The 108322-nt window shown below is 30.8% G+C and overlaps 19 protein-coding genes and 1 non-coding gene across 30 annotated transcripts; 13 read left to right on the forward strand and 7 right to left on the reverse strand.

Moving 5' to 3' along the window:
• Positions 1-247: 247 nt before the first annotated feature.
• Positions 248-3046, reverse strand: LOC124927045 (F-box/kelch-repeat protein At1g26930-like). 2 transcript variants are annotated; one of them, XM_047467384.1, is made up of 2 exons: positions 2747-3046; positions 248-2102 (listed from the first exon to the last, which is right to left on the reverse strand). In XM_047467384.1, exon 2 carries the CDS (start codon positions 2092-2094, stop codon positions 544-546), a length of 1551 nt encoding a protein of 516 aa, XP_047323340.1. In that variant the 5' UTR covers positions 2095-2102; positions 2747-3046; the 3' UTR covers positions 248-543. The 2 variants fall into 2 exon arrangements, with proteins under 2 accessions (XP_047323340.1, XP_047323339.1); XM_047467383.1 differs by having other exon boundaries at positions 248-2209.
• Positions 3047-11213: 8167 nt separating this feature from the next.
• Positions 11214-13196, forward strand: LOC124926525 (peptidyl-prolyl cis-trans isomerase CYP23-like). 2 transcript variants are annotated; one of them, XR_007098345.1, is made up of 9 exons: positions 11215-11415; positions 11769-11882; positions 11949-12097; positions 12188-12260; positions 12334-12423; positions 12513-12552; positions 12630-12712; positions 12782-12856; positions 13014-13196. XR_007098345.1 is itself a non-coding variant. In XM_047466769.1 (8 exons), the coding sequence occupies exons 1-8, from the start codon at positions 11296-11298 to the stop codon at positions 12800-12802; spliced, it is 690 nt and encodes a 229-aa protein (XP_047322725.1). In that variant the 5' UTR covers positions 11214-11295; the 3' UTR covers positions 12803-12943. The 2 variants fall into 2 exon arrangements, 1 of the variants encoding a protein (XP_047322725.1); XM_047466769.1 differs by lacking the exon at positions 13014-13196 and having other exon boundaries at positions 11214-11415; positions 12782-12943.
• A 2688-nt stretch (positions 13197-15884) lies between these two features.
• Positions 15885-16304, forward strand: LOC124925291 (transcription factor PRE6-like). The gene is made up of 2 exons (XM_047465260.1): positions 15885-16034; positions 16128-16304. The coding sequence occupies exons 1-2, from the start codon at positions 15885-15887 to the stop codon at positions 16302-16304; spliced, it is 327 nt and encodes a 108-aa protein (XP_047321216.1).
• A 3102-nt stretch (positions 16305-19406) lies between these two features.
• Positions 19407-24130, forward strand: LOC124927647 (AUGMIN subunit 4). 2 transcript variants are annotated; one of them, XM_047468103.1, is made up of 13 exons: positions 19407-19762; positions 19850-19897; positions 20080-20205; positions 20432-20770; positions 21313-21415; positions 21708-21753; positions 22885-22978; positions 23077-23148; positions 23247-23305; positions 23377-23445; positions 23574-23625; positions 23710-23787; positions 23882-24130. In XM_047468103.1, the coding sequence occupies exons 1-13, from the start codon at positions 19634-19636 to the stop codon at positions 23942-23944; spliced, it is 1278 nt and encodes a 425-aa protein (XP_047324059.1). In that variant the 5' UTR covers positions 19407-19633; the 3' UTR covers positions 23945-24130. The 2 variants fall into 2 exon arrangements, with proteins under 2 accessions (XP_047324059.1, XP_047324060.1); XM_047468104.1 differs by having other exon boundaries at positions 20435-20770.
• A 5866-nt stretch (positions 24131-29996) lies between these two features.
• Positions 29997-31471, forward strand: LOC124926351 (homeobox-leucine zipper protein ATHB-13-like). Its single transcript, XM_047466557.1, has 3 exons — positions 29997-30248; positions 30345-30748; positions 30835-31471. The coding sequence occupies exons 1-3, from the start codon at positions 30125-30127 to the stop codon at positions 31213-31215; spliced, it is 909 nt and encodes a 302-aa protein (XP_047322513.1). The 5' UTR covers positions 29997-30124; the 3' UTR covers positions 31216-31471.
• Positions 31472-48024: 16553 nt separating this feature from the next.
• LOC124928001 (transcription factor MYB124-like) lies at positions 48025-52859 on the forward strand. The gene is made up of 12 exons (XM_047468516.1): positions 48025-48278; positions 48350-48396; positions 48480-48536; positions 48625-48697; positions 48819-48874; positions 48983-49159; positions 49231-49397; positions 49535-49680; positions 50099-50241; positions 50320-50546; positions 50643-50788; positions 52059-52859. Exons 1-12 carry the CDS (start codon positions 48201-48203, stop codon positions 52167-52169), a joined length of 1428 nt encoding a protein of 475 aa, XP_047324472.1. The 5' UTR covers positions 48025-48200; the 3' UTR covers positions 52170-52859.
• Positions 52860-54647: 1788 nt separating this feature from the next.
• On the forward strand, positions 54648-56991 carry LOC124928003 (probable serine/threonine-protein kinase PBL3). Of its 3 annotated transcripts, none has more exons than XM_047468518.1 (7): positions 54648-54771; positions 54958-55021; positions 55259-55542; positions 55624-55762; positions 56028-56164; positions 56228-56351; positions 56442-56991. In XM_047468518.1, exons 2-7 carry the CDS (start codon positions 54958-54960, stop codon positions 56885-56887), a joined length of 1194 nt encoding a protein of 397 aa, XP_047324474.1. In that variant the 5' UTR covers positions 54648-54771; the 3' UTR covers positions 56888-56991. The 3 variants fall into 3 exon arrangements, with proteins under 3 accessions (XP_047324474.1, XP_047324473.1, XP_047324475.1); XM_047468519.1 differs by having other exon boundaries at positions 54715-54733; XM_047468517.1 differs by having other exon boundaries at positions 54658-55021.
• A 427-nt stretch (positions 56992-57418) lies between these two features.
• Positions 57419-59478, reverse strand: LOC124926176 (ubiquitin-conjugating enzyme E2 2-like). Of its 2 annotated transcripts, none has more exons than XM_047466357.1 (6): positions 59237-59478; positions 58821-58962; positions 58715-58740; positions 58465-58554; positions 57999-58087; positions 57419-57832 (listed from the first exon to the last, which is right to left on the reverse strand). In XM_047466357.1, the coding sequence occupies exons 2-6, from the start codon at positions 58943-58945 to the stop codon at positions 57704-57706; spliced, it is 459 nt and encodes a 152-aa protein (XP_047322313.1). In that variant the 5' UTR covers positions 58946-58962; positions 59237-59478; the 3' UTR covers positions 57419-57703. The 2 variants fall into 2 exon arrangements, with proteins under 2 accessions (XP_047322313.1, XP_047322312.1); XM_047466356.1 differs by having other exon boundaries at positions 58821-58954; positions 59237-59477.
• Positions 59479-59596: 118 nt separating this feature from the next.
• TRNAD-GUC lies at positions 59597-59668 on the forward strand. Its single transcript has one exon. It is a non-coding gene; the product is annotated as a tRNA-Asp (tRNA).
• A 49-nt stretch (positions 59669-59717) lies between these two features.
• On the forward strand, positions 59718-61685 carry LOC124927226. The gene is made up of 7 exons (XM_047467598.1): positions 59718-59993; positions 60067-60238; positions 60350-60438; positions 60512-60644; positions 60732-60824; positions 60914-61016; positions 61210-61685. The coding sequence occupies exons 1-7, from the start codon at positions 59743-59745 to the stop codon at positions 61536-61538; spliced, it is 1170 nt and encodes a 389-aa protein (XP_047323554.1). The 5' UTR covers positions 59718-59742; the 3' UTR covers positions 61539-61685.
• A 71-nt stretch (positions 61686-61756) lies between these two features.
• Positions 61757-63145, reverse strand: LOC124925292 (ethylene-responsive transcription factor WRI1-like). Its single transcript, XM_047465261.1, has 7 exons — positions 62967-63145; positions 62813-62895; positions 62639-62736; positions 62495-62568; positions 62378-62428; positions 62172-62248; positions 61757-62085 (listed from the first exon to the last, which is right to left on the reverse strand). Exons 1-7 carry the CDS (start codon positions 63143-63145, stop codon positions 61757-61759), a joined length of 891 nt encoding a protein of 296 aa, XP_047321217.1.
• Positions 63146-63658: 513 nt separating this feature from the next.
• Positions 63659-65275, reverse strand: LOC124925293 (pectate lyase-like). Its single transcript, XM_047465262.1, has 4 exons — positions 65064-65275; positions 64298-64958; positions 63972-64217; positions 63659-63888 (listed from the first exon to the last, which is right to left on the reverse strand). Exons 1-4 carry the CDS (start codon positions 65273-65275, stop codon positions 63664-63666), a joined length of 1344 nt encoding a protein of 447 aa, XP_047321218.1. The 3' UTR covers positions 63659-63663.
• Positions 65276-69469: 4194 nt separating this feature from the next.
• On the forward strand, positions 69470-71263 carry LOC124925294 (aldehyde oxidase GLOX-like). Its single transcript, XM_047465263.1, has 2 exons — positions 69470-70735; positions 70856-71263. Exons 1-2 carry the CDS (start codon positions 69542-69544, stop codon positions 71261-71263), a joined length of 1602 nt encoding a protein of 533 aa, XP_047321219.1. The 5' UTR covers positions 69470-69541.
• Positions 71264-72834: 1571 nt separating this feature from the next.
• LOC124928090 (protein PTST homolog 2, chloroplastic-like) lies at positions 72835-76385 on the forward strand. Its single transcript, XM_047468621.1, has 8 exons — positions 72835-73519; positions 73671-73831; positions 74358-74540; positions 74623-74843; positions 75401-75546; positions 75650-75797; positions 75876-75944; positions 76020-76385. The coding sequence occupies exons 1-8, from the start codon at positions 72963-72965 to the stop codon at positions 76113-76115; spliced, it is 1581 nt and encodes a 526-aa protein (XP_047324577.1). The 5' UTR covers positions 72835-72962; the 3' UTR covers positions 76116-76385.
• An 821-nt stretch (positions 76386-77206) lies between these two features.
• Positions 77207-79050, reverse strand: LOC124925992 (ultraviolet-B receptor UVR8). The gene is made up of 7 exons (XM_047466146.1): positions 78801-79050; positions 78541-78693; positions 78136-78450; positions 77900-78043; positions 77758-77826; positions 77579-77677; positions 77207-77505 (listed from the first exon to the last, which is right to left on the reverse strand). The coding sequence occupies exons 1-7, from the start codon at positions 79000-79002 to the stop codon at positions 77315-77317; spliced, it is 1173 nt and encodes a 390-aa protein (XP_047322102.1). The 5' UTR covers positions 79003-79050; the 3' UTR covers positions 77207-77314.
• Positions 79051-80537: 1487 nt separating this feature from the next.
• LOC124923923 (probable AMP deaminase) lies at positions 80538-88795 on the forward strand. Its single transcript, XM_047463923.1, has 19 exons — positions 80538-81048; positions 81814-82007; positions 82144-82345; positions 82627-82802; positions 82949-83000; positions 83132-83259; positions 83342-83521; positions 83677-83744; positions 83831-83973; positions 84991-85052; positions 85599-85712; positions 86102-86242; positions 86917-87069; positions 87295-87348; positions 87435-87545; positions 87664-87837; positions 87945-88025; positions 88516-88614; positions 88722-88795. Exons 1-19 carry the CDS (start codon positions 80598-80600, stop codon positions 88788-88790), a joined length of 2652 nt encoding a protein of 883 aa, XP_047319879.1. The 5' UTR covers positions 80538-80597; the 3' UTR covers positions 88791-88795.
• A 2085-nt stretch (positions 88796-90880) lies between these two features.
• LOC124923924 lies at positions 90881-93050 on the forward strand. Its single transcript, XM_047463924.1, has 4 exons — positions 90881-91706; positions 91812-91969; positions 92160-92240; positions 92405-93050. Exons 1-4 carry the CDS (start codon positions 91028-91030, stop codon positions 92786-92788), a joined length of 1302 nt encoding a protein of 433 aa, XP_047319880.1. The 5' UTR covers positions 90881-91027; the 3' UTR covers positions 92789-93050.
• Positions 93051-98070: 5020 nt separating this feature from the next.
• On the forward strand, positions 98071-98648 carry LOC124925295. The gene is made up of 3 exons (XM_047465264.1): positions 98071-98130; positions 98223-98309; positions 98367-98648. The coding sequence occupies exons 1-3, from the start codon at positions 98071-98073 to the stop codon at positions 98646-98648; spliced, it is 429 nt and encodes a 142-aa protein (XP_047321220.1).
• A 207-nt stretch (positions 98649-98855) lies between these two features.
• On the reverse strand, positions 98856-101782 carry LOC124923927 (tetratricopeptide repeat protein 38-like). 2 transcript variants are annotated; one of them, XM_047463930.1, is made up of 14 exons: positions 101629-101782; positions 101399-101551; positions 101240-101338; positions 100893-100994; positions 100680-100823; positions 100504-100598; positions 100299-100428; positions 100107-100211; positions 99909-100015; positions 99773-99824; positions 99592-99681; positions 99370-99454; positions 99231-99295; positions 98856-99139 (listed from the first exon to the last, which is right to left on the reverse strand). In XM_047463930.1, the coding sequence occupies exons 1-14, from the start codon at positions 101716-101718 to the stop codon at positions 99047-99049; spliced, it is 1410 nt and encodes a 469-aa protein (XP_047319886.1). In that variant the 5' UTR covers positions 101719-101782; the 3' UTR covers positions 98856-99046. The 2 variants fall into 2 exon arrangements, 1 of the variants encoding a protein (XP_047319886.1); XR_007098275.1 differs by having other exon boundaries at positions 99063-99139; positions 99370-99447.
• Positions 101783-102121: 339 nt separating this feature from the next.
• On the reverse strand, positions 102122-106153 carry LOC124923926 (pentatricopeptide repeat-containing protein At1g05670, mitochondrial). Of its 4 annotated transcripts, none has more exons than XM_047463928.1 (5): positions 105977-106153; positions 105672-105897; positions 102855-105538; positions 102611-102719; positions 102122-102390 (listed from the first exon to the last, which is right to left on the reverse strand). In XM_047463928.1, exon 3 carries the CDS (start codon positions 105328-105330, stop codon positions 103078-103080), a length of 2253 nt encoding a protein of 750 aa, XP_047319884.1. In that variant the 5' UTR covers positions 105331-105538; positions 105672-105897; positions 105977-106153; the 3' UTR covers positions 102122-102390; positions 102611-102719; positions 102855-103077. The 4 variants fall into 4 exon arrangements, with proteins under 4 accessions (XP_047319884.1, XP_047319882.1, XP_047319883.1 ...); XM_047463926.1 differs by having other exon boundaries at positions 105672-105901; XM_047463927.1 differs by having other exon boundaries at positions 102855-105436; positions 105672-106153.
• Between the last annotated feature and the right edge of the window lie 2169 nt (positions 106154-108322).

Here is a 108322-nt window from a genome sequence, read left to right on the forward strand (position 1 = left end):
TAGTAGGGGCTAATAATAGTCATTATTCTCTTTAAAGTTTTAGAAATAAGAAAAAGGCCTTATAAGCAAATGGGCCTTCAATTTAACACTTAGATAATAGATTGTTGGGCTTCCAAGTAGGTTTGCATCTTCTCTTCCCTCTCACAATAAAATAAAGCCAACTTTTTTTTAAAAGGGCATAAAATTCCACAACCATTAAAATGAAACTACAACTACAAGTAATAATCAGATAAATATTCAAATGATACCAAGAAAACTAAAAGAGAGACCAAAATCAATATTTATCAAATAAATTAGTCAAAAAACTTAATTTCTAAAAACCCACTATCCAAAATCAATCAGTTATTAACTATATCCTTTTTAAATCCTCATGTAAGTTGAAATAGGGAGAAGGAGAATGAATTCAATGGTTAAAAAAATAAGGGAAAAAAAGTTTTGAAAGTATAATAAACCAAGAGGCTTCTTGTTGAGTAAAGTTAAGATTAGAAAGAAGAAAGAAAAGATAAGTAAAATGAATTATGAAGTTACCCAGTCCCTTTTTGATCAGCAACCCATAACTGCACAGTTATAGACAAAGGAAGGAGATTGTTTCCTGCTAAGCAAATTCCACCTTGGAGGACCACCTTCACTAGGCTTCCATGAGTTAACTTCAACGAATCCACCCCCAAGAGCTGATCTAGGTCCACCAATACAAATCAATCGGTTTCCACAAGCCCGAAATGCCAATCCCCAACCACTCACAGAAGAAGCTCTCTCGGGCAATTTTCCTAAACTAATCCATTCTCTACTGTTCTTCACATATTTTCTCACCACCATGGCTGCATGATCAGCTGCGTATAATTCATTGTCCACAACCGCAACCAAAGGAGGTGCCTCGGAAACTTGAGGCACATAGCTTATCCTTACAGGAGACATGTCTGGAATCTCAGTCCATGTTTCGGTTTCTAGATCAAACTCTTCACCACAACTCAGGGGGATCAAACTAGTCACTCCGATTCCACCAATCACATAGAACTTCCCATCCATGAACACACCAGAACACATTTTCCGTTTCTTGTTCATGTTTGGGAGAGGCTTCCAGATTCCAGTCTCCGCATTGTACATCTCCGCATTGTTGAGAATCGCACCCCCAGAATCACAGCCTCCAGCTAGAATTGCCATCTCACCCATGCTTGCTGAACCAAACAGACATCTTGGGAAATTCATGCTCATTCCAGTCGACCATGAGTTTGTTAACAGACTATACTTGTGTATAATATTTGACAAGTACTCCTTTCCGAATACAAGCAGTTGAGATCCGACAGCCAATGATTCTTTATCGCCATAAGAGAAGTACTCGTAAGCAGTCATTGGGGGCAAATGCATCCAACGACATAGATTTGGATCAAAAGCTTCCCACTCAGGAAGGTCACAACAGATATAGACCCAATGTTCAACCATACCAATCTGGCGCCTAAGCCTATACAGTTCACCATTCTTCACTAAACTATTGAAGGCCTTACTTACAGCTGCAATAGACCCGTAATCTGATCTCGAGGATCGTAATAGACAACTTATGGAATTATCCCTCCCTATACCATGTATAAGTGCATCCATATTTGGGTCATCAGATTGATCAGATGCACGCATAGACCTGTCATTCTCGGATAGCTTAAGCATCTTGTTACCACCCTGGTCATATTTCTCAACATCAATAACTGGTGCCAAAGACAGGTCATTCTCCATTAGGTTATGCAATAAATTCAATTCATCTTCCTCAAGATCCAGATCGAGGTCACTCTCAGTTTGATGCTGATTATCAGATAGAACATCTGATTCCATATCTTCATCTTCCTCATGATCAAAATCAGGGTCATTCACAGCTTGCTGCTGGTCATCAGATTGATGAACAGGAGGCATAGACAGGTCACCCTCCAATTGCAAAGGCAAGTTATTAGCACCATGTTCTTCTTCCACAACATCAATGGCTAAGGGCTGTTTTCCATTCAGTTCTTCAATCTTAATACGCTGGCACTTCAGGCAATCCCAGCAGTGTTTTCGTCCACAATTTTTTAAATAACCTCTCGTAACCTGACAAGGGCGATCTTCCAACATGTCTAAAGCTACACAGCCAAGGGGGAAATTAAGCCAATTAGAGATTACTAATTAATGTCTACAATGAAAGCAGTCTCCTTCTTCAAATAGCAGTTTCAGCAGCTGGAAAACCGATCTAGAATGAACAAACAGATAACGAATTAGATGATGAAAATGGAAGGCATTCTACATCTTTAGATAATTGAAAGACATCATCCATTACTCAAAATCAGCATGACATTCAAAGAGAATTATGACAAATCCTAGACGTTACAGAAAAAAAATATAAACTCGTTCCAATGTAATGCTACAGACGACGACTAGTCAAAGGAGATAAAAAAATAAATTCGCGGTAATTCGGCTGTTGAACAAATGATAAATTTCAAAGACGAGTAATACGGAGATTTTGATCATAAAAGCCAGCTACAGCTACAGCGATAACCGTAACAGATCTTTCAATCTCCGATCGTAAGAAGAATAAAAACAGGAAATCTAAAATTCACTAGTAAATCAATTATCAATCAATCAAAGAACGAAGAAACAAAGCAATTCGATTAGATCTGCCTATCTATCGATTGCAGAAATAAACGACGAAGGAAACAATAAGTTTTCTCGATTCCGATTCGTTATCGACGGCAAGCAAATGAAATCACAAATGATAGAATGGACTTACAGATTGGATTGAACTATGCGAGCATCAATCTTCCTCCGCTAAGCTGCTCCTGTCAGTAAATTTCTCTGTATCTGTATCTACTATACATTCGTTATATCTATCTATGTATCTATCTATACATACATATATATATATGTATATATATGAAGGTTTTTCAGTCCTTGGCCTTCATGCCAGTGAAGACTCCTTTTGGAATCCTCCGCAAATCACAACAGAGGCTTTCAAGGCAAAATCTTAAGGCACGAGAAGAAGGCTGTTTTCTCTCTCTCTCTTTCTCTCTCCTTTACGCGTAATTAATTAGTATTTTTCCTTCAAAATTATAGGGTCTAATTAAAGATTATATTAATTCCTTAGTGATGGTTGTTTAGATAATTTTTCTTGGCCAATAAATTATATAACCCATGATTTGATGTGGCTTAGTTCCATAACTTTGTTTAAGTAATTTTCTCGCCAAAGAAAGATGCAACTGTAATTTGAAATTGATTATTTAGGTGAAATTTTTCGTGAATGAATGACGTAACCGTTATTTTATAGGTGTATTGGTTTGGTAATTTTCCGTAAATGAATGATATACTATGAGTTGAATTAAGTTTTTTATTTTACGTGGATTGAAACCTTAAATTTGATGCGAATGAATGATATGACCATTCATGACCTTTTCTCGATTTCACATTATCAGGAATTCCCCGAATAAATTATGTAATACAAAATTTGATGTTTAAATTTCAAATATGACAGAGTATTCATATTCAAAAACACAATTATATTTCTTATATAATTAATAACACCAATAAACTTAACAAATTACTGATTTCAAATTGCAAATATGAGATAGTATTAAATATTTATCTATTCAAAAACACAATTAATTTTGGTACATATTTATTAAATAGAGAATTAATATAAATAAGTAAAAAGAATTGGAATAACAAATGATATCACTTCATTCATTAATAATAAAAAAATTAACTTCTATTTTTAAAATTATTTAATTATTATATATTAATACTTTTTTAACTTCTTACACAAAAATATTTAAATAATGTCATAGATAAATGTAAGTAATCTATAAAGTGGGAGAGAGAGGGAAAAAATTGAGAAAAATAAGTTAGTTGAATTTTAGGAATATAAGAAAATAGATCTCAAAAAAAAGCTCTAACCGCTGCCCACTCAGCAAAATCCATATGCAGATTTTGGGAATTAAACACAGGAGAGAGACTCTGGATTGTTTAATTTTAGTTATTTTATTTTGCAGAATATTGTTTTAAGTGTTACTTAAAAAAATGTACAAAATCAAATAAATATTTAAAAGTCAATTTGAGATATTTATTGAATTACTTTTACCATTACTTTAAGATTAATTTTGTTTGAATTTATACATAAAAAAAAGTGTGATTAAAATAATATTTTAGGTAAAATGATATTAAAAAATGTATAAAAATAAATATGTTTTAAAAAATTCATAAATCATACTCCAAAAAGATTAAATTTTGACAAATGATATTTTATTTTAACTATTTTATAAAATTTGTGATACCAAAAAAATTTGTGTTATAGCTTCAATCCAATATATTGGGTTAGATCTTTAATAAGGTTCAGTTTCATTTTTGTCGTGTGTTAGATCTTTAATAAGGTTGTGTCTAGGTTCAATTCAATTTCATTTTTGTCGTGTTAGATCTTTAATAAGGTTGTGTCTAGGTTCAATTCAATTTCATTTTTGTCGTGTTAGATCTTTAATAAGGTTGTGTCTAGGTTCAATTCAGTTTCATTTTTGTCGTGTTAGATCTTTAATAAGGTTGTGTCTAGGTTTAATTCAGTTTCATTTTTGTCGTGTTAGATCTTTAATAAGGTTGTGTCTAGGTTCAATTCAGTTTCATTTTTGTCGTGTTAGATCTTTAATAAGGTTGTGTCTAGGTTCAATTCAGTTTCATTTTTGTCGTGTTAGATTTTTAATAAGGTTGTGTCTAGGTTCAATTCAGTTTCATTTTTGTCGTGTTAGATCTTTAATAAGGTTGTGTCTAGGTTCAACTCAGTTTCATTTTTGTCGTATATTAGCTCACTGATGTTGCATTAATTATTGCATAAGATCTGCTTGAATTCCAATTCTATTATGCATTTAAAAAATAAATTCATTAAATCTCAAATTAAATTAGATCAACTTAATTTAGTATAACAATGAACTAACCTATTATAAATAATTATAACATTGGCATTATTGAATTCATTTTTCACCTAATGGACATCGTCCCATTTGAATTATTTCCATGACATTAGAAATAGATATTTTAAGTGTTGTATAATTTATAAAAGATTATGCATGTTTTCAAATTTTATAAGGTCATGTAATTAAAAAATATGGTTGTTTTGAAATGATATAAATTACTTATGAATTTTGTTTTCTCTGATGGTTACAATTGTTTTGACTTAATTTTTTTCTAATTTCAAATTGAGTAAAACTTACCTAATAAGTATTATGTTACCAAATTAATGAATTGATTATGATATTAATAAAAAAAATACAGTACTTAAATAAGTAAAACAGTAATGGTTTTGCTCAAAAAATACAAAGAAAGTTAATTTTCTTTAAATTGTGTTAATTACAGAACTCCATAACTAGTGTAGTAGTGTTATATTTAAAAATAACAATGATACATTTTAATTTATTTTTAAAGTATAATTTAGATATTATAAGATTTTATTTAATAATATATATTTTAAAAAACAAATCGGCTTAGGAAAGCGAGTCATGTGCACGTGTAGACTCGTTACTATCAAATACTAAAATATGTAATATTTGACCAAGCCTGACTCGTCAATCTATAAATAATATATTTATTTATGATTTAATTAATTATAAAAAATTATTATTATTATTATTGTTTTATATTTATTTGTATAATAAATGCATATAATTTACACTAAATAAATATAATTCACTTAAAAATATATATATATTATAATTAAGTTTTATATATTAATTAAAACCCCATCAATTATTAAATATATATAAAAAAATAAATAATAATGATAGTTTAAACGAATTTGTTTGAATGAAATTAATTCTTTTAAAAAATAAATAAGAAATTTCAAAACTATTGTGTTTTTCTTTCATTTAAAAGGAGATAAAAACAATTATATATGAGAAGCAAAAGCAAAAATAAAATGTAAGAGATTCCAACCAAACAAGATAAATACAGTTAAGAAGGATATACAGTGAATCCTAATTATATAATACTTGGCCAGCTTAATTATAACTCACAATAGACTTATATTGAGTCCATTATTTTGACTTAATTAGTTAAATGATTCAGAAAATAATTATTTTACTTTTTTCCTCTTAATAAATGAGTATAACAACTTAGATTAGCAAGGTTTAGTTGCAAGTAGAGTCATATTAATTCATTTCGGAGAATAAATAACTGTTTATAAAAAAATAAAAAATAAAAGGTGTTATGGTGTGAAAGTAAAAGAGTGCTTTTTAACACCTTTAATTTCATAGCCTTAAACTTTAGTGAAATTAACATTTTCTTTTGGCATTTATCTATAATAATATTATTCTTGGAGTTAGTTATCTGATTTTTTTTTAGTATTTATAAAATTAATTATATCACACCGCTATTATTTTAACTATTCGTTCTATCAAACTAAAATATTTTTCTTTATTTTTATTAATTTAAATTTTAAATACAAAATAACATTTTAATAATTAAACAAACCAGTTAAAAATAATTTATTCTCTTATCAAACAAAGTTTTAGAAAAAAATTCAAAAAATCCCTAAAAACCAATATAAAAAAAGTAAGGCAAGGTTCGGTTTGTGTTTTAAAAAACTCAAACATAATCAAACATCATTTCACTCCGCTCTCTTCGTTACATCACTTAAATCCTTAACCAAAATACTAAAATATATTATATTTTAAATTATTATTTTTTATTTTATTTATATATATTAATACCCTTTAAATCCTTTTACCAAAAATTATTATTATCTCCTCAAAATCATTAATCATTTAAAAAAAAAATTAAACATTTCAAACAGGGCCTTCAGGTAACTTCTAGGTAGCATCATTAGTTTGTTTAGATTCGCGTTTAATTGTCATTATATTAACACGCCTCTTCTTGTCCAATAAAAAAACAATTAAATAGTTAATTACCAAATAATTACATGCTGTTTAAGAATGGAATTCGGATATGAGAAAGAAAAGACAAGGGGTAGAGACACGGCTTGCTCATGATGGATGGACGATCCTTAAAATTGACTAAGAATTTGTTGTAAGTATTTATTTAATAATTTAAAAAATATTGGTGGCTAATGATTTTGAGAAGTGAATATCTTTTTTGATGTTTTTTAAAATAATTATGAATATATAATGATAAAATAAAGGGTATTTAATATTTTAATAACTAGTTGAGTGGTTTTATTGAAAAAAATGAATTAAATGATGTTTGATTAAAATAAACAAGAGGTTTATGTTACATTTTCTTTTATATATATATATATATATATATATATATATATAACACATTTAGCAATAATTATTGGTGGAAGGAGAATCAACCAATTGGCCTAGTTAGTGAAAGATGAATGGAAATTAAGGATAAGGAGCATAATAATATATATATATAACTTCGTCGTCATGTTTGGAAGAAAATGTTACATTCTCTTAATTATAAATTCGAATTTATTTTGTAATTTTATTGATTACATCATTAGATTAGATCAATCATGTGATCCACCAAACTCAAATAACCCCCTACCCATTTAATTTTGACGACTTTTATATATTAAAGTGGAATAATTAAAGTTATGTATTTGTTTCCAAGGATCAAAATATACCGGTCGTACGAAACTATAAGAAACTTTTAAATGCTGACACGATTCCCCGTGTATATAATTAATTAATTAATGATAATGACATAAAATTAATTTAGTATATTTATTTTGATAATATTAGTTAGGCACCCCTAGCTAGGGGGGAAAGGGCTAGCCGACTTCACTTGATCAAGCTCCAAGTGCTCAAATTGCCAACAAACACTTTTGGAATAAATTAATTTATATTGATCCTTATATTAATAGCGAACTATGTCAAATATTTTTAATTTAATAATGATTTTCAACTCCAAGCCATACAAGTGGCCATATGTAAAATTCTTATCATAATCATGTTAATTAGTCAAATTAGTGCAATTTTTTATTAATTATTTTGAATGAGTTGTCTAACCAGGTTTAAGAAATAAAATGTTATCATGGGATTGATTGTATGTGGAAATATTTTTAGAATTGGACATGAGCTTAGACACGTAAACAAATTTTGATTTGTTTTTTTTATAAATATATTACCTAATTATTAATTTAAATGACATAATTAATATTTTAAAAGGTATTTATTAATTTATTAATCTTAAAACAAGGCCATACTTTATTTTTGATATATATAAATATGTTTTTGCGCAATTGAAGCAACTAACACATTTAAGCCCAAACTCTTTTCAAATGTATTATGTGAGCATGTCCCCAATTTGATATATAGTTTGACAGAAAATATTAAATAAATAATATTTGGTTAGTTTGTAAAATCTTAGTAAAATTAGTTTAAATAGATATATGTAAGGTAAGATAATTATACTCTTTATAATTCTGAAATAAAAATTAAGATGTAACAAAATAGAACTATTGTTGTATTTATTTAAAGTTTTTTATATTAGTATATAATTTATTATTTATTTTTTTACTAAAAGTTATACAATCATCCATTTATTCTTACACAACGAGGAATGTGTCGTGAGAATCCAATTAAGCAGTATTATATATATATATATATATATATATAATAGCAGGAAACAAATAAATTATTTGAATCTTTTAAAATAAAAAGTAAATAAACACAAACGTTTTAATGTGAATTGGAAAATATGAAATTATTATCTGTTCACATTTGTTTTTCTTAAAATAATTACAAATATAAATGAATATGTGAACTAATAAATAAATAAGTATTAAAAAATATATATTTTATTATAATTATATATTAATACCTTTCTAAAAAATATGTATCTCTTCAAACTCACTGCCAATCATTAATTTTTAAATAATTCAAATTATTTAAATAACCTCTTAATAATCCTATAATTTAATTCAATTAAAATTTAAAATTTTCCTCAATATTAATAAAAAAATTCAAAATAGATAACTATATAATTTATACGTGTAAACAAGCTAGTTATTAAAGTATTTACATTTAAATAAAATTTTATTTTTTTAATTAACGTATGAGATGAATTAATTACATGCCTCTTAGCTGCTTAAATAAATATACAATTTGGTACAATTTTTTTAAGGAAATAATAAAATATATTTAAAAACAGATAAAGTACCAATTACAGCAACCCGCGTGTTGACCATTTTTCAGAAAGCCATGTGGCCAAATGAAGAAGAGTTATTGGATGATGGGAAAGTTGTAACTATATTAAATTATTATTAATTGGAGTTAACTAGATAAAATAAAAAAATAAAAAAATAAAAAATAATTTGATATTAACAAGACAATAATAATAATATCTGAGGTCCTCTTTATTGATGCGCACACTTTTGAAGAATAAATAAATGAGAAAAATAATTTGATATTATTTGATTAAGGAGTGTGTACATATGACTTGTCGAGTTTTGGTTTGATGATGTTAATCAACACTTACATTTCTTTGTATATTTATTTGTTCACTAATTAAGGTCGACATTGTAATTTGTCTTACCTTTTTCATTATATATAATTTTCTAAAGCATGTGATATGTATGGATACTTCTTTATCATCAATTAATTAATTATTTTTACATGCCATGGCCTATATAATGTATATGAAATGTCTATTTGTTGATGACATATTATTGTATATATCATTATGAAAGGTCTATTTTTTGAGTTTATAAATTAGTGTGCATCTCAAAGAACCAAAAATCTGTTCTCCATGTGAGATGTTAATTTCTTTTCTTACATTAAATAATTTACTCTCATATTATATAGTTAGTGACAGAATTATATATATAGCATTGAAAATGCTTTATAAAAAAAAACTACTCAAATTGAAATTAATTAAAGAGAATAATATATAACTGTATGGTCCGAATGAAAACACATATGAAGAATTAATGCAGGTTTTGGGGGTAGGGTCAGTATGGATGGATATTGGATTATCCTTGAGGTGAAGCTAGTAATTAGCTTTATTATTATTATTATATATTAATTAAACTATGATTAATTAAGTGCCAATAATCTGAAGCTTACGCTAAATTGAATTGCAACATATATTACATATTCTTATGCTTTTTTTTGCCTTTAATTACATCACACACTATGGTATCTATTCTCCACATGAACCCACTTTACCTTGGGCTTTAATAATATGCTTAAATATATGCAGTCTTTTCGAGAATCTGTCTCGTACAATATAGAAGAAATAAACATTGATCAATCTAAGATGATTGTCATGTGGGTCGGGTCGAATTCCAACAAGAAAATTTTCATTTTTTTTTGTTTTTTGTTAAAAATGACTTGTAATCTGAATAAATTTTAAGCAACCAAGGCCTTGTTCGGATTGGGGAGGGGGAAAATGAATAATGATTGGTGATGATTTTGAAGAGATAAGAATATTTTTGGTAAAATACTTAAAGAGTATTGATATATAATAATAAAATAATAAATAGTAATTTAAAATAAAAGGTATTTTAGTATTTTGGGTAATGAATTGAGTGATGTAATTGATGAGAGGTGGAGTGAAAAGATATTTGAGTGAATTAAATTATTTAAATAACTCCAACCAAATAAGGCCAAAGAAAAAACATATGTTCCTTTCTTGAATTCCTACAAATCATCTAGTATAAGTCTATGGTTGCAACAAAAAGTAGAATATTTGCATCTAAAAAAGCACTAAAAATGGAGAAAGAACATTTAATCACTGTCACTAAGTCTACTCTAACAGTCATACTGATTAAGACATGGCACATCATCATCAACTATCATACACAATTCTTGTTTGAAACCAGACTAACGCGTACCGGTGCTCGCTACACATGCTCCGCTCGCTTAACCAAAACTGAAAAAACAGATCCGCTGACTAAGGTGCTTCGCTTGTGCGTTTGCAACATAACATCCACTGCTTCTGACTATGTCGATGAAAAAGACTCAAATGAGGTCCTAACAAATCTTAAAATTGAAATTATTTATAAAATTTATTATTATAAATTTATAATCATAAAAGTTTACTTAAACTAAGATAGTTACTAAAATTTTAAAAGTAAATTTGAAATTTTGATAACCTTGTTCTCCTAGTACTTTAAATCTGACCAGCCCAACAAATGGGCTTTTATTTAGCTAAAGAAAAAGTGTCACTCTTCAAGCTAGCCCAATCCAATTAGTACAAACAATGACGATCAACAACAGAGAAACAAATCCTTGATCGCATGATGAAAGATTGAAGTAAAGAGTTTTTTTTTGTTTTCTATACATAAGTATGTGAAAGAGACGCCAGATTATTTTGTTTTAGTCAACGGAGAAGATGGAGTCTGGCAGAAGGGAATTCTCAATCTTGATCGCATACGCTTTTGTCCTCTGTTCAATCCTCTTGGGTGCCTTCGCTCAGGAACCTGAACTTGGATCGGCCCGTGTAGTTTTCCAGGTCAATTTCTCTCTTTCTCATTCATTAAATGCCCTGAATTTCTGTGAATACGAACTGGGTATGACCCTTCGTATTGTGTACAATCGGGTGGGTTTCTTGTTTATTGATTTGTGATTGTTCATGGGTGTTTTGGATATCTGGACTGTAACAGTGAGTTTGTGGGGTTTACTTGATTTGACACCTCTAATGTTGTAGAATTTGTGTTAAAATTAGCTGGTGGTTACTAGTTATGGAAGTTGATATCCAATTTATTTGGAAGTTTTATAGTAATTTCAACAGTTGAAAAGTTTGAATTTCATTGTATGGATTGCATTGGCTTGTGTGATTGCCTTTATGAGAATGATTTGGTGCAGACAGACTATGGAGATATTGAATTTGGTTTCTACCCATCTGTTGCCCCCAAGACCGTCGACCACATCTTCAAGCTCGTTCGCCTTGGAGGTTATAACACCAACCATTTCTTCCGGGTATGATCAATCTTGGAGCTATGTTAATGCAAGATTCATTGGCTGACTGGTTCAAACTTTCAATAGGTTGATAATGGTTTTGTGGCCCAAGTTGCTGATGTTGCTGGTGGGAGATCAGCTCCCATGAATGATAAGCAAAGGGAGGAAGCTGAGAAAACTGTGATTGGAGAATTCAGTCGCGTCAAACATGTGCGAGGCATTCTTTCTATGGGAAGGTAATTAAACTCTCGATCGTTGTTTGAATGAATTTTGCTGAAGAATTTTGATTTTACCTGTCTTCTTCCACATAATACATGTTTACATAGGTATTCTGATCCAGATAGTGCAGCTTCATCATTCTCAATACTTTTAGGAGATGCCCCCCATCTTGATGGAGAGGTTTGTACTTGTAATTCTCGTGAATATAAATGATGCGTATTTTTGGATTGCTGACATGATGATCATTCTTCAGTATGCAATATTTGGAAAAGTTACCAAAGGCGATGAAACATTGAGAAAGCTCGAGGAGGTCCCTACTCGTCGTGAAGGAATATTTGTCATGGTATGCATGTAGTAATGTAGTAGTAAAACCATAAATTAATTAACTTGACAGTTACTATTTTAGACTGATTATTTTTGTTTATTTTCCAGCCTAAGGAGCGGATCACCATTCACTCCACTTACTATTATGGTGAGAATCAATATATGTAAAATAGATGTTATCTAGGCTAACAATTTATCAAATTATTTTTGTTTTTATGATGTCAGATATGAAGGAGGAAACTTGTGAAGCCGAAAACTCTGCTTTGAGAAGGCGGCTTGCTGCTTCTGCGGTTGAAATTGAAACTCAGGTAAGTTTGTAAAAGTAGACCATGACATTCTCTTATCATCGTTGTCTCATTTTTTTTGTCATTTTGTAGAGAATGAAATGCTTCTCGTAGCACAAACAATCAACCGATAAAGAACAAGTGCTTCCTTTTATAATTGTTGATCAGGTTTCTCTTCTATTCTTGATTGTTAAAGGCTTTTACTTTCATAAGCAACATCCTTAATTATGCAATATGATTGAGCAAAGAAAGTCTATTAGTTATGAATTATGATAATCTATACATTCTTAAGAACTCATTGACTGTTATTACTATTCTGCTGCAGATTTATATTTGCATGGAAAAAACCCGAGACGACTGGAAGGGAGCCTGTTCTCCCTTCTAATTTGGATTGTTTTATTTATGATTCTTATTTGATGACTAATGAGTGCAGTTGTAATGAAAGGAAAAATAACTGACATATTCTAGGATTGAACTTCAAGTTAAGAGCTTTGTTTCTGGTGTAAAAGAAGATGACATTAGAATTGATAACATTGTTAACCCAATGGGATAAAGATTTCGAAACCTAAGGAAAGCATGCCCTACACGAGAAAAGAGAACTTAATCAATAATGCGAAATAGAACAGCAAGTAAATGTAATAGAAGTTAAACTCGGTTAGAAGGATCTCAGAAACTAAGGATCTCAGAAACTCTAGAAAGTGATCAACTTAGCTCATAGGATCGAACTTTTAGGTGTAAACACTCTACATAACTTCTTGAAAACATTTAAAAAAAACTATGGTGATTGTTACTAGTGGGGTCTCAAAAAAAAAAAAAAAAACATTTGATGATCCATGATTTCTCTACAAAACACTCACCATTGTGTTTGGGATTCCAACCAACACCCACATGAGGGATTGTTTGATATATTATTATTTTAAAGAAATCAAATACTATTGAATGAAAAAAGAGAGGATTTGAGTCAAAAGATTAAAATATTTATATTAATTAATGATCTAAAATATCATAAAGATTAAAATAATAAAAGACATTATGAATTGATGATATAATGTTGATTTATTTGGATGAGTCCAAATAATTCAAAGTCTATATGACAACTCTGTCATGTACAATAATAATATGTCTATGATTGAAAATATGTAATGACATATAGTCATGCTTGGTTATTTACATATTTGATTTTGGATGTATCATCAATCCACTAAATGTTGTAACATTCAATCCCTACTTCATTTAATTCCAAGAGATGTCTATATCTCCAAATATGCTCACCAGAGGGGATTGGCTTGGCTGTTCTTCTCAGTATTGTATCTCTGTTTAGCAGAATAAATTATGATTATTGTATTTAATGTTTTCTTTAAATTATGATTATTATATTTAATGTTTTCTTAATTTTTTTGACATTTCAGATCATTTCATTCACAAAATTTACTGTAATATTATTTTAATTTACTATAAAAAGCTACGGGATGAGTGAGTTAAAGAAGTTTTGGAATCGTCTTAATATATTTTTTTAGGAACGACAAGTTTTCCAACTTCTTCAAATGTTTGCAATGAACAAGTTTGTGGTCCCAAGTTTGTAGAAAATTCCACAACATGTTTAGTCAATTTCTTTTTATTATCGTTGTGAACTTTGTAACATTTAATATGATCCCACTGAATTTTGATTTATTTTGGTGGGACTCTTATTAAGTTTACATTAGAAGAATTAAAATTGAATGTAATTTGATTTTCACTAGAATGCATCAAACATTAGACAAGAAAATTTATTTTTGAAAAGAAGTATTATTGGATGAAATAGAATATTGTAGACTGGAGTGCAATGTGGGTTATTTAAATGACAGGAGACAATGAAACAACATGGGTTTGCTTGCTACGACTGACACAAATAGGCCCTCAAACTCAAGTGTTGTTGGCTCATCAACCTGCATAATAATAATATTTGCATTCATTATATTTTTGAAAACATTCATTATATATATATACATATTACATTCATTAAAAAAAGTGAGATTACCTGGATTTTTTTATTAGTCAGGTTGAAATTGTTTAAAATGAATTATTATTCTGTGAGATTACTCAAGTCTTGGGTATTTGAAGAGCAATCTCTTTTTCTGTTGAACAATGATGGAGTCTGGTCGAGTTGGAGTCTGATGCCAAGTGGCCCAAGCATATGATCAATGTTATATGTTCCACTAAGAATCTCTACTTCATAAAATAGACCTGCGGTACATGATATCAAATTTCAACTACAACGTCATTTGAAAATCAAGACAACCTTTATTCATTTATGGAGAAGTTATTTGGTGATTGATTGGATGTCAAAACATTTAACCCTTTGTTTTCAATTTCTTTCTCATCATTTTTTACTTGATCCTCTTTGAATTTTATTGTGTAAGGACTCTTTTTAAGTTAATTATAGTTCTCTTTGTTATCGAAAAAAATATTTGATGCAATTTTGTTTTTGTTTTTTTCGTGTCCTTATCTTTAAATTATTCTTTATTTTTATTATAAATTGATATTTTCATATATATATATATATATATATATATATATATATATATATATATATATATATATATATTAACATAAAATATTAGTATGATCGTGGAAGACAACCTATCACACTTTATAAGGATTCTAAATTTCTCAAAAATATAATATTATTAGTTATTTAATTAATTAATAAATATATATTATAAATTAATTAATATATTTTTGTCTCAATTATATTAATATATATATTATGAAATTTGTTACATGTTATATTATAATTATATAATTAATTTACGTATATATTTTAATTTTGTTAAAATTATGATCAATATTATTTTCTTAAATTTTTTTTAGCATGACTCTCAAGCCTTAACATTTGGGTCTTTTAATGTAGTTTTTTTTTTTTTTTTTTTCATTTTAGCTAATTTAATGGTTTATATATATATATAATTTAAGTATAAATAATTATTATAGACCGGTGAAGAATTGAATCCAAATTAATATATCCCACCATGCATTTATATATATGTCTTCATATATAAACGGGTAACTTTTCTTGAAAGAATTAATCATTTAAATTACTCCTTAGACAAAAAAATATTACAATCATCCCACTTCTTCCCCCACTTATATATATATACTCAGGCATCTTTCAAATTCTTTATTAAGTCACACAGCTCTTTTATTATAACTAATAATAATGTCTGCAGGCAGAAGAAGAAGATCATCAAGACATGAGTCCGGATCATCATCTTCAGCTAATAATAATATCTCCGATGAACAAATATTCGATCTCCTCTCAAAGTTACAACGCCTTATCCCCGAAATTCGTCAAACACGTTCCAACAAGGTACGTATCGTGAAAGTAAATATATTTTGTTGAGATGATTTTTATAATAAATTTGAAGTAATTAATTGATTAATTGTAATGAAATGCATGCAGGTGGTTTCTGGTTCAGTATTGTTAGAAGAAACATGCAAGTATATTAGAAATCTGCAAAGGGAAGTGGAAGACCTAAGTTATCGTCTCTCTCAGCTTTTAGCTTCTTCTTCTTCTTCTTCTACTCATGATCACATTAACAATGCTCAGGCCGCCATTATCAGGAGCTTGCTCATCTAATAATATTTATACAAATACTTAATATTTCTTAATTTCTCTGTATAAATATTAATGCATTTCTATAATCTTCTTGTAAATTAAATATTATTCCCTGTATATTTTTTCAAATTATCAAATTACTTATTTCATTTGTCACTATGAAATAGGATGGGTTTGGATTTATACAGGCTAGCATGTATTCGGATTGCAATTCATTTAATTTGGTGGTCCAATTTCAATTTAATTAATCATTTCTTCAACAATTCTAAATTCAAATTTATGTGAAATTCATATCATGAATTAATTAATGTACCTAATTTATAATCTACAAGTCTTATCTTCTTGCTTGCACCCGAATTATATATAATTCACCAACCCGCCTAACATATATATATATATATATATATATATATATATATATATATATATATATATATATTATTTATTTATCAAATTAACATGATTTTGAGATATTGAAAATATTAATTTTGATCAATTTAAGATAATTTTTGTCTTATACTTTGAAAATTAATTCGACCAATTTAACTTATTTTATAAACTTTTAACAGAAATTTTGCTTGTATAACATAAATTTAAATCGTTTAACACTTTATTGACAAATTTAACATAATTTTGTTTTGTTCAACATATATTTGATCAACCCATATAACAATTATACATCATAACTAATGTTTCGTTTATCATGTATTCATGTTTAACTTATAACTTGGAATGTGAAAGAAATATCGGGATTGATTATATTCCTATATATGAGACCTCACTAAACTAGAAGTAGCAAATGCTCAAGCTCTAGTAAATCTTTATCTCTACAAGATAGACCTTTAGTCTAAAGTCTAAACAAATATGTAATGAGGGGAACAAATATGATACTTTTATTTTTTTTAAAGTTAATTCTTTATTATTGATCCATGTGTGAGGAAGAAGAAATAGGAAGTATTAGAGTTCCAACGCGGGACACTTTGAACCCGAGGTCAATAAGAACATTACTACCCCGAGGACAATACGACAAAATAAATTTGTAACGACGTAAACTATATATATATATATGCTTGAAAAGAAGTGGGAAGATGTTTCGTCTTTTCTTTCTCGGTGTTGATATTTTCTTCTTTTAGTCTCTTGAGTTCGATTTCTGTAGGATAATTGATTAAATATATGTTATACATTGTTCTTTATTATTTTAAAAATGGTTTCCACTAGAACTGCTATCTTCACAAATTAATGAAACGGATTTAACTTTTAAAAAAATATTGAGTTCAAACTTTTTATTTTTCAAACGACAAATCACAATCTTATTCAAATCAATAACATTTAAAACATGAGTAATCGTGTGAAATTGAATTATATTATCTAAGTAAGTACGTGATCAAACGAGATTTTCATAGAAACGAAAATAATTAACTTGGTAATGACATGTCTATCACGATCCATATATATTTGACCATGACTTGACCCTTATATAATTGGTTTGACAACTACTCATGTGTAATATTTTATCTGTTTACAACAATTACTCTTATGAATTGTTTATTTTAGTTTATTGCTTTTCTAATTGTGTTGTATGAAAATAAATGTTTCCCTTTTAAGTTAAGATACAAATTGAGACATTTCATTGAATCAATTAATTTTAAAGAAATCTAAGAAAATGGGACAAGTATAACAAATGGAACAAAAAGGGAAAGTTATAATCAAAGTATTTGAATTTTTCTCTTGTATGTGTTTAGATAAGATGGGGTAGAAAATTTATATCATTCAAATTTAAATAATAAAAACAGAAACCGTTCAACTTAACCATTGTTTAAGAATTTCGGTAAAACCAATTACAACAATGGTTATGTTATGTTTTTGTAAGAAATTAATTGACTCCTAATCATTATTATTATTTATTTTTCTTCTAATAATGGTAAATAGGGAATTGGCCTCCACTAAATACCACACTTCATAACCATTGCTTGATTCAAATTTTCATTATCTTTAATTTCTTACATTATATAAATATAACAGTATTTATAGTCTTTATAAAGAATATTATAATATTTTTTTTGGGTTAAAATAATCGTTTTGACTTATGGGCTGGGATGGATCTATATAAGTGTTCTGAGTGAGTGGAAGGACGTCAAAAAAAAATTTATATTTATTTATTTTTCGCGATAAAAATGTGATATTACTTTCTAATTTCTCAAACTTTTTCAATTTAATTCACTAATTTTTTTTTTTAAATCCACTCCAACTCAGATTCCTGGATTTGTCCTGCTTAAATCTGGAAAGAAAGATATATAATAATTTTCGAAGAGAAAAATTAAGATCGTCTAAAATGGATTAATGTTACACGAGTTCGTTTCAATCCGAAAAAGATGAACTTGTACCAAACTAACCCTTTTCGATTTTATTAAATTTGTTTTTGTTTATTTTATTAGCTTTTATAACTATTTGAATGTATCTCACACTCAAAAAAATAAATAAAAAAAATAATAATAATTTTAACCGTTTTGTTTACATAATTTACTTTAGAAAAATGATAGAGAGCGCGACTTGAGACAGCGACTGGGAGAGCGATGCCTACGTGTATTGACAGGTAGAATATTCTCTCTCCTTTTATTAATTATTTTCTCTCTCTTATTATTAATTATTTTCTCTCTCCTATTATTAATTATTTTCTCTCTCTTCTTATTAAATAATTTTTATCCTAGCGATCGTGGGCTGACCGGGTGAAATTAAAAAAAAATATAATAATAATAATTAAGACAATAGAAAAAAATAATAAAAAAAAAAAAGAGCCCTAAGTGGTTAGAGTTTAGAATTTAGAGTTTAGGGTTTAGAGTTTTGTTTTTGAGAACGGAGTTTAGAGTTTAGGGTTTAGGGTTTAAGGTTTAGGATTTATGGTTTAATAAGAGAGAGAAATTATTTAATAAGAGGAGAGAAAAATTAATTAATAAGAGGAGAGAGAATATTCTACAAAAACGTGTTTTAATTATTATTATATTTTTATTTATTTATTAATTCCACTTGTCAACCCACGTAGGCATCGCTCTCCCAGTCCCAGTCGCTGTCTCACAGTCGCGCTCTCTATCCTTCCTCTTAAAAAAAAAAAGAAAAAAAAGTAAAGCCAAAATTTGAAACAGAGAAAGTGGGAGCGCCGGCGATGGTAGCGTAAAGAAGAGAGAGTTTGGACGGCGATTTGATCCCTCCCCTTTGGTTCGCCGGCGGTCAAATTGGATGGATATTTGAGATTTTTCCATTTGCAAAATTTCCATCAACAGTTAACATTGGCCTTCCATTTCTTCTTCTTCTTCTTCCGTAAAGAGTTTAGATTTCCCAAGTAGAGAAACAAAATGGTGAAGGGAATTGGGGGACAAAACCTACCGCCCGACGTGACGCAGCTAATCGATCAACTCGAGCGACATTGCTTGGCACCCGACGGATCTTTCATCTCCAGATCTGCCTATTATGATCTCCAACTCGTATTTTACTAACCTATACCACTTGCTCATGTTCAATTTTTAAGTATAATATAGTAGTAGTGATTCTTAAGTCAATTGCTTTTGCAGACAAGGGAGGAAATGTCAAGGGAGAGACTACGGTTCCTGGAATCCATGGTATTCTCCCAATTCTTTCGTAAACTATTGGATTGTCACGGTTCCCTTATGTTCTTGCTCTTTTGTATCATCCCTTGAATAAGGTGTTTTCTTTTTGGATTAGTCGAAATTAAACCTTTTTCTTGTTCTACAACTGTTTCATGTTGCAAGTTTTACAGTTACTGTTTCTTTGGATTGTTCAGGCAATTTATTGTGAGGCAGTTGGGATGGTTGAAGAGTACCAGCAAGCTGTTTCAGCGGCTAACATGGGAGGTATACGAGACGGGCATGGTCTTTACCCTCAGCTTGGGTTGAAGAACTCCATGCAGGTTTGTTCTGAATCTCCATTTTATACTTTCATCATCATCGTATGGAGATGAATTCCATGGAAGCATTTTGGAACGTATTGTGTTTCAGATATTTTGGACTGCCAGCCTCATTGGTGAAAAGATTCAAGAGTAATGGCTCATATATATATATATATGTGTGCCAGGACTCTTGATCAATACTGGGATTACATATTATGAAGCATTAATCTCATTTCTTCCCATTCAGCAGGGCTATGAAGCTCTTGAGCATCGTCTCATTGTTGCTGAAGCAGCTCAAAGACTGAGGCTTCCACTTCTCTCCAAGGATGGAGAGATACATGAGGAAGAGATCGAAAAATGGAGTATTATGTCAAGAAGCTCTCTTGATAGCACAAGTACTAGTGTCACAATGAACTCAAGTTCAAATTCTGCAAATTATACAAATGCATCCGGTATAAACTCTTCCATTGCTAACAATGCCGTTTCCAGCGCTTGTGCTGACGTAGCTGAGCCTGGAATTGGTGGTGTTTCAAACCGATTTCTGGGCATAACTCCAGCTTACTTGTGGGAAACTCAGCACCAGCAGGTACCTCTATGGTATCACTTAGATGTTGACTTGTTAAGTTAGATATTGTAAAGTCATTTCTTACCGCTTTCACTATGTTGTGCTTTTAGAAAGGAGTACTTAATGATATCTGTCAATCCTTTTCTCATCTTAGTTAGCCTAATTGGAAACTAAGTATTTTGTCACAATCCCTATCATAGTCACGATCTCATTACAGAGTATATTCATTTATATAAGTTTTTTTTTTGGATCGTGATGAGATTAGGGATCATGATCCAGTTTGTAGTATAATTTGTTGCTTCATTTGGTATACAAATTGATTATTGATCATGACCCAATTCGAGTGCAACTTTTTTGCTTCATTTGGTATATAGATTTCTTTTCTTGATCATGATAAGTTGAATTATTTTTGCATCATCGCATTATTTTCTTGATTATTGAGATTGTTGGTAAACACAACCAATATAAAATTTTCAAATCTTGATTAACATGAAAAAAGGTTGGTAACAAAAATCCCTTTATTTGCAAGCATAAATGTGTAGCAATATATTTCTAAAATGCAGGACATGGCAGAATATCAGATCCCACTTTGCCGTGAAATTGAGGGACGATTAAAAGTCAAATGTGATAAATTAGCTGATGCTTTCGTGATAGATGATATTGGAGGTAAGTCACATACTGAGCACCTTATCTTGGATGAAAGCAAACTGGATTCTTCTTTAACAGTTCTCATTTAACCAATCATTAGATATGTATTTCCCTTTCTAGAAGAACGGGATCCCAACCTTGATGTGTATCATACTAAACATGCCTTGAATGTTGAAAGGGAACATTTATAATAATGTTGCCCTGACTTGGTAGTTTTCAAATAAGTTTCTTTAGTAGATGAGAATATATTCATATTGTGGAAAGATGACTGTATAGAAGTACATAATTTAACTCTACTTGGATGATGCAGCTTCTTCAACTGGTGGTCAAGGTTCAAGTGCCCGGCTTCCAGAAAGGTTCGTCTCATTTAATTTTGTTTAGATGTCAAATCCATCATGCTGCATGGTTTATCTTTCAGATTTTGTGAAACCTACTACTAGTACAGTTAATTTTTTTTATCTCATTCCATGTTCTTCTGCTAATCACTCTGAGTTAACATGTTTTCTTCTCTAGATTAGAAGTCTTTAGTAAACATTTTATTTTGTTCTGAAATCAGACACATGTCACGCATATCACCCAACAACCATTAATTCTTTGTTTCCTCTGTCCTGAACACAAACACTTTTCCTTTTTAGTGAAAATAAAATAAATTATGGTAGGTAATTGGGCACTTCTAGGTTTCTTCTCTGTTATTGTATCACTCTTGTTTCAGGTACTATGGACCTCTTCCATCATTTGATCGAACCATTTGAAATGTCCTAATTTAACCATGGTCCATTCAAAATAACATCAATGACATTGGCTCATGTAGGTAGGAGGTAACATTATATGCAACTTTTGTGAGACTTCTGGAACAGATCTGAGTTCCGATGAAGCTTCTAATTGTACTTCTAATAGAAGAAAGAAAAATAAATGTACTGAAGTTTTAATGAGAAGTATTATACTAACAGACACTGTAGACAACACAGCTTAGTGGAGGCTAGTAAGACATGCATTGCCAATAGAGCTCTCTAGATATGTCAAGAGCACGCTACATTTGAGTTCAGTTTTACTACCACATTTTGATCCCATAGTAAACATATGCAAGTTCCATAAGCGTTAATTCTTTAGATTTCCTTGTCCAGATCATATTCAATGCATCATCATTTAGATCGGCCATTTTTCGTTTCTTGCCAACAAATTAGTATCAGTGAAGCAATTTTTCTAAGTTTGTTTCTCTTTTCAGGGTCAAACAAAAGTTATTTTCCATAAGATTACTAGAAGATAATCTCCATATTGTACATATCATAACATAGATTATAATTTCTTCTAATATGTTTGTTGTTCCAAGTGTATGCACTGCACTGGATTAAATTGTTGGATCTCCTGAAATGTGTTATATTAGTATTACTAAAGCTGCTAATTTCAGCAAAATACTCATCCAGTCAGACACAGCATTCTCATGTACTTGCATTCTTTCCATCTGCATTCCTAACTCTGGTCAACAGGGTCAAGCTTATCATTGAAGAAATTGAGACAGAAGAATCTGCACTACGAGAAGATCTATATTCTGCTGATAGAAAATTTGCGGAATATTACAATGTGCGCATACATACACCAACTACTATCTTGACTTGGAAAATGATTTTCTTTTTTCAAGCTAGTTTGCAGTACTAACGAAGTCCATTTATAAATGAAAGGTTTTGGAGCAGATACTTAGTGTGCTTATTAAGCTTGTCAAGGATTTGAAATTACAACATCAGCACAAATATGTGAGATTTTGCCACTATTAGATTTTCTTCAGATACATATAAGCATTAAAATATGAACTTCATTTCCCTTATTGAAATTAATTTGACTCATCTTCTAGGATGAGTTGCAAAAAACCTGGCTTTGCAAACGATGTGAAACAATGAATGCAAAATTGAGGTTTGTCCTCATTCACCACAGTAATTATACCCCCATGCCCCTGTTTTCTTAACCACGGTTTGTTATGTCAGAGTGTTGGAGCACATTCTTTTACTCGAGACCTATACTCAGGAATCAATTCCAGCTCTTCATAAGATAAGGTGAAAATTCGAGGAACAATTATTGTTTCTCTTTTGTATCTGGATCAGTTTTCCATATATAAAAAAGCAACTAAATAAATTTAGTTGTTTTCAAATGATTCTGTATCTAAACTTCACTCTTGGTGCAGGAAATACATGGTTGAGGCAACAGAAGAAGCTTCTCTTGCATACAATAAAGCAGTATGTTGTTATGTTATTGTTTGGTCATATATATTATATATATACATGTCCTTTTATGATATTTTCGGTATGTCCTTTTATCAGGTAACGCGTCTTCGAGAATATCAAGGTGTTGATCCTCACTTTGATACAATTGCAAGGCAGTACCATGACATAGTAAAGGTAGTATGCTTCTTCTTTTTTACTTTTTTTTTTTTTTTATGTTGAAAAAGGGTAATAATTTTATTTATCCTTCTCTTAAATGTCCTTAAATCAGGAATTGGAGAACATGAAATGGACAATTCACCAAGTTGAAATGGACCTGAAACGCGATACATAGTAAGGGTTAGGGTTAGGGTTAGTAAGACAACCCTAAGAAAGGCTAGGCTGGGCTGAGCTGGCAAGGCGGTTACTGGTAGATCCAACAAGAGTTGTGATGTTTGATTTTCTGTTTTGAATTTCCCCTCATCAAAGATTCTTTTGAGAATGTTTTTAATGCAAAAGGAAAAGGGAACACCTTTTTGAAGCTAGCTGTATCCACATGCATAGCATACAACATATACATGGTGAGAAGAGCATTGTCTTTTCATTAATTTCACAGGAATCACACAAATCAATGGCCAATAACACAATTTCAAAAGAGTGGAAGAACTGAAAGTTGGGGGCCCAACCCAACAAAAGTGTCTCATCACAAATAGTATAAATCCTCTCAACACAGTTTTTTTTTCTAATTCCAACAAAAGCTAAAGTAAAAATGTAAATCAACAAAATCAAAACCCCATAAAAAAACGAGTTATGCGCGTTGTAATGCGAGAAGAACCCGTAAAGATCATACCTAGTATGAACCAAGGCCAAGAACATGGATCAACCAATTACCTCTTCCAAAGAAAATTATGCATGGCTCCTTTGCAATTTCCAAGCAATAATAAAGTTAGAACCTTGTCTGGAGTGGAAAAAAGGATGATTAATTCAAATTGATTAACAAACAAGGCCTAATTTGTAGTACAAATATAGGGGGACCTACCACCATTTCTTTTCTTTTCAAGATGATGGATCACATGACTGTATTGTGAGTCTCGTTTGATTTTTTTAGGTTATTAAATTAAATTACTATAGATTATAATGATTTTTTTATAAATAAAAAAAGGACAAATTTATCTTTTATTTAATTTTTGGTGAATTATTTTGGTATTTTAAATGATGATTTGATGTACAATTAAGATTAAATAACTTTGGTTTAATTAAAGCTTAAACACAAACAAGGCCGTGATGTGTGACTTGTGATTAGCATCTAGAGAAAAAAGAAAAGATAAATAAATAAATAAATGATGATAGTATTGAAGAAACCAATGATTATTATTATTATTATTATTTTGGTAATAAAAACCAATGATTTCCCTATCAAGAGAAGGTACCTTTTTACAACCATTTTCCCATGCATGTTGTTGTTCCTCCTTCGTTTATCTCATGCATTAATTCTTCAACCATTTTATATTGCTTTTATTTTAAAATTTAAATATTTTCCTTCACATTTTATTAGATCATTTTTTAAATATCATCTTTATTTAACTACTAATTAAGAAAGAAGAAACTAAATATATATGATCATCAAAGCGTGAAGTTAACACCATAAAAAATTATCTTTCTTTCAGCGATGTACAGAATACAGATTAATTAACTAGCTACGTTGGATGCCCAAGAACAGTTAGTTTAGAGTTTTAATTGCCGATTTTAAAAAGAAAATAACAGAATAGGAACCCGTCACATGTCAAAATAAAAGGCGATATTAATTATATATATGTAGTATATTGTGAATTAATCTTCCATTGTTGTATATTATAAGTTAGTGTATACATATATATTTTCAGTTAGGAAATGGGGACAGACAATTCATCGGGCGTCTTGGAGGTTATTCCAATTGTATATTTCCATGGCCCGGCCCCATAAACAATTAATACGTACATTAATAATCCTGTTTGGTATGTAAAATACTATATTATTATTTGTTTTTTGTTCTCATATATATAAATTAAACCCTTCTTAAATTTTTGCATTCTTATTCTTCTTATTATTATTATTAATAAATGAAATATAATTTTAAAGAAATTTCAATGGCCTTGTTTGGCTAGGGGTATTTAGTTATTTATAAATAATTATATATATATATTATTGAAAAGTGAGAATATATATATATTTTTTTAAAAGGAAATAGACGGTACTTATTTTATAATTTAAATAATACAATTAAAGAAAGAATATATGAGATTGAATTAAATGGGACATCACACGTAGAAGAGAAGGATTGAGTGAAATGGACATGTTTGAATGTATATGTGCATGAGAAATCCAAAAGTAAAATTAATAATATATAAATATATATATATAATTAAATAATTAATGAGATGAAAGAGAAGTAAAGAAAAAATGAAAGGGTCCTGTGTATGAAATACTACGTACGTTTAACGCCACGACTAGAAGTGTGAAATGACGGATATATAAATATATTTATTTCTTAAATCTAGTAACAAAAATTATTCATAATAAATAAAAAATTACTTGTTTACTTAAAATAAAATTACTAGTTTACTTAAAATATTTGAAATTAAAGTAGATGTCACTGTTATAATAGTTTTTTTTAATTCGATTAAATATTTATTTTAAAAAATATTTAGAACATATATATCATAAGGAAAGAGGAAAGAAGATAAAGATGAATAGAAGAGATGGACAATTACAAGAGAGGGTAAGGGCATGCAAGGAGACAAAAGGGTGGGGTACCCTAAATAGGGATCTATTTTGGGCTACTACTTAATTACCTTCTCGAGACATGTGTTTTTTTATTTTTTTGTTACTCTCTCTCTCTTTCTCAAAGTCAGGCCTCCTTTAATTAGGCCATTACCATTGGGATTGAAAGTTTATTCTCTTAAATAAATAAATAAATAAATATAATCTCATTAAGAACTTGTTAGATGTATGTATATTGTTTAGTTTTTAATTGGTTCAATTATTATAATATTTTAATTGTTTATAAAATTAAATGATTATAATAATTTAGTTTATAAAATTAAGCCATTGAAATTCAATATCAGGCTTAGCTTCTTCTTTACTTTAGACGGTTCATTTTAGGTTTAATTATAAAAAAAATAAGATATGATCTTTTTATTATATAAAAAAAATCTAACGTCAAACAAGTTCTAAGATATGAAATGAAAAATAAGAGTAGACAGACCAACAAATTAAATGAGAACTGAATCAATTAAGTCTGGAATTCACATTCATATTAATTACAAAATATAAGAACCTAATTACTCAAATGACCTCAACAAATTCACTAACAAAGATTTGTATTAGATGATAGTTTATCTTGTACTAATTTTAAAACATAATTAAATAGTTTGAATGTTTAAAGATGAACATAATTTTGAATTTTGATTTATGATTTAGAGAGAGATTAATAAAATGTTTAGTGAGAGAAAGTTGAAAGGAATGGGGATGGGGAGAGGGGTCCGTCTGAGTGCACGATACCTGTTGGTGGGTTAGGTGGCAACACCTGCCCTCCATTCTGGGTCCCAACCCTAGATTCCTGCCCCCTCACACAACCAAAAAAAAATATACATATGGCCAGCTCACTTCTCAAGTACCCTCTAGTAGTCTCATCATCTTATTATTCACAAATATAACATTCCCATCCATTTTCAACTTAGGCTATGTTTGGTATAGGGTATAATCCTGTAGATAAAGTATACTTATATCACTAGTAAATTAAAATGATTGTTTGGTTGAATAATATTTATATATACAGTAATATTTAGGTATAACTTATCCCTTATATGGGGTATAAGGTAATACCTACCTACACCAGTTACAAAGTCAATTATAAAATTTAATATTATTCTTTTACCCTAATTTTATAAAATTATTAAAATTTTAATTTTTTATTATATTTTAAAATATTATAATAATATAAATTATATCTAAGTATTAATTTAAATTTAACCTTGTTTAATTTTTAAATTTAAATAATAATAATTACACAATTACTTATTTTTATTTGATTTTTTAATTTATATTTTTTTTTATGTATATAAACAAAAATTATATTATTTTAAGTATAATTTTTTTAATGTGATAATTTATATACATTATTAAATATAATGATTAAAAATAATAATAATGTTAGTTAAAAATTAATAATATATAAAATTAATTTATAAAATAAAATTGTATTTCATTATTAATAAATAATATTTATAATTAATTATATAAATTAATGATATTATTATTAATTAATATAACTTATATCTATATTATTTCTGAAATTAATTTATAATTCTAATTTCAAATATTATTTTATTAAAATTACTATTTTTAATATTTTATTTAAATAATTAATATTATTTTAATATATAAATATTTATAATAATACATAAATTTCAAAATTAAATATTAATTAATATATAAATAAGTTTTACTTATATAATTATATAAGTTAAATTAAAAAGAATTGTATATAAAATAATGTAAACCATATAACAGTATTATTTATTTTAAAAATACATTTTTACAATAATTATATAATATTATTTTTTATAAAATTCAATTTAATTAATAATAGAAATTACTTATAATAAACATTAAAATAATAATTTAAAAAAATTTAAAAAAATATAAGATTAAAATAATCATTTACACTTTTTTACTACTCTCTTATACCACCAACCAAACACAAAATAACAAAACATATATAATTTATACCTATTTTTTTCTCTCAACCAAACATTAATAATCTATATAACTTATACCTCATAATACCTCCTTATAATTTATACCCCTTACAATTTATACCTATATAACTAATATATCGTACCAAACGCTACCTTATTATATAAATTCAAAGGTCTCCATTTCAATTTTTACCTAGTTTAATTTGAAAATACATGAATTGGTCAAGGAATCAATAGTACAAGTTGAAATGAAGCCATAATTGAGAGATTATGTAAATTTCTTATTATTAAGAAAACAAATATTGATGTTTAAATCAAATTATTTATATTTAAACTAATATGGCGAGTTTATTGATAAATTAGTTATATTACATGTTATAAGTGTTTCGACTCACATTACACAAGACCAACTCGAACACACAATAAACAAAAAAATGTAATAATTTAACACACAAGAAGATTAGGACAATATTCAAAATAAATTTGACTTTTTCTTATAATATATAATAATTCGTCATAATTTTGAAAATAAATATAGTGATATTTCTTCGATCATGGATCAATTAGGACGTTAGGATAAAGAATAGTTAACTAACCACAAATTGAGATTCTTCTCATCCCTAATTGTATTAGATTCACCTTAGTTTATTGAATTCGTGACTTCTATATATAATATTATCTTCAATATTATTGTAAATGACAAGAAAAGTTGAAAAAATTGAAAAACAAATATTTTTTTTCTTAATTCAATAAATAGTAATAATAATCAGTGACAAAAACATTAATCTCCACAATTTCTCAAATTTTCTAACATGGTCCATAATTAGATCTTATATTAGTAAGTAATTTATTGACCAATTTACTTGATTTGTAATCAGAGAAATCAAAAAGTTATATTGCCTATTTGAATTATGTAAACATTAATAATGCAATATTGAAACAAATAACATTTCTATTTGAGGTTAAAAAACATAACATTGCATGTCCTTAATCATTAATGAAATCATCACTAATTAATACAATCTTTCTTTTTTATTGTAGAAAATTAGCAAATTCTTCAAAATCACAACCCTCCACTTCAACTTACAGTGTTATTATTTTTGTTCCTTACATATAAATTATTGGGAAAAAAATAATAATTTAATTTAGTTTAGTTTGAGAGAGTAATCTGAGTTTGAAATAGGGTAAACATGTGGTAAATCATTTCACGTACGGTAAAATAGGAAACCTCTCTTCGCCATGGAAATTAGTAAACAAATCCATTGTACTGTTTTATATTTATATATATAAAAATATAAATAAAAAGCTGGCAATGATACAGTAATTGATGATGCATCAATTTTCTATTTTAGGACCAGTTAGATTTCGATTAATCTCAAATTTTTAATAAATTAAATTATGGATCAAAATATTAAAATACTTTATTTTTTTATATTTTTAAGTAAATATTTATATATAGTTTTAATGTTTATTTAACCAAATAAATAACCCATTTGTCAAAATTTCAAATTTCAAAGTTAAACCCTAACAAAAAAAAATAACTTGAAAGAATTGATAACCGAACAAGGCCTTAAGTAAATTTAATTTAATAATTTTTATTTCTTTGTCGTGAAAGAAAAAAAAGAAGGATATATCACATCCCTTCCTCTTCTGCTCCCTCATTCTGATTTCTTTTCTCTCTCTCCATTATCAAAATAATATGATCTTGAGATCTGCAGAGGAAAGAAGAAGCTATTCATTGATTCATTAATGGTGGGGAATTCGTCACAGTAGACAGCCAGCCAGCCAGCCAGGTCATGACTTACAGTAATAGTACAGAAATGGCTTTCTTCCCAGCCAACTTCATGCATCAAATCTCTCATGATCAAGATCATCAAATCTCACCAATTCTCCCGCCATGTTCTTCACAAGACTTACATGGTATTCTACTTAATTCATTCATTACTCTGTAAAATAAAAATACAATCTTTGAAACTGAATAATAATTTTCTCTGTTTAATTTTTATTGGGTTTAAGGAGTTGCTTCACTGCTAGGAAAGAGATCTATGTCGTTTGGGGGTGGAATGAACGAGAATTGCGATCATCACGGGCAGGAGATGACGAACGGAGTTGATCAAGATGACTTATCCGATGACGGATCTCTTGCCGGAGAGAAAAAGAGAAGGCTGAATATGGAACAGGTGAAGACACTTGAGAAGAACTTTGAATTGGGTAATAAGCTTGAACCGGAGAGGAAAATGCAGCTTGCTAGAGCTTTAGGTCTTCAACCAAGACAGATCGCAATTTGGTTTCAAAACAGGAGGGCTAGATGGAAGACAAAGCAATTGGAGAAAGATTATGAAATTCTTAAGAAACAATTCGATGCTCTTAAGGCTGACAATGATTCTCTCCAATCCCAAAATCAGAAACTTCATTCTGAGGTTAGATTATATATATATATATATCAAAGTCCTAAACTTTACATAATTATCTGAATTGGGTTTTTGATGATGAATTGAAAATGCAGTTATTGTTACTCAAAGGACGAGAGCCGACTGAATCGATAAACCTAAACAAAGAGACAGAAGGGTCGTGTAGTAACAGGAGTGAGAACAGCTCCGACATTAAACTCGACATCAACTCATCGGCGGCGGCGGTGGCGGCGAGAAACAGTTGCCGGGCGGTGTTTCCGGCGCCGATGATCAGAGCAAATAGTACGGTGGCTCATCAACTGTTTGAAAGCTCATCAGTAAGGCCGGACCTACATTTTCAAAAGCTGGCAACTAATAACAACAACAACAACAGCAACGATCAAACTGTTAAAGAAGAAAGCTTTAGTAACATGTTCTGTGGGATTGATGATCAGCCGGTTTTCTGGCCTTGGTTGGAGCAGCAGCATTTCAATTGAATAAATTTTAATTATTTATAATAATTATGAAAAAAAAATGGTAAAAACAAAAAAAAAAACAGTAATTTCTATGAAAACCAATCAATCAGAATCATCAGATTAAGCTTTGGAGGGCTTGAGGATGTGGAAGAGGAGGAGGACTCTTTGAAAGTTTTTTATTTTTATTTTTAATGTTGTTTTTGGTAACTTATATAAGAGTTAGAACATATATGATATGGATAAATTTGTTAAATTTTTAATGACTTGGGGAAACTTTAATTTTCTTGTAGAAAGCTGCATTTAATTAGTAAAATTTTCAAAATTTTGATATTAATTAATTAAAATGAAATGAAATGAAATGAAATAAAATAAAATCCACTTGAAGTTAGTAAAGATGCTATGCTAGGTACTGTGTGTGTGTGAGTGTACTAGTGCACCGATTCATAGGGAAGAGGACAAATGAAAGAAAACAAGGAGAGCTCAAAATGGTCATTCATTCTGGTGAGAATTGAAAGGGACGTTTCGCAAACTTTTATTTTATTTTTTATTATTATTATTATTTCTCAGTATTGTTTACTCAAGATCAAACGAACCCAGTAAAAAATCTAAGAAAGAACCCCTAAGATGAAATGAGTCCTTCAATCGCTTTTCTGCTTATTAGTAAAGGAAAAAAATGATCCTAGATTCCTAATACATCCCTTAGGCTCTTTGATCTATATATATAATATATGGATGTGGTTCTTATTCAAATTAAAAAAAAAAAAAAAATGGATTCCAATCAAAGTTTTATTTCAATGAAATGGTCCATGTGATGCATCTGTCACATACTTCCTAACATCTGGTAAGAGAGAGAAAAATCAAGATATTTTTTTTACTACAAAAACATTTTATATAATAAAAAAATTGAGGTTTTAATTGTTTAAATTATTTTTTTAGATTTAAATCTAATTTACAGCTTGTTGGGTTATAATTTATTTAAAAATTTAAATGGATGGTAATTTTGAGAGAAGTTTTTTTTTTTTAACTTGAAAGGGTATTAATTTATAATTATAAAATATATTTTAGTATTTTGTTGCTGAATTAAGTGATTTAATTGATCATATATAATGAAATAATGTTTGATTTAAAAAAAAAAACTCATAATCTCAAAGATGACAAATTAATTAGTGAAATATTAACATAATTATATTTTGTCAACTCAAAACATAATAGACACTCAATTCTTAAAAATAAACAGAATAATATGATTCATATTTGACCATCTCAATCAAGTAACTAAAAGCCTATAGATTAAGCATTTTTACCTTAGATTTCTCATATTTATATACTTAATTATAGAACACCAGTCTAGCTTAATTGGTAAAATTTTGGATGATCAAGAGGTCAAAATTTACGAGTTCAATAATCATTTATGATCCTTAATATTACGAGGTCTTACTAACTATCTATTTTTTTTAAAAGTGCATCAATTATCATATTATAATTATACACACTTGTACACTTTAATCCCAACATTAATCATGAAAATTATTGTTACATTTGTAATGATTAACACATGAAAATAATGAGATAAAACGGTCTATAGAAAATGCAAGTACTAGATTCTTTTAACTTATTACACCATGATTAGCTAGGTTACCCTATAGACCAACCAATTAAGCCTTCTCTATAGCTATGTGACATACAAATCTTTGGACAAATTTAATTAAACACTATATGCAATTCTAAAAGATCATTAAGCCAATTAATTAATGCATGGAGAGACCTTAACTAACAACATACCTTGTCGGATCATGTGCTAAGATTCTCGTTAATTAATCTTATTTTCACTAAACCCATAACATGCTATATCTTGGAAGCTAAGAGGATCCTTCATATATATATAAAAATATATTAATTTTATTTTGTAATTAAACAAATGAGTAGTTGCAGAATTAAGAATCATAGCTTCTTAAGTGGCCACATGATTCATTAATCTCTCCTCCCCAACTTCTAAACATTACTTTCTACAAACTCTAATATTATTATAAACATTTATTTATTAAAATGGCATGCATGTGGAGAGCACTGTCCAGCACGTAATTGAGTTTTATAATTAATTGGTATATATATATATATTGAACTAATTTAACATAATATATTATGTCTGAAAGTAAATATTAATGATAATGGGTAACGGTGGACCACAATTAGCAATTTGGTGTACAACGTAGGACAGACATTTCATGATATACCCTTTTTACAAGTTTCGAGGTTGATTCTGCTTTTTCAAGAGTAATTATAATTAGCAGCTTCTTATTAATCCCCATGCATATAATTAAGGACTCAATTAGGCTTTGTTTGATTTGGGTAATTATAAATAATCAAACTAATTAAGCAGCTTTGATGATAAATCTTTCCATAACATACAAACACATACCTAATCATTTCTCTTTTTCCTCTTATTTTTGCTGCTTTTTGTAAACTACTTTTCAATTTTTTATTGTTTGTGGGCTTCACCTTTTTTATTGTTTTTAAATTGACTAATAGGAAGTGATAAATAAAACTATTTATGTGAGAAAATGTTTTAGAGGAATGATTTAATTTATTTTTATTTATTCAATTATTAAATAAAAGTATTAAAATACTTTTATTTCATTTTTATAAATTTAAATTCTAAATATAAAAAATCATTATAGTAATTGAACCAAATAAATATAAATAAACTATTTTTTTTTTCAAAAATATTCAATAAAATCTCAAATAAACAAACATCAAAGAAGCTATAAGTGATGCATTATCTTAAAGCCATTTTAATATATATCTATATAAATTGAAATCAATTTTGTTAACCCATCTTTTTGTAGAATAGTTAGTTAAAACTCTAAATACAATTAGTGATATATATATTTTTATTTGTTTTTTTTATAAATTAATTTATTGACGTTTAAAACCATTAACACAAAACCTCGTTTTGTATAACTTTAACAATAATGAGTATCAAATTGTGAAATTTGAAAGAAAGATATTCAAAATCACAATTAGCCCCAATTTGCAAATATATATGTGAGTTCAAATTATTATATAATTTTTAATAAATTATCTAGAAAAAGAAACAAACTCAAAAGATGAGAAACCATTAATCTAGATTTATTACAGTATCTTTTTATTTCTTTTTGTTTTTATAAATTGTCTCTTTGGTGATATTATTTGGGGTTGGACATCATATGAATGTAAAATAACATTACATTGGGCTTTAGATTTTGTTATGATTATGGAAGCTTCTGAATTTAATTTAAAAGCCCAATAATAATAAAATATGGATAGTTATCTCCTGATTCTATAAATAAGATTTTCAGCCCACTGATGCTTAATGGGTTTACATGACCAACTAATAACTTGTGGGCAAGACTGTGACATATGACTCAAATGACATGGACAAATCTCAATAAATTTAATGATATGTTTTTATGTAATGGGGAGTGGCATTAAATCAATTTTATTTTTTTTTGTTTAGGAAAGAAAAAGAGTGTTATATGTTATGGGAGATGGGTCCATGAGAATGGGAAAGAAACTGATCATCATGTAGTTAAGGCTGACACTGACATTAGTTTTAAAAAAAGTTGCATAAAAACTAGCAACCATTATCTTTTTATCTAGCATGCAAATTGCAATGCATATTCTGTTCTTTTCTAATCAAACGTTAGTACTGCTAATCTCATGAAAGCAGATGATGATGATGATCATCATCATCATCACAACAGGGTCGGGCCGTAGTTGTTCCCCTGTTTAATTGTTTTGGTTACACATAGGATAGGATGGCTTATTAATTAAACGAACGAACCATTTGAATAGAGTAAAGATGCCATATATGCCATTCATGGGTCCTTAGCCATGATTCAAAGATGACCCAATATGGCACATTTTTTAAGCAGGAAATAACCATCCATGACCATGATCATGATCATCATGAATTGATCAGTACTACTACTCCATTTTTAGCAGGCACAAGGAATGATGGGCCAGATCAGATATGTGTAGCCTGATTAACTTTATTTATAATCAAAGGTTTCAACTTTCAAATCGATCTCAGCTGGCTTGGCTTGGCCTGGCCTGGCCTGGCCTGGCCTGGCCTGGCCTGGCCTGGCCTGGTCTGGCTTGGGTCGATATTATTATTATTATTTGATGTTCTGTCTGTGTCAGTATTAGCTGCTGAGAGGCCCTTCTCTTCTATGGCAGTGACACATCTTTATTGAGAAATGCCAAAGAAAAGAAAAGAGAGTGATGTACGTACTACACCCTTATTTGGATTCAAATTAATGATAATAATAATAAAATGTCCTTTTCTTTACTGCCACCACTGTGCAGCAGATTATTTATAACTAATTAATTTCATGATAGGGTCCGTCCTTCCCTTAACGAAAATATATATATATAATTATAATTAATTAGCTAGCTGCGTTCAGACATTAGAAATTGATATATTGAATTCGTATATTATTATAATTAGTTGTTTGAACGTTGTTGTTTGATTCGACTACTAAAACAGTGTATCAACATCAATAACCCAACCAAGTAAGGTCCATATATACAATAATTATAAACCAAACAAATAAAAAAAAAAAAAAAACCATCAACTGTTGTTGTTTTGTTGGGGACCCATTTTCACTTTGCTCCAAATATTAAGGAATATTATGTTTTAGGGTTTTTTTAGATAACATGTGAATGAAATATGTCTAATTACCACCTAAAATGGGTACAACAAGAACAAGAACAAGAACAGAGCTCAATATATAATCATACATACATATATTTGAAAGAAAAAAAGAAAAAGAAAAAAAGAAGAGACATAGGATTCCCAAAACCCATTAAATATATATTTTTTATTTTTCTATCTTTTTCATGAGAGCAAGCGTGCTTTGCAGGAAAAGTTCATCTCAAATTAAAAGCCAACATCTCCCCCCACACAAACTTCACTATTATTTATTAATTAATAAACAAGGAGTACTCTTAATTAAATTCACAATAACACATGAAAATGCAAACAAACAAGGCCTTAATTAGTTGTGTGTCCCACAAAAGAGCGTAACGTAGGTAGGAATCCCAGGCAGAGGATCCCTACATATTCACATCAATTAAGCTACCTACAAAACAAATGGATCAAGATTAATTAATTATTTATTTAATTAATTAATAATTAAAGCAGCCTCTCCTACCTATATATGCTATGGTTTCAATTCTAGATAGCTACACGTGGGGCCTTTTTCATTCTCTTTATTTAGTCTTTTACTATAATGTTTTTGAAAAAATATCCACTTTATTTTGTGAAACTTATAATTAAATTCATCATCAACTTAAAATATATGGGACAAAACCCAAAAACCCATATTTTTAAACTAAAGTTAACACCGCCCCTTAATTTGACTTACAATAAAAAAAACAAAAGAACAATATGGAAGAAGAATTAGGGAAAGTATATAAATACAAAGTGGCCTTGCTTGTCTTCCTTAATTCATTCTTGATGTTGGGATGCTTGACTCAGAATTATGAAGGATGTGGTACTAGGAAACAAAGATTAGATCGATAAAGGGTTCGAATATTTTCGCAAAAATCTCATTACCCTTATAGAAAATAACCGTGCCCAATATAGTATTTAAGCCCTCATTGTTTTTTGTAGTCTTTGATTTTGTTCAGTTTGATTTTTGTCTTTTTATTTGTTCAGTTTTAGTCTAATTGTTTGTCATGCTTAGTCGTATTGCTAAAACCATTTACTTACCTAAGATTAAAAGAAGAAGAAAAAAGTGGGCCTTTCTACTATTTTGGTTTAACACCTTTGTAATAAACTTTATTTGCAAGGATGAAAATACATTCCTCTTTTATTTATTAGCTGAAAAAAATGGGAAGGGGGAGCGCAAATCAGAACAACTGTTGGGCCCAATCCAATATTGGTGTCACAAAAGTAAATATCTTAACTAATTAAAGATGCATAATAATTATGATTAGAGCTCGAAAAACTAGGAGAAATTACTCATATTTGTACTTAGAAACAAAATTTAACATGTTATTCACTATTTCTGCAAAAAGTTGTTTACCTTCTCTTCTCTTCTTTGATCTAAGTTCCATTTGGTTGCCCTACCTAATTATGAGAGGACTAAGATAAATGACCATTATACCCACCCCAAAGGAAACCCCGGAGTCTCTTTATAGATATCGCATGTTCTCTTCTTTCGCCCTAAACAAGGTACGTAATAGAGAGATTTATGCACAATTTGTTAAGACGATACGTCTAGAAGAGCATTATTCAGAATGACGGCTCAGAGGTACATGATATTATGACTTTTAATATGAAAGATTCTCACACGAGAGGAGCCATAATTTGCTTACTTTGCGCAATATCAGAAAGAAAACAAAAGTATACATATAGTCTAAAGTTGTTGCTAGAATGAATGATGGTGTATAGTTACTTTGAGCAGCATTTGAAATTCCTTTAATTTTTTTCCTATGTGCATTAGCTTTCACTGTTGTATTGCTGGTGACCCTCTCTTTTGAGAAATATGCGGATATAAAGATCATATTCATATAGACTTTGGACCCCCCCTTTGTGTGGAAAGAAAGTAGAAATTTCATTTTCAAAAAAAATTATATATTTGTTATGATCAATCAAGGGAAAAAGATGATTTAGAGATATAAATACTTATCTATCTAAAAAGTTATAATAATATACATCTATTTGTTAGTATGCTTGTTCAAAATCTATTTCACTTTTTATGGTAATTTAATCTCACCTTTAATACAAAATATATTTTTTATTGTTTATTTAAAGTGTCGTTTTAAGTACAAATTTTGAAAAATAAAATAATCACACCCATTAATTGTCGTAAATATTAGGTGACAATTAATGTATTGACAATTTCACGTTCAATTTTTTCTTTGAGATGATTACGACTCCTCTTGTACTAAAATTTATTTAATTAAATTGTAGTCCCTACTTTTATTTTATTTTTAAATAAAAATATTAAAAATTACCCTATTAATCATACAAAGAATAGTTTCTAAACTAAAATAAGACAACAAATTACGTTAATAAACAAAACAAAAAGGAAAGTGAAAATCACATCATATTGACTTAAACAAATGATCGATCGATCCTTATCTCTTGAAAAGTGAGAATGTGTTTGTGACAATATTCACATTAAAATTGTATTAAAATAGATAAAATTGAGTAACGAGAATGATTATAGATTATAGTTGGTAATTAAAATAGCCTAAAGCCCCCAACAATAACATTAACATTAGAAAAGAAAAGAAATGAAATGAAAGTGGTGAAGTTATGATAAGTTTGATTGAATAAATAATAATAAGGAAAATGGGACGGACCCACGAGAGCGGGGGTGATGAATGAATAAATAAAATAAAAAAGAAAAAGAAAAAGAAAATAATCTCTTTGGGAACTTGGGCCTGCTTACATACCCATTTCTCCACTAATTGTAAAATCTTTCCACTTCATAATCATTTTGTCTTTTCTCTTTTCAATTTAACATTAAACGCGTGCTTCTAACTATAATAACTTCACCTTATTTAATTAAGCTTACACCCCGGGATCATCACTTAAGTCAAATAAAATATATTTTAATTTAGAAGATTAGTACGATTTATGTTAAACATGTATTAGGACACCCAAAATAAAATAAAAATAAAAATATATATAGCAATAACAAGGTTTTGATCCCTAATTAATATTATATGATTTAACCTATCGTAAAACCAAATAGAATACATAATATAACTACTAAACTACAAAATATAAGAATTTTTTTTTCACTTAGGACACTCCAATTCTCGGACCGTTAGTGTGTCAAATAAAAACAAAAACTTTAATTAAATACGGCGACCCTTTTAAATATCTTTAATAATGTGTGAAGTGATAACATAATTGTTTAATGAAAGTATTTATAATATATTTTAATTGTGAGGTTGAAGACTTGACCCGTATTTATAATAGAGAGAGAATGAATATATTATATATGTTCACTAGTACTCTGCTTGTACACTTTCAGCACTTGATACTTTAAGTTTAAATTTGTTTTTTAATACATAGTCTAGATAATGACTATTTTAAAACACTTATTTATTAAATTATAATTAAATTTAATTAGACCAACTTTTTTATACCTGAACATGAACCTAAATCTAGATATAATATATATATATATATATTACATTATAAATAAATGAGTTAAAATAAATTTCTAACCACTTTTACTACACATGTAGATAAAAAAATTAGTATGAATAATACTCAGCTTTTTTTTTTTTTTATCAGTTGTTTATTAGTCATGTCTTACTATTGATGGTGATCATTTATTGAATATGTATTAATGAGACGAATTTGTCGAATTTTAAAATTATTTTTTTATTTGTTTAATAAAGAATAATTAAAATTGATATTTATAAGATTATTTCTATGTATCATTTTATATTTGTTTGAGTTTGATCATACATAGATAGTAATGCCAGATTCAGTATGGATTTTTAAAAAAACACAAAAAAATTAAAAATTATTTCACTATTTTTTATTCTTCATATCCCTTTAGGTTTTATAAAACCTCAGTCCGAACGACATTTTTTGACCTTCTATTTTGGTTATTTATTATTATATAACTTTTATTATTTAAATAAATAAAAATTAGTTCCTTATAAAAAAATAATAAATAAATAAATACAGCTCATGCAATAACATGTTAAGTTGGGGAGGAACCCCTCTCTTTTGTTTGATTGCGTCGTGTCTCCATCGAGGTTGATTGAATTAACTGACAACATTATAAAGATATAGAATTTAAATAATTGACCAACTATTTAATATTTGAATTAAATTAAAATATAGTAGGAATAAAGAATATTTTTACTCATAAACTAACCATTACTAGTCCCTTCTTGATTGTTCTTTGTTTATTTTTTATAATTTTTATAATTTGTTAAAATTGATTGTCAATATATAGAGTTGTGTGTAAAAATAAATGAGGACAATGGGATAGTTTGAGAAAGAAAATATTTATCATTCTTGTCTTGTTCAATTTCGAGAATGTTTTTACTAATATCTCATTTCCATCCAGTTTTAGAAAATCTCTACTGCTACCATTTATACTATATTATCTATTTTTTTTTTCTATGATAAAATTATATATATAATATTTTTATAAATATATATATATAGTAATTTTAAATGTCTAATAAAATATGAAGATTAAATCAATATATTGACAATGTTATATATTTATTTGTGTATTAGTGTTCGGGGTGAAATCGGGACGAAATCGTAGCGACTGACGAGGATTACAAATGCTTTCTCCGCCCCATCTCTGGTCAACTATCCGGTCAAACTAGAGAAAACCCGTCCCAAACCGAGTAATTCGGATCCGAAACTTCAAGAAGACTATAATAGTCATTTTAATGAAGATTACAATTAAATGAAGATAATGACATTGTACTCTCAAAATATATGAGGACCAATAAGATAAATTGACAAACAATGGTATTATCAATTAGAAACAAAGTTGTCAAATTTATCAACCGGTTAAATTGACATTATTCATTTGCTTGTAAATTGTCAAATATACAAAATTGTGTTTCTTTTAATCTATATTTATCAATAACTAATAATATAAAATTAAGTACATTTTAAAATGAAAAAAATATAATACTATCAAAATTTACATATTTAAAATACAAATTTTATCTCATGTTATAAATGTATCAAACCATGCAATGCAGTTCAATTAAAAATGAAAGTGAACACAAAATTACCAACAAACTTTTAAATAAATAAATATTCATACCATATTATTATACATATTTAAAAATAAAATATATTTCATTAATCTATTAAATTACAAAAAATCACAATATAATGGTAAAAATTCACCCAAAAACTGTTTAGTTTAAAGGATGACATAAACTGTCAAAAATTATTAATATAAAATATCACGAATATTTGTGATGAACAAAACATTTCTATCTCAGAAAACCGGTGAACCCGGAGAATCGATAATGCATTCCCTGTTTTGTCGACTCATACTCATGTATATTAATTTTTGTAAACTAAGAAAATAGTAAAAGAAATGTTGTGAAGACCTTAATACTAATATTTTTTATAGTCTAAGTGTAGTTTTTAGAAGATATTAAGAACAAAGTGAGATTGATGCATGTTGTTTCAAATATAGGATATTAAAGAAGATCAAATTCAAAATTTTGTAAAGCAAGAGCCGGGCCAAATGAGGGTGAATGATATTTTCGTCTTTTTTCTTGACATGGAAAGATCAGTCAGTCCATGAAAAAAGAATTGATTCCAAACAAAAAAAATATATAAGAATTTGGAGTCTTATGCAAGTGCTTTGCCTGCCTGTATAATGCATCATTTCTTATTTAACTTATTTTGGGGAAGGAATCCTATCTATTCTATTAATGTCGTTCATGCAAAATAATAGAAAGGTCGGTGCTATCATATTTCAAAGAACTAAAAGAAAATGAGAGAAAGAAATACACTTTTTGTATTGTGATTTGACTTATAAATTAATTTTATAAATATAAAAATTTACAAATCAAACAATTTCATATTGAACATCAAGATGCCCCTCAAAACATATTAGTTACATCTTTTTACAAATGAGACAGACTGATTCAAACCAAGTTAGTATTGAAAACAAAATATGTTATATTAGAGAATAAATGAAATGGAAAGAGATTTGATAAATAAGACAAGGGAAACATTCTTTCCACGGTATTAGAATTCTTTTAATATGGATTTTTTGAGGTTTTCAATTTTTTAATCTGATTTATAAATTCTCTCCACATCACTATAATTTAACTAACTAAAACTCAAATAACCTACTTTTTCATTAAACAATCTTTCTTAAACAAAACAAATCTCAAATAACCAAAACATCAAACAATCTCCAAGAACATAATTATAGTTAAACCAAAAAAAAAAAATAGTTATCAAATATATGGGTCATGACTCATGTTCATCTTTGAAAAGCCAAAGTGCCTCCATCCACTTTGAACCTTTTTATTATTGTGCAATACTATTTTTATTAGACTTGTCATATTTTCAATATATAAAATAGACCCTATCTATGGCTAGCCACCTTTGTCCTGGCCTCTAGTACTACTTCATCATCAACATTTAGCCTATCATATTCATATACCATAGTGCCACTAGTGCTTTGTTTAATATGCACTAACATAATAAACTAACAAAAAAAATGAACTCTCAAATAATTTTTTATTAAAAAACAAATTTAAATTTAAAAGGGCACTCAAAAATAGTATAAATTCATTGTTTCTCTAGTCAATGTTTTCTTACATCACTGACATCTCAAAGAAAAACCCAAGATGGTACTGACATCTCAAGTAAATAAATATCGATTTGAAGAAATTCTGTATCTAACTCAAACAACTAAAATAAGTGTAATAAATAAATTGTTTTTTAACAACTCATTAGGAGAGTACAAAGTTTATTATTATCATTTTATGAATTAATTAAAATAAATGATATAATGTTGACTAGTCCACCTAAACACTCTCAAATCAGTACATTTTTCTTTGTTATATATGGAAATACCTTTCATAATATTTTAATAAACATAATCTAAAAATAATAAATTATCCTCTGACATGTAATGAGAGTTTTGGACTGCCTGTTCCCATGGGAGAGTTTTTGGGGGGCAGAGTGACAGTTTTATATGTGCTGTTTTGAATTTAAAATTAACTTTGACAATGATTATTTTTCTTTATAAGAAAATTAAATTAAATTTAATGGAGATAAATAAAGCACTTTTTTTTATATATTTATATTTTTATAGTGATTTTTTTCTCATAAATTAAGTAATAGAGTCCATTGCCCTTGCTGTTCTTAATTATGAACTTTTAACTTCAATCACTTCTTTGTAAATTTATTTATTAGGTCGACTTTTTTCAATTAGGTGGGGTTTAAACCCACTCCTATATTACTATTTTGAGTCAGACGCCTTAAAACACTTGGTCATGACTTTGTTACTTTGTATCAAAAACAAATTAAAACAAAAAACTTATTTAAATAAAACATCGTTATCCTACGATAGAAAAGATACATATATATGTTTTGATGGATGTTACGTTTCATTTTACCCAAGGAAAAAAAAAGGTGACAATATTTTGAAATGAATAAAAGAAGGCAATGACTGACTTTATGACAAGGCATCTAGAAATTCTTGATTAGTATGGATATTATTAATTAGCTTTATTGTAAATTTTGACTTAATGGGAGTATTTATTTAAAATTTCACATTAATCCGGCCGGCCGGCCAGCCAGGCGGAGAGGTGTGCCCACGTGAATTTCCTTGAATTATTAAAATGGGGATATTTATTATAAATTTTTGTTAGGTTTGGGTCAATTTATTGGTGGTTCTTCATTTACTTACACTTTTCTGAGTATGAAGAAGACTGGAGGCTTCTAGTTGTTTTAACGGCCATATTTTGTCATATTTTGAATTTCTTATAAGAAATAATATGAGAATTAATTGGACTTGTTAGGCCACACACTCACATGCTTTTGCTTATTTCAATTCTACATTCACAATTAATTGGCCTAGTTTGATTTCAAATAATTCATCCATCGATAATAACAACTGAACAAGACCGTCAATATCAAAATATTTGTGTGGTTAGTAGGCGATTAAGCTGGAAAATCAAACAAAACCCAAAAGGGGTGAATATATATAAATCTTTATCAAATTAATTATAAACATACGTACACATAAAACTAAATAAATCAGCATGACTTATATTCATTCTTTTGGAAATAATTGATATTAATTTTTAAGCAAATTATTTTAAAGAATAATTCTGAGATATGATATTTTTCAACAAAAAAAAAATCACAAATCGTTACTACAATATTTTTCTTATAATTTTATTGTATCTGGAATTTTGTTCTAACAAATTACATTTAATATCTTAAATATCGATTTTTTACACTGAGTTATGTTACTCTGGTAACATAATCTTAAAATAAATAAATAAATTATAATTTATTTAATACATTAAAAAATATATATTTTAAATCTGCAGTACAAACAATTATTTACTTTTATTTGTTCGTTAGAATATTTTGACGAGCTTACTAACTTAATCACCATAATCTCTTATTTTATTCAAAGTGATATCAATTGAATATTTGAATAAATATAATAATTTTATATTATAAATAATAAAATAATCTAATCCATGATGAGAAATAAGGATGATAAAAACTTTAGTATATTTGTTTCTCAATTAATTATATATTGGATCATATTTATACAATAATATGAAAATTAGTATATATATATAAATATATTTGTAATTAATAAATTATTACATACTAATTAATAACTTAAAAGTGATTAAATATTTTTGTTTCAATTTAATATGTTAATAAAGTCAAGAACATGTTTCAACAAATTAAGGATGAAAATAAATAAATAGGGCTACCCATTGATGTTAGGATCAGAATAGTTATATTTAATCGAGAAAGGATTAATTACTACTTTTAGTTCATTTTCATCTCTAATCAATCAAAATATAATAAATAAAAATGACTTCAATAAATATTATGACTAAAAAATACACTTTTTAATATACAGATACTATATTACATATTTACATTTCAGTACATATATTAGTTTTATATAAGATTAAGATGCGTATACTTTATATTGTAACACTCACCTAACTAATTAGAAAACATATATCTCAAATATGGATCATTTAAGGTATCTCCTCCTTTTCAAAGTGACAATATTTTATAGAAAAAAACATGTGGCAACAAATTATCATATAAAACTTTCTTCTTTCTTTTATTATTATTATTATTATTATTATTATTATTATTATTATTATTATGTAGATTGACTAATAAATTTATTTTTTTTATTAATTTCAATTAAATATTAATAATTTATATCAAATACAATTTTTATATAAATACAAATAAAATTACCTTTATTTTTTTTTTAAGAAACTAATATGCAACTCCACATTTCTGACACTAATAGTAACTTTAATATTTTATGAATAACTTTTATACTTAAAACTATCTTAATAATAGATAACCATTAAAATAATTTTCCAGACATCAAACTGTCACACCCTCTTGTTTGTTTTAAATTGATATTACTTCTAAAAATATTGATTATATGTTGATGTGAACTGATTTAGCCTATACTGTCAAAATAAATCAAATTTGAAATGATAAGATTGCGACTAAATATTTTTACATAGGTGCATCATATTCACCAAGTTGGCATATTTTAAAAATGGGATAATCTTAATTATTACTATTCAAACTTCATGTATTATTATAAATGTTTCATTATTCATAGTTGTTATTATAATCGTTCCAATAAGTCAACGAGTCAACCTTATATGATTGCTTGCAATTGTGTTTACACTATTGTCAAATGAATAATCATTTTTTAAAATATCAATATATATTAAAAATAAAAAAAATTATTTAGTTAATTAAATAAAATTTATATTAAATACTTTATAATACTATTAATTTATTTTATTTAGACTTTCCTATAAATCATTATAGCATACATACTCATTTATCAAATAAATAACTTTAGCATTGTTCGATTTAAGTTTCTCAAATATTATTTAGAAACTCCTTAATTATCGTATCACTTAATAATAATTAATTTTATTTTATTTATATATATCAATATATATTTTACAACCCGACTCGGCCCAAGCCGTCGGATTGTCGGACTGAGAACCGGGAGTTTCACCAAATCAAGCCAAACTTCAGATCAAAAATACACTGTCCCATATTAAACCGGTCGATCAAACCGGGATCCAGAGCTAACCGGAACCAGAGTTTCTCTAACTTGTCGTGACCCTCTAAGTTATTATTATTGTTGACTCGGTCTACTCTAGGAGGTGCAATTTTAGAAAATTAATTTTATAAATATAAAATTTATATTATATATAATGTAAAGGTATTGAAAATTTGTGAAGTAGAGACCGGGTCTAAGTCAAGCAGTTCCGATTTTGGTCATGCGGTTCAACTGTCGACCCTTAACCTAGGGACCTGGTACCTTCACCGAGTCGACCACCCGGGGTTTTAAAACACGATATCAATACTCAATATCATAGTTATGGGGTATCCAATTAGTTCTCTTTAATTCAGTATATATCAATCATTACTCAATTTTTTTTATAAAAAAATCATAATATCTTTATAATTAACATTAATCATTATTTTTTTCTTTCTCTAAATTATTCAAATAACTTTATTCGAATAAGTCATTTGTATAAATAATACAATTATCATGACAATGACAATAACATTTAAAAAATAATAATAAAGAATAAAAATATACCAACTCACATGTTAGATCCAATGACAAAAATAAATGTGATGATTTTAAGAAATGCTTAGTATTCTATATAAAAAAAATGTGATTTTTCAAAAACACTCTCAATTAAAGTGAATATCATAGTATTTTTTTAAAAAAAATTAAATCAAAACACAATTTTGACAATGGAGCTCATGTGATCTATATCTATTGTCAACCCCAACCTACCATTTTATTGAAATATCAAAACACACTAAAAGCACAAAAATGAAAATGACTGAGTTTGAGAAAAAAAAATGAAAGCTATTGAACTAGACATGTCAATTTTAAAAAAAAATATTCTTCTTTTATTTAAAAATAATTATGGCAAATAAAATCAAATAAACTGACAAAATATCTGATTAGAGATAAATAATTTTGGAACATTCTTAATTTCTTACCGTTTCTCTTTGCCTCCATCATATATAGTTAAATAAGTTATAATTTTAATTAAAAAGATTAGTTTCTTAAACTGAGAATATGACACAATTTTATACCAAATAAAATAGATTTATTTCTCAAAACAAAATGTTAATTTATTTGTGGGGCCCACCACATTCACATATTTACTAAATATATAGTTCCCATGATAATGTATTACATTATTATTTCCAGAAATTAGTACATATATATATTTTGATAATGAAGGTGAAACAATCTAAATAATCTTTTTTAAGTAAATATAATAATAATTAATTAGTTAAAAGAATTAAAATGGGTAATAAATAAAAAAAAAAGTATAAATAAGAAGGGGGACATGACAGAGTATTTGCATGCGCAAGGGCTGGGATGTGGTGGAAGATAGTAGTGGCCTTATTATTCTGAGTCGCCATCATCGATTTCTTCATCTGTTTTCACAAAGAAATTGATTAATAATTAATTAATTAATATTAATGGCATCGTCTTCGTGGGTTTCAGCGTTGTTTTCAAACTCACCATCTTGCCCGCGCTCAAAAGCACTCGTCCGTTACCGTATCTACTGTTAAAAAAACCATTTCTTGAGAGAGAAAAGGTCTCCCCTTTACAGAAGAGCTGCTGCTGCTTCAGTGTGTGCTGCTTTTCGCCGGGAACGAGAAAGACCGACCGACCAAGAAAGAGAGAGAAACTACAAATCAAAGCGATCATTATTCCTTATTCTTTTCTTTTTACTCAAGTTCCAATCCAATCTAATCTGTATACGGTATGCCCAATTCTCAGATCTACGCGTACATATATACCCAACTATTCTTTCTCGATTCTCGAGAACTTTGATTCTGACCATAGTGCGCTACTTACTATATCTATGTCTATTACCCCCTCGATTGCCTAATTGACCTAATACAACAGTTTTGCTTTGCTTTGTTTTGTTTTGTTTTGATTCAATCCGTGATTTGTCTGTCTCAGTTCTGATTTTGGATTCGAGAATCCAAGGCAAATCCTTTAGTGGTGGGTGGGTGGGTGAGTGGGTGGGTAAAAGACGAATGCTACTCTGTTTCTTTCAAGGCGAGAGTTTTCTGTTCCGTTTCAACCAACAGTATTTGTAAAGAGAAACAAGGGAGAGCCTTTTTTGTTTGATCTTTTCTTTTTATAAGGACTCGTGCTCTAGCATGCGAACCATTGGAGAACATCATGAAGACCAAGCTTGATGTGAACTCTGAAGAAGCTCAAAATAAGAAGGAGAGGCATATAGTCTCCTGGTCACAAGAGGTTTTTTTCAGATTCTTTCTTCGTCTATAGATGTTCCTATGATACTGGATATGTGACCGTTTGCGTTGCAGGAAGATGACATCCTACGTGACCAAATTCGAACCCATGGAACTGAAAAGTAAGGTCTTCTCTTCATCCATTTACAAATTTGGTTTTCAATTTGACCGAGAGTGAATCAAACTTGCTGTTTGTGATGTGCAGTTGGACAATCATTGCTTCCAAATTCAAGGATAAAACCACCAGACAATGCAGAAGAAGGTTGACTAAATATCTTTCTCTTTAGTTCTAATATCCCTTTTCCGATCACTCTGATGAATAAGTTACTACTGTATATTTTATTTTGCAGATGGTACACTTATTTGAATTCTGATTTCAAAAAAGGTGGATGGTCTCCAGAGGAAGACATGCTTTTGTGTGAGGTAACTTTTACCTTAAACTGCTTCAACAGTAGACAAATTCTTCAAGCATTTGATTGTCCATTGCCTTTCAGTGAAACTGTAGATTTTAGAAAGATTATAGAACTTTATGCTGGTGTTGCAGGCTCAGAAGATATTTGGCAATAGATGGACGGAGATTGCAAAGGTGGTTTCAGGCAGGTATATAGAAGAAGGAAGACCTTATATTTGTTCTGTTTCCTTTGGGGGATGATTAATGGGTTTAGGGTATACTTAAGCCATCAGTTTTCATCTTGTTCATTCATACAGAACCGATAATGCTGTGAAGAATCGATTTTCTACATTGTGCAAGAAGAGGGCAAAACACGAGGCCTTAGCAAAAGAGAATGATAATTCACGCATCAATTCAAACAAGAAAAGAGTTGCATCAAATAGGTCAAGTACCACCAGTGTACTAGAAAATGCATCATCTTCGAAGAAAATTAGGTAAATTTCTCAGCGCAAAAAAAATATTTATATAAAGAAAATGACTTCAAAATTGTCCATCCATGTTCTAGGAGAGACGTGTCAGATTCAACAGAAAGCCATAGCCAGGGGGAAATGTCACAGAATGATGTCGAATTGAAAATAAATCCAAAGCAAAGGCCTCCATTTTCTGTGCTTGTTCAAAATATTCACAGTCTGGTAGAGTTTCCAGTGCCTGCAGAACTTCATACAAACATAGGTAAGTTCATGCCCACTTATTGGTAATTTTTCTGTCTTGAAAATTGAAGAAAAAACAAGGACCAGAGCTTCAATTTCTGCAGTTAGTTATATACATGATATTTTATTGAATTTATTTTCATGTCCTGCTAACAACAGCTGGGAATGACAAGGTTCAAGAAACATTTCTCAAAAGGGACGATCCAAGAATAATAGCTTTGATACAACAAGCAGAATTGCTTAGTTCCCTTGCAGCCAAAGTTAATGAGGTGAACACAGAACAGAGCCTTGAAAATGCATGGAAGGTGAGGAGGAAACAGTGGTCCCCTTGTTTTTTTCTTATCATCCTTCTTTAAAAAATTTAATGGTCCCTTGACTGCAACAGCCTGTCACTTTCTCATAAGCAGTTTAAAGGGTTACTGTAATACCCAAATGATTTGTAACAGATGAAGAATGATACTATAACCTTTTTGAATTGTTGTGCAGGTGAAATGAGGAAACACTTGTTGTTTCTGTATCTAGATCCGTTTCCATACAAAAACTTTTGGAAACTTAATTTAGTCGGAGACAGATTAATTTTTTTTTTATTTATGTATCTGCATCGGGAAACAAATTCAATACTTATTCTCATGGATACAAAGTCCAATAACACAATATAATCACAATTAATATACCATATTTGTGTTGTCGACATTGATCTAATACAAACAGAAATATGTCCAGGTTGTTCAGGAGTTTCTAAACCAGGGAAAAGGAGATGACCATGTCAACATTAAACTCTCAGATGTGCAATTTCAACTTGACAGTTTTAAAGAGACAATAGAAGACTTAAGGAGCAGTAATGAGGACTGTCTGCTATCTTGGAGGTACTTTGCACATAAATTAGCTATTATTGAAGATATATCTCAATGCTAAGAAACAATTGAATAATCTTGTATGAACAGGCAAACTGATTTACATGAGGAGTCATCAGGCAGCTCTGAATACAGCTCTGGATCAACGATTCCATCCCAACCTCTAGGTGATCTGACGGAGACAGGAGTTAGCTGCACCAAGCCTAGTGCAGCCAATGAGGATAACATGCCCAGTTCTGAGGTATTTATTGGAGAAGAGAAACAATGTCTTGGTGGAAGTGAAACTGAAGTGCAGTGTTTTGGAAACGTTAATGGAGGTGATAAATGTGATGACAATCAAGTTGGAATATTCTGTACTCTTCTTATGTTTAAGGAATTTTCTTCTGATGTTTTTTCTTTTCTTTTCATGTCAGATATATTACCAACTGGCAATGAAGTGAAAGGTCACGATGGAGTGATTTCTTCCTTTACAAACACAGAATTCAGGTCTCCTCTTCACGTAACACCGATTTTCAAAGCACTATCAGCTGGGATTCCCAGTCCGAAGTTTTCAGAAAGTGTAAGTTGTCTTTTGTTTGTCAATTACTTGGCCTGTTTTGAAGGCAGACCAAGCAAAACAAACAGGATTACCCTGTCACCTTTTCTGCATGTTCATCAAACACATAGCTATTACTAAAATTGTCACTAAGGGCAGGTAGTGTTATAACCTTGTTCTGCACATCTCTTTAGGTAGCACCTAGCATACTAAATACATTAAGTTAACAATAACACAAGCACCCAAATAACTAGACAAAGTTCTACATCTTTTAAATAATGATAGCTCTGACATCAAATAAACCAGTCAAAATATCACAATGAACCAATTTTATGACTTGTTCTATTAGAATAAGCAGTCTTCTCGGAGTAGAAATACTACTCTGTATGTAGATCTTCATTTGGAAACACCAGTACTGTCCGGTTTCTCATTCAGGTGTAGATCCAAATGGGATCATATTTGGAAACGGGATCTATCAAACGCATATTAAAAAAAATCATTGACGTTTCTCTGCCAGATCTGGATCCGATTCACAAAAAAAAAAGTGTTCCCAAATGGGTACATGACATAAACTACAATAGATGTGAGCTAAATGTTGCAGGAGGTAGCTTTTATAAGATTCAGTGTAGAAGTCAAAATAAGGACTTTGGACACCCATTCACCTTACAAACACCTTAAGAATAATTGGTTGTAGCTTCAAGGAGAGGCGTTTTGAAAGAACAAATTGTACATGGAGTAGAATGGGCGCGATTATTAAAACAGAATAGGAAATATGACCCTATGATAATTCATTGTTTTTGGATTTCAAGCAGAAGATTTTCTAAATATTGCTTTTCAGTTATTTCTATTTTTACTGCAAGAAAAAGTGTTTTAATATAAGAATTTCTCATGTCTCAATTATTTGTGTAGTCTTAATATATATCAGCTATTGATTTGTTTGGTGCCTTAAACTGGAAAATGAAAAAAAGTATAGCTTCTTGTCAATGTATATCGTACATCTTTTGTAAATACAGAAGTATAAAGCCTGGACTTAATTGAATCACTTAGATGAACAAGTATACCTTATAGCATTCATGTATTCATGCGGGAGAAAATGCAAAATTTCTTCACCAGCAAACAGTTCTTTATTAAATTGCTGCAAAAAATATTTCAAATTTCTGATTTGACATTTAAGACTTCTCTTTCCTCAAATTGTTGATGCATGTCAAAGTTGTTTAATTTGTCAATTGTGCGTTTGTTTCATAATTGATGTTAAATTGTTTATAACTCTTACCTTTGTTATGACTTCCAACAGGAAAGACAATTCTTGCTGAGAACACTTGGACTGGAGTCCCCGTCTGCAAATCCAAGCACCATACCACCTCAAATCCCAACCTGCAAAAGGGCTCTACTCCAAAGTCTATGATCTAATATCTTATGTATGGAATTCTACAGGGTTTGCTTCAAATATGCCTGTCGGTCTAGAGTTTTCGGCATTTGCAGCTTCACTAAACTTCTTGGATCATCTCAGTCCTTCTGTTTTTTGGAAAGGTCTGCGCAACAGTCTAGAATGTTATGGCACATTCTAGTTATACCTGACAGATATTAACTTTATTTTCAGGTTTTTTCTTTCTTTCTTTTCGGGTGTCAATCTTAGAGCCGCAAGTAGTAGTGCTCACCATTTGAGTGTGCTTTATAGTGTGTCCTTTGATTTTTTCATTCTTATATTGGGATTAGGATTGTGGGTTTTCCTTCTCCCATCAGAATTGTTCTAGATTGGTTTTAATTTATTTTTGTACAGACTATATGATGTATACTTCCATAATCATGGAAATGTAACTACATGACCCTTCCGAAGGACGGAAGGGTTATGAAGATAGATGGAGCAGAAGAGGGGGGGTTAGGATGACAACTTGATGAATTGGAATCCTAAAATTCTGCTTGTTTTATGTGTGCAGAAGGTATAGAATAATTTTCTGTTGTGTTTTTTACTTTTCTTTTCATTCCTTGAAAAGAAAACATGTTATGATCATGTAATGGAACTGCTGATGTTGCTGTAATACGACTGGATTGTAGAATTTTATATGGGTTTTCTTTTAAGTTGTGTTTTCAACAAGATGCAATGCTAATAAGTTACTTACATAGATGAAATTAAGTGGCTGGCTCCTTTCTCTTTCCTGCTCCTCTGCTGTCATTCGATCTTCTTTAAGATTTCTTATGGGTCTGTGACTCTGTGATGTGGGGAAGGGAGAAGGGAATTTTGTATTTAAGGTGGTCAGATCATCATAGTGATGATGACCTTGTGAAAAAGAAAAGCTATGGAGGGAACCATCTACAAATTAAAGTTTCTTGCCTCTCTGTATCCTACACAATCATGAGGTCAGTACTGTCCTTTTTGACCTTCTATTGACCACCTCAAATGATATTTTTTAACTTTCAGGGGTGTATTAGTAATTGCCTTCTTTTTTGGTCCCAAATAATATTCATGTTTCAAATTTAAATTATCTATTATAAAATGGTTTATTACTTTATTTGTATGAATTAGACCCTCAAATAGGTCTTTTACTTTTCACTCTTTCCTTGAACTCTTTTGAAAGGTAGAAATGGGGGTATAGGCAAGGAAACACTCTTTTTCTTTATTACATTTATCTACATCATGGAGTTCTTTAATTATATCATTTCAGTTCTTACAATTTCTCATCCAAAATGCAGAAGAAGATGGAATTACTTGCGAGGGATTTTTCAATGATCCCAAAACATTGAAGGAGGATAAAAGTCCAAGTCTTTTTTCTTTTTTTGTATGAGTCAATAGGGATCTTACAATTTATTTCATTGATGAATGTGAAAAGAGGACTCCTTATCAATTTGATAATTCTACTCATCTTGGGGGTAATTACCTACAAATATCTCATAGAAATATAGCATGACAAAAATGTTGGAATACCCTTAATATAAATGTCATCAATTGTTTCATTGTCTTGTATTAATAAAAGATTATAAAAATCTAAGTATAGTTTCATGAATTTCTATTAATATAAAGTCATTACTTTTCAAAAATAAAATAGAAATATCATTAGACTTTACATAGTATATATATATATATATATATATATATATATATATATATATATATATATATATATATATATATATATATATATATATATATATATATATATATATATTGACTTCTTTTATATTTGAAGTCAATTTTTTTTTAATTATATTTTTGAATTAAGAGATACACCCCCACCCCACAGGCACAACCATTTCTTGTCTTCTTTTATATTTGAGGATTTATTTATTTTTATTTTTTATTTTTTTTTTGAATTAAGGAGAAACACTCCACAACCAAACCAATGATACCCGCTTTCAGATAAAATTGAACCCGTGATATTTTGGTATTTTAAACCGACTATTACCACTGAACGACGACCTTGATAAATTTTATGGATGAGTTTTAATATGTTTTATTGATTTAGTATTTTAATATATATATATATATATATATAATTATAATGATAATGATGTTTAAGTCTGGAATACCGGGTCGAGAGCTATGGTTAATTTGGATATGTGTGAGAGTAAATGAATACTTGAATGAAATTGTGGGTTGATCCGCTTATAAATTTAAAACGGTTATCGTAAATTTTTTTCATAATTTTTTTATATAATTACTGATGGAAATGCTGGGCTAAGTATTAGTTTAGTTAAAATAGCCAAACAATTAGGTAAGTTAGGGTGGGTGAAGAATTAAATACAGTTTAATTAAGAATAATTAAGAATACCTTAAATAGAAATTAAGGGCATAAATAAGATAAGATAGTTTCATAAACCAGATGTTTTGAAGTAAGCATAGTATTTAAAGAAAAAGGATAATAGACGTGATTGAATGATTAGACCCCACCAATTACCAAACCCAAACGAAGAAGAAGCAGAAAGAAGTAGAGGAGAAGACCCCCCCAGCCAGCCAGTTGACGTATTGGAAGGGTGGGTAGCCGTGCTTACGTCACTGCTTTGCTTAAATTGTAGGGTTCTTCTTCATCTGTTTATACAAAGGAGGCGTGCTTTCACATTTCTAATTCATTTATTCATTTATTATTCATTGACCCAACAAAACAATTCTGTTTTCTCTGAATCCCTTTAATCTTAAATCTTAAGAACACCCATCACTTCTACTTCTTGTTTTGTTGGTACAACATATTATATACCAGATGGGGAATTGCTTAGATTCGACTGTTAATGTTGATTCAGCTCAAATCCCTTCCAGCAATTCAGGTAACAAACAAATGTGTTTCTTGTAGAGTTAGTTAATCCATCCAGTTCGATTTCATATCTTTAGTTATCTGGAAATCTTTTATTTAGTTTCCTGATTTGTCTAACCTCTAACAGCATCAAACAAGAAAGGAATTTTATTTATTTGTTTGTTTGTCTTTAGGATCCAAATAATAATATTGTTTCTGAGGTTTAATCAATTGGTGGTTTGTTTGTTTGTTTTTATGAACAATATTACAGTCCCATCTTGTTGTAGAGAAAACAATGATATGATTATCCCATCTCCAAGATCAGAGAGTGAAATCCTTTCATCAACTCATGCCAAGGCATTCTCATATAACGAGCTCAGGAACGCCACCAGAAACTTTCGTCCTGACAGTCTTCTTGGAGAAGGTGGATTCGGTTATGTATTCAAAGGTTGGATTGATGAACAATTACTCACTGCTTCCAGGCCAGGTTCTGGCATCGTTGTTGCTGTCAAGAAACTTAAACCTGAAGGCTTCCAAGGTCACAAGGAGTGGTTGGTATGATTTTTTTCTTTTTTCTTTTCAGGTTGTAATTATTTTGCTCTGTTTTTGACTTCTTCCAAGTATTATTATATACAGACGGAAGTTAACTATCTTGGCCAACTTCTTCATCCCAATCTGGTTAAGCTTATTGGATATTGTTCAGAAGGTGACAAGGATAAGCTCTTGGTTTATGAGTTTTTGCCAAAAGGGAGCTTGGAGAATCATCTTTTCAGAAGTGAGTTAGTTTTCAACATATGCCAATAAAATTTTGAATTTTGTATATGGATCCACATCTGGTTGAGAAATCAGGTCTTTTCAAATGAAAGTAATCAGATTAAGAGAATAAATCAGGTGTCATCTGGACGTGTATCCAGATTTGAAAACAAAACAGACATACACATATTAAAAAGCTTATGGCAGTTTCTCATATGGATCGTGATTCAGATCCTGAAGCACATTTATATTCTTTTTGCTGAAAACAGATTGTATTTTTTCTGTAGGAGGACCACAACCACTTTCATGGGCCATAAGGTTCAAAGTGGCCATAGGAGCTGCAAGAGGCCTTTGTTTTCTACACGATAATGAGGAGCAAGTCATATATCGTGATTTCAAGGCTTCCAATATCCTACTAGATACGGTAATAAGCCTATTTTTTCACTCTTCACTTGGAAAATTATTACTTAGAGAATGTGTTGTGTAGGATTTCAATGCAAAACTGTCGGATTTTGGGTTGGCCAAGGCAGGACCAACTGGAGATAGGACACACGTATCGACTAAAGTGATGGGTACCCACGGTTATGCAGCACCGGAATATGTTGCCACGGGTATAGTTTAGAACTTTTTCTGTTTTTTTTTCTTATATATACAATCAACTTTCATACATTATTTTTGTGATTTTGTCAATCAACAAACAGGTCGGTTGACGACAAAAAGTGATGTGTATAGTTTTGGAGTAGTGTTACTCGAATTGCTATCTGGTCGTCGAGCTGTTGACAAGTCAAGAATGGGTGTAGAACAGAATCTAGTGGAGTGGGCTATTCCTTATTTAGGGGACAAACGAAAACTATTCAGGATTATGGACACAAAATTAGAAGGACAATATCCTCAAAAGGGAGCTTTTATGGCTGCTAACCTTGCTCTGCAGTGTCTAAAATCAGAGCCTAAAGCACGCCCAAAAATGTCACTGGTTTTAGCCACCTTAGAAGAGATCCAGTCCTTGAAAAGCACATCCAAAACTCGAACTGCTAATGACTCGAAAAGTAACTTAACACCAAAAAAGCAGCATCGCTCGCCCATGAATACGACACCTTCTGCTGCGTCTCCATTACCAGCCTACCGGCAGCAGCCTCGAGTACGATGAACAAATCTTTTTTTTTTTGTTAGAATTCTCTTATATGTTGTTGTGCCAATTTGAGTTTTGCTGTAAACTCGTTGTCCTGTGTATATATATATATACAACACCTTTATTACATATTATTCTTCATTTATATTAAGCATTTAATTTATTTCTAGTATTTTATCTCAGATTGTTATTCTTCATTTATGTTGAGCATTTAATTTATTTCTAGTATTTTATCTCAGTAACAATCACAGTCACAAAATAGCAGAAAAGTAAATTGACTTTTTTTTTTATTTGTTATTTGATAAGCTGTGATTGAGACAAAATCTTTGCGTTCACAACGAAATGATTCAATAGTTTAGTTACAAGTTAGAGGGTTAAACTAAGTCTGGATAGTTATAAATAAATTGTGATTTGTGAACTAAAAATTGTGATTTGAAGTAAATGTAATGCTTTACAATATAAAAATTTACAAATAAATTGTAACAGAATTTCAAGATAGTTAAATTGTTATTATTTGAAGTAAAAACCTGTAATAGAATATTTCATTCCAACATAAAAGGCACAAACACTAAAACTGATATAAGCAGAATTCAGTACAATAATGAGTAGCAGAATTGAAGCAATCAACCTTAATAAGCAGAGGGGGATCATCAACAATATATGCACAAGGTTTGTCTGAAACTGAATACCCCAAAATGAACCCAAGAAAATATGTGATGTTGTTGGTAGTTCATCATTCAAGAGTTCACAAAGTGTTGAAAACATTTTTCAAGTTCTAATAAAATCCCAGTATCTCTATTATAGGGACCAACCACCCTACCACCTCGGGAAGAATTAGTCTGCAGTCCAACTCTGCTCAACAACCTCCCTTACTTTCCTATTGTACTCGCGTTTGTTTTCGCTGAACATCCTTGCAGCTTCTGAGTTGGCAGGTGAGTTTGGGTTCGGGTCACAAAGCAACGACTGCAGAAAAAATAGAACCCTTATAAGTTTCAATGTAATCCTGATCAGATGCTATCCATGACTCGTGTTGTTGTTAGCAATGTAACTAATTAGGTATAACTTTTTGTTTATTTTAGTGTGAGCTTGGTATAGTTAGTTACAACTTCCAAACCAGACAAACCCATACCTGGATGGAGGTAAGTATAGCAGCTACATCATAGATTGGGCTCCATTGATTTTGGAGAATATCCAAGCAAATACTTCCATCTGCATATACTGGCAAATGGGCAAGGGAAAAGAGGAACAAGCTTTTAAGATTACCACAAACAGGTATGTTGTGATGCATATCATAATTCAAATAATGGAGATGAGAATCTAGCAATAATTTGTGTATATTGTTCAGACTAAAGTTGAAAAAAGTGAAAAATCTGACCAAAATTGTGTTTCCAAATGAAACCATAGTATAATATTTAAGATTTTTGATTGATTGAACTATATAAAAGAAAAATAATGGAAACGTGACTGGATATGGATCCTGGTCTAGATAGGAAATATTTGATATGGATGTGAATCCAGATTTCAGAAGAGATCCCATTCAGAACTAGAACTTAACACAACATAAATAGCTAAAGATATATAGTTTTGTGACTTACTATTTGGATGAAACATGCGAGAAACAAAGCGAACTGTTGGTGGCTTATTTGGATAGTCCTCGTTAAATTGAAGACTCAACTTAAACGTACCTGATGAAGAAAGAAAAAGAATAATTCATTCATGCCAAAGAAAGCAGACAACCAAAATCAAACAAATAATGCATTAGAAGGTAACCCTCCTGGCAGAAAATAGCAAGAATTGATGCCATGTTCAAGCCTGTTTCGAAATAAAACTATGATCTTTACTTACCTCCATCCCATGAGGTATCATCAGGTCTGGAAATTAAACCATAAACAGGTAAACAAAGTTAGAAAGATCCTAAAGCTGATAATGAAAATGGGATTTAAAAACTAACCCAAATATAACAGCATTCCATAGCATTATATTACTGTCTTGAGGAGCACCACTTATTCCAGCAGGTGGATCTTGCTGCAACCTCTTGAAGTCCCTCATCAACCTCTTCCTTGCAGAAGTTGACATCTTCACCGCCTGCAATACTAATTCATCAAAAAATGAATAAGCTAACTAACTAATTAACCTATGAAAGCATGTCAAATACAAACCACATCGATTATCGATGTTATACTGTTTTATTTGGGTTAGTTTCATAGTGAAAACAAAGCAAACAGATGAACAAACCCTAGCAGCTTTACATAAAGAAAAAACATCATTTACAAGCACCCAAAACCCAGATCTAGTATATATATTAAACTGTGATTAGAGAGGAAGCAACAAATAGATTAAAGATGCGGAAAAAGGAGTTCTTCTCACCTATAAGAAAAGTCGAATAATTTTGCAGTTTCAAGATCTGATTAGAAGCCACCGCTAGAGAGAGAGAGAGATCTTGTAGAATCAATGTATCTCTATCTATCTATCGATCTATATATATATATATATATATATATATATTGTCTATATCGTCTGTATCGATTTAAGAAAGTGAAAATGTAAATGGTGGAGAAGGTCCCATCCAACGCTAGAATTTACAGAACAACCTCTCTTTCTCTCTCGTCGATTTACGCTCCTCCTCTTACGTATTTCATTTTCACCCCCATTTGAAAGCTTATTAAATATTATTATCTTCAAAGAAGTAATTTTAATTATCATCATTTAGATTGTTAAAACAAATCAGTCGTTGTAGTATAGTGGTAAGTATTCCCGCCTGTCACGCGGGTGACCCGGGTTCGATCCCCGGCAACGGCGTTTCTTTTTGCTTTTCCCCATTGCTCATTTTTCAAATGATCTTGTTCCATTGAATTGTTATCCATTTTCGGAGAATGTCGTCAATCTTCTCATCTTGTCGAGTTTTCGCACCTCCATGGTGGATGATTCAGAAGAAGACTAAGAATGTCGAATACTCTGATTTACTCAATTCCAAGAAGAAATTCCATTTCCCCTTCACATTATCTTCTTCTTCTTCACCATTAAGCGATGATTCTACTTCTCCGCTAATCAAACGCCAGGTTAAGATAGGATATGATCCTTCCGAAGATCTTTTCGGACTCGATGTTGATCTAAACCCTCTCAGGTATAATAATAATAATAATGACTTGTTTGCTTCATTATGGTTGGTTGAACTTGTTTGCTATTTGATTTTGAAGGAGACCCGTCTCTGGTGCATTAGAAGGCAGGAAACTAAGATCTTGGTTCGGTCCAAATGGTCAGTATATCAAAGAGTTACCTTGCCCAAGCTGCAGGGGAAGAGGTTATACTCCATGTGCTGATTGTGGAATAGAGAGATCTAGACAAGATTGTTCACAATGCTATGGAAAGGTAAGTCATTTCCTTTCATACTTTCTGCTGTTTTTCTAGGTTAATTATTTCATTGGTTTGTTCTGAAGTAGGAAACTGACTAGGGTGATTCATTTGTAATAATAATAATAGGGCATAATGTCCTGCAGTCAGTGCTTGGGAGATTGTGTTATTTGGGAAGAAGCAATTGATGAACAGCCATGGGAGGAAGCCCGCTCCATGTAACTTGCTAGATTCAAACTGCTTATGTTTATATATATAGTTTTTCTTCATTTTATTTTGATTTTTTTTCAGTTCTCCCTTCAAAGTAAAAGAGGATGATGAGGTAGACAATTTGGACATAAAAGTGGATGTGAAGAGGAGGACTAAGCGCGTTTACCAGTCACCTTCCCCTGAAGTTGGTCTTAAGATCAGCAGATCACTAAAAGTTAGTTCTTTCCTCAAATTCAAAATATCTTAATTCTTTTCTTTATATCACAAATTTAATCTTTTTCTTTTAGTTGGATGGTTGCAGAGCCTCAATGCCAAAACTGGATTATTTAGCAAGAGGATGAAGATTATACATCGTGATCCTCTGCTTCATGCCCAGAGAGTGGCTGCCATTAAGGTATATGATTGGTTTGTATCGTTATGCTTGCCATGATGCATCTTATAAGTATCGTTTCTTATTAATATAATGATTATTTCTGCTCTCAGAAAACAAAAGGCATGCCAACTGCAAGAAAACAAGCATCTGAGTCCATGAAAGCTTTCTTCAAAAATCCAGAAAATCGTCGTATGAGAAGTATTTCCATGAAAGGTCTATTATATAATACATTTCTAATTTCAACTTCATATCCTAGCATGTTTAAGTCCCTATGTTTTGCAGGATATTATATAAGCTAACAATTGTAGTACTGTCTTAGATTATTAGATCAAAGCAAGCTGAAACCATAATAGCCTTTCTTAATCCATAAATCCTGACATCAATTGATTTATCCATTCTATTGCAGGGGTGAAATTTTACTGCAAAAATTGTGGACTTGAAGGGCATAGAAGACACTATTGTCCGGCACTTAAAGAGGACAGGTCTGTTGACAGACGGTATGAATGTCGCCTTTGTGGGGAGAAAGGGCATAACATGAGAACATGTAGGAAACACAATTCAACTGAATCGGTAGAAAATGTTTCAAGGCATTATCAGTGCAAAGTATGTGGTAAACATGGCCATAACAGAAGAACTTGCCCACAAGCAAGTGACATGAAACCAGATATCACTAATGACAAGAATGATGGATCTGTTTCATCTGATTCATCTTGTTCTCATTTGAATAGCCATTAGGCCAGAGATCTGTGTACAACTGAAGATTTATTGCTCAATTGATTCATAGCAAGAATGATTTCTTGTTTTAGTTTGGGAGTACTAGTTACAAGTTACCACAGACTTATCAAACGTTTTTTTCGTTTTAATGGATTTGTTGTTTGTTAATCATCGTACTCTCTTATTGTAGCCTCTTTCCATAGAAGATGTTATAATATCTGTACATAGTCTGCCTGCTTTTATTTTGAGTTCTTATCAACCAGGTCTCTAAACATGGAGGACCTAAGGAGGAGTCCCAGGGCAGTTGTAGATGATGATTTGTGAGGGTTGCTTATTAAGGGCATCTTTGTTTGTACAAGAGCTTCTTGCTTTTGACGGTTAATGGAGTTTCCATTATCAATAAGCTGTTGCTCAGGCATTGGCATTGGCACAGGTACAAGAGAGTTGTTGTCTTCAGGCCTAACTCGCCATGTTATGTATGTGCTTAAGTCGAAATTTGTTACTGCATTGATTCCCCTGTATTCGATTGCTGCTATATCGTACGCATGTGCAGCCTCTTCTTGAGTATCTGTTCAGTTAGAACAATGGTTAAATTAAATCAAGAACTGGTAAAAGAAAAATGAGACAGGATGGATGATGATAACGACGACTCACTGTAAGTGCCCAAGTAGAGATATTTGTTCTCAAACACCCTTCCTATCCTTGCTTCCCATCTTCCATTGTTATGGTGCCTGCAAAAAGTTGTTAAATTTATCTATCCGTCTCTGACCAAATCCAAATACAGAAACAAATCGGGTTATTATTTCCGAATCGAGTTGGGTTGTGAAGATGAGAAAGAAGGGACAAAACAGTAATATCACCTTGCAACTCCTCTGTACTTGGAGACCCCTCTAGAAAAACCGCTGCTTCGCCTGCAAAACCCCTAAAATTGGTTAGATCGAGTTTGAACAAAAACAGATACTTGTAAAGACATGCACCTTCTTAAGGAAGCCAAATATTCCTCTTTTGTTTGGCTCTTCATTGTCTCGATCTCTCTTTCGTAATCAGACACCTAAAGAGGGATTTAAACATTAGTATGTACTGAGCTTGCAAAATCAATTGATTTCTTGTCGTCGACATACAGGGAAATTGATGACAGTCGTTGGTCCCCAGTACTTGATGGCAGCAAGATCATATGTTCTTGCTGCAGCTTCTTCTTCATCAAAAGCTCCTAGATAAACTGTTCCACACCCAACATTTTGCATAAGCCAAGAAAGTTGAGAAACTACTGAGTTACACAATCGTCCTATATGTACCTTGTTTACCCTTCTTTCTTTGAGTCACATTCCATGAACCCTTATCCCACAAATGAGCTTCGTATCTTCCGGTCCATCTATGCCTGTAATCATCGAGCCAAAATGCATAAAAAGAATGCCCTGTTGATCATCATAAAGACCTTGGAATTCTCACCGGCTAACTCCTCGAAATCTTGAACTCCTTTTAACAGTAGTAGCCGTGGCTCCTCCGGGAGGTGGTTCTCTTCGACGTCTCTTTACAAGTTTGGGGACACAATCATCATCAGCCTCTAATGAACTGAATAGCCTCCGCACTTGGTTGGCTTCTGATTTCACACATGTTGTCGTCTCCATTTTTCTATTCTTTGCTATATCTCTTGCAAGAACAATAACTATTTATACCAACATAACTATTGACTTCTCAGGATTTTGTATCATTTGAAGAACAAAACAAGAAATGAGGGGAAAATTCGGTGTTGTGAGAATTGGAAGGAGCACAATGGACAAAACAAAAGTAATAAGACAAATAGTACTTTTGGATTCATAATCTGACAGTAATTTGTTTCCAACGATGAGGATAATCCTAGGAACCTGACACATAATATCCGTGTTTGTTCTTGTCTTGGATTAGCCGTCCAATTCTTTTATGGTACAAGAGTTATGGGAAAAAAGAATTGAATATTTAATTGTTGATACTAATTAAATTATTATTATTACAATTGCTATGACATGTATATAAGAGAGCCCGATCCAAGGGCTGGAAAATAACAAAACCACACTCATGGTGGTGGGTGGAAGGATGAAAAAGCTAAGTTAACTTAATTAAGTAAACATAGAAGAAAGAAAATATTATTTTTGTGTAAATGAATTCATTAACAAGGCTGGTGTGGTCTGCAACTTAGCGGTCCAGCAAAGCGAGTCAATCTGGTCACAGTGGAACCGGGTTTTGCATTGATCACATCATACCTTCCGAAACGACCACGAGTGTTTGGCGATCCTGACTGAACGAAGAAGGCCCCGTTTAGAAATTGGTCCCCTTGCGATCTCCATTGCCATTTGCTCCACTCGCTTGGCATTGCGTAGTCCCTCTTTGTAACCTTTATCATCAAAAAAACACAAAAGATTATTGAATTATTAAAGAGATTGTTATTGATCTAGATAGATAGATATAGTTACTTGCCTCCTTTGCTTTTATGTCTGGAGGGGCGATGAAACGGTTTCCCTGACTAATTATGGTGGGAGAGTTGCTGCCGCCTATTGCGTACATCAACCAATGAGTGTAGTCGTTGTTCACCACGTGTACGAATCCCCATCGCGCTCTTGGCATTCTTTGGATCAAATCGTGCCCAAAGTGGTTGAATGCAACGGTTACTTGCATCTTTCTGTCTATACTCCCGGTCGAACCACTTGCACCGAGCAACATCACCTGCCATGGCATTTCGTGTTGTTTTCAATTTTTATTAACAGGTTTTTCATTAAAAAGTAAAGGTTTTTTTTTTTACTTACATCGTTGTGCTTGGTGAAGTGACAATTGGAGATAGTGACCGCGGTGGAACCCATGATGGCATCAATAAGTCCGTCGGCACAATTAGACATGGAGACGTGATCAATCCAAACGTTTGTAGCCCCAAATAAGGAAATCCCGTCTCCGTCGCTCCTGGTCCTAATTCCCATATGGTTAACCGAGTCTCGAATCATGCCGCCATTGCGGGAGACGGTGTCGTGTACTCGGATATTGTGGATAATAATGTTACTGACGTACTGGATGGTAATGCCCGCTCCGCTGGCAATGTGGACCATCACTCCCCTTCCGTCTATAGTCTTTCGACTTGTCATGATTAGCTCTTGCGACAACTTGATCGTCATAGATGTCGAAAATATTATCCACAAGGGCACTTCTTGGATCACAGCGTGTCTGAGTGTTCCGGGTTTAGGATTCTGAACGTCGTTGTCCGATGAGTCCCTAACCACATAGATTCTACCGCCATAACCGCCGCGTGTATTGTGCCCGAACCCTAGTGGACATTTGGCTAGCTGTTGCCTATTGGCCATCCAATTTGGATTGCAACGCCAACACCGGTCTATAGGGTTCGTCGCCAAGCAACCGCCATTATATTTCTTGTTCCTAAGAATCCTTCTCGTGTCATTTGTATATTCAACCAGAGACCTGCATCATACCATTATTATTATTATTATTAAATTCTCATTTTCTAAAACTAATAATACAACAAATTAAAACAACATTTCCCATGATTACATATTAACTACTTACTGGGTAACTTTTCGGTTCAAATGTTCGGTGACTTCCTCGGGGTTTGGATTGTAATTATCATGAGTTGCATTACGAGCTATTTCGGCTCTTTCTTGCCAATAAGGATCGTCATGGAATTTTATTGCTTGAATGGAAACCGGTATCAAAACAATTAGTAGTAAAGATACGTAGATGAATGTGTTAACATAGCGCCGAGTAATCATTCCTGCCATTATCCATGCATGGACCATCTAATTAAACTCCAACTATATATATAACTCTAACTAATAATTAGAGGAATGAGATTAGCTATGCTTTTTTCTCTTTTATCTTCTGGCCATATTCTAACCAAATATATGAATTAGACAATCTATTTCGTGATTGATTGTAATAAAAACAACTAAGATCAATTGCCACCATACATTACCATTTGGCGGGAAGAATGGGGACTTCAACCGTTTATAACTAATTAACTACATTCTTTTTTCTTCAATAAATTCTAGAGGATTTACCTCCCAATCAAATTGGAGGGAGAATTTCAAGGTTTTCATTTCTATAATTGGCATAATTAATACCAAACAATAATTCTATTCAAAATTATATGGTGACTATTTATATATGACCAATGAAATATTCTCACAACAAAAATGTCAACTAAAAAGGAAGAAAGGTACAAAAGTTAATGACCCTTATCTAGAATGGACATAGGTTAGATAATGTCACACTAATTAGGTTAGAAATGGTAACAATCTACTCTGTTCAAATATCGTACCCCAATTATATTTTGTCTCCCACCTTGGGGTTAATGCGGTTTGAAAAGTTTTTCTCCACTATTTTCAACAATTTACTAGTTAACCTTTGTAAACTTACAAAGACGTTTGTTTTCTTGGACTCGATTCAACAATTCGGACTTAATTGCTCTTGAAAGACTCAAAGTCAACCAGAGCTCGTACAATTTCTGGACATCAAACACTTCTATTGATTATTGATTCAACTAAATATATTCATAAACACAATTAAATATATAATATCATTATTATATTTATTTATTTGTAATATTTTATAAGCGTTTAAAATTTTTTCTTTAAAATAATATGTTATATAAAAATATTTATATATATAATTTATCATAATATTTTTTTTAAAGAATAGGTTAAGTGGCGTCCCAGAGATTCCTCCAAATTGAAAAGAAGGGAGATAATAATGATTCAACAATTTAATCAATTAATTCATTTACCCTAAAAGTTGGTTTGATGTTAGGGTTTTTAAGATTTTTACTATCTCTTCAACTATTTAATTAATCAATTCAATCATGTAAAATAAATAGATTTGATATTAAAATTAAAATTAAATGGAACTTATAAGAAATAAATATGCATTTTTTTTTAATTTAAACTATGTAGATGTTTTTTTATTATTTGAATGAAAATAAAAATGTAAAAAAAAAATAATTAAGCGTGTATTAGAAGTAAATTAAATTTGTGATTTCTTCCGCATAAAAAATATAAGTCATAATAAATTTATGTTAAATAACAATTTTTTTTTTATCAATGTTATTAGTTGACTTGAACCACTAGAGTGAGTGCAATTGAAATAAAAAATTTTGCAAGGCATGAATGCCATTGTGATATTTAATTTAGTTTTGAAGGAATTAAAAAAGAAAGAAAATAAAGTCTACTAAATGTAAATCATTAATTCAAAATTTTTAATCACCTTTTAGGCGTAAGAATAATTAAAACTTAAATTTTCTAATTCTTTTATTAGCTTTGCTTTTTAGTTATTAATTTATATTTTTTTAAATAAATGATAACAATGTAAATGTTGGTTAAACCAGTTGCTATTGTTATTATCGTGTTTAATTTATGTAGATTTGGTTTATTATGTGATTACTAACTTTTTAGCCCGTGCATTTGCACGATTAATAATATAAAAAATCGTGAAAAAAAATTACGAATAATATTTTTAATTTTATTTTTAACCGTTTTAAGTTTATGGGTGGATCAACCCACAATCCGACCCAAGTATCCATTTACTCAAAATCATTATATATATATATATATATATATATATATATATATATATATATATATATATATATATATATATATATATATATATTAGTTAGTTAAAAAGTAGTTAGTTATCTCCTCTTCTAGCCTAGTGGCAACAAGAGGTGGATATCCCCCAGGCCTCCATGAGGTCCTGGGTTCGAGCCCGTCAGGCGGCAAGTTCTGCGCCTAGTTAATTGGTTAAGTATGTTTGCGGGCTATGTACTTAACCCGCGGGGATTAGTCGCACTCCATAGGAGTAGCGGAACCCAGCGTTCTCAAAAAAAAAGTAGTTAGTTAAAACGTTCCGCGTTTATCAAATTTGGTGTTGAATTTAAAATATAAAGTATTTGTAGCCTAGTTGGTTAAAGAGTTATACTTGTTTTGTTAGGTTGCAAGTTCGAAACATACCTTTAGCATTTTTAATTTTATTTTTAACTGTTTTAAATTTAAAGGCGGGTCAACCCAAAATCCGACTCAAGTATCCAAATTAACCACACTCTCGACTCGGCAATCCGGACACTTTAAAAATTAAGCATCATTATATATATATATAGATTAGTTAGTTAAAAAGTTGAACTTATATAAATATTAAAACGTCCCGCGTTTATCAAATTTGGTGTTGAATTTAAAATATAAAGTCTTTGTAGCCTAGTTGGTTAAAAAGTTGTACTTGTTTTGTTAGGTTGCAAGTTCAAAATATACCTCTAGCATTTTTTATTTTATTTTTAACCGTTTTAAATTTAAAGGCGGGTCAACCCACAATCCGACCCAAGTATCCAAATTAACCACAGCTCTTGACCCGACAATCCGGACACTTTAAAAATTAAGCATCATTATATATATTATATAATATAGATTTCATCAAGTTTACCTCATGGGTAAAGAAAGACAGTCCAGTAAGCCCTCTGATTAGTGAAGTGCATTTTACTTCAAATCTACTTAGTTAAATTTATTGTATTTTTAAACCTAAAATGTTATACATAGTCTTTCAACACAAAGTTAAGAACTTTATTTGGTTTTGGATTCAAATCTGATAAAAATAATTATTTTTTTATCAATTTTTTAAATTAGACTTAGGACAAAAAAAAATCATTTTTTTCCTATTTAGGCTGTGCAGTCCAAAACCCGGGACACTTTGAGAAACACTTTTAAATAAAGTCAGTTTATTTATTTCTATGGTAAATTATATTTTGTATATAATTTGATTTCTATTTAATTTAATCTTTAAATTAGATGTCTAACATTTTTCTTAAGATATGAAATGTTTGCCAATTGCTTATAGTAACTTAAAGTAGAAAATGCTATTGTTCATCATCTTCAATTTCAGTCCCTGTATTTTTCTTCTTATTCAAAATTGGTATTATCAATTGCGGATCTAAATATGACAATCAAACAATTTGTTGGAATACATAATTGAACTGTTTATAAGTTTGTTCTACAGTTTGCATCTTAATTTTCATTTACATTGGGATAGATATAATTGACATTTTAATTATAATTGCAATTTAAATTTTATCATAAAGAATTGGAGTTCAATTAAACTCAATATATTACTATGCTCCCTCAAAATATATAATTATATTTATTTTATAAATATTTAGTCCGTGTTTAAGTTTTGTACAATTACATTATATTAATATTATACACGTATGTAAATAATTTTAAAGATTATATGCCACTTAGAAAATTGTTTATCTATTTAGATGATTTATCTTAGATTTCTACCCAAAATTTAAATTATTTCAGCATCTATATTATGTGCTACTAAAAATGATAGTTTTAATTTTTCTTATGAATTTTATGTATCTTTTATATATTATATATAATATACAGCATCATTTCTTACAATTCTATCTAATTCAGAAGTATTTCGGCCATTTAAGTAAAAAAAAAAATTTTTGGGCCAATAATTTTTAAGTTCAAATATTTCAAAAAAATCATATTTTTATGTATATAATTTTCATTTTATGCATGCAAAAATATAGTTAATGACAACTCTAAAAGTGAAGTTTTGTCTTTTGACAACCTACCTTATTCTAACATTTTACTTTTTTTTAATTTTTTTAATAAAATTCGTTTGCTTTTTTTTATTATTATAAATAGGTGGTTTTCACATTAGTCTTTTCTTTTTGTTGTAAAAAGTAATATTCGTTAGTTATATTATTGTTATTTTGTAACTTTTGACAGCCAATTTATTTTGTAGATCTAATTAAAATGGCAGATTCTATCAATCAAATACGTGTATTGAAAGTAGAGAATAACTATTATGTTTTATCAAACTTCTATTGGGACTATATAAATAAAACTTGTAAGCTACAAATGAGTTCATTCATATATTTGATAATGGCTCCCAAAATCATTAACATACTTACAACATTCTTTTGTGTCCTTATAAAACTCGTCTATTTTTTTCATTATTCGATATCGGCAGATGAAATTTCGGCCCATATGCCTTATCATCACCATACGCGGGGACATGGAAGCGGCGGCATGTGGGTTTTACTATTGGAAAACGTCGGTATTTCCGCCATGCACATGCAAGTCCTACACGACGATAAGGTCATAATGTTCGATCGAAAAGATTTTGGCCCCTCCAACATTTCCCTTCCCGTGGGCACTTGTAACTCCGAGGATTGCACTGCCCATTCCATCCTATACGACATTCGTAAGAACACCATTCGCCCCCTAACCATCCGAACGGACACGTGGTGCTCTTCCGGGGCGGTCATTCCCGATGGAACCCTAATTCAGACCGGGGGCTATAGAAAAGGCGAGAAGAAAATTAGAACGTTCAAACCTTGTGGGCGCGATGTCAATTGCGATTGGATAGAACTCCCGGCTAGTCTTGAAAGTGCTCGTTGGTACGCTTCCAATCATATTCTCCCGGATGGTCGGATAATAATCATTGGAGGAGCGTTTAGTCCAAACTACGAGTTTTACCCGAAAGACAAGAATTCTGTGGAGGCCTACGACCTCCCGTTCTTAAGCGAGACGACGGATGATTGGAAAGCGGAGATGAATAACCTATACCCTTTTGTTAATCTTCTCCCGGACGGGAATCTATTCATGTTTGCGAATAACCGGTCCGTGGTGTTTGATTATGTTCACAACAAGATTATCTTAGAATTTCCACAAATGCCCGGAGGTGTGAAGCGGAATTACCCATCCACCGGTTCTTCGGTCATGCTTCCTTTGGATTTAAGTGGGGGTAATATGAAACCGGACGTGGAGGTGATGGTTTGCGGTGGGGCGGTCCAAGGCTCGTTTGATTTTGCTATGAACCGTGTTTTTCGACCCGCATCAAACACTTGTGGAAGATTACGGGTCACTGACCCCAACCCGGTTTGGCAAATGGAGGAAATGCCAGTGAGGTGGGTCATGCCCGACATGTTGTTATTACCCACAGGAGATGTGATCCTCATAAACGGGGCCCAGAATGGGACGGCGGGTTGGGACTACGGAGAAGTTCCAAATATGAACCCGTTTTTATACATTCCATGGGAGTCCAACCCTACCCGGAGATTCGTGATTCTTAAGGAAACAATTATCCCGAGAATGTATCATTCCACGGCGGCACTTTTGCCTGACGGAAGCATATTAATTGGCGGAAGTAACCCTCATTTCCGTTACGAATTTGCCGGAGTAAGAAATTAATAACAAATCTTTCTTTATCAATATTCTCTATAATTATTTCTATCTTATTATATTAATTAGGTGTAACAATTTAATTAATTAATTTTATGTATCGAATATATTTTGTAGGTGAGATATCCAACGGAGTTAAGATTGCAAAAATTCATGCCTACTTATCTATCTCCACGTTACGCGAATCTCAGCCCTACGATCAAATCAGTGGAGCCCGCAGGGAAGATATCCTACGGACAAAAATTATGGATCACGTTTTCGGCGAAAAGGATACGCAGAAACTATAAGGGGGTCACGGTAACTATGGTGTACCCATCTTTTACGACGCACTCTTACGCCATGAATCAACGGGTGTTATTGTTGGATATTGTTGAGTTTCGATTGGGTGCGGATGATGATGGGTCCCACCACGCTGTTTCAGTGGTGGCGCCTGGATCACCAAATATTGCACCGCCCGGTTATTATATGTTGTTTGTCGTTAATGATGGAATACCCGGTCACTCTACTTGGATCAACATTTCATAATTAAATAAATAAATAAAATTGTAGTTAATTCATTGACCATTTTTTCATTTTTAATATATTGTTTATTCCAAGATTTCATCGTAGGATCCCCTATTCTAGCCTAGCTGCAAGTTCAGCGCCTGGTTAAATGATTAAGTGTGTTTGCGGGCTACATACTTAATCTGTTGTCCCATTTTTTCATAAAGTCTTTGTAGCCTAGTTGGTTAAAGAGTTGTACTTGTTTTTTTCCCAAAAAAAAAAAAGAAAGATTTCATCGTAGGTCAATATTAATTAGAGAGAAGGCCATGAGTTTTTGTAGAATGTTTAAGATTTTATTTTTAAAGATTAACTATCATTATAGAATGTTTTTGTGGAAATGTACGAGTAATAATATAAAAAAACCGTGAAAAAATATTACGGTAAAAATTTTATAGGCGGGTCAACCCACAATCCGACCTCCATTTACTTTCCCATATATCCAAATTAACCACAACTCTCGACCCGGAAATCCAGACACTTTAAAAATCAAGCATCATTATATATATATATATATATATATAGATTAGTTAGTTAAAAAGTTGAACTTATATTGTTAAAATGTCACGCGTTTATCAAATTTTGGGTTGAATTTAAAATATAAAGTGTTATTAGCTTAGTTGGTTAAAAGATTGTATTTGTTGTGTTAGGTTGCAAATTTGAACCATATCTATAGCATTTTTAATTTTATTTTTAACCGTTTTAAATTTATGGGCGGGTCAATCCACAATCCGACCCAAGTATCCATTTACTCTCACATATATCTAAATTAACCACAGCTCTCGACCCGGCAATCCGAACACTTTAAAAATTAAGCATCATTATATATATAGATATGAAATTGATTTTATCCGGACTAATATTTTTTTAAAGTTCAATTTGACATATTTTTTTTCCTTCTTTATCAATTTATTTAAAATATTTTGTTTATGCGGAAAAATATTGATACAGTAGAACAAATATCTTAAAAACAAAAAGAGACAAAGAAATAAGCTTGTCAAATACTCTTTATTTTAGTCCATTAAACTTTTTTTTTCTTTCAAACTCAATTATCTAAATATAAATGTGTTTGTTTTTTTCTGTTCATAAATAAAATATCACTAGCTAGACCCACAAAAAAAAAATCTTAATATACTGAAAAATAATTAATTTATTTATAAAGTGAAATAAATAAAATATAAATTATTAAACTAAAATAAATTTATTAAAATTTTAATAAAAAATTTAAAATAATATTTTATTTTTTTTACACGTGAAAGAATCTTAAAAAGTATAAATATAATCTCTATCTTATTCAAATAATTTTGCACTCATTCATTACGATAATTTAAGTCAAATAAATTTTATTTTAAAAAATAAAGATATTTTATATTTAATTTTATTGACTAATGTAAACGTTCATTATCACTGGTTAGGCCCATAAAAATATGAAAAATAATTAATTAATTTATGAGAATAAAAATAAATTATAATGCAAGTGAAAATAAATTGAAGGTTTGATAGATATAGATATGCGCTTTTTAGTTAAATAATCTTATAATAAATAATAGATTTGTTACTTTCGATTTGTGACAATATTGTTCGTTGCTTCGCTCTGTCTCTCTTCTTCTTCGTTGCGCCGGCAGAAATTCTAATGCTTGCTTTAGGCTGCTTGCGGGAACGTGTTCGACGAAATGCCTGAGAGATGCAATCGCTCATTGTTTCTCCAAATTATCTCTCTTTACCTCCGAGGTCAATTAAAGATCTGAAATTTACGGCTCTTTCCTCCTCCTTAATTGTCGTCTTCAACCCACGGCAAGCGCCGCAGTTTTCTCTAGGTCAACGTTCGTCTTTCAGATTTGGGGATTTGAGAAGAAGAAAAAGGGGTCCTGTTTTCAAAGGGTGTAAGGGTTGGAGCCGCGAGGAGGGCAACTTGGCGTTGGAAGCTGAGATTTTGGTGTTCATGAAAAAATCGAAGAAGCCTAACGCTTTTCCAACGAAGAAGGAACTTTTGGATGCGGGGAGGGAGGATTTGGCGGAGGCAGTTGTCAAGCAGGGAGGTTGGTTGTCTATGGGTTGGAATTTGAATAAAGTTGAGGAAGACAGTCAAGATGAAATTCCTGTTAGGGAGATTGACAGCCAAGCTTATTTGCAGAAAATAGAGAGAATTTACGAATGTAAGCACGCAACCCATTCTGATGCCTCAGAAGTTCTTCAAGCTGGGTCTTTGCATACTACCACTTCATCCTCTTGTGGATTATCGTGAGTTAAACCCAATTGTTTTGTTTCTCTGCACAACTTATTAGTGTTACTGATCTTGCTCAAACAGATACTATTCATTATTAGTTTATCTTTTCTTACGTAATTCCACTTAAGGTTGATAAAAATCTTACTTAGATAAACATATCTCCAGAGAACTTGAAGGCGAAGAGGACAGTGGGATTCAAGGTATACTGAAGCGGTTGGAGAAACAGAGAAATTTCGCATTTGGTGTTAATTTGGCTAAAAATTCATCTACTGAAGAACATGTGGACAAATGTGACTATCCAAGTCCTGGAAATTGGAGACGAGAGGGTGAGTTTCTATTATTGATTAATCTGATTTCTTAAAGCTTGTTATTGAATTGGCTGTTTGTACCATAGAGTGTACTCGATGATAAGTCCTATAGTTTCCTGGGTTCCTTGAAGAACCGGGAGGCTCCACATCCTTTATGCAATTGAGGAAATTCCAACATACTTTAGATCCTATTTTTACAAACTCTTTTGGGGAATTGAAGGTGTCCCCATTGACTACAACGTTATTTATTTATTTATTTCCATATCTGCCATCAAACCAGCATAACATCTTCTACATTTTAGTGTTATATCCATTTTTCTTACACCATGAAGTTCACGTCCAAATCAACTTGTCATATACTAATTGATAATGATAAGATGTTAAAGATTTGATCCTATGAGATTTCTTACCCTCTCGTGTAACATCTTTTATTTTAAAATCCTGTATATTTGAAATGGGAGAAGCATTATGATAGATGTTATGAATTCCAGTGACATTAATAAATTTCTAATATAGCACCCTTGATTTTGTTATATATTAAAAGACAGAGCCAACTTTGAAGGAAGCGGCAGGGATGTCCTATCAAGAAACCTTGACGTAAGCATGTTGGATAATTGTAATGGAAAACCTACTCAAAAGGGCGGTAGTTCAAGAAATTCACCCGATGAAGCACTGTGCTGGAGAACATGGAGCATCCAGCGAGCAGCCTCAAACGCAGAATTTGAAGGTGCTCCTCATTTAGTTTCTCCTTCTCTTCTTTTTGATAACTAATGGCTGTCTCATTTATAGCTCCATGTCTTTCTATGCAGTTGGTGAAATTTCATTTCGTAAGGATCAATTGCAAGGAGGTGACGTTCAGAAGAAGGATGATGATATCCTTGCAATGCCAGAAAATGTCAATGGCAGTGTCTACCGGCAGAAAAGCATTACTCTCAAAGAAGTTCAAACTCGCTTGCAGGAGCTGGAGCTTGAGCTCTCATCTACACTTCATTCATTCAGGTCCAACAGTAAGCAAGTTAATTCACACAAGGTGAGAATGTCATCATCCTTGCCATTTTATGAAGTATAAAACTAAAGTGAGAACCCCACTAAGAACGCTTTGTTGGAAGTGGGGGGTCGTGAAAAAAACTAAAGTGAGATTAATTTTAGTACTCCTCCTGAACTTAATTTGGTTCTTGATGAGTTTTACCTTTGGGTCATAGATGGACCCAAGCTTGTTTCCCATTGTCCACTTTTTCCTTTCCAAATTGTCTTTATTCTATAAAGGCATTTTGTTTGCATCATGTTATGCAATTGCATAGGATGGGGTTATTTTGGCTTAATTGGAATCTAACTTTTTCTATTTGTTATTGTCTTTCCATTTTTACACATCTCTTTTGAATGTAAAATGATTGCACCCCGCGTTCATTATCTTTTTTAATAGAAAGTTGACTTGACCCTCTTTGAAAAATAAAAAATATTTGTGACTTCTTTAACACTTTAGTTAGAGTATGGAGTTATCGTATACAATAAAATACAGTTTTATTGTTGTTCATTTCATGCTGGTTATTTTATTGATTTTATATAACACATGAGATACTTTATCAGGAAGGCAGAGCTTCTTCCCATGTCTGGCAGGAACTTTCTGATGCTTGGGAGTTTCAAGAAAATGAGATAATGAAGGCGAATGACAAATTGAGGTCATTACGCTCCAAATTGGTGGTTTTGGAAGGGAAGATGGCATTTGCTTTATTGTATGTGGATATCCTGTCACTTGACATTGCATTTTTCTTTTGTAAATAAAAAATCTGAGAGGATCTAGTGTCTTATATCTTCTATGCATGTTGTTGATGATAGTGATTCTCAAAAGTTGATGTATGAGAGGAGGAAGAAAGTTGACAGTCTTCTTAAAGCTGCAGAGATTATCCGCACAACATGTGTGGTTTGGCCTAATCCTGCTTCTGAAGTTCTTTTAGCTGGATCTTTTGACGGATGGACCAGTCAGGTTTGCACTCATCTTGAAATTTGCAGTCACCACTTGTTTTCGAGTTTTTATGGTTTGATTTGTTGCTTATCTATGCAGAGGAAGATGGAAATATCAAAAACCGGGATATTTTCTTTGTGGCTGAAGTTGTATCCTGGTAAATATGAGGTATGTTTCTTACTGTCAAATTGGGGATTGTATCCATTTTTTTATTCATTGGTTTCTCTTGCATTTTGATGACAGATCAAGTTCATCATAGATGGACAATGGAAGGTAGATCCACTACGTCCTACAGTTAACAACAATGGGTACGAGAATAATCTTCTCATTATAACATGAGACAGGAAATTAGAGGCGACTTTTTGTAATGTTGTTGAGATTATATATTTCGGCCTTTTATGTCTAATGTTACAAGCCTGACAATAGATCTTAGCAGTAGAGATTTGCTTATTTTATGTCTAGTTCCACTTCTCTACTTATCCCTCTTCTCCCTTTAATATTTTTATGTACAGATTCATCATAGAGTTGTAGAATAACAAATAAACTATCTTCAAAGTTTGTCAAACTCTTGAATCTTGATGCTTTCCATGTGCATGGCTTAACAAGCAACATATTGTCTCAAACACATTAATTTACAGAGGGTTTCTCTTTTGGATCAACTAGCCCTAGTATTGTTTCAGTCTGTACTCTAAAACAACCTATCAAACAATTGACTCGAAAAATATGAACCCTCTTCAAAATATTAAAGGGAGGTCTCACTTTAAAGTAGTATCTATGGTTATGCTTTGAATTTTTTCTGATGGTTATTTTAACATCTTTTTGTTAATTGATCTCCGGTTCATGCACTTCAGTCCATTGCTTTAACGCAGTCATGTTATATTGATGTACCAAATCGTGTTTGTCTTCCTCAACTGTCTGGGCTTCAATAATATGATTGATCAATCAAAGTGTCTAAATAGATAATCAGAGTATTTAAGCAACAAAAACTCCTATTTAGTTATAAGCAATCAGAGTGTCAATCAATATTTGGATTTAAGTGCTATCAAACTCGACGAATAAATGAACTATCTTAAATTAATCTGCATTTTTTTTTTTTTATCTATGATATTTAGTTTGAAGCATAATGTTTAATCTAGACAATATTTCAAATGTGATGAAATATTGTATAAGAACTGTTGACAACTAATTGTTGAATCTGGATTCCAAGTTCTTCATAATAAACAGAGTGCTGCTTCCATTCCGCACACTTACACAGAAGAATTGAAATTCAATAAATCCGCTAATTTACTAGGGGTTGAAGAAAATGATATATGAAATAAAATTATATAAATTGGTTAGTCTACAGAAAATGATCGTCTCTTCAATTTATACATAAAATAAATTTATCATTTGTTTGATATATGAAAGAAAAATTATATAATTGGTTAGTCTACAGAAAATGATCGTCTCTTCAATTTATACATAAAATAAATTTATCATTTGTTTGGTGTTACAAGAGACTGACAATAGAAATAATATAACAAAAATTAGTCACACATTCAAGAATTTAAAGGCAATTTTCCGCGAATAAAAAATGTGAACCCGCTTCCACAGTATACTCGAGATTTCGCAACTGTATCAGAAAATGTACAAGGAAGAATAATCATCTTCGGACTTGCTTGATCGTCAGTGCTCCCAAAACCAAGCTGGCCATGTTCACCCCATCCCCATGTCATAACTGCTCCAAACTCTACAAACAGAATCATCTCATTTAGACAATGACATCTTTCAGTAAGAAAGAAACTATAAGTTTTTGCTTCTACCTGTCACCAAAGCCGAGTGTTCAGCTCCTGCTGCAACATGCAGAACCTTTGTCCCATTAAGATCAACATCTTTAACTGTGAATGTATTGTTTGAATACTCTGCAGAGTAAACCACAAACTTTACATTGAAACGAAAAAACTAATCAATCTTTGATCAGAAAATGTGAGTCTTTCATTACCGGGTGAATCCTTCATGGGCATCATTCCTTGACCGAGGTACTCTCCAAGACTATACAAACTACCGTCACCTGCAGTTTTTATTTTTATCATGAGACCTCACCAGTCTTAGTTCAAGACTGTTACCAATTGATACGATGTTACCTGATAGAAGCAAAGCATGATTCCATCCAAGTGCTGCCTCTGTAAATGACATTAATGGTGCTGTTGTCCTCAAACATTGGGGAATGTAGGAATCAGAATCACCTTTAACGAAGCTTCTCCCCCACGTGTAGAAATGGCCATCATCTCATTCCACAAAAACCCAAAACAACATTAAGAAAAGAAAAGGAACCAAGAAACCTCTAAACTACGGTTTAAATAATTTTGATGGAACTTACTAGACAACGCAGCACTATGATCTCCATTTGCTTGAACATTAACGATTTCAACATCTTCCAATCCAATAGTAGGTTGAGGTAGGTTTACAAATCGAACCTTGTCCTTTGAGATACCCAATTGACCACGTTTACCAGACCCAAACCCATAAACTTGACCTTTAAGCAAGACCAGAGAATGGCGCATGCCACAAGCTACCTGATGAACATGCTTTGAGGCTAGGAAGGAGACTTGAGTAGGATAGCTACATGACTTGTAATCACCATGTCCAAGCTGACCAAATGACCCATCTCCACATGTGAAAAGGGATCCAGTGTCTTCCAGTTCCAGACAATACTGATATTAGTAAGGGAAAAAAAAACAGAACAAACAAAAAAGCAGACAGCAAGATTTTGAACATGAGAAACCTGAAACGAATGCAGAATGGTTCCATCCAGCAGATACGTGAGTGATGATGGAGCTTGACAATGCTTCCACAGACTTTGGCTGAAGGCTTTGAGCCAATTCTCCATGACCTAACTCACCTGAGCTACCCCTTCCCCATGTCATCACTTTTCCACCTGCATCAGTTCAATCAATTGGTGATTCACAAAGGGTAATCAACCAAAGAAAGAAAGAAGTGGTTTTAATCGGAATCACGCATTAATGGAGTCTTCAAGTGGATTACCGGAGATTAGAGCAACGACGTGGGCGCCGCCACAGGAGAGGAGAGAGATTGGGCCGATGGAGGAAAAAGAACGAGGAAGTAGTTGAGGGAGGTATTCATCTTGAAGCCTTCCTGTTCCCAGTTGACCTTCTGTTCCTGCTCCCCAACTCCACACTTCTTCTTCTTCTTCTTCCCCTGTTTTCACTTTTCTGTTTTCTTCCATGGTTCAGTTTGCGTCTCTTCTCTCTCTCTCATAGATTGTTTGATTTAAAACAAACATGTCTGTTCAAATCTTTAACCAGGTTAAATATCAAATTTATATTTTAAATTTATTTATTATCTTTAAAATATGTTTTTTTTTTTATTTAGAAAAAAATAATTATATTAACTTTTTTCCATGTCAAATTATATTATTATACCAGAAACCCAAAAACTTTGTCTTCCTTTTCTCACGGAGTGTTTGAAATTTGAATTATTAAGCAATTTGTATTGAAAATACTAAATTTATAAATATAACTTTTCAATTATAACAGAATTCAATATTTTTTCTAATGATATAATTTATTATTTTTAATTAATTTAAACTTATAAATAAAATATTTGTAATATGTTATTTTATTTTTTTAAAAATATTTAATATATATATATTTTAATATTAAAATTAACAAAACTATTTAACTTAATTAATTATATTGAAAATTAAATTAATTTATAATATTATTATTTAATAAAAAATAATTATATTATGTTTTAAAAATATTATTAATTTTAATATTAAAGAAGAAAAATATAATAAAAGAAATTTAAAATCAGAGATATGAATCTAAAAATAAGTTAAATATTTAATTAAATAAATAAAAAAATTAATCCTTACAAATATGTGGGATAGTTGAAGATAAGAGAGAAATAAATAGGAAAGAATGTGTCATTTATTTATTTATTATAAATAATTAATTATCATTAAATTAAATAAAGAGTTATAAATAAAATTTAATTTAAAAATTATAAAAAACAATTGAAGTTAAATAATAAATATTTACAAATATTAAAATTTTAATTAAAATCAATCAACAATTAAACAATTTCATTAAAAATTATTCAAGTTCTACAATAAAGAACTAACAAACCAATAAAGTGATGTCGAAATAACTTCTTCTCAAAATTCTAAAAATAAAATTTTCTTTGACATGTGAGTTAGTAAGTAAAACTAGAAAAAATTATGTCAATCTTTAAAGAATTATTTATAAATATAGTCAAAAATATCAAGAAATACATATAAGATAGGTGTAAAATTTGATCAATAAATGATAGATAAATTAAAAAAAGCACTTTGTACTTTGAAATAAGGAAAGAGATGAACTCTAACATGATTCCAGGGATAGGGCATCCCCATTCTAAGTTTTAACAATAAAAAAATATCATTTTTAACTTAAGTTTTTTTCTTTCTTTGTTTTTTAAAATTATTAAGATATAATTATGATTATTGTAAAATTAAACTAGGTAACTTATTGATGTGAAAATCATATATGAGTTTTATTATTCAGATTATATAATTATGAGACTATAAATTTCGATTGAAACTAAACAAAATACTATAACAGAAACAAAATAAAACACCCAAATTTAAGTGTCTAATAGACTTAGATGATACAAAAGTGTTCCCATATGTTTTACATATATTATTTTGTAATTTAGTTTGGCGACATTAATTAATTTCTTAAAAAAAAATGAAAATAATAAAAATAGCTAGTTAGGGTCCTAAGCTGCTGTTGTTACTTGTGGCTAAGTCCTGGAAAAACCCTCAGATAAACGGGAACAATGGAATCCTCATCTTTATCGCCGGCGCCGTCGTCCTCTATCCATCTTGCTCTGGCAGCCCTATTCGGAGCCTCCGTCATGGCTGTCTCCGCCTTTTTCCTCCACAAGCGTACCGTTGATCAAGTCCTCGATCGACTTGTCAAAATCCGCCACCAGCGCCGTTCGGTTGCTAACCGTCATTCTCTTATTCCCAAGGACGATAATGGAGAATGTGAAAATTTTGGATCTGGAAGGGGGACTGATATTGACAAGGAGGATAGCATGCGGCGTGATGATTATGCTGGCTCATTGGATGAGGAGGTGCTTGATTCTTATAAAGTTTCGCCTTCATTGCCAAATGTGAATACTGATCAATCTATTCAAATGAACAATCAAGAAGCCTCATTTTCTATGGATAATCTCGACGTGATTGCTTCTGGCTTGCCTCCACTTCAAATGACTCGAAAAGATGGTTGATACCTTTCACTACTAAGTTTATTTTAATTTGCATGGAAAACGAATAATGTTAACTGCACATTCTACGTTCTTCTTGATTCTCACACTTTGTCTACAAATTAGTCGAATCAGTCAAGCTTGAATGAGCTCAAATCGTTTGCAAATTCCTCGACTCATCTGATCAACTTCAACTGTTACAAGAGCTTAGTCCCTTCATCATCTTATGACAATTAGCCAATCAACCTTAGTTTTTTTTATGCTAATAATCAACCTTAGTTCATTACTGGAAGTTATCGCATGTTAGAATGTCATATTTGACAGTAACGATTATTCACTTCTAAAAGAAAAGACCATAGTTCTATTGAGAATTTTCACTTGTTTCATTTCACAGTGTTTATTCAATGTTAGATCATTGAAAATGGGGTCAAACTTGGTTATGCTTTCAATTGAATAATGAGTGGCCTGGATCATTTGCCGCCCTAGTTCTAGTCCTTCAAAGAAAACAATGAACTTACATGTCTACTGCTTCTGCGCCCCTTTTCTCTGCTACCTTACATGATTAAAAACTTGGTGTAACTCGCTGCATAGATTTGATTATTAGCAGCGCATGTTTAAAAATAAATGATATTTGTCTTTGTGGATTGTTGAAATATGTGGAGAAAATACATGAATGATGAATCTACTTGATTGTTTGGTCCTTTTTCTGGCAAGTCAAAATGGCCCTCACCTATTTATTTTCATTTGGCATGTTAGTTTTTAATTACCATTCATATTTCTTCAGGAAACGTCCAACATGTTAGTTCTGGTTCTCAGATTCGGGTGGGATCTGTTGGTAGGTTGATGACACCTAAATCCTCAGGTGGCTTTGCAATTGGAAGTACTGGAGATTCTGATGATGAAGGAACAGAGGTTATGACTGGTGAAGATGTCAGCTTCATGCTTGATGATACGGATTTAACTGAATATAATATAGGGGTATACACAACTATATTTTTCTCTAATAATTCACTTAAATATGAAATTTATGCTGTTAAATTAGGCAATCATAAAACTCATAGAATTGTAGATATTATTCAGTAATATGCTGTTGTCTCCTTTGATGGATTTGCAGGAAAATGTAAACATTGACGATACTTCTGTTTCCATTGAAGTTGACAACACCAACTATTTTCTAGATCAGACTGTTGGACAGGTTGCAAATGAGAAAAGTCATATGGTTCAACATAGCAAGGTGAATCCAGCTTCAACACTCATTGAGGGGAATGATCCTACTTGTGCCACCACTATGTCACCGCTAATGGTCTCTATACCTGGTATGTTATCTGGTCTATGTGATAAAATGCTTACTCCTACTTCATCTTGCTGCTTTGATACTTTCTTGCATTTACCCTTCTTTAAGTAATTACTCAAAACATTACCATAATGATGTTGCGTGCAACTGGGCTCAAAATTTCAATGTGTTGAAGACTTTGAGCTCTATGTAAAGTGATTTCCAAATGGTTGGATGTTAAGACTCATGGATATGTCCTCCAATTTCAATTATTTCCACTAACTTGTTTAGGTTCTCCACTTTGTCTAAAATAAATCATGACAGAGTCAAGGAACAAAGAAGAGGATGACGTATGGAAGATGATTCGTGAATGTCTGGATTTGCGCGAGACCTATGTTTATAGGGAACAAGTTGCTCCATGGTTGAAAGAAGATATTGACAAATCACATTCATCAGAGACAACCGATCCCCTTGTTTTTGTCCCTGTTGAAAAGACTTCCGTGAGTTGCTCCATGTTGTCAAAACTCGTTTGCATGAATTTATTTATTTATTTTCATACTGCCTTTCAAGAAAACTGGGGACCAAAGAAATCATTTCATCTATTGTTACTTTCACCCTGATGAGATTCCTTTTGACTTACAAGCAGCACTACTTCAGGATGGAAGATGGTGTTTTTCGTATTTATGCCAGTGAAAATGGTTAGTTTTGCAACATACACTATGATCTGAAGAAAATTGTCCATTTCATTCCATCTTTTGAATGGTATATGAGGCTTCCTTCTTTATTTGTCCTTACCCTTTTCTGTTGTGGTGGTTGTTTGAACTCTCAGATACCGTAGATCTTTACCCTGTTGCAAGTTCAACAACCTTTTTCACCGATATGCATTATCTCCTTAAAGTGATGTCCATTGGAAACATTCGAACAGCTTGTCATCATCGACTACGTTTTCTAGAGGAGGTAAAAGTCTTTGCACTTTGGGAACCCTTCTTTATTGTTGTGAAATGTGAACTCATACTTAAAGTTCCATTTCCCCATGCAGAAGTTTCGCCTCCATCTATTGGTTAATGCGGACAGGGAGTTTCTAGCTCAGAAAAGTGCACCACACCGTGACTTTTACAATATCAGAAAGGTTGATACCCATGTTCATCATTCAGCTTGCATGAACCAAAAACATCTATTGCGTTTCATCAAGTCAAAACTAAGAAAAGAACCAGATGAGGTAACTAGCTAAGTAGTTCTTTTATTACTTGCCTATAGTCTGCTTCTAAAATGTTTGATAATGAATTTGCATTTTCTTGGGTTTTATTTTTAGGATAACACTTTAAGTTATTGAAATCAAGGATCTTGTCTTCTACATGTGATTCCTTATTGCAGGTTGTAATCTTCCGTGATGGAATATATTTTACACTAAAGGAAGTTTTTGAGAGTCTGCAATTAACTGGGTTCGTGTTACTAATTTCTTGTCATGATGAGAAAAAGTTCTCTCTCTCACAAACAATTCACACACATTTTGATATTAATGTTGCAGCTATGATCTTAATGTTGATTTATTGGACGTACATGCCGATAAGAGTACTTTCCATAGATTTGATAAATTCAATCTCAAGTACAACCCTTGTGGGCAGAGCAGACTTAGAGAGATATTTATGAAGCAGGACAATCTCATTCAAGGTATGGAAAGAACAAAAAAGAAACTGTAATGATTTAGAAACTTGACACACTGAACAACGGATTGGTGTGGTATATTTATATGAGGCTAGGATTGTCTAGCTTGAGCCTTGTTTGGATTGGGTTATTTAAATAACCCACCATCTTTTCATCCATCATCTCATAAATCACATCATCAAATCATCAACCAAAATACCAAGTACCCTCCATTTAAAAAAATGCATTATATATTTATACCTTTTAAGTCTTTTTACCCAAATAACCACTTTTCCATAACCCAAACCCAACAAGGTAGAGTAACCCCCTTGCTTATTCAAATAAGCCATAACCGAACAAGGCCTGATATTCTAGAAAACTGCTTTCTGGCACATATGTTTGTAATCAGCTGTTTTCACAGCTCCTCTGTTCATGTGTCATCAAATTTGGTGTGGTTCATTGAAATTTTTGTTGTACTTGGCTGGAGTTTGTTTTCTGACAATTTATTTATCATGGATATAAATATGGTGTTCATAGTTACTTTTTAATGCATTTATTTTCTCTCTAAATCATGATTATTGACATGACCAATTATTGTTGCTTTATGCTCATCTTACTTCTACTTCCACCTATTTGGTGTCACTTTTTGCTTGCCTTCTGTTGGTAGATTATATTTGCAGATAATGTCTTCATGAATAAAAGGCCATGGGTGGCCCACAAAAATCCTACAGTTGTGGCTTGATGCGCATTAGAGCGGCATAGTTTAGCCTATCAATTTAGATAGCAAAAGAACAACCTTTATCTGCAGTAGATATAGCCAGTTTATCATATTCGCTAGAAGGCTACACCTGTGTCATCCTCCAGTTATTTCAAGTTTCCCTTTTTCTCATGTCTTCATGATGGTTGGGAAGAATTACAAGAAAATAAAAACTTACATAAAGAAAAAGAAAGGCTTAATAATTTTTGGACAATTACTAAACTTTGGCTCATTTTTACATTTTATTTAAAAATGTAGCAGTATAACTGCAGAGTTCAATTTTTCAGGCCGTTTTCTGGCAGAAGTGACAAAGCAGGTTTTGTTGGACCTTGAAGCAAGCAAATATCAGGTCTGAGTCTATATCTTTTTATTTTCATTTTTGTGTGCAATCAATCGAGTTGAAACTCTCAAAGGCTGATCTATATGTGTCCTTTATTTTGCATTGTCATGGTTAATACCAGTGGGCCATTGAAAGTTTTGTGTTTGCCTTAGTTGTCCTTTCTCGATTTGGTACAATGATGCTTCTACGAAAGTGGAGAGAAAATACTAAAATTCTACCATTTATTGTTTTCAAAGTCCACCTAGATGCCACAGATTAAAAAAAAACTAAAGAGATTTGCTCTTGGATCAATCTTTGGGGCGGAACAATTTCAACTAAAAGCCATTGGTACTTGCTTTTAAAAAAATAAATGTTTGACATCATAGTCAGCGGACCTTGTGTAAGTTTTTCATTATATATGGTACAGAAAGACATGATTGAATTATAATGTAAAATCGAGCTGGCTAATACCTGAAACTATTAATGAACCTTGTTGCATTTCATGACTTATGAGGGAAAAGTTCATCAGTGCCCTAACTATGTAGCTGGTCATTCCTGTTATGCTTTGATTTTCAGCTGGCAGAGTATAGAATCTCCATATATGGGAGGAAGGAAAGTGAATGGGATCAGCTGGCAAGTTGGTTTGTGAACAATGAACTTTACAGTGCGAATGCAGTCTGGTTAATCCAGGTAACTCAATGAGCTGGTTCTTTTTATGATAGATATACTATTATTAAGTGCAGAAGCTATTATATATATGAACCACCTTTTATATAAATGCGGATCTCGTTTGCATTATCTAGCAGTAGCGAGGTGTGTACCAATTCTGAGGATATACTCCATATTTTCTTTTTCAGCTTTTTACATGAAGTTATATGTCAACAGGTTAATGTTTCCTTCACAGATTATTTTGTTGTCTTCTAATATAAGAATGATTTCAAATCCAAAAATGTTATTATTAAAGGATATTTCTGCAGGCTCAAAAAGAAAAAAGAATGGAGAAATCCATTAATATTGTTTTGCTCTACATTTGACTTCACTTTCCTATCTTTGTTTTTGATCTTTGATTTGGCTTGCAGCTGCCTCGATTGTACAATGTGTACAAAGGCATGGGAACAGTCACATCATTCCAGAATATTTTGGACAATGTATTCCTTCCCCTTTTTGAAGTCACAGTTGATCCAAATACCCATCCACAACTGCATGTCTTCTTGATGCAGGTTCATCACATATCTATTATTGCTTTTTTGGTCTGTGAAATATTTTCTATCTAATCGATCATAACCACATTCCACGAAATGGGAACTAATAAAAAGACTTACGATCCCATAGAAACACATTATGAGTTCTTGTAGAAAAAAAAAGATTTGTTGAGATGGAAAAAGGATATCGAATTTCTACCAAGATAAGTAGAAGTTCTAACCAGTAAGAGATGCCATTAAGCCTTAAAAAAATGATAAAAGTCCAGCATAAACTTTTAATTCTGTAAGCAACACAAAATAGGATTTTTGAATTTGATTAGGATGAAATGATTTGTCTTGAGTTTAGTTCTCAACTCCTCTTCTGACTAATCAAGTAGTTCTGGTGCCTAGAGAGGTTTATTGATTAATGTTTGCTTTGAGGGTAATTCATTAAACTGTGTATTGATTTATTGAACTATGTAGTGATAAATAAGGGGAAAACAAAAGAATTAGAAGAGATACTTGAATGATAACACATAACCTTCAGCTTTTCCATAGAACATATATATGCTTGATTTCATATCTGTACAGTTACATACCTTATGATTTCTCTCTTTTGCTAATATGCAAGAACACATGTAAAATGATAAAAAAAAGTTGTCAATTGAGATTCTTACATATGGAAGTTTAATGTGGTAATGCATGCGACACAGGTTGTTGGTTTTGACTTAGTTGACGATGAAAGTAAACCGGAAAGACGTCCAACCAAGCACATGCCAAAGCCAGCTGAATGGACAAACGAATTCAATCCTGCATACTCTTACTATGCTTATTATATCTATGCAAATTTGTACACTCTAAATAAGGTTGGTACTTCCCAGGAAAATTGATATCGAAATGGATGTCATTGATGTCTTTATAAAACTTCCAACCAATCCAATTGGCCTAAAAGAGGGAATAAACTATAATTTTCTTAAAAAAATAAGGTTCTCCCACATCCCCATACTCCAAAGAAGAGTGTATATTAAAAAAAAACAATTCACATTTGTTGAAATGAGTGATTCATCATATTTTTCCTTTTCTTTCCTCAGCTTCGTGATGCTAAAGGATTGAACACTATAAGATTGCGGCCTCACTGTGGAGAGGTTATTTTCTTGGTTCCTTGCATTTTATTTCCCTCGACTTTTATGTAAGGTTTGGTTTATATTTAACTGTTCATGCAATTTGGCAGGCAGGTGATGTGGACCATTTAGCTGCTGCTTTCCTCCTTTCCCATAACATATCTCATGGTATCAATTTGAGGAAAACCCCTGTGCTGCAATACTTGTACTACCTTGCTCAGGTTCGTAGCTAAACCAGGTGGCGATGTTCTATTCCCTCTGTTTCCTCCATACTTGGTGTCTTCATTTGCATGTTTCCTAAGAATGTCCAGTAATTGAACTTGTTTTTATTTTTTCCAGATTGGCCTGGCCATGTCTCCTCTGAGCAATAATTCTCTTTTTCTGGACTATCACCGCAATCCATTTCCAATGTTCTTCCAGAGAGGATTAAATGTTTCACTTTCAACAGACGATCCACTGCAAATCCATTTAACAAAAGAGCCGCTTGTTGAAGAATATAGTGTTGCAGCAAAGGTGGTCTGCTTATCCTTTTTTGTATGACTTATTCATTTTAACAAACATGTCTCAGGATTATTATTATTATTATTATTATTATTATTATTATTATTATTGTATTTCAGGTATGGAAGCTCACATCCTGTGACCTTTGTGAGATTGCGAGAAATTCTGTCTATCAATCAGGATTCACTCACGCTGATAAGGTTAATTTTTTTTTCTTCTATTAGTCTGCCTGTTGCTAGCAAAACATTGGTTGCGGTGTCTTATGTTTGTTCATCTTTCACATGCAATTGGGGGTTGTACGTGATGGACAATTAGAGCTTCATAGTTTTCTTAGTCTCATTGTCTAATGACTCCATTTTTTGTCTGAATTGGAAACTTAGGCCTTTTTTGATGAAGGGCTAATCATCATCAATCACTTCATCAGCTAAAATAATCTCACTTTACTTTTATAACATTTTAAAATACTAAATACAAAAGATATTTTAGTCGCTTAACCCAAATAATCTACTTCTCATCAAACAATTTTACTTTTCTTCCAAAAAATTCGGTTTATTTACAAAAAAAAAAAAAAACTACATCAAACAAGCTCTGAATCTACACATTGCCAAAATTTTGGGTATGCAGTAGCAAGCTTTAAGATATTCATTAATTTATCTGCATAATTTTTTTGCTGATTCCTTTGTTGTTTAGGCACATTGGCTAGGTAATCAGTGTCACAAGAGGGGCCCTGAAGGGAATGACATTCATAAGACAAACGTCCCAGACATGAGAATTCGTTTCCGACATGAGGTAAGTCTTAATTTGAAATAATTGTAACAAGATTATTAAAAAAACATGATCCTTTGCCTTGACTCATCAATTACACGCCTCCTAACAATTCTTGGGTTTTTTCTCAGACATGGAGAGATGAAATGCAGTATATCTGTTCTGGTGAAGCGCAACTTCAAGAAGAAATAGAATTCTGATGAAAATATTTCACAGTCAAAATCATAGCCGCCATGATATCACCAACACTAATGTGCAATTACCATATGATTCAGTTTATCATCCATAGCCAGTCATTTAAAGAGAAAATCCCCAAATCCTCGGATCGGTATAAATGGTTAGCAGAATCAAATGTTCAAGTACGAGACTAACATCTCCTTGGTTCGAATGGATTGTATAGCCTCAATATCCCTCCACATAAAAAGAAATGGAAGTACAGAGTTTTTAACACTTCTATTCACATACATTTGACTAATTTTAATATTTAGCAGTCTTTGAATGGAGGTATTATTAGCCTGGATTTTAACATTATGCTTGATGGCAGGCTAGGACAATCTCAGTGGTTATTACCAAATGGTTTTCATTTCAAAAGAATTACACTATTCTAGCCTTTTAAGTAATAAGTTGTTTTAAAAAATAAATAAATTTATTTTATCATTATATATTAATATACATTATGTTTTTTTACACACAAAAAAAATCTCCTAATCTTAGTTTTTCTTTTATTATTTGAATGTTTGAGATTTCATGAACATTGTGAAGCAAGTTTTATAGTACACTCTTCCACTTAAAAATTTATATTTTATGCATTATTTGAATACTTTTATTTATTTATTTATTATTTGAATGTATGGGATTAAAATAAAAGAAAGAACTTTCACTTTAATCATTTTTTTAATTAGACCTCTATTTTTTTTAAGTAGACTATTATTATATTTTTCTATAATATAGTTTTAATATAAACAAAATTGTATATTGTTATTAAAAAAAATTTAATCATATATTTACAAATGATTTAAATTTAAATTATTTTAACTTTTAAATATTATTTTATTTAATATTATAAATTATTAATAAACAGTTCTTCAAATAAAATCAAGAAAATTAATACATTACTTATTGAGTTTAAATTTATTTTATTAATTAGTTTTTTATTTATTTTTGTATTTGATTAATTTTTTCAACTATTTTTTTTATTATTTAGGTTTTTAGTTATATAAATAATTTAAACTATAATTTAAACACTTGCTTTATACTTTCTTTAAAGTTCAATAAACAACAAAATGTAATTGAAAATGGGCCATTATTAATATATATACACACAAATATATTATAAAAAAATATTATATTAATATAGATAAATTATATAATTTTTCAAATTATTTGTAGTTTATTTTATGTAATTTATTAGTAAAAAATATTATACTAATATATGTAAAATTATAATTGTAACTATTATTATATTAATTTGTAAAAGAATATTATATTAATATATGTAAAATATGTCATTTTTAAAATTATTTGTCGTTTATGTAATTTTTTAAAATTATTTCTACTTTATATTAATATATTACTTTTTTACTAATAAATTACATATGTAAAATTATATAATTTATAAATTATTTGTCGCTTATGTTATTTTTAAAATTATTTGTCGTTTATTTATATAATTTACTAGCAAAAAAAATAATATAAAAAAATAATATATTAATACATGTCAAATTATATAATTTTTAAAATTATTTATCGTGTCATCTTTAAAATGATTGGTAGTTTATGTAATTTATTTGTGAAAAAGTAATATATTGATACATATAAAATTATATAATTTTTAAAATTATTTGTCGTTTTATGTAATTTTTAAAATTATTTGTCGCTTATATAATTTTTTTAATTTCAAATATATATATAATTTCTTTTATATATTAGTTTTTTTATATTAACAGTTTAATTAATTTCAAAATATATATATTTGCTTTGAAATATATAATTTTTAGTTGAGTTCAAATAATGTGCAACTAATTCATTTTTCAAAATATTATAGTAAATTTAAATAATTTTTAATAAAAATATTATATTTATATTAAAAAATAAAAAATAAATAAAAATATGAACCAATATTAAAGATAAACATGAATATATATTAAAGAAAAAAAAGTAGCAGAAGAAGATTTAATTTTGGTATATTATAGATAACCCTAAATTGAGAGAATAAAAAACAATAAATAAAAGTAAAGGGTTTTGCTTTTCCCACCTGTTTTTGTTATGTTTTGAAGGCAGAAGAAGAAGGATATATCCAATCAAACCCTTCCCCTTCTGCAAAACCCCTCAAAACCCTTTCACAACCCTTTCACTTTTCTTTCTCTCTCAGGTACATCGCCGTCTAGTGGCGGCATCACATCTCTGATCAATCGGACCGAACCTAAACCTCTTTCAAATGGAGTCCACCGACGCTTCTGATGGTCCCGTCATCAACTTCGTTAACAAGCGAATCCGAGGTCTGCGAAAGAAGCTCAACCGCATCCTCCAAATCGAGGAATCCATAGATCAAGGGAAACCCATCAACCGAGAGCAAGAAGAGCTCATCCGTTCCAAACCCTCCATCACAGCTTCAATCGACGAGCTCGAGAAACTTCGACAGCCTCTATCCGCCGCTGTTGCTGAAGAAGTTGCTCTTGCTATCAAGCGCCATCAGGTTTCTTCTCTCGATACCGATCCAATAGATGCTAAGGAAAAAGACAAAGAACATGAAGAGAAAACTGCGGAGTCTCAGCAGAAGGATAGAGAAAACCTCACGCTGGAGGATATTCTTAATCTGCTCTATTTTGGTGCAATGTTTGATGTCAAAAGTCAGAACGATTTCACTTCCATGATGTTCACTCAGATGCATGAGAGAGGTAGCTGTCTGACCTATGACTACGTTACTGACGATGAATCTGCTGATCTGCTTGTCGAGAAAGATTTGGACTTGATTTCCAAATTGAGTGGTTTGTTGATATCAAGACCTGTAGACTCAAGTCTCTCCCACAAGAACGCTTTGCAGCATTGCGTAGAGCACGCCAAACTCTGGCTTGCTAACTCCGATCAGCCGATCGATTCTTTTCCAAGCATCACTTGTATGTTTTTTTGTGTTTGTTTTTGTTTCTGATAGCTGATAAATCACATATCTGGTATCTATTAGCTCCCTTTCTTTGTTTGTAATTCAATTTAATATTTGCTAGATGCTGGATTGAGAGCTAAGTTGAACAAGATTATGGCATCGGACTACTTCACCACTACCCCAAAGATGAAACCAACTGCTGAGATGGCTGCTGATGCAGCTGCCAATTTTGGGTCGTATCAGGTTGCTGTACCAGTCCAAGTGGGAATTCAGGATCAAGTAAGCATTACTTTCACATCCCCCATTCCATTGTACTATAATAGATATCAGTTTCAGTGGGGGTATTCACTTTAAAACAGATTGCAGTAATATTTTAGTTTAAACTTGCCTTGTTGATAATATAAGATGACATTCCTCTAATTGACTTCGCACTAGTTATTATTGATTGTGTTCACATGTTATTACTTAGGATGGTGTTGCTCCAAATGTTCAAGGTCAAGGAAATCAAGCATACGGTGATGAATCAGGCATAACTGAAGAATCTCAAAAGGTAGCATCTCATGCTTGTTTAAGAGTCTTGAACTAAGAAGCTGATGTATTAGGTCCACTGAAAACACTTGTGCTAGTTAGCCTTAAGGAAGAAAAACCACCATGGTCTCCAAAACGAAAAAGAAGAATCATGTTAATAAAACATTCATTAAATAATGTTTGCAGGTGGAGGTGAAAGAAGTGAGATTACAAACAGAAGTAGAAGGGAAAAATGAGGGAGAATCAAATGAGGAGGAGCAGCAGCAACAGTATGGCAATAGGAGAGGCCACTATAACCAGAACCAAAGAGGTGGTCGAGTTGGTGGGGTGCGTAGGGGTGGTGGTGGCTATGGACGTGGAAGTGGTAGAGGAGGAGGAGGCGGTCCTTACCAGAATGGTGGTCGAAGCCAATTCTACGATCAGCCAGGAAACAACAACTACTACCCAAGAAACCACTACAATAACAACAATAATAATAGTAGGCCAAGAGGTGGAGGAGGAAGAACATCATACAATAATAATAACCATGGAGCAGGAAATCAAACCAGGTATGTGCAAGAAGAAGCATGATATGACAGACTGTTTTAATTTAGCATTAGCATTTTCTTCTTCTTCTTCTTCTTACTCCTGCTGCTGCTACTTCTAGTTTTTTTTTTAATTTAATTTTGAATTGGATGGTGGTGAATGTTTCTTCTTTTTGATTGAGGTTTAGATTGAATTGGATTTTGGAATAGCAAGACCACAACCCAAACTCTCATCTTCTTTGGCAACTTAAGCCACTAAATGAACATTGTTTCAACAATTAATTATTGGTCTATGGGATTTTAGTTTATTCATGCTGTCACAGTTTTTATAATATTTTTTCCATGTGTGAATTGGATCCTCAGTTTTGGAATAGATGTTATTCGAACTTACCAACTCTATTTATTTATCTATCTATCTATGTTTTTTTAGATAAACTTTGGGAAAGTAAGTCATAAACTCCTTTTCCAACAAAAAAGAACATGCATATGCCCTATAATTTATGCTAACATGTTGTGGAAATGTCAAGATTTGTATGAGTTTGCAATTGATTTGAATTTGTACAAGAGCAATTATTTGATACAAATACTTTATTATAAAAACAATTTTACTAAAATTGGAAAGACTATCCTAATTGACATTAAAGTTTTTTCAGTTCTAGCTGTTATGCATACATGCTAACTATTTAGCTTTAGTTGCATGCAGGGAAGAATGTGAATTAGGAAAATCATTGGGTCTAATTAAAATCATATTATTTTTAAAATGAGATAAACAACTATTATATGTTTTAAAATTTTATAAAAATAAAATATTAAAGTTTTAAGCTTATAAATAAAAAATTGTTTCTTGATTTTCCGATGATTACAGCTACCATTACCTGATTTTGATCAAAATTTGGATTAATTAATAATTTATGCAACCCAATCTGTATATCTGACCTGAGTATATAGTTGTATCCACATGAAATGACTGAAAAACAAACATTTAATGGTTTTATTATCCTTAAATATTAGGTTAAATAAATATGATTGAATCATTAAAATAATACATATATTTTCATTTTTACCGTTAATAATAAGATGATAGTTAATATTTTCATAATTTATCAAATGTTTTTAAACCTATTTTTTAATGATATTTGTAAGTTTATAATTTGAGGAAAAAATATTCCTTTAGAACAACTGTATGTGAAGTTTTTATCTGCTTAAGTTTAAATAATGGATTTTAGGAGTATAAATATATATTTTTTTTCTTCTTTTTTCAGTTTTGTATAAATATTTATTTGTATTTATAAATTTATAAATAAAAAAAGTAAATGTGTTTAACCTGATATTGATTGATAAGTGATACAAATCTTGACTAAGATACCAAACATCATATTTTATCGTACAATGAATGAAATTTAAAATAAAGTTAAAAAAATATAAGACATTTATTAATATATTTAAAATGTATTGTTTTTTATGACTTAAAAAATAATGATAAACTAATTGTCTTACAAAAATTATTTTATTTTTTTTTCACTTTTGGTGAATGTAACTAATAATAAATTATATTTATTATAATAAAAAATTTAAAGGTTGTGCAATTTGGGTCTAACACTTAATTGTTTGTGGATCTACCGGGATTCTTACCCGACCGATCTGTCTGTCATTTCTTGACTCTAAAAACTCTAATTTCTAGATGATACTTGTTCTCTTAATTCATATTACTGTTTATTTTTTTGGAGTAGAATCGTAATAAAGATTTTTTTTATTCTTTCAGTTATGACTTTCTACACAAAAAGTTATTCATCTTTTACAATTATTAATAACTTGTTCAAACTATTTTAAAAAAATATCAATTTTACAACATATTCATGAAAAGTAGAATATTTAGTTTAGTTTATTTACTGGACGAAACATTTTACAAGTTATTTGAATAATTTTGAGATTTGAACTTAAGTTGTTTACATCAAACAAGGCTCGAATTTTGTATTGTGAACTCGTGACATAGGAAACTCAAAATATTTTAACCTGCATTAGTCATGAGATTCAAGACTCTAGATAAAATTAGAGCATAGAACTCAAAAGTGGCAGTTGTACTGATGTTAAATACTATCTTTCTCCCAAATAATCAAATTAGTGTAATATTATTTTCCCTTTCTTAATTAATTGATTAAATTTGTAAAAAATAATTTTTTTTTTCCAAATTTTCCCAACTAATTTCACACATTACACATCTTTTAAGATATTTTGATCGCATCCCATAGTTTAGATGGCGTATATCTTACAAAAAAAAAAAAAAATTAATCAATTTAAAACAAAAATACGTCTAAATTAGTAGAACATTCATAAAATTATGTCGTTTCGAAGTTTGATGAAAAATAAATAATAAATTTATACTTTTTCAAATTTTTTCAAAATTTTCTTTAGATCACAAATTTCTTTCAAGACAATTTAAAATACACATATTTTGAAAAAAAATACTTCATTTCAATAACATTCAAAATTTTTATAAATATTATTTTAGTTGCAGATGTGACAAATTAATTAGAAAATAAAAAAATAATACGTTAGACGAATATCTAACATATTATTTTGTCAATTGGAAAAAAGTTTGATCGACTAAATTTATGATAATTCAAACTCTATATTGCACAATTTAAAGTTTGAATCTTATTTGATAAAAAATTACTTAAATTTAAACTTTAAATAATAATTAACCCAATATTTTTTTTAATAAGAATGTGAAATGCTTACAAACATTTAATGATTTTATTATCAGGAATATTAAAGTTTAATAAATACTACTGAATTATTAAAAAAAACATGTATTTGATTTTTACAGTTAATAGTAAAATGGTAATTAATATTTTCATAATTTATCAATTTCTCTTCAAATGTTTTACGGTTAAGAAATTGTAAATACCTATTTTTTAAATGATATTTTTTAACTTTATAATTAAGTAAAAAAATTTCCTTCAGAACTGTCTAAAGTTTTTATATGCTCAAGTTTAATTAAATAATGAATTTTAAGTGTATACACTTTTTCAACTAGTTTTGTACAAATATTTATTTATATTTTATATTTATAAATTTGAAAATAAAAAGATAATTTTTAATTTTATTTTAACTTAATAGGATAAAAATCTGTGTAAGAGACTAAAAGATACATAACATGCTTTTATGCCCTAAGTGAAATTAAAATAAAGTTAAGAATATTCTTAATTTTATTTAAAATATATTATTTTGTATGGCTTAAAAAATAATGATTTAACGTATTTATTGTTACTTTTTTGAGAAATGTAACTAATAATACGTTATATTTATTTTATTTTAATAAAAGATTTTTAGAAAAAAAAGTTAATTGAAGACCATGCCTAGGCCCGTGGGTCTCTCTGGTCAACGGCGGAGCACATTGAACCAGGGTAAAATATTATATATATATATATATATATATATATATATATTTAACATATATATATATATTTAACATATACAGTCTTGTCCAATTGGCTTTTCAGCTAAATGTTATATATCAAACTTGCCTCACCTTTTTTATTTTATTTTATTAAAATAATTATTACACAAAATCAAGTGATCAAACCCTTTTTTTTATATATATATATATATATATATATATATATATATATATATATATATATATATATATAATAATAGTATTTATAAAACTACATTTATATAATAATTATGAGAACTCAATAATTATTGTTTTTATTAATTTAAATATAATTAATAATATAAATATTTAAAAAGGATAAAATATAAATATTAAAATAATAATTTATATAAATATAAGGTTAAAATAATTTTTTATATTTCTTAATTTTAAACTATTTCAAAAATTTATAAAAAAAAAAATAAAAATTAATATTAATAAACAAGAAAAGTTAAGTTGATTTGGTTCAGTAATTAAATAAATATTCTATAATCGTAATTTTGAGTGTCTATTCACTTGATAACATGTATTTACCACAATTTTGTTTTTTTTATTCTTATTTATATTTTTTGTTTACTTTTATCTAAATTCACACAAAAATTAAGCTGAAATTCATTAATTAGATTTGCATATTTTTATTTATTTATTTATATAGTTAGTTATTTATTTAAAACTTAATTAATTTAACTTCTCATGTTATTTAATATATATTTTTTTAAATCGAGTATTCTTATATTTTATTAGGTTTCGTATATTTATTTTATTTTAGTAAAGGTATTTTTGGAACTGTTTAATTAATATGTTTACTTATTACTCATATTAGTGTAATACATAGGGGATGAAAAAATTACCAATATTAAAGGTATATCGAAAATATCGTACCGCAATATATCAAAAATATCAATTTTTAAGGTATATCGAAAAAAGGTAAGGTATGATACCATATCGAAATTATTGGTACGATAAATATACGAGATTTTTAAAATTTTGTTATATCGAGATATACCGAAATACCGAAATAGTATTTATAAGTTAAAATATATATATATATATATATATATATAATACTTGTAAGGAAATAATTAAATATATTTCATATTAATTTAATTATAGAAATATAATTTTTAAATAATATTAAAATATAATTATACTGAAATATTATTTAATATATGCAATCTCTACCTTATGAATGAGATTGATTTTTTTAAAATTAATATGAAAGATATAATATCGAAGGTACAAAAATTAAGGTATACTAAAATCAAGGTAAGATAAATGTATGAATTTTTTATATACCGAAATTAAGGTAAATTAAAGTATACCAAAATCAAGGTAGGATAAATGTATTCATTTTTTGCATGCCGAAATTTTGAGTAATGTATAAGGTATAGATAAAACACTAAAGTATACCGTACCGATCCACTCCTAGTAATACCTATAAAATTTTCAGCCCAGTAAAAATATAAATCCTGGATTAGCCCTTGTCTCTGGTTGTGAGCTAAGGTGTAGATGCATTGCCCTGATCTAAGTAAAGGCAAGAATACCTAGAAAACATTATATGCACGATTCATCTTGTTTTGTTTTTACTTCATAATACCTAGAAAACATTATATGCATGAAATCTTGTTTTGTTTTTTTACTTGATAATACCAGAAAACACTCCCCCAATTGCCTGAATTGTTAGTAAGATGATGAAGAAGAATATGCAGCCGGAAAAAGGTTCAAGAAGAACAAGTGACATGGGTCTCATGATCAAAATATGGACTTCAAATCTCTCATGAAAGATGTTGAGTTATTGGGTAAAATTTTTTTCCTTTATAAAAAATAACTTCCTTTTCTTCAATGCTTCAAATTGCTCATCTTCATCTTCAGCTTCCTCTTCCTCACATATGACATGGAAACAGAACAAGGATCAGGAGAATAGGAAAGTTATAGCTCTTGGTGGAAAGGTGAAAAAATATCCCTCATTTCTATTCTACTTTATTATTATTATTATTGTTTAGTCTTCTTAAGACTTCTCTTATTATTATTATTATTGCAGCCTGCCAAGCAACACAGGTTGCCACTTAGTATTGCAAGAGTAGCAATGAAGAAACACAAGGAAAGAGATCAGAAAATGCAACTAGAGGTTGCTTAACTTATTACCCTGCACACTTTGTTTCTGGATATGAAAATTCGGACCCAGATGATAAATTTTGTTATTTATTTTCTTGCCACAGAATCTAATACTTGGACGATTTGGAGCAATAATGGGTCTAGAAAAGTTCAAGATAAGCGCAAGTCTGGGGGAGACAAAATTCTGACACAAGGTTATTTCAAGAAGGGTATTCTGGACGTGAAGCACATGTTAAACCAACATACTGTTCCAAGAGAAAATGACCAAAACCCAGGTCCACTCAGGAAAGGAAAGACAAACAACAATGCCAATAATAATAATAAGAACAAAGGCAAGAAAAAGCACCACTAATGTCTAGTAATTTACCAACATAGAAAGTTTTGAGACAAACCTATAATGCCCTTTTTCATAATATGTCAGATTAATTACATCAAGTTTTTTTTTATGTTGTTTTTGATGCACTTCTTGGCATCATAGTTGTGGAGAGTGTATAGTTTTGTTATGATTTTTTTAATTCAAAATTTAATTATTTAAAGTTTTTTTCATAGTCAGTTAAAGATATTTATAACTTGATATAAACAATGTTTGTATTTAATAGAAATTAGTTATATTACAGTATAAAATATAATAGATACATACACATACAGAGAGTTTGAAACCCTACCTTCCAAGCAAGCAGTCAATGGATTTGAACACTTGAAGAAGGAGGTAAATACAATACATAACTTCCTTGACCTTCCCAACTTTGGCTACTTTCTGAAGAATGCATTCTCCAAATAATTGGCCTTCTCCCTTGCAGCATCAGCCTCTTGTCTGCATCCAAGCATCTCATAGCCTCTTTCCTGATTTCAAAAAAAAAAAAAAAATCAAATTTCTGATTTTGAAATCAGATTCTGTTTTCAATTTGAGTTTGACATATAATAATAATAATACCAGCAAGCGCCACGAGAATGGAACATTTTCCCTCGGTTTCATTCGCTTCTTAATGGCTTCAGTTGCTGCAGAGTGTAAGCCAGTGTTAAAGAAATCCTAATAAGTTGAGTGTAATAGGCATTAGTGCTTTTGTTTTTACCTATAGAAGCCTGACCAGTATTCAACATTAAAAAGTACCAAACTTCATTGAATACATCAACTTGTTCATCAGATGCCCCTATAATCTACCAGAAAACATAAATTTCAATATCAAACAAACTCTTGTTTCTATATCCTGATCCAGACGAGAAACAATCAATAAATTTCATCATTTCTGTATATTTGTATATACAGAAAGAAAACAAAATGTTTACAATTGTACCTTATAATTGATGGCATCAAAATCTGGCCCCAACAAATTCGCCGCCTGCCTGTAATTACCTTTTCCATACTCAAAGACAGCTTCTGCAAGCTGATAACACACAAACGAGGGGAGGTGAAATTTAAAGAAGAAAACTCATACAATAACACAAAAATAAGGCAGGCAGAGCATTGCAACACACCAGCAATCCACTTTGCATTCTCTCTTTCTTCTTCTTACTCATCCTAGAAATTCTATTATACATAAAAGAAACAGAGTAAAATTTATTTTCATGTAAAAAAACATAAAGAATTGCACTTCAAAAAGAATTCACTGACTTCGATCTCAAACCACTTAGCAAATCCTCTGCTTTACTCAATTCTCCACTACAGCCCAAAGCCCATAATATCAACACATCCAAATGCCACTCCAGAAACCAGCAAGACTGTAGTGTTTTTAGACCAATATTATTCATAGGGAATGGTATTAAAATAAAAGGAATATGAGTATCAAGCCAGGGGGAGAAGGGGTCTCACTTGATCGGTTACACAACCTGCTAAAATTTTCAGACGGTCCCCAAACAAATCGATTTTACCTCGCAGTTCTACTCGTAGAAGCAAACCAAGGGCATTGAGATAGACCTACAAGCATAATTTTGTTTATTTTTATTAAAACAAACTACTCAAAGATGTATTCAAGGTAAAAAGATCGCTAAGGTAACCATATACCTCGGCTTTCATAGCATCATTTCTTTCCAATTCTTTCCAGATATAACGATCGTATATCTCTCTCACATCCCTTATCGGCGAATGTCCTTCAAGGTGACAAAGGGCTACATGCCACCAATTATGGGTATACCTGAAAAAACATATATATAAAATATAGAAGATTTTTGTTGATTGTTACTCAAGTTACAATTCAGCACATACATACATGAAAGACGACAAGGAATTCCATGAGTGAGAGCATTCCTCCATAAACTTCACAGCTTCTTCAAAACGACACTTATGCTGAAGGACATGGCATAGCTAGGAAAATGGAAGTCTTCAGATATTAGGAAACAGTTTTACATCAAGAACAACTAAAGAAATTGATTGAATTCCACTTACAGCATGCTGCGACCAACAGTCATCTTTGTTGATATCGAATCCCTTTATTGCAGCTTTCTCTGCTTCTTCCATTCTGCCAAGCTCTAGTAAAGGAAAGGCAAGCATGCCATAAATGTAATTCTCTTGTTGATTTTCAAGCAGAACCTGTTGGAAGGTTAAAGTGATTGATGTCATACTTTGTCAATGGGTTTAATTGTGATTCAGAATCATCACCTGTTGGACAAGATCCAAAGAGAGATCAGGTCGACCCATGTAAAAGCAGATTATTTGAACCCTTTTTAGGGATATAAGATCTTTGGGGAAATCCTTTATGAACTGCAAAAGAAACATAGTGAACAAAAAAGAGATTTCAGGCTGAAAGAGTGGCTTTAATCAAATTGGATCAAGTTAGGGTTAAATTCAATCAAGCAGAAAACTTGATTTTGATCACTCAGTATAAACAACTTAAAAAAGGATGATAATAAAATATCAACCAATAAACGAGTCATTTAGGGATTTTTACTCAACATATTTGGTAACCTAATCAGATTTAAAAGGATAAGCTTTTAGATGTTTCCGACCTTTAAGTGTAAGGCAACAGCAGTATCATCATCTCTGTCGTCAGAAATCAAGTAAATGATGGTATCGTAGACAGCTTTCTCATATGCAGTGGCTTCTACCTGTTACAAACACAGTACATAACTAGAGCTGAAAAAAAATTAAGGGAAAGAAGTTTATACCAATTGGGATTTAGCAGCTTTAAGATGTGATGAAGTAAGAGATGGATTAGAGGAGCAGAGGAAATGAGCTGACAAAATGTTAGCCAAAACGCAGTTCGGATCATGTCTTGAGGCTTCAAGTATAACTGACCGATCTCTACCGTAGCTTAGAACCTTAAAAAAGATGATAACAATGATTTATTGTTTACAGTAAGAAATCATCCAAAAAGCAAAAGGGAAAAAGACAGAACCTGAAGATAGTATGAATTGATAGTATCGATACAAGCATCGGAAGAAGTGTTTACTTCGTATCCCCATTTATCCAGCTTCAATCCTCCCATCTAATTCTTTCTTTCTCTCTCTCAAATGAAGAGGTGCTATAGTAGGTGGAACCGAAAGAGATAGTTTTCGGTCGCTTTATGATTATGATTTGAAAGGATATGATTTACAAATGGATCAAGCTGTAACATTTGTTGTCCTTTTCCATGCTAATAAGGCCTTGTTTGTTTTGGTAATAACATATATACAAACAAAATACACTATATCTTTTCCAATTTCTCATATTTTTGTTTCTCTTTTTGTTGTTTGGGTTATTTAATCATTTTCAAATAATCCATCAAGGCCTTATAAGAGTATACTGAATTATTTAGATGAGTTGACTAAAATATTATAAAAAAACAGTAAAAATATATTTAATTAATAATATAATTGAAGATGTAATGAATGATTAGATAGTAAATAATCTCAAATAACATTATAATATATTATCAAATAACCCAAAGTGATGAATCATGTCTCTAATCCTTTTTTTCCTTACAATTTGAACAACATAATCTATTTGCAAAAAGCCAACCAAAATGATCATTCTTCCTTGTTGATGTCACAAATAAACAACAGGCAGGATTTGAAACATACAAAAGCTTGTTGTGTTCAATCCCCAAGGCTTTGTTTAGAAAGCCGGTTGTTGTGGATGGCCCCGAATTCCCATTTCTAGTCTTGGTCCGAGTTTACGACTGCAAAACACAAAGTTAAAATCATCAACTAACATTATTCCTCGTGTTGCTTCCCACCCTATCCATAAGAAGAACGCTTGGAAACTCAACTACTGGTAAATCAACAGAGATATGGTCTTAACGTAAATCAAAGGTTGTAGACTAGCTCTGTCTATTGGAGCTTCAAAACATCCAACATAAATAACATCAAGTGAGAAACAATAACTTAAGAGAGTCGTACCGCACAGTTAATGCATTTTGCTTTGAATAATATTGGCATGAAGATGATCAAGTAAAACAGCTGAATAGCATAAGCACAAGTATAAGATGCTGCTACTGTTTGCTTTTGCCTGAATATTGGAAAAAAGAAAGAACAGGAAAACAACATTACAAGAAGGTTGCGCATACATTTACAAACTAACAATATTCCGAGAAACATCCAATTAATCAATTGACCGCCAAAAATGATGAAGGAAAAAACATACCACTTAAAGGTTGGAAAGACAAGCATGTCAGATGCCACATTAGCTGAATAACTCCGACTGGAAAACCAATCATCATCATGAATCTCAACAGCCCATTAGAGCAGATATCATTTGGAAACACTTTTTTCGATTTGAATAAACTTCTTAAACATTATCTCATATGAATCCACATCCGTGTGAGATGTCGGACAAAAAAATAGTGTTTCCAAATAGGCTGGTTAATCTATAAATTCTCCTTGTTATTGCTTTTAGCGAGTAGACATTTCTCTATTGCTTCATCACAAATCTCAAGTGTAATATCCATGTTCCCTTCATTATAATGCCAATCAGCAAATACATGATAGAACTCCGTGTCTGCAACCAATCCTTCTCTTCTCATCTCTTCAAAGATCTGCACGGATTCTGAAAATTTCTTCCTCTTGACAAAGCCTTTGATTAGAGCATTATAGGAAGCAACTGTCAATTTAAATCTCTTCTCAATCATTTCTCTGTGTAAAAACCATGCCTCTTTCATATTCCTAGCTTTACAATGACCTTTTATAAGTATGTTATATGTATTTCCATCAGGCATCACTCGTTCCGAACACATTCTCTTGAAAACTTGAGTTGCCATTCGCATATCATTCCTAATGCAGTAATGCTTCATGAGAGAATTATATGTAATGACATTCGGTTTTATACCCTTACTTATCATCCACTCTATTAGCTTCTCGCCGTCTTCAATCGTTCCTGACATGCAAAACCAATTCATTAGCACGTTAAATGTAACTACTGTGGGTTGAAGCTCTCTATGCAACATTTCACTAAGAAGCTCTTGAGCTTTACTCATCTCTCCAGATTTACAATAAGCATCTATCAGAGTCGTGTAAGTAATACAATCTGGATTACAACCAGCCATGTACATGTCTTTCATCAGCTTCGTGGCTTGCACGATGTTCCCCATTTTACAAAGACCGTTCACAAGTGAGTTGTAGGTGCAAATATTAGGCTCTAGGCCCTTTTCACTCATCTCCTGAAGTAGTTCGTTAGCTGTTTCAACTTCTCCATTTTTACAAAGCCCGTCAGCAAGTGCGGTGTATGTTACAACATTTGGGGTCAAACCCGACTGAACCATCTTATTATGAACCAAAAATGCCTTTTTCATGTCTCCTTCTTTACAATAGCCATTTATTAGCGTGGTGTATGTAACTTCATCGGGTTGAATCCCTTTGTCGAGCAATTCGCCAAATAGTTCCTCTGCTTTCGACATCTTTCCAGCTTGGCATAGTCCATGAATAACAACACTATAGGTTATTAAATCTGGAGTAATGTTGTGATTCTGCATTTCATGAACTAGATTAAATGCATCTGAAACATTCCCAATTTTGCAGAAGCCGTCGATTAGAGTAGTAAAGATCACACAATCGGGATGAATTCCAAGTCTCAACATCTCCTTAAACAACATGTAAGCATCGGAAACCTCACCACTCTTACATAAAAGAGAAATTATGCTATCAAATGTGAAATGATTTGGCTTCAATCCTTTCATTTGCATTTCCTCAAGGAGCTTTAGCACTACTTGTAGTTGTCCATCACGACAATACCCATCAATTATGGTGCTATAACTTATAACGTCAGGTGCACAACATCTGAACTCCATTTGCAGAAGTAGGTTATGAGCTTCCTTAATTTTCCCTAATCGAGAGAGTAAGTGAATCACAATGTTATATGATGCAGTGTTCCAACAAATGCCTGCTTCAGCAGCAAGCTCTCTGAAAACTCTTAAAGCTATCTCACTCCCATTGGATCTCTTTGACAGATGGGAAATTAACAAGTTGCATGAATCGACTGATATAACGACGCCATAATTCAAGACCTTGTCAAAAAGTTTTCTGGCTTCGTCAAGATTGCCAACCTCAACAAGAACTTGGAAGAAAACATCGAAGACATATGATGAATTGTATCCCCAATCTTTATGTGTGTAGATAAGCTTATCAAGAAATTGTGCAAAGGAGAGAGTAACATCTAGATTAGGTTTTGTCCAAAAATCGTGAATGATCTTGCGGACCATCTTGCCATCTTTTGCAGTGGCGGCAATATGAATGACAATGCAATTGGCTTCTAAAGACGGGTCTCGTCGCATGCATGCCCAATCAAAAAAATTCAAAACTAGCTCGTATTCATTTCTTATGTTCATGAGGACCCAAATGAGATGATCTGACCGGAATTTTGATTCATAAGGTCTTAAGATACGCCTTAAAGGCTCAGAGCGCCGCTGTCTAATGGTGGAGGCTATCTGATAGACAAGTTCCGAATCTTTTATGGTGGGTTTTTTTGGAGAATATTCAGGGAAAGGCCTAAAATTTGTAGGATCCAATAAAGATAGTTTATGAATCATGCAGTTTCTAGGAAAAACTAATGGGAGACGGCCTAGAAAAGAAGTCAAGTGAGACTGGTAAAATAAATCACTTTTGGAATATATGATATGCCTAAACATCTCTACATAAGAAACTTATGAAGGAAATTAACAGGAGTTGAAGATTTATCATGTATTGACAATTCCCCATTTAGAAAAGCCATATACTGCTTCAACGGTCACTCACCTGCACAACAAAAAATTGTAGTATTGTTAAGGTATATGCTGTAACTACATACCTCAAGCATTCAATTATCCAAAACACACGTAGCAGTTCATTCAATTTCTTCTGGAATTTTGACAGCAAGCATGCAAAAAAATACATCCATTTAATCATCTATGTAGTTCTAAACATTCATCATTGAGCACATATAAGCATCTAGCAAAATGTTTGTATTAGTTAAGAGGGATTAAGAACTTACATGGAGTTGAGAAGAGGAAGACAACACTGAAAAAGAGGGTTAATTTTCTTGGTTGCCGCTAATTGCTTCAGAATATATTAGGAAGAACAGGGGTCTCATTTTTTATGAAGAGTCCTTTCACCGTTAGTAAAAAAAAATGGGACCTTTGACCGTTAGTAAGCTTCAGATGGATGAAAGTCACATGAGGTTCTAGAACCCCTTTTGTCCCCAAACTCCTCCCTGCCGCCTGTCTTGAAGTTAGAACTTTGTCAGGATGAAGTCGGCGGGAGAGGGAAAGAAAGAAAGAAAGAAAGAAAAGGTTCTACCAATGAAGGAAGAGCCCTCCGGGAGATTCAAGCAATGGCTATATCTGCGAGAGAACAAAGAAGAGCCTCCGGGAGAGGTGAATTCGGGCTTCGCCGACTCCTCTCTTCTTCTCCTCTAGGTCTGCAGCGGCGCGCGGGTCAAGAGTGGGTGGATCGGGTAACCAGTCGGTCGGGGCAATCCGCAATAATGGAAGGGTTAGGCTCTCTAACAGTTTAAAATTTCAATGCTTTTCACAATTCATTTTATGTTTGATTTATTAAACTTTGGTCGTATTGAAATTAGAGCGGTAAAGGAATAATTTGAACTGGAATGAGTTTATATTTTCGAGCTTGAGTCGGCTCGACTCGATTATTTACTTACAAGTTTGATTTGACTCGAAAACTTGAATTAAAATTAAATGTTTAAATATTTGTATAAAAAAAATATTTATTTTTAAAATTATTTTTAATATTAAAATAAATAATAAAATATATTTATTATTATGCTCGAAAAAAATCAAAAAGACATCGAATAAGTATTATATAAGATCGAGTTCGATTCAAATATTAAACGAAATGATTCGAGTTTGACTGAAATAGGTCAAAATCAAACTCAAGTGAAACTTTAAATGAGCGACCCACACAAATAGACTCATAGTTTGGGATCAACAAAACTACATATTTTATCTTCTTTTTTTTTTTTAATTTAACCTCGTCATAGCTCATAAGTAATGTTAAACCGAATTTAAAAAAAATAAAAATAAAAAAATAAAGTGAAAATTGAAAAATTGTTTAGTTTTAACCTTACAAAAAAATAAATAAATAAGAATTAAATATTATATTGATTTCATTTGAAAATGTTTGTGTATAATTTCTCATCCAAATATTATTAGGTTAAACATAAAAAATCATAAATTTATAAAATTTGACTCTTAAAATATATATATATCAAACCATATTCATCACCATTTCACTCAAACAAAAAAATATTGTCTCTTAAAATTATTATTTTCCTTAATAAGTTCCAAATTAAGCATCTTGATATAAAAGGATCATGAAAATTCATATCAAGGAATTCAAAAACAAATATGAAAACTGATGCACAGATGCAAAATAACAATGATAAAACGAATTTCAGTAGATATTTGAATAAGGAGTTTGGAACAAAATCATTTTTTTACTTCATTTTTTTTCCACCCACCTAGTATTATTGGGTTATTGTCATTCAAAGTCTCTCATTGTTTGATATTTTCTTTGGGTATTTTGCTGTTTGTCTTTTTGCCATTTATTTTATGTTATTTTGTTTAAACCATTTTTTCAATTTTCTTTTGTGCCTCTTTCTTAAATAACTGTCTTAGAAAAAAAAAAGGGAAGAATGTTAATTTTATTTATAAAGTTGGATAATTTTATTTATAAAGTTGGATGAAGGTGTCAAATTTATTTATTAACTTGTAAAATTTTATTTATGTATACAAACTTGTTAAAAATTGTCAAATTTATTGAATTTAACAGAAATCGTTAACGGTGTTAAAATTCTTTCCAACTGTTCATGCCATGTCATATCCACGTTATTATATAAATATATTAACTTTATAATCAAATCATTGTTTTCAAACGGACCTTATATCTTTAAATAGAAATAAAAATAATATCTTTGTAATTCTTTTCTCATCTTCGTCTCCCTTACCAAACTGTTCCACCTCTCTTCTATTTCATTCAATCTATCCACATAAAGATCCTTATAATATTTTTAGTACAGATCTACAGCCTCTCCCATTTCATTTAACAAATATTCTTCTAATACATTTTTCACCATTCTCATCCCACTTGACACCTAGAGTCCATCTACTTAGAGAGAGAGAAAAAGAAAGAAGATTGCTTGACTGAAGAACAAAAAGAAATAATACAAATTGAATCATTCAGTTAGTTCATTCTCACTAAACCCATTTTCATTCTTCAAACACCCATTAATGAAGAGATTGAAAAGCTATTATCTTCATCTCAAGCATCCACAAACACAAACGATGGTACGAAAATGGATCTTCTCAATATCAATAGCATCAATACTCTCTCTTTCTACTCTTTCTCACAACCCTAACTTCCCCAGACGGTACGCCACTTCTTCCAATCTATCGTTCATCACTTTCCTCTTCCGTTTTCGTCAAATCGAAGCTACGTTCAATTCCAATTTCATCGCTTCCTCCGCCGCCGAGATTTGCATACGTGATGAGAAAATGTTGAAACGAACACTGTTAAATTAAATGAGTGAGAGAGGTTGTAAATCAGTACTCAAAATATTAGAAGGATCTTTATGCAGATAGATTTAGATTGAATGTAATGGAAGAGGGGTGAAACCTGTTTGGTGAG

This window comes from Impatiens glandulifera, chromosome 2 (assembly GCF_907164915.1).
Source record: "Impatiens glandulifera chromosome 2, dImpGla2.1, whole genome shotgun sequence".
NCBI lineage: Eukaryota > Viridiplantae > Streptophyta > Magnoliopsida > Ericales > Balsaminaceae > Impatiens > Impatiens glandulifera.

What these genes read in the sequence shown, in the direction of transcription:
- LOC124923927 (XM_047463930.1), bottom strand. Translation starts at nt 101,718, where the DNA reads ATGGGAGGATTGAAGCTGGATAAATGGGGATACGAAGTAAACACTTCT. An exon ending in CTGTTGCCTTACACTTAAAG is followed by an intron (nt 100,995 to 101,239) that starts GTCGGAAACATC and finishes TTTCTTTTGCAG; the next exon opens with TTCATAAAGGATTTCCCCAA. An exon ending in GAATGCAAAGTGGATTGCTG is followed by an intron (nt 99,682 to 99,772) that starts GTGTGTTGCAAT and finishes GTGTGTTATCAG; the next exon opens with CTTGCAGAAGCTGTCTTTGA.
- LOC124925295 (XM_047465264.1), top strand. Translation starts at nt 98,071, where the DNA reads ATGACATGGAAACAGAACAAGGATCAGGAGAATAGGAAAGTTATAGCT. An exon ending in TTATAGCTCTTGGTGGAAAG is followed by an intron (nt 98,131 to 98,222) that starts GTGAAAAAATAT and finishes TTATTATTGCAG; the next exon opens with CCTGCCAAGCAACACAGGTT. An exon ending in ATCAGAAAATGCAACTAGAG is followed by an intron (nt 98,310 to 98,366) that starts GTTGCTTAACTT and finishes ATTCGGACCCAG; the next exon opens with ATGATAAATTTTGTTATTTA.
- LOC124927045 (XM_047467384.1), bottom strand. Translation starts at nt 2,094, where the DNA reads ATGTTGGAAGATCGCCCTTGTCAGGTTACGAGAGGTTATTTAAAAAAT.
- LOC124928001 (XM_047468516.1), top strand. Translation starts at nt 48,201, where the DNA reads ATGAAGACCAAGCTTGATGTGAACTCTGAAGAAGCTCAAAATAAGAAG. An exon ending in AGAACTTCATACAAACATAG is followed by an intron (nt 49,398 to 49,534) that starts GTAAGTTCATGC and finishes TGCTAACAACAG; the next exon opens with CTGGGAATGACAAGGTTCAA. An exon ending in GCCTTGAAAATGCATGGAAG is followed by an intron (nt 49,681 to 50,098) that starts GTGAGGAGGAAA and finishes AAATATGTCCAG; the next exon opens with GTTGTTCAGGAGTTTCTAAA.
- LOC124926351 (XM_047466557.1), top strand. Translation starts at nt 30,125, where the DNA reads ATGACTTACAGTAATAGTACAGAAATGGCTTTCTTCCCAGCCAACTTC. An exon ending in TTCTTCACAAGACTTACATG is followed by an intron (nt 30,249 to 30,344) that starts GTATTCTACTTA and finishes ATTGGGTTTAAG; the next exon opens with GAGTTGCTTCACTGCTAGGA. An exon ending in ATCAGAAACTTCATTCTGAG is followed by an intron (nt 30,749 to 30,834) that starts GTTAGATTATAT and finishes TTGAAAATGCAG; the next exon opens with TTATTGTTACTCAAAGGACG.
- LOC124925291 (XM_047465260.1), top strand. Translation starts at nt 15,885, where the DNA reads ATGTCTGCAGGCAGAAGAAGAAGATCATCAAGACATGAGTCCGGATCA. An exon ending in GTCAAACACGTTCCAACAAG is followed by an intron (nt 16,035 to 16,127) that starts GTACGTATCGTG and finishes AAATGCATGCAG; the next exon opens with GTGGTTTCTGGTTCAGTATT.
- LOC124926176 (XM_047466357.1), bottom strand. Translation starts at nt 58,945, where the DNA reads ATGTCAACTTCTGCAAGGAAGAGGTTGATGAGGGACTTCAAGAGGTTG. An exon ending in TGATACCTCATGGGATGGAG is followed by an intron (nt 58,555 to 58,714) that starts GTAAGTAAAGAT and finishes TTTCTTCATCAG; the next exon opens with GTACGTTTAAGTTGAGTCTT. An exon ending in CTATACTTACCTCCATCCAG is followed by an intron (nt 57,833 to 57,998) that starts GTATGGGTTTGT and finishes TTTTTTCTGCAG; the next exon opens with TCGTTGCTTTGTGACCCGAA.
- LOC124928090 (XM_047468621.1), top strand. Translation starts at nt 72,963, where the DNA reads ATGCAATCGCTCATTGTTTCTCCAAATTATCTCTCTTTACCTCCGAGG. An exon ending in TTGACGGATGGACCAGTCAG is followed by an intron (nt 75,798 to 75,875) that starts GTTTGCACTCAT and finishes TTATCTATGCAG; the next exon opens with AGGAAGATGGAAATATCAAA. An exon ending in TGTATCCTGGTAAATATGAG is followed by an intron (nt 75,945 to 76,019) that starts GTATGTTTCTTA and finishes TTTTGATGACAG; the next exon opens with ATCAAGTTCATCATAGATGG.
- LOC124927226 (XM_047467598.1), top strand. Translation starts at nt 59,743, where the DNA reads ATGTCGTCAATCTTCTCATCTTGTCGAGTTTTCGCACCTCCATGGTGG. An exon ending in AGAGAGTGGCTGCCATTAAG is followed by an intron (nt 60,825 to 60,913) that starts GTATATGATTGG and finishes TTCTGCTCTCAG; the next exon opens with AAAACAAAAGGCATGCCAAC. An exon ending in GAGAAGTATTTCCATGAAAG is followed by an intron (nt 61,017 to 61,209) that starts GTCTATTATATA and finishes ATTCTATTGCAG; the next exon opens with GGGTGAAATTTTACTGCAAA.
- LOC124925294 (XM_047465263.1), top strand. Translation starts at nt 69,542, where the DNA reads ATGCCTTATCATCACCATACGCGGGGACATGGAAGCGGCGGCATGTGG. An exon ending in TCCGTTACGAATTTGCCGGA is followed by an intron (nt 70,736 to 70,855) that starts GTAAGAAATTAA and finishes TATATTTTGTAG; the next exon opens with GTGAGATATCCAACGGAGTT.
- LOC124923926 (XM_047463928.1), bottom strand. Translation starts at nt 105,330, where the DNA reads ATGTTTAGGCATATCATATATTCCAAAAGTGATTTATTTTACCAGTCT.
- LOC124923924 (XM_047463924.1), top strand. Translation starts at nt 91,028, where the DNA reads ATGGAGTCCACCGACGCTTCTGATGGTCCCGTCATCAACTTCGTTAAC. An exon ending in TTCTTTTCCAAGCATCACTT is followed by an intron (nt 91,707 to 91,811) that starts GTATGTTTTTTT and finishes AATATTTGCTAG; the next exon opens with ATGCTGGATTGAGAGCTAAG. An exon ending in AAGTGGGAATTCAGGATCAA is followed by an intron (nt 91,970 to 92,159) that starts GTAAGCATTACT and finishes GTTATTACTTAG; the next exon opens with GATGGTGTTGCTCCAAATGT.
- LOC124925292 (XM_047465261.1), bottom strand. Translation starts at nt 63,145, where the DNA reads ATGGAGACGACAACATGTGTGAAATCAGAAGCCAACCAAGTGCGGAGG. An exon ending in AAGAAAGAAGGGTAAACAAG is followed by an intron (nt 62,737 to 62,812) that starts GTACATATAGGA and finishes GGTGTGGAACAG; the next exon opens with TTTATCTAGGAGCTTTTGAT. An exon ending in TCTCTACTTGGGCACTTACA is followed by an intron (nt 62,086 to 62,171) that starts GTGAGTCGTCGT and finishes CTAACTGAACAG; the next exon opens with ATACTCAAGAAGAGGCTGCA.
- LOC124923923 (XM_047463923.1), top strand. Translation starts at nt 80,598, where the DNA reads ATGGAATCCTCATCTTTATCGCCGGCGCCGTCGTCCTCTATCCATCTT. An exon ending in TAAGAAAAGAACCAGATGAG is followed by an intron (nt 83,522 to 83,676) that starts GTAACTAGCTAA and finishes TCCTTATTGCAG; the next exon opens with GTTGTAATCTTCCGTGATGG. An exon ending in ACTTGTACTACCTTGCTCAG is followed by an intron (nt 87,546 to 87,663) that starts GTTCGTAGCTAA and finishes TATTTTTTCCAG; the next exon opens with ATTGGCCTGGCCATGTCTCC.
- LOC124926525 (XM_047466769.1), top strand. Translation starts at nt 11,296, where the DNA reads ATGGAGTCTGGCAGAAGGGAATTCTCAATCTTGATCGCATACGCTTTT. An exon ending in GTGAAGGAATATTTGTCATG is followed by an intron (nt 12,424 to 12,512) that starts GTATGCATGTAG and finishes TTTATTTTCCAG; the next exon opens with CCTAAGGAGCGGATCACCAT. An exon ending in TCACTCCACTTACTATTATG is followed by an intron (nt 12,553 to 12,629) that starts GTGAGAATCAAT and finishes TTATGATGTCAG; the next exon opens with ATATGAAGGAGGAAACTTGT.
- LOC124928003 (XM_047468518.1), top strand. Translation starts at nt 54,958, where the DNA reads ATGGGGAATTGCTTAGATTCGACTGTTAATGTTGATTCAGCTCAAATC. An exon ending in GGAGAATCATCTTTTCAGAA is followed by an intron (nt 55,763 to 56,027) that starts GTGAGTTAGTTT and finishes TTTTTTCTGTAG; the next exon opens with GAGGACCACAACCACTTTCA. An exon ending in CCAATATCCTACTAGATACG is followed by an intron (nt 56,165 to 56,227) that starts GTAATAAGCCTA and finishes TGTGTTGTGTAG; the next exon opens with GATTTCAATGCAAAACTGTC.
- LOC124927647 (XM_047468103.1), top strand. Translation starts at nt 19,634, where the DNA reads ATGGTGAAGGGAATTGGGGGACAAAACCTACCGCCCGACGTGACGCAG. An exon ending in CGTGATAGATGATATTGGAG is followed by an intron (nt 21,416 to 21,707) that starts GTAAGTCACATA and finishes TGGATGATGCAG; the next exon opens with CTTCTTCAACTGGTGGTCAA. An exon ending in AGTACCATGACATAGTAAAG is followed by an intron (nt 23,788 to 23,881) that starts GTAGTATGCTTC and finishes TCCTTAAATCAG; the next exon opens with GAATTGGAGAACATGAAATG.
- LOC124925992 (XM_047466146.1), bottom strand. Translation starts at nt 79,002, where the DNA reads ATGGAAGAAAACAGAAAAGTGAAAACAGGGGAAGAAGAAGAAGAAGAA. An exon ending in CGTCGTTGCTCTAATCTCCG is followed by an intron (nt 78,694 to 78,800) that starts GTAATCCACTTG and finishes GAACTGATGCAG; the next exon opens with GTGGAAAAGTGATGACATGG. An exon ending in TCATGCTTTGCTTCTATCAG is followed by an intron (nt 77,827 to 77,899) that starts GTAACATCGTAT and finishes TAAAAACTGCAG; the next exon opens with GTGACGGTAGTTTGTATAGT.
- LOC124925293 (XM_047465262.1), bottom strand. Translation starts at nt 65,275, where the DNA reads ATGGCAGGAATGATTACTCGGCGCTATGTTAACACATTCATCTACGTA. An exon ending in ACTTCACCAAGCACAACGAT is followed by an intron (nt 64,218 to 64,297) that starts GTAAGTAAAAAA and finishes ATGCCATGGCAG; the next exon opens with GTGATGTTGCTCGGTGCAAG. An exon ending in CAGACATAAAAGCAAAGGAG is followed by an intron (nt 63,889 to 63,971) that starts GCAAGTAACTAT and finishes TTGATGATAAAG; the next exon opens with GTTACAAAGAGGGACTACGC.